The 105,912-nt window shown below is 38.8% G+C and overlaps 4 protein-coding genes and 1 long non-coding RNA gene across 7 annotated transcripts; 2 read left to right on the forward strand and 3 right to left on the reverse strand.

Annotated features, from left to right (window-relative positions):
* The first annotated feature begins 26,613 nt into the window (after positions 1-26,613).
* LOC125274587 lies at positions 26,614-28,386 on the forward strand. Its single transcript, XR_007186282.1, has 2 exons — positions 26,614-27,153; positions 27,254-28,386. It is a non-coding gene; the product is annotated as an uncharacterized LOC125274587 (long non-coding RNA).
* A 3,950-nt stretch (positions 28,387-32,336) lies between these two features.
* Positions 32,337-62,540, reverse strand: vps52 (VPS52 subunit of GARP complex). The gene is made up of 20 exons (XM_048202197.1): positions 62,244-62,540; positions 58,349-58,433; positions 58,202-58,254; positions 58,051-58,126; positions 57,769-57,836; positions 57,002-57,177; positions 56,763-56,913; positions 56,549-56,649; positions 52,975-53,107; positions 48,758-48,815; positions 48,478-48,611; positions 47,898-48,053; positions 44,842-44,960; positions 40,244-40,367; positions 39,616-39,711; positions 39,432-39,539; positions 39,260-39,325; positions 39,036-39,147; positions 33,211-33,329; positions 32,337-33,105 (listed from the first exon to the last, which is right to left on the reverse strand). The coding sequence occupies exons 1-20, from the start codon at positions 62,328-62,330 to the stop codon at positions 32,959-32,961; spliced, it is 2,169 nt and encodes a 722-aa protein (XP_048058154.1). The 5' UTR covers positions 62,331-62,540; the 3' UTR covers positions 32,337-32,958.
* On the forward strand, positions 62,540-69,973 carry rps18 (ribosomal protein S18). Its single transcript, XM_048202198.1, has 6 exons — positions 62,540-62,673; positions 63,166-63,264; positions 63,346-63,432; positions 64,931-65,032; positions 69,489-69,580; positions 69,869-69,973. Exons 1-6 carry the CDS (start codon positions 62,671-62,673, stop codon positions 69,942-69,944), a joined length of 459 nt encoding a protein of 152 aa, XP_048058155.1. The 5' UTR covers positions 62,540-62,670; the 3' UTR covers positions 69,945-69,973.
* Positions 69,974-70,582: 609 nt separating this feature from the next.
* Positions 70,583-77,888, reverse strand: LOC125275357 (E3 ubiquitin-protein ligase RING2-A-like). Of its 3 annotated transcripts, XM_048202201.1 has the most exons (8): positions 77,268-77,885; positions 76,650-76,754; positions 76,298-76,369; positions 75,937-76,097; positions 75,616-75,831; positions 74,983-75,303; positions 72,756-72,960; positions 70,583-72,673 (listed from the first exon to the last, which is right to left on the reverse strand). In XM_048202201.1, the coding sequence occupies exons 3-8, from the start codon at positions 76,298-76,300 to the stop codon at positions 72,506-72,508; spliced, it is 1,074 nt and encodes a 357-aa protein (XP_048058158.1). In that variant the 5' UTR covers positions 76,301-76,369; positions 76,650-76,754; positions 77,268-77,885; the 3' UTR covers positions 70,583-72,505. The 3 variants fall into 3 exon arrangements, with proteins under 3 accessions (XP_048058158.1, XP_048058157.1, XP_048058156.1); XM_048202200.1 differs by lacking the exon at positions 76,298-76,369 and having other exon boundaries at positions 76,650-76,744; positions 77,268-77,888; XM_048202199.1 differs by lacking the exon at positions 76,298-76,369 and having other exon boundaries at positions 77,268-77,882.
* A 12,424-nt stretch (positions 77,889-90,312) lies between these two features.
* Positions 90,313-96,779, reverse strand: LOC125275359 (proline-rich protein 36-like). Its single transcript, XM_048202202.1, has 2 exons — positions 91,262-96,779; positions 90,313-91,086 (listed from the first exon to the last, which is right to left on the reverse strand). The coding sequence occupies exon 1, from the start codon at positions 96,698-96,700 to the stop codon at positions 95,675-95,677; it is 1,026 nt and encodes a 341-aa protein (XP_048058159.1). The 5' UTR covers positions 96,701-96,779; the 3' UTR covers positions 90,313-91,086; positions 91,262-95,674.
* Positions 96,780-105,912: the final 9,133 nt, after the last annotated feature.

Genomic DNA, 105,912 nt, shown 5'->3' on the forward strand with positions numbered 1-105,912 from the left:
AAAGGACAGAAGGCAACGTCTTCAGTGACACAGCAGTAGCAAGTAGGGAGTTCTGGCTTTTGATGCAGGTTCAAATCTGCCTTTTGCTAAGCTCACATTTATTTTCAATAAGAATGAAAATAATGTTCTAAAAGCGGAACTAAACTGAACGAGTGTTTAATAATCTTAAAAGTGTTTATTGGGTAAGGTTAGGAGAAGGTGTAGGGAGGGTTTTATTCTACCAATAAGGCAGCATCCATTTAATCAGTTTAATAAATACAATAATTTACACTCTATATTATTGCATCCTGTTAATGTACAAAAATAAATAGTATCTGCCAATATTAAGTAGGCCTATAGATAGCATCTATTTACTCTTATTGCAAAGAACTGATACTTTACATGGTGTAAATAGAATCTATCACTATTTTCACCTAGTGTAAGAAAATGTGCTATTGTCACTTAGTGCAAATAGCCGCTGCCTTTAATTTTTTTTCATTGCAGGTGCACTAAACCTATTCTACAAATCACAAATTAAGAAACTCATAGGCTCAATTTTTTTGTAGATCAGTAAAAATTTGGCCAATCATGCACATTTCTTTGTGTATGATTTTGTGAATCACCTACACTGTTTGGCTATTCTCATCTGGTAACATTAAAGAAATATTAAGTGCTAACTACAAAAAAACAAACAAACAAACAAATAAAAACAGTTTGTAATAAAAAAAAAACATCATACATAAAAGAGACTTGTATCTCTTTAATATAGACTAAAATACTCAATGTCAAATAGTAGCATTTATAATAAATATTTAGCTACTGTTCATTTCTTGCCAAAACAACTACAGTGCATGTAATTTCAGGGTGGTGCAGTGTTGATTACTGATTGATTAATAATGACAAGATCAGATTGTCAGATTGTATATCTTTACATTTTGAATATATTTGTTAAAATGTGAATTCATGGTAATAAAAAAGATACTGCAATGTGTGACATATCAGGACTGTTACAGTGTCCGAAGAACACGGCTTAAATGTGAGCATATGAATTTCTTAATTTGTAAAATAGGATTTGTGCACCCCCAATGAAGAATTTGAAAAGGTATAGCTGTTTTTGTAACTGGAGAAAAAAAGTTTGCAACTTTTAAAAATCCTTTCAAATTTTTTAATAAATAAATAAATAAATAAATAATTTACTGATGTATGACTATTCTTTAAAATTAGAAATCCCACTATCACAGGTGCTCAGTTTTGCTATAATAATACCCGCACAGAACAATGTAGTAATCAGCCATCCATTTAAAAGCAGAGGTCTTTGTGGTGTACTGTTGGTACATTTGTCCACTCCAGGCCAACATCTGATGTGATGCCTTCAACTGGGGATCCCTGAGAACCTGCAATAGAAATAGTACAGATCAAAATCATACATCATACATACCAATTACAAAGTATCTCATCTGGTAACATAAATTATCATTCCAGGTAGGGCTGGGCGATATATCGCATGCAATTGTCACGCGCATTTCGTCAGTAAAGCCGGTTCCCTGATTACCGCTAAATCACCATCACCTGCTTTCAAATGGAGCAGCATTTAATAGACAGAGCCGTAGATCACTAACAAGCCACGCAATATCGCGTTCATATCGCAGATGAATCGCCTTCGATAATGAATGCGATATTGCGTGCAATATATCGCCCAGCCCTAATTCCAGGTTTAGTTTAAGTTTAGCTCAATATACTATATTTGTGGCATGATAATGCCCAAAAGAAATTATTTCAATTCGCCCCTCTGAATATTCCTTTGACGTGGCATTTTGTGAGAAGACCAATGACCTTGTCACGTCTTCTTTTACATTGTAATTTTCATATAAGATAAATAATTAATGCAAAATATGAAACATCCATGCATTTACAAACCTCATTTGGATAAATACAATGGTGGAAAACTTGAATCAGTGTTACACAGGAAAGCCTGTCAGTGATGTGCTGTAAAGTAAAAGGAAAGACACCGATAACACTGTAAAACTGTATTTTCATAGTGGGTCCTTTTATAATAAAGTCATTATATTATGTTTTTAAAAGATCTTGTTAATTTTGTTTAATAATATGAACAATTTTAATAGTAGTAATAGTAGTAGTATATAAATGCTAGAAAAATTTCACCATGAGCTGTTTGCATGTAAATGAACATAATGAGAACAGAAAGTAAAAAACAGCTACATCTGAAACTTTTCAATCAAATCAAAGGAGTACAAGCTCCTGTTCTAAAATTATAGTACACATGACACACAAATAAGAGGTACAGTCTCTCCCTAATCTTACAAAATAACAACCAATCTGACAAACACATGTTGTATGAAGACTAGAGTTGGAATAAAACACCCCTCCTAATCCTCACATATCATATAAAAGTGAATATGAAAAAGAGTTATTTTTGTAGTTTCCCCTCCTCAAGTCCATATTGTCCTTTCATCTTCAGGAAGCCATCTTTCAGCCTCCATGCAGTGGTTGGGTAGGGCTACATTAGGTTAGGACAGCCTTAAGAAGTTATTTCATGTGACTCATAGAAATTATGTCAGTTATGTCATATGGGTAGGGATAAGTATCGTTACAGTTCTAACTGTTACTTATTGATTGGGTACTTCAACGGTATTCTTGTCGGTTGTTTTTATTATATACAAATTAAGAACATAATTAACATTGCTTTATAGATGAAATCAACTGAAGATAAAAGACATTAAATCTCTCAAGATCTCAGCAGAGGAGGATTAAACAACTCTAAACAACACCGTGTCTACACCAGACATGACTTTTTTTGTGTCGCGCCTCAACAGCTAAAAGCTGACCGACTCTTGCAAAGTACTTGGTCTACGTCAAAAATAGAACGGGAAACCAGCTTACTGTCAGGAATTTGTTGTGTTGCATCACTCCTCATCCAGTGTAGACAATATCACAGTTTATAACAGGTTCTATTATTAAACATGCTGAGAAGATGTTACTGTTTATGTGATCACAGATATCCCGTACATCACAGCACACATGAGCTTTGAAGCAGTCTGTCTCAATCGAGATGTGTTATAGGCCCCCCAGAAAACAAGAAATATTTTATGTAATTTTAATTATCTAGAAAAAGCATCTTGATTTAACAATTTCTAGATATTTGGAATATAAACAATACAAAAATATTAAATAAGAAAATCATTTTTTGTAGTGCAGGACATTTTTAAATATATCTCCGATTGTGTTTGTCTAAAAGAAGAAAGTCATATACATCTAGGATGGCTTGAGGGTGAGTAAATCATGGGATAATTTTCATTTTTGGGTGAACTAACCCTTTAATGTCTTCTTTTATCTTTGGTTGATTTCATCTAAGGCTGTGGCTGGAAGTTTTTCACTTTTTCTGTTGTTTCTTTCCTTCAGTAATTCTGCTTGTTAACAGCAGGACTGGTTTACGTCACGTGACAAGCATTGATAACGACACAAGAGTGGGTAACTTCTGTCCACCTTGTCTATAGGCAAGGACTAAAATAGAGAAATTTCATATGAATTAATATTGATTCTGGAATAAAAATGTTTTTTTTAAATCATAAACAAATTGCGATAGTTAGGTGAATCGATTTTTTTTCCCCAGCCCTAACATCTATATAGAAATAATGAATCGTGCGTGTAATTTCTCCAGTACCGACGGCAGAACCGATAATGTTCAAGCTTATCGATACTCTGGTCGTTCATAATTTAGCCCCAGGGCCTGTTTAATACCAGGTTTCGTACCCATCCCTACATATGGGTGAGTTCATAAAGGCTGGAACACACCAAGCCGACGGTCGGCCATCGGGCAGTTTTTCTTCGTCGGCCGACTAAGTTTTCTCAGTGTGTTCCACACCGTCGGCTGAAGTTGGTCCTCGTCGACCTTTTTTAGGCCGATTTGAAATGTTGAATCGGCGTTGGGGGCCGTCGGGCCATCTGATGATTCTGATTGGCTGCTCAGCTACTGCCGCCTGCTGTTTCGGAAAGGCATTTCATCTCACGCAGGCGCAGAACTAACGTGCTACTTGGCCGTCGGCTGTTTAGCGTCGGTTTGGTGTGGCAGGGCAACTTTGGACACAGACAGGGCCGGATTAACATAAAGGCTAGGTGGGGCTGAAGCCCCAGGGCCCGCGGGTAGAGGGGGCCCGTGATTGGCTGGAGGAAATGAGATTGACAAGTCATAGGTGGTTGATTTGTGTCTAATAAAATAACAAGAAAAAATGATTGGAAAATGTGCCTGACTGATAAATCACCGTCCAATCAAAATCACTTTACAATTCGCTCCATGACATCGGGAAACGCCTCTTTGCGTTATGCTATCGCATGTAGACTAGAAAATGGGAAATTGGCCTTTATTGCTTGTTCAGCCTCGCTGGTGTTCAAAATGATAAAAAAAGTGATAGTGGTGCACAAAAAAGGAAAAATAAGCTTGAAAGGGAGAAAAGGGATGCTAATCTTACAGCAAAAATTCCAAAACTAACCAACTACTTCGGTTCACATAAAACATCCGAGCCAGTGGAAGACCCCGAGTGCAGCGGCAGCTCACAATTATCTTCACCCACCGACACCGTCGCCGATCTCCGTGCTTTACACGCTGAAGAAGGTGAGATAGCAGCTGCAGCAAGTTATTATTCTTATAACGAGTTAAGCCCTATTCGGATGGTAATTGTTTCTCAAGAAAACATAAGGTGTTTTCAACATTTACAGGGACGAGTCGATTGATTTTATTGCCGTTTGAATTCAGAATGTCAGTGTTTTTCTCTCATCATCATCACCCGTGTAAAAATCCCGAATGAACTTTCCTACTCTTTTTTGACGAACACCAATGTCGTGTGACTTGTCTCCACTATCTGCCTTTGAAGCACATTCTATCAGTTGCAGTTCGGGTGCCTCCATCCGTACAACTCGACCTCGACACATTCACATCACATGTTAACACAGCGGTAGAGTTACTCATGGGACACTGCACTTATTCGCAATCACAAAAGTTCTTTATTTGCATGTGCTTTAAAGCCCTGCCAGTTAAACATGTCATTCGTGTGCTGTTCTGAGATGCGCTTTTTCTGACCCCATACATACCCGAAGCGTGCACACACACTTAAGCCTGTCAAACAGCACCTGACTACTGGACTTCATCTTTCGCGTCTGATTGCGCTATAATACTGTCAAATACACAAAAGGTTTACATAAACACAGTTGGTTATGTCTGAAGTGAGTTGAGAAAATCGGACGCGTGCAGGTCTTAAAGTGACAGCATCCTAATAGTTAGCATGCGGACCCTTGTCCTTAAAGGGATAGTTCACCCAAAAATTAAAATCCTGTCATCACATACTCACTTTCAAGTTGTTTTAAACCTGAATGAGTTTCTTTCTTCTGTTGAACACAAAAGAAAATATTTTGAAGAATGTGGGTAACCTAACAGTTGCTGCCTAACAGTTAAAGGATTAGTTCACTTTTAAATAAACTTTTCCTGATAATTTACTCACCCCCATGTCATCCAAGATGTCCATGTCTTTCTTTCTTCAGTCGAAAAGAAATTAAAGTTTTTGATGAAAACATTCCATGATTATTCTCCTTATAGTAGACTTGAATGGGCACCAAACGATTGAAGGTCAAAATTAGTTTCACTGCAGCTTCAAATTGTTCAACACGATCCCAGATGAGAAATAAGGGTCTTATCTAGTGAAACCATTGCTCATTTTCTGAAAAAAATTGAAAATTTTATACGTTTTAATACGTTTATATGCTCATCTTGAAGTAGCTCTATTCTTCTTCTCCTCTATTAGAATTCCAGCAGTGTAGACGCTGCTAAGTGTATTACTGCCCTCCACAGGTCAAAGTTTGAACTAATTGTTATATGCAATATGCCAGTTCAATAGTATATAACAATTAGTTCAAACTTTGACCTTATTTCTCATCTGGGATCGTGTTGAACAATTTGAAGCTGCAGTGAAACTAATTTTGACCTTCAATCATTTGGTGCCCATTCAAGTCTACTATAAGGAGAAAAATCCTGGAATGTTTTCATCAAAAACTTTAATTTCTTTTCAACTGAAGAAAGAAAGACATGGACATCTTGGATGACATGGGGGTGAGTAAATTATCAGGAAAAGTTTATTTAAAAGTGAACTAATCCTTTAACCTAACATGATGTAACATGTAAGTAATGACAATTTTCATTTTTGGGTGAACTGTCTCTTTAAAGTATTCATGGTAAAGTAATCATTGAGGAAGTATGACTGAAGTATGACAAATGTTTTTGCTGCTTTTGGCAACCTGTTTGTTTGGAGTTCATATCTGGAGTTAATGCATTTGTTTTTAATGTGTTAAATAGCATGGCATATTTAGTGTGCTTGCGCTTATGTAAAATGATTTGATAAAATGAGATTTGTAAAAATATAAAAATAATAAAAAAAAAATTTAAAAAAAATCTTGTACAAGACACTGTGGCATGGCAATCAGATGAAAGGGGGCCCTTGGTGTTGCTATAGCCCCAGGGCCCAATGTGTTCTTAATCCGGGCCTGGACACAGACGCTGCCGACGTGAGCCAACCCCACAGTCTGCTTTCGTCTCCGCTAGTTCGTCGGCGTCGGCTTGGTGTGTTCTGGCCTTAAGGATGATAGCTTGAGACAGTCTCTTGATTTGTGACTGTGCAGCTATTGTGAAACTCACCATCTTCATGTATCAAGTGTGAATGGCATCTTGTCCTGAAGAATTACAGCTCCAAACGCTAGAGATTACATCTCATCTGGTAACAAGAGTACAGCCATAACTGTAAGAACTCTAATGATATCTTTACCCCCTGATATTGCATTGATGATATAAATTCAAACATATTAGAGGCTAAGAGTATGAGCAATGAGTAAGCTGCCCAGATTTCAGAGAAAAATAACTTACTTGCCTAAAGTTGTCAACCCCCTGGACCACAATCAGCATTTATAAGTAAAAAGTATTTAAGAATATATCAAAAATGCATGCACGTATACAAATAATAAATACCTTTGAGTGGAACAGTATGGCGTCTGTCACTGGCAAACATAACTACAAATAGAGAAATACAATAAAATAGATTAATGACCATGATATCCTGTTATCATAATAGTTAAATAAATGATTATAACTACAAGCATTATAACATTATACTTGTCATCTATGTTACCTCTTTTAGCTGATTATTTAGCCTACAGGCCTTTCAAGAACAACCTCACTGAAACAACCTGGGGTTAATGATTTTAAAATGTGAGACTTCTTTCAAAGACATGTAAAAATCTTACAGACCCACAACTTTTCAACAGTAGTGTAGTGAATGATTGAGGTTTTGCTTACTATAGTCATCTGGTTCATGGCCTTTGACAGGAGGTCACTCAGCTCTGCTGGGGTGCAGGAGGCCATCCTCATGGAAGGATCTAGGAACACAACATTCAATTTGTCACAGAGCCAACAACATTTATTACAGGTTTATTACAAGGAACCAAGCAAGAGCAGAGGTGGAAAGAATAATATACATAATATTAAAAAATAATTTCTTAAGTTAACAGAATTTATATTTTTAGTATTAGAATTCACTATTGTACATACAGTGTCACTTACGTTTGGATGTCAAAGCCTTCTTAACTAATGCATTAAAAATATATAATTTTACAAAAGAAAACTGCAGATGCATGGTGATATAGGTAAAATATAATATTGTGAAATAAATGCATTTTAAAGTATTTAATGAGCTTTCTCAGTTCACCTGTGTTTCCTCCAGAAATGTTGAAATCTTTGGAGCTTCCCCTTTGTTGGAGGGGGTTTTCTGTCGTCCCTGAAATTACAGAACAATTTTTATCAGTATTTGTTTACCATTAGAGATCAAACCGTGTTTGAAATAGTTTCAGCTAATATTACGCTCATGTAAGTGACGTCACCGATTAACGGTACAGCAAGCGCATACCTTTAGGTTAAATAAGTTTACCATCATTCATTGATAATATGCCAGCAAAACGTTTACAAAACTATCAAAACATCTCATCTACACATAAAGATGCGATTAAAAGTCCAAACTTTCATTAAACAAGGGCTCAAAATATAGAGTTAGCCAACCGCTTCTGAAAACGGTTGAGATGCTTTTTCAAAGACACTAAATCATTTCTTTTAAGTAAATATTCAACAGAAGTGTGTCAGTTACACTTAAGAAAAGTATCAGGAACAGTTATATATATTATATGTGTGATTGTACTAAACTTACCTAAAATCAGTGAAAACAACAGCAAGACGGAGGCTTGCTGCTTGACGTTTCCCCGTTTCCATGTCAACTCAGATCCGCTACAGCGTTTGAAAGCGATTCGAACGTTCAAAGCGCACGCGCATTAAAACACGTCACAGTCATGCAGCATTTACAAACACAAACATACAGAATTATAACATTACATACAACTAGATGAGTAAAGTTCGTAGACAAACTTTAAGTTGGCTTGAAAAAGCCTAGCCAGAAGGTTTGGTAGTTTTGAAATCTTGAAGTTTGAAGCTTTTAAATAGTTTAAGTTTTAGTTTAGTAGTTTAAAAGCTAGATAATGTGTGAAGTAATTGTGTATAGATAGATGTGTGTGTGTGTGTGTGTGTGTGTGTGTGTGTGTGTGTGTGTGTGTGTGTGTGTGTGTGTGTGTGTGTGTTTGAGTGTGTGTCTGCTTTCCTTACACTTTGCAAAACAATGTTGAGAAAGAAACTGTTTCATCGAATATGCTGTAATGTTTGTGAACTTTAGGTATCTCTGCATCTCTTTATTCGTAGCATTTGCTTGATTTAATAAAGTATTGGTTTAAATCATCGTCTTTACTTGAGATCTTTACATTATTTTATTATACTATCCTAGTTTTTAAATAGCGCTGAAATAGATTTTTGGGGTGGTATGTGGATATTGAATATAGCACAAGGAACTGAAATATTTTATCTTGTAAAACATTTAAAATGACTTCAAACGCTATATAGACGTTTACCCTCCAGGGGTTAGAGGTTACACAGCGGGTGTTCACATTCTCTCAAGTTAAAACCTACAGGGCCTATCTACTGAATAAGCTTTTGGAAACAGTCTGCAAATCTACAATGGCTACTCCACAAGCTCCTGAAACTGCTGTTGAAAGTTATGTTAAAATGGCAGAAAAAACACAGGATTCGTTTGACCAAGTTTCTTCATGAAGATGAAAATTTTGTGAAACAGGAATTTCTGATGGCCAATGTTTACGCGGGCGGCTTTGTTTTTAACAAAGCATCACGTACGGTTAAACTCTACGCTATGGAATTTTTTGAAGAAGAATTTACATCACAGACATCTTGTGTGCTTTTACCCGCCAAGGACTGGACATTTTTCTACAATCGTATCTGGAGAGATCTGAATGGGATCGCTGGTAAAAGCTTTTACATGAACGAGTGGAATGGAGTGACCACAAACGTACGGTACAGGGTGATAAAGCCCGATGATGTCGTAACCATATCAACCTGCTGGAACATGTCACTCCATGACCAAAACCTCATTAAGTTGATGAAACCCCGTGAGGAATGCGAAATGAACTTTTCGTCTCAATCTGATGACGAATGGGACCCCGACTGGCCAATTCCAGAGGACGACCCCTTCGAATGCTGTAGGTCTACAGAGAGTCTATATTTTGAGTGGAGCAATGTACCTGTGTTAAGTACCGTCTTTTTAACAATAGACAAGTTGTTTAATTCGAGCTGAATTAATTTTAAGTATTGCTGAATGATCAATCAGTCATGGTGATGCGCCTTAATATGTAATATATGGTAGCATGATGTAGCAAAACCTGAAATGCACATTGATATCGAGCCCTTGCTTTTGTGTTACTTGACATTATCCACGTTCCTTGCTATATGTTTAATTGTTTTTGTTTAATAAACTGATTGGATCCAATTTCCCAATTTACAGACATAACGACTTATTCCAATTATAGAATTTGTTTAAAGTATGTATATTTTTGTAAAAAACACTAAAATTATCAATACGTGCATTACGTTTAAAATTTTACATGAGACATTTAATATGATGATGTCAATAAAAGTCTTTAACGGAACATATTTGGTATAGTGGTTAAAATCAGCGCAAAAGAAATTCCATCCTACTTCTGCATGTTATGGATCTTGTGAAGAATTCATAAGTGTTTGTTTTTGTTTTGTTTTTGATAATTCTATTTATTTTATTTTTTACCTCATATAAAATCAGGATTGCAAGTTGTGTAATACTTTTTTAATGATCTCAGACATGGTCATAAATAACAACAAGTGATTCAAACTTTTATTTCAAAGTTATTGAATATTAAAGAAATGACATTACATAAGTAAAACAGTAATCATGAAATTACAGGTGGTCTAACCATAAAAGAAAATCTCTGCAGGCTATCGTGTTTCGGTCTAGGGCGTAATTGACCAGCATTTCGACAATTTCGCTGATGGTGGTATCGTCAGCATTGTTTAAACGCAGTGAGACACAAACATCTGTTACAATTGTACACATACAGAGAACGTACTCGGTTACTAACGTAACCTCGGTTCCCTTTCGATACTTCACTCGTACTGCGTATGGGGAAAAGTCTCCCTTTTTCCCCGTCACTGAAGCCTTTTTCAATAACGCAGTGTAACTGCATCGTCATTGGTTCACTCATAGACAAGTTGTTGAACCAATGACGGCGCGGCATAGCTGCGCGACCTATGGCGAGAGAGCGCGCGAACTTTCCCGCCGAAATGGGCGGGGTAAAGGGCTATATAAGCAGGCGTTTCGCCATAGGATTTCAGGCCAATCGACTGAAGCGACGACACTGAAGCCGCAGCCTCGTGGCACGGCAAGTAACGCAGTACTCGTTCCGTATCTCAGGGAACCGAGGTTACGTTAGTAACCGAGTACGTTCCCTTTCGATACTTCACTCGTACTGCGTATGGGGAACGAATTCAACCGCGCCTTGCCACGGCAGGGAACGACATAACTTGTTTTGGACACCGAGAGGGGACCAAGAGAACAAGTAAGGAGGCAAAGCCGTCGTAAACCCTTGTTACACTACAAGAGGAGATGACTCCTGATCGGCGAGAGGCGGAACTCGAAGAGGCCGCTTGGTTACACCGAGAGGACCCGGGCTTGTAAGGCTGGAACGTCCAGATGATAAAATCTGACAAAAGTGGACGGCGAGGACCAGCCGGCCGCCTCACAGATGTCTTTAATGGAAACTCCATTAGACCAGGCCCAGGAGGAAGCCATTCCTCTAGTGGAATGGGCCCTAACTCCTAAGGGGCATTGAATGTCCAGGGAGGAGTAACAGAGATTAATCGCGTCGACTATCCAACGCGAGAGACGTTGCTTTGAGACCGAAGACCCTTTGGTGCGGCCACCAAAACAGACAAAGAGCTGATCTGATTGCCTGAAAGGCTGTGATCGCTCTACATAGGTCCTCAATGCCCTGACAGGGCAGAGTAACTTCAGCTCCTGTTCATCCGCGGAGGGAGGAAGAGCAGAGAGCGAAATGACCTGAGCTCTAAACGGAGTAGAGAGCACCTTGGGGACGTAGCCATGCCTAGGTTTCAGCACGACCTTAGAGTCATTAGGCCCAAATTCGAGGCACGCAGGGCTCACAGAGAGGGCCTGCAAATCGCCAACACGCTTGACCGATGCTAGTGCAAGTAGCAGAGCGGTTTTCAGGGTTAAAGGCCTGAGGTCAGCTGAACTCAGCGGCTCGAAGGGGTTTCCTTTGAGAGCCCTAAGGACCAAAGAAAGGTCCCAAGTGGGAACAGTAAGGGGACAAGGAGGATTTAATCGCCTCGAACCCCTTAAGAAACGAACCACAAGGTTGTTCCGACCCACTGACTGGCCAGCGATAGGAGCATGAAACGCTGAGATGGCTGCTACGTATACTTTGAGCGTTGAAGGGGCGCGCCCCAGATCCAAACGCTCTTGGAGGAAGGACAGTATCGGTGATACGTCACACTCCACGGGGTCTATGTTGCGTGTGGAACACCAATCAACAAAGACCGACCATTTCTGGGCGTAGAGGCGTCTCGTGGACGGGGCTCTCGCCTGAGATATGGTCTCTAGTACGTCCCTGGGAAGGTCAGTCGGCTCCCATCGAGGGACCAGAGGTGTAGAGCCCAGAGCTCTGGCTGGGGGTGCCAGATTGTTCTGTTCGCCTGAGAGAGGAGGTCCCGTCTCAGGGGAATGGGCCACGGGGCTTCCGTGGAGAGCCTGAACAGCTCTGAGGACCAAGTCTGGCTCCTCCAGAGCGGGGCCACTAGAAGGACTCTGTGTCTGTCTTCCCTGACTCGCCTGATGACCTGCGGGATCAGTGCGATCGGGGGAAATGCATAAAGGAGTGTGCTGGGCCAGGTGTGGGCCAGCGCGTTGACTTCCTTTGAGAAATATGTTGGGCAATGAGAGTTGTCTTCTGAGGCGAAGAGGTCTACCTCTGCTCTCCCGAAGAGCTCCCAAATCTTGAAAACCATCTGGGGATGGAGCATCCACTCGTCTGAGGGGACGTTGCTCCGTGATAGCATGTCTGCACCCAGGTTGGTTTTGCCAGGTATATGAGTCGCCCTGAGCGACCGAAGCCTTGGTATTGCCCACTCCAGAAGACGTTTCGCCAGAGCGCATAGATGGCTGGACGAAAGACCGCCATGGTGATTTATGTATGACACCACGGTCATGCTGTCCGATTGGACTAAGACGTGGCGTCCCGTCAAGTGAACCTGAAACGCTTGCAGGGCTTTCATCACTGCCAACATTTCGAGGCAGTTGATATGGAGATGGCTCTCTTCGTGGGACCACGAACCGAAGGCCGGTCTGCCCTCGCACAGAGCCCCCCAACCTGAGTTGGATGCGTCCGTCGAGAGCACCGTCCTTCGTGACACCGCCTGTAGAGGTACCCCAAGACTGAACCAAGCAGGGTTCATCCAAGGTTTCAGGGCTAAAAGACAGGCCCGATTGACCTCGAGACATAAGCGGCCGTGCCGCCAGGCATGTGGGGAGACCCGGGATTTCAGCCAGAACTGTAGCGGCCGCATCCGAAGAAGGCCAAGCTGCAGAACTGGGGAGGCGGAAGCCATAAGCCCTAAGAGCCCCAGAGCGCTCTGGCGAGACTACTGCCGTCATGCGGACTGAGTCGAAAACTGCCCCCAGAAACGAAATGTGCTGGCTGGGGAGCAGTGAGCTCTTGGCTAGGTTGACCCTGAGACCCAGGCATTGGAGATGGCTGAGGAGCACGGATCTGTGGTGTTCCAGCTCGACTCACGAATGGGCCAAAATGAGCCAATCGTTGAGGTAATTCAGAACCCGGATTCCCATCTGTCTCAGAGGGGAAAGCGCTGCGTTCATGCACTTGGTAAAAGTGCGAGGAGCCAGGGACAGCCCGAAGGGCAGGACTGTATATTGGTATGCCACCCCCTCGAACGCGAATCTCAAGAATCGTCTGTGAAGGGGGGCTATCTGGATGTGAAAATATGCATCTTTCAGATCCAGCGAGCAGAACCAGTCCTCGTGACAAATTTGTGCGAGGATCTGCTTCAGCGTCAGCATTTTGAATTTCCGTCTCATGAGGGAGCGATTCAAAAGTCTGAGATCTAGGATGGGCCTGAGGCCGCCATCCTTTTTGGGGACCAGAAAGTAACGGCTGTAAAAGCCTGACTCGCTCTCTGAAGGGGGAACTATTTCTATAGCCCCTTTCTTCAGTAAGGTCATGACCTCCGAAGCGAGGGGGGCCGTCGTGCAAACTGGAGCGAGTAGCCCTGCTTTATGATCCCGAGGATCCAGCTTGACACGTCGGGGATGGCCTGCCAGGCCTCGGCCCGAGTGACAAGGGGTTGAATGATGTCGGATGACAGGCCGCCGGGTAGGGGGCCGTACACCGAAGGAGGTGGAAGAGGAAATTTGCTCTCTTTTAGAGGAAGTAAAATAGTGTTCGCCGTGAAAACGGCGTTTTGTTTGGGCGCAACATGTGTGGGCCCAGCTACAACACAGAGCATTTCTCCCACGCCCGGAATTAAACAAGGCGGAGGGGAGACTGCACAAGGGAGCTTTTGGGGTGGTCCGGTCGCAACGGGACATTCCCCAACCCTCTTCCTTCCTGCTGGATCAGGACGTCTTCGGAGTCACCGGGTCCAGCACAATCTTGGGCCGGGGTCCCTGGCGTCTCGGGAAGGAGGATTGGCGCTTAGCAGAGAAGGAGCTGAGCCGGCGCAGTCCTGGGGCGGCTAGGAGCAAACGCAGAGCTGGAGCGCTTGGGCAGAAAGTGTCTCATGGCCTGAGACGACTTCTGCGCCGCTGTGAAGCGCTCGGTGAAACCATCCACCGCTGGCCCAAAAAGACCGGAAGGGGAGACCGGGGCGTCCAGAAAGGCCGTCTTATCCAGGTCCTTGATTTCCGTGAGGTTGAGCCAAAGATGGCGCTCAAGCACAACCAGGCTGGCCATGGAACGACCGATGGCCTGGGCAGTGGCCTTCGTGGCCCGCAGGGCTAGATCGGTGGCGCTGCGGAGATCCTTGAAGGCAGGTGCATCAATGCCGGACTCGTCCAAAGAGCGGAGGAGTTTGGCCTGGAACACCTGGAAGATCGCCATGGTGTGAAGCGCCGAAGCAGCTTGGCCCGCAGAGGTGTAGGCTCTTCCAGCCAGAGTAGAGGTGGTTCTGCAGGGCTTGGAAGGCAGGGCTCTTTTGGTCTTCCATCCCACAGCCGCGGGAGGACAGAGGTGAGCTGCCACCGCTTCATCCAGGGGCGGCAAATGCTCATAGCCCTTCTCTTCTGCACCGTCGACAGCAGTGAGGGCAGAACGGTGTGTTGTGTGGAGGCGGGCGGAGTACGGAGCGCGCCACGACTTCGTAAGCTCCTCGTGCACCTCAGGAAAAAATGGAGTGGAACGCTGGCGAGGGGCTTGGCGGCGGCCTGGCAGGAACCACTCATCCAGGCGGCTACGCGATGGCTCCTCCGGAGGGGCCCAGTCGAGGTCTAGCTCTTCCACTGCTCTGGATAGGATGCGGAAGAGCTCGGCATCCATACCCTGGCCGTGATCAATGGGCTCCAGAGGAGGCGGGGGAGCAGGGTCGTCCGGCTCGCCAGCCCATCCTTCCGCTTCAGAAGCCGCAAGAGACATGGAGTCATCCGGCTCTTCGTCAGATCCTCCAAACGAGACGAGGTCGCTCGCATCTGCAGAGGGACGCTGCTCTGGTCGGGAGAACATGACGGGAGAATGTTCTCTCGGGGGAGAAGGCGAGGCACGCGGGGGCTGGGCCGACGTGAGCTCGCACAACTCCGGGCGCTGAGTCGCTCTACCCCGCTGTCTCTTCCTGGCCGGCTCGCGGGAGGAAGGAGACGGGAGGGCGCGAGCGGCGAGATCGCCTTCAGTGAAGAAGGCGACCCGCGAGCGCAGAGAACCGAGGCTCATGCTCTCGCAGTGCGGGCATGAGGCTCCAGCGAGCTTCCTCAGGCTTCAGGCGGAGATCAGCGAGGAGATGCGTTGTCGTCGCTGAAGGAGAAAGGACTGAAATCCTATGGCGAAATGCCTGCTTATATAGCCCTTTACCCCGCCCATTTCGGCGGGAAAGTTCGCGCGCTCTCTCGCCATAGGTCGCGCAGCTATGCCGCGCCGTCATTGGTTCAACAACTTGTCTATGAGTGAACCAATGACGATGCAGTTACACTGCGTTATTGAAAAAGGCTTCAGTGACGGGGAAAAAGGGAGACTTTTCCCCATACGCAGTACGAGTGAAGTATCGAAAGGGAACCACAGTAACTCCTAACTCTTCGGTACATTCAGACATCACATCCAGAACTTTTCTTATTACACAGATTGGCTCTTTGGTATAAACACACATGCTCGTCACATCAGAATACCATGAATTTGTCAGGCCTCTTACGACATCCATCTCATTTTTGAGATTGGTTACACGTTTGGTATCCCCCTCACAGTCCTTATTCGAATCAAACGCAGCATCGATGATCTTGTTTATCAGCTGAACCATCGGTCCTCTGAAATAATCTTTAAACATACAGTCCAAGACCCCTTTTAGCGGGCACTCATTGCCCGTGGTGCACTGGCACGCGGGGAATCGGTGCACAGCCTCATCAGAACTCAATGGTGGGTCGTTCTCCATCAGCTTTGCGTAGACATTTCAGAAATCCTCTGCGTTGAAGATGGATTTTTCAGAAGTCAACTTGGTGCACGGTATAAACTTTGTCCCCTATTCGATGCTGAAAGATTCCAATAGTTCCTGGAATATCCTGTGGGTGAGTCCGTAAAACACGATTGTTCAACGGTTTACACAGTTTATTAACGGTTTGAAGTTTGGGTTTTTGGGTCAGATCCCCCAAAGTGTGAGTCGAAGAAGCATCAGGCTCAGACAAACAGGAATGTTGAAATTGATTTTGGCGGTCCATGTGACAACCAGAAAATGTTCCTTTGACTTTTGATCAATGAGATGTTGCAGCAGCACAGCTGTCCACGCTGATGCAGACGCTGTATTGTAGAACTAGAACCTTTTGGTTAGGAAACCCAGGTTGCTTGTGATGAGTGAGCTTTCTGTAGAGTTTATCAGGACAGCCGATTAGGGTCCGCCCTCACCCCCTGTTGTGCGGGGTGTATAGGGGGTAGCCGTCAGGAAGTCACAAACAACAATCACGATGCAACAGAAGCAGCAAGTCCTGAATATATTTTGAGTAAACATTACGAGAAAAAATATCGTAATAAAGATCCATAACATGCAGAAGTAGGATGGAATTTCTTTTGCGCTGATTTTAACCACTATACCAAATATGTTCCGTTAAAGACTTTTATTGACATCATCATATTAAATGTGTCATGTAAAATTTTAAACGTAATGCACGTATTGATAATTTTAGTGTTTTTTACAAAAATATACATACTTTAAACAAATTCTATAATTGGAATAAGTCGTTATGTCTATAAATTGGGAAATTGGATCCAATCACAATCAAGCCTCTGCAAATGATTCAGAACGCAGCAGCACGTCTCGTCTTCAACGAGCCCAAAAGAGCCCACGTCACGCCTCTCTTCATCTCTCTTCACTGGCTACCACTTGCTGCTCGCATCAAATTCAAGGCGTTGACGCTTGCTTACAGATCCACCACAGGCTCAGCACCCTCCTACTTCCACTCACTCTTACGAGTCTACACTCCTACCAGAAACCTGCGCTCATTAAAGGAGCGAAGGCTTGTGGTACCCTCACAGAGAGGCACAAAATCACTTTCCAGAAAATTCTCATTCACTGTCCCTTGCTGGTGGAATGATCTTCCTGCCTTCATCCGGAATGCGGAATCCCTGGCAATATTCAAAAGAATATTGAAAACCCATCTCTTTCGTGAGCACTTAACCTCATCTTAAAAAAACAACAACAACAAAAAAAAACTTCTTATTCCTATCCTTTCACTTCCTCTAATCCCTCTCTATTGTAGCTTAGGATAATCTGAGCACTGCCTATAACTTGTATTATGAGCACTTCTTGTCTATTTGCTTCGTCATGACGACTCGCTTGTTGTATTCCTCACTTGTAAGTCGCTTTGGATAAAAGCGTCTGCCAAATGAATAAATGTAAATGTAAATGTAAATAAATGCAATCAGTTTATTAAACAAAAACAATTACACATATAGCAAGGAACGTGGATAATGTCAAGTAACACAAAAGCAAGGGCTCGATATCAATGTGCATTTCAGGTTTTGCTACATCATGCTACCATATATTACATATTAAGGCGCATCACCATGACTGATTGATCATTCAGCAATACTTAAAATTAATTCAGCTCGAATTAAACAACTTGTCTATTGTTAAAAAGACGGTACTTAACACAGGTACATTGCTCCACTCAAAATATAGACTCTCTGTAGACCTACAGCATTCGAAGGGGTCGTCCTCTGGAATTGGCCAGTCGGGGTCCCATTCGTCATCAGATTGAGACGAAAAGTTCATTTCGCATTCCTCACGGGGTTTCATCAACTTAATGAGGTTTTGGTCATGGAGTGACATGTTCCAGCAGGTTGATATGGTTACGACATCATCGGGCTTTATCACCTTGTACCGTACGTTTGTGGTCACTCCATTCCACTCGTTCATGTAAAAGCTTTTACCAGCGATCCCATTCAGATCTCTCCAGATACGATTGTAGAAAAATGTCCAGTCCTTGGCGGGTAAAAGCACACAAGATGTCTGTGATGTAAATTCTTCTTCAAAAAATTCCATAGCGTAGAGTTTAACCGTACGTGATGCTTTGTTAAAAACAAAGCCGCCCGCGTAAACATCGGCCATCAGAAATTCCTGTTTCACAAAATTTTCATCTTCATGAAGAAACTTGGTCAAACGAATCCTGTGTTTTTTCTGCCATTTTAACATAACTTTCAACAGCAGTTTCAGGAGCTTGTGGAGTAGCCATTGTAGATTTGCAGACTGTTTCCAAAAGCTTATTCAGTAGATAGGCCCTGTAGGTTTTAACTTGAGAGAATGTGAACACCCGCTGTGTAACCTCTAACCCCTGGAGGGTAAACGTCTATATAGCGTTTGAAGTCATTTTAAATGTTTTACAAGATAAAATATTTCAGTTCCTTGTGCTATATTCAATATCCACATACCACCCCAAAAATCTATTTCAGCGCTATTTAAAAACTAGGATAGTATAATAAAATAATGTAAAGATCTCAAGTAAAGACGATGATTTAAACCAATACTTTATTAAATCAAGCAAATGCTACGAATAAAGAGATGCAGAGATACCTAAAGTTCACAAACATTACAGCATATTCGATGAAACAGTTTATTTCTCAACATTGTTTTGCAAAGTGTAAGGAAAGCAGACACACACTCAACACACACACACACACACACACACACACACACACACACACACACACACACACACAAATATTACAATCACACAGCAATATGTTGAAAATATAATATATTAAAATATATGATATAAAAGATATTAAAAATTGCTAAACAATTTCAAAAGCAGTCTGGTTTCAGAGTCAGACCTTGTGACTTGTGTGAAGTTTGATGAGTCCAAGAACCCATGTACAATAACAATGTTTGATTGAAATTAGAATCCAACTGACTGAGACTGAGTTTGTTTCACATATAAAATGTAAGTTATCTCCGTAAAAACAGTTCACTTGCATTTGCTAGTTATAACTATTGACATTTTACAATATGTTAAAACATTTTAGTATTCTGCTGATGAGGACAAAAACTGCTTATCATATGTTTTCATAAAAAGAATAACAAATTATCTAGACATAGAACACAACGTCTGTTTTCTGGATCAGTTCTAAAAGACAGACACCAAAAACACTAGTATTGGTGTTGACAGAATTAAAAAAAAAGAAAAAAAGAAAAGAAAAAAAAGGCATGAATCATCCCACTTAAAACTAATACTTATCAACTGTAATTAATTTACTTAACTTCTGTTTAAAGACAATCACAAAAGAACTGTGTGTCTATGCCGCGAAATGCATAGCTTTAAGTGCGATAGTTAGAAAAGTTTCAAGTTGATGCATTATGTGTCTTGTGACCGCTTCATAGACAGACCAGAAAGAAGGCCTCATGTAGTAGTAGTAGTATCATTTGTTCGTGTTTTCATTATGTCCTGCGAGTAGCTGCATGTTTGACCAAACTCAGAGAGCAGTCTTTATCTAAAACTGTACATATATACATACAACTAAAAATTGTAAACAGTGTCATCAGCTAGTGGAAAAATGGCATTTACAAATTACAATCTTTTGTTCTTTCATTATAGCTAAATGTATCTTATATGTCGTACACACATAAATTGCGTACGTATAATACCTGTATAATGATTGTTTGAATGTTCAGTGTTATAGTTCTCAAATGAGCTTGCATTACAACAGCATTGCCTAGACTCTAACAAAACTGTATACTATAATACACGTATTCTTTAACGTCATGCTGGGATGTTGAAAGAAATGAATTGTTAAAAAGAATTGTTTTTGTCAAAAGTTCAGTCATACATCTAAAAAGATGCTTAAATGAATGGTCTGTGTTCATCACACATGATGATTTGCAAAAACCTACAGTGAAAGCAACCAGAGAGGAGTATTCGGCTAAAAACATATACAGACCGATGAATAAAATGCTACCAGTGATCTTGATAGTCTTTATAATGTGACTAAGACTAATGAAGGGGGTAAAAATGCCTATAACAATAAATCAAGAGTGGACTTCTGTATGCAGTATGACACTTTTTCTTACATGATGTCACTGCTTTCTTAGTTACTAGGCCTCTTGAATTTAGATGTGAGAATTTATTGTGCTCACATAATTTGTACAAAGATCATGTTTGAGATGTATCTATAGCTTTACTACAGTGTGTGACTTTGATTACCCTCCTCAAAATTGAATGAAATCATAGCTTTCTGCTTTCAAAGCTTTACTGAAACCTTTCAAATGGTGTGAATAATGGGTACTAACGTACAAATGTTGTATAATACATGTTCACAAGTGAAAATGACCTATTCTTTACTTTGTTTATTATGAAGCTTCAGCCAGATCCTTGTATCGCATGATTGTAGCATGACTGAAACTTTGAAATAAGTCCTATTTCAACACCACGGGAAAATGATTTTTGCCTAATAGTCTGTCAAAAGAGAAAATAATGTGGTTTAGTCGTATTTAAAAACAAAACAAACAAACAAACAAAAAAATCTTAAAAACATTGTGTCAAAAGCATTTGGTAGTGTGATATTCTTGTTTCATCATGTATTAACTTCATATTTATTAGACTGATAAATGTAGTATGAACCCTTGTAGAAATAATAAAAGCACATTTTATAAAACAATGAATGGCATTGTGTCAGAACAACCGCGTATGAATATATGTTTGCTTTTAACTTTTTATTCATACTTTGAAGCAAGATTATCTTTAAAAAATGTAATACTGTATTTGATTTTTGGTAAAACTATCTTACATATGTAGTGTTTTCACCCATTGTCATGGTCCTTTTGGCTATCCTTAATGGTTTAATTGTGTGAGGAACTGTGTAATATCTAATTGTTAAAAACATTGCAGCAAAAATATTTCGACATTATTCTGTTGTTTTATATTTACTAGGAATTGAAACTTTATAGAAATAAGAAAAGTAAAATCATATACATCTATGAGACATGCGTCAACTAAAAGTTTAAAGTTTAAATGTGTGGTTTTTAAAACACAAAGAAACATATTTAACAGATATACTAGGTTTTAACAGCAATCACATTTTCTACTGCAGAGTCTGATGCGGACATACCTGGTAGGGGTTTGGCCTAATCTTTGGTTTTTAAGGGGAATTAAACAATTTCAGGGGACCGACTGACCCAGTGGAGTCGCATCTTCTGAAAGACCCTGGCATGTGTGGATTCACTCAGTTGAAGAAATGTTATTTCTAGGGTCACTTTAAATCATTGGGGGTCAAAGGGCATCCTTCCTGTTAGTGTCATCAGTGTGACACACAGATAGTTTTTAAAATTGTACATGTGTAGATATTATTTTGAGTAGATAATATATATTTTTGTATATTTTCAGTGAAGGGTATATGTTTCCACAGTGACAAATGCCAACTTGTGCCATTCTAGATCATAGATAGTACAGAATGTCAGATGCAGAGTTCAGGCACAGCAAAATAGTATGACAACATATGACCACTTTTTTTTTATTTGAAGTTTAAAGTAAAATCATGCTTTGAAATAATGAGTAAAATTAAATATTCACACAAGATATTTTTTTTCATGGAAACAGCACAGAGGAACGTCTGATCTCTCTCTCTCTGAAAATGTGTGATTTTCTCAAAGATACGACATAAACTAAACAAGAGTAATGTTGAGCCCTCGTTCTGTGTTACATGCGAATTGTGAGGCTTCAAACACACAGACACCTTCACTTTTGGATTTAAAAAAAAATCAAATTAAATATTTGCAGTTTATTTTAAAAACATACAGATTTCTTAAAACATTGTGTGTCTCATGGGCAAAAATGTTGCTTGAATTTTTTTGTATTATTGAGATCTAAGATGACTAAGTACAAGTTTTTGCTTTAAACTCTGAAACATGGAATATACATACATATAAATAATACTTTAGGTTAAATTCAGGCAAAATAATTTCCACCGTAGGGCGTCAGATATTATCGTGATACAGTACACTTCTAGGAAGAATATTTGAATTCAATTAAAACTTTAAAGAATGGATTTAAACAACCTTGTAATTTTAAAAGATCACATTTAAGATTATGCTTTGAAATAAATTTAGTACAGAAACATTCACACTGGAAAGGAGTTAGCGGTCTTAACACAACACATGCTGTGACAGAGGCTCAACTGTCGGACTCCACCCTCCCATCTCTCATTCACACTAGAGTTTATTCCTAGGAGGATCTGGGGATGTTCTGTTTATAATACAGCTTAAACTATTTACTTTTTATCATCAAGAACTGCTTCTTCAGCTCTCTGAAAATGTAAGGTGTTTTCATATTTATATTTATTTATTTATTTATTTATTTATTTAGCTAAAACTAAACTATGTTTAATTTGTTTAAATATTTTTTAGCATCATGTCTGATGTTACACATTTATTTAGAATCATTTAATTTAAAATAGAGAAGTTCCTTTTACAGAACCAGCCTGAGACGTCACAGGTTCTCTTTCTGAAAATGCTTGGTGATTTTTCTAAAGGAATTATTGAAAATGTTACACAATGTGTGAGACCACAACATTTTACACATACACTGATAAATAAAAATTATGCTTTAGGTTTTCGGTCAGATAAGCAGTCTTCTTAGGAAAATTTGACTTGAGACTTTTTAAAAGATGTAATTTAAACTTTTAAATGTATGCTCTGAAATAAAAGTTAGCACGGACCCCTTAAAAGAAGTGAATGGTTTTCAATTAGCTTTTTGAAATATACTAAATATACTAAACAACATTTAGTAATCAACTGTTTGAATTACTATGATATTTGAGTTTTAGGGATAAGTGATAGAAAAATAGGCATGTCTATAAAAGGTCTACACAAAAACATGTCCACAAAAACCTCTTATGCTTTGACAAAGCTAAAATGAATATTCAACTACTTGATGAACCTCATTTTGGGTGTTTAATATTTCATAAAAATTTGTAAACCAATTTAATTCGAACATCATTGCACAATGAAATCTTTTCCTGGCTTTATTGTGATGTTTTTAAAGTTTCCTGTGAGTATTGTAAATACACAATTCTTATTTAAACTTATTACTGTTTTATGTCTCATTCTTTTAACCACTAGCAAACTCACACTGTAAAATCTAATCATCCGACCCCATTTTAAATCTTGTAACTCAACCGATTTGGCTTATCGTTACAACCTCATTTTGGGTGTTTAATATAATTTATACACATTTTTCATTTAGGTAAAACTAGGGATGTCCCGATCACGTTTTTTTGCCCTCCAGTCCGAGTCCGAGTCATTTGATTTTGAGTATCTACCGATACCGAGTCCCGATCCGATACTTCTAAAATACATGAAAAAGAATAAAGAAGAGCGAAAAAAACAGATCCAGGAACAGTGCTTTTCAGGTTTTTCAGGAATCTAACAATCGTTTTCACATACAGAAAATGGATAAAGTAATCAAATATAAAATATCACTACATATTATCTTTACTGTATAAAATAAATAAAGATTAATCATTATTGAAGTTACAAAAACTATTCAGTCAAGAGCAGTGAGTGATTTCTTTGTTATTTGTTGTTTGATTTAACATTAAAAACAGGCAGCAGGAATAGTTTTTTTCCCTTTAAGACATGCACGATCCAGTACATATACTGTTACACATGCGCTGTCTTTCTCGACTAATATACGTTCACTTAAGACATAACCGACTATGTTTGCTAGGATACTCGCTAAGACGGGCATGTTGACATACTTTTTGTATGAATTTGTCCGCTGAAGCGCAAGACTTGAAAGAGAACTCAGTATTTGCGCGCTGACTGAAATAAGCGTGTGCGCGCTTCGGATGAGTGCACACAAATCTTCTCACAGCTCGTGCGAGTTCTCTTTCGCGTCTTGTTCTTGAAGGTTTAAATCAGCAAGGCTTAAATGAGTTAGTTTAAACACAGACAGCAACGTGTGCTGTTCAGGTCTCACCTGTATCAACACCCGGGTGATGACGGCGTAAATGACTGGACATTAGAGCATACTCGCAGTTAACAGTTTACAAAGAGTGACTGTTTTGTCCACGCTTTCTGATTATCGTTGTTGTAACGTTTTGCGCATCCATCGACTGAAACATACATTATTTGAACTCTGTCTGTCTGTTTTCCACGTTGCTATTTTAAACAAACCATATTAACCAATAGATGCGTCGTCATTCGAGATGGACCGCGGTGCAAGTGCGTACCTAACCGTAAGTGGAGAACCGTAGGGTTCGATTTTTTACTGAGAACCGTTGCACCCCTAATACATATATATCCGAGTCCTGATCGGGAGGTAACGTCCGATTCCGATCGAGTCTGAAACCACGTGATCGGGCCCGATTTCCGATCACGTGATCGGATCTGGACATCCCTAGGTAAAACTATAATTAACTGGTCTCAGTAAATTTAGTAACTGTTTGTAATTCAGTGTATTACAATTTTATCACCAACTTTCTTAAAAGAACAGAATGATTGAAATGTGTGTAATCTATTTCATAAAATATGTTTATTATTTTTATCCGACTGTTTCTAGACTCGTGTTGCTTATCGTTTGCGCAGACAGAGAGAGAGATGAGAGCATCAGAAAATGACCGCTACCCAGCCGGAATGCGGATGCCATCACACACCCTCAAATATGGCCTGTTGGACTTAAAAAATGACCCTCGACCTTTAAAATCATCCGTCTGCCATTTGATCACCCAGAAGACGTCCTGACAGTTCACAGGTCAACATCGCTATTCAAAATATGCGACAAAGGTCATATCGATCCCCGGAGAATCACCAACCATGTCAAAGGTCATTGGGGTGATACTACGGTCAAACATGGGTGGGGGATGGGAAAACTTTGTGGGTGGTCCGTGGGGGAGGGGAACGACGTGGGTGGCCCCCAGAGGTCACAGGGGTCACAGAGGTCAAAGGTCATCATCAATCATTTTGACACAAGCACCATCATATTACTACTCCTAAGCCCTGATTGTGAAACCGGGCCTATATCACATCGAATCATATCACCGATACAGATCATCGCGTTTTATATCGCAATCGTGATATAACGATGTATCGTTACACCCCTATTTTTAACTGTTAATGTGTTTGTTGTGTTAATTTTGATTTTCCTTACACACACAGCAAGATTTGCAGTCTAAACACTTTTTTCCAGCCCGTTTTGATTGAGAACATATAAACTGTCCTGATTATCAGCAGTTTCTAAACAATCAGCTGATAGTATATGAAATAATGAAATAATTGCTTGTATTGGCTGATACATCGGTGCATCTCTAGTTGTAATTCATGTAATTCTTTGGTTTTATACTAGTGGCGCCAAAATTATTTTAAAAAAATGATTTATTGAATATGAATAAAAAATTATATTATTTATTAAATTCCAAAATTAATCTAGATTAAAATGGCTCATTTGAATTCTGCCGAAGACATTCAGAATATGTGAGATACCCAAATTGTCCCTGCGTCCCAATGTCCGTACTATCCATCCTAAATAGTATGTGAGATTAAAATAAGTGTGTCCCAAAGCATAGTATGTTGAAAAGAGTATGCCAAAAGTCCCCGGATGGTCTACTATTTCCGGTAGATTTTGGAAGTGTGGATCCGTGCACACTATAGAGGCTAATATTGCCCACAACCCATTGCGCGTTGTACAAGGATTCAGTTCAGAACTACAAACACGAGTAAAAAGTGTTAAAAACTACAAAACATGGCGAATATGCACGATCGACGCTGAGAGGTTGTTTGAGTGACTAATAATCAGTTCAAACTGATAGAAACTATTTATTTAATGTTATGTGTGTTATTTTTCATCTGCAAATACCAATGTGGACTTTTATAAAGATCTGATTGGCCATTAACTTTTAAATGCATCATTATGCATTAATATGAGGAGAGTTCTCCACATGAAAGACTCGCGACTGCAGATCAACGTGCTGCATTTCTCTCCGATACGGTAGGAAATTTGCTAAATGAAATGTGGAGGATGTAAGATGATTGACAGGGCAGTTTACGGTGACAGGATGCGACAGAGAGCAAAGACGTAATTGTATGTCCCAAAGCTTGTCTACTCTTTTGCTACACACTCAAAAGTAAGTACTTTTTGTTAACAGAAAGAGTACTTACTTTTAGGGCGTAGTACAGAATTGGGACGCAGCAAATGACTAAAAGGAATCCGCCATTTTGTCCGACAAAGCAGATAGGAGTTAGATTAACCTCGGTGGAGTTAAACTTTTGTATATTATATTTTGTATATTGACATCTTTCTGCGTTTGAAACAACATTGATTCTCATGTTCATTCATGTTTATTTGATGCTATAAATGGACTCGTAGTAAGAGATGATCGGTTTACGAGCCTCTTAGGTTGAGGCATTACAGCAATCTGTCACGACCATGGTAACGGCACATTTTTTCTTAAAAAACTATACAGTTTTAAAGCTGGGACTTTGTTTAATATCATAAGTAACCTGCTCTGTCTTGTCTGTCGACGTGTTGTCAGTGTCCTCTTTGCTCCGCGATGCATTTATTACTGTGTGTGGCGTCACAGCGCCACGGCTTGACAGATAAAGCAGCAGTAACTAAGGGGGGGCGGGTCTTTGCGAAGGGTCAGTTCGGCTAGGTATACATCCGCGCTAAAATATCAAGGTGAAAGTCATCATAACTTGCGTAGAATAGATCCAGCTCCCAACCCAACTTTGAGAATAGATTAACGGCAATATTTTTTTTATCGTCCGATAAGAGTCTCACGTTAACGCAGCACGTTAACACCGATAACGGCCCACCACTATTTTACACTTTTCTAAAATTTCAATTAGCAACACATTTTTCTGTGTGTTTACTTGTGTCGATAACAAGCAAATCTTACCTGCTCCACCTTTCTCAGCGACTGTGGGCATCCCTCAGCCAGACCATCACGGAGCCGGCTGGAGTGTTGATCCACCTAACACACAAGGTACAAGAGCATTAATTACAATAGGGAGGAAGAAACCAAAAACATTTCAACTTTAACAAAATCTAAAACTGTTTATTACATTATCTTTTCAAATCCACAGAGCACACCTTTTCTGTCCTGAGACCCTCAGGTGATTGTGACCACCAAGGAAGAACACAGAGTAAGAACAAAAAAAAAAAAGAAAACAAATAAAACAAAAGAAGAAACAACAGCACACTCAAGTTCACTTGTGCATTCGCACCATTTTGTGCAGATATATAATACATCCAGAAAGTATTCTCAGTTACAGCCTTATTCCAAAAAGGATTAAATACATTTTTTTCCCCTCAAATTCTACAAACAAGTGACAACATGAAAGAAGTTTGTTTGAAATCTTTGCAAATTTATAAAAAACAAAAAAAAAACACGTGCATAAGTACAGAGGGTATGCAAAAGTGATAATACTTTTGAGTTTTATGGACGTCGCCATCTTTAATGTTATGTTGGTCACTGTTGTTATGGTTACTAGTAAGAGAATATGGGTTTGACTCTCGTTGGACGTTCATACAGACGCTACTGTGTTACGGACGCTACTGTAAGTTGCTGTGTGAATGAGACTTTAAGACTGACACCTGTAAGTAAATGCGATTGTCAATCCCAAAAACTGACAGTGTGAATGTGGCCTTAGTCAGGGAGGTGACCAAGAACCCAATGGTCACTCTGACAGAGCTCCAGCATTTCTCTGGTGGAGCTTGAGAGGTCCTGCAAAGAAGAATGAAAGAAACTGCCCAAAAATAGGTGTGCCAAGCTTACCACATCATACTCAAAAAGACTTGAGGCTGTAATTGGTGCCAAAGGTGCTATAACAAAGTAGTGAGCAAAGGCCTTGTATACTTATGTACATGAGATTTGTTTTAATTTTTTTTATTTTTAATATATTTGAAAAGATTTTAAACAAACTTCTTTCACATTGTCATGGTGGGGTATTGTTTAAATCACTTTTGGAATAAGGCTGTAACACAAAATGTGGAAAAAGTGAAGCGCTGTGAATACTTTCTGGATGTACTGTAAGTCGTAATTAGGGATGTCAATTTACACAAATACCCAAGACTGATCATTTAAATGAACTGATAGATTAATCATTAGCCTTAATACTGTGATATGTGTTTACTGCAGTGGCATATAGCCAACAGCATGACAGGGAGTGCACATGCCGCTTTTTAATCTAAATAAAGGGCTAATAGGATTGTAAAATGAGTTGATGTGATTGATCATTTATTAAATCACTTATTTTAATAATCAAATATAACTACTAATACAACGCGTCACAAACACTGCCTCAGATGCTTGATTGTCAGAATGTGAGCTGAAAACAGTAACAAAACTCAATGAATTCACAATGATTTATTAAAGGGTTAGTTCACCCAAAAATGAAGTTTCTGTCATCAAGTACTCACCCTCATGTCAGCCGAAACCCATAAGACCTTCGTTAATCTTCAGAACACAAATTAAGATATTGTTGATGAAATCCACTGGTTCCTGAACCACACATAGGCAGCAACATCATTGCACCTTTTGATGTCTGTAGTCAAGGTAGTCAAGACATAGTTAAAATAGTCAACCTGACTGCAGTGGTTCAACCTTAATGTTATGAAGCGATACGAATACTTTTTGAGCGCAAAACGAAAATAAAAACAGTACTGGCTGAAGCTGTACACGTGAGCACAACGATGGATGCGTGTGATGCTGACACAGGATTCAGCCAATACTGAGCTGGTGTTCGGACATAAACATGGAAGACTGCACTACATCAACTCCGTATGACAACAGTTCAAATTGTTAAATAAAGTCACTATTTTTGTTTTGGTTTTGCGCACAAAAAGTATTCTTGTCCCTTCATAACATTAAAGGGTTAGTTCACCCAAAAATGAAAATTCTGTCATGAATTACTCCCACTCATGCTGTTCCACACCCGTAAGACCTTCATTAATCTTTAGAACAAAAATTAAGATATTTTAGTTGAAATCCGATGGCTCCGTGAGGCCTCCATAGGGAGTAATGTCACTTCCTCTGTCAAGATCCATAAAGGCACTAAAACACATCTAAATCAGTTCATGTGCATACAGTGGTTTAATATTAATATTATAAAATATTTTTGGTGCGCCAAAAAATAAATAAATAACTTATATAGTGATGGCCGATTTCAAAACACTGCTTCATGAAGCATCGGAGCGTTATGATATAACATGATATATCTGTGTGTCGAATCTGCAGTTCGGAGTGCCAAAGTCACGTGATTTCAGCAGTTTGGCGGGTTTGAACCGCGATCCGAATCATGATTCGACACAAAAGATTCATAACGCTCCGAAGCTTCCTGAAGCAGTGTTTTGAAATCGGCCATCACTAAATAAGTCGTTATTTTGTTTTTTTGCCGCACCAAAAATATTCTCGTCGTTTTATAATATTAATATTGAACCACTGTACTCACATGAACTGATATAGATGTGTTTTTAGTACCTTTATGGATCTTGAGAGAGGAAGTGACATTACTCCCTATGGAGACCTCACGGAGCCATCGGATTTCAACTAAAATATCTTAATTTGTGTTCTGAAGATGAATGAAGGTCTTACGGGTGTGGAACGGCATGAGGGTGAGTGATTAATGACAGAATTTCCATTTTTGGGTGAACTAATCCTTTAAGGTTGAAGCACTGTAGTCGTATTGACTATAGAATAGGGATGTCTCACGATTTTCGAATAATCGATTTGTTGATTTCATTATAGAATATTGAACAGGTTGTGCAATTTTCATCTTTAAAAAATCCTCAATGGTGATATGTTCATGTAAACAGAGGGTGGCGCGTGCTGCCAATAACGCACCTACAAGCTGTCAATCACGTCGTCTTACACACAAACTGTAGACTAGCGTGGCACGTAACAGAGACGTTAAAATCAATGTTCACACAAGTGTTGTGATTCAGGCTGTTCACAACGCCTGTTCTGTTATAACGCGTTTAGTCATTAGTTAATCATTCTATGGCTTAGGTTAAGACAGCCTATTCCCCAATGAATTGTCTCTTTCCCTCCCTCTGTGTGTAGTGTATTATAGTAGGCCTACATGCATGTGTGTATGCAGGGGAGGGGTGCGATTTTCGAATAATATTTGAATAATTCCCAGTGCGAGTATGGATATACATAAATTAATAAAAATATATTTGCTCAAAATTGAAAATGCAAGTATCCTATGAATGAATTAATAATGATCTATTTGCTCAAAATTATGAAGGAAATGCGAGTATGGACAGCGATTATTGCGAGCAGAGCCATTGACATAAAGCACTTTAGATATAAAGGAAGGCACGTGTTTAATTAAAACGAATAATTAGCTGGATTCATCCTAGACGATCTAGTATAAGAAAGCCAGATTTTGAGCAAATACAGCTGTATTAGTTCATGTGCATCCACTCTCATTTTCTCTTTAATTTTCATGATCTTTATTAGTTTATGTGCATCCATACTCTGGCATTCTTCATAGGCAGTGACGCACAAATGAAATAGGTTATAGTATACACAAACCGGAAATTGTAACGCGAAAGTATCTCGTGCGCACGCAATACATTTCTCGTGCGCACGCGAAAGTATCTCGTGAGCACGCGAAACTCCTTCATTTTTTTATTTTTGCAAAGGTCCCTTTAGGGGCTCCGTACATTCACGGCCGCTGTTGCTAAATATATTCTGCACTGAATCAACACAGAGCTCTGCGAACATCTCCCTGTAGTGACGTAAAATGACGCGACGCTGAGAAAAAAAAGGCGTTTTTTACAGAGACCGTCACTTTATCTACTAAATTAATGCCCTTATGTCTCGCAAAACATTTTTAAACCCTGCAGTACCTTTTTATATGGTATTTTTGTACAAGGTTATATATTCATCTCGAAAAAAAATGTTAAACCTGCAATATGCACTTTAATATAATTTAAAAGAATGAGTTAGAAAAAAATTCACCCCCCTCACAGTTGTCATGAAGGGCAAAATTAGCAGTATAGACCAAAATCACAATTTGAACCAACTTGTAAACATGTTTTTTTCTGCTGTAAACTTGGCCAATTTAACATGGGACTCAATGAGATTCTGCTCTCTTTTGGAGCCTGTCCCTAGCGGCCAGTCGATGAATCGCAGTTTAAGTCATTTCCGTATTGGCTTCACAAGAGACTGGGGAGGTTGCCGCTTGATTTTCAGTTATCCGGGAGTGACGTGCGGTGACGCGCAGCTAAGATGGCCGCGGCCTCATTTACGCGTCAGAACTGCTGTTCAGAAATCTATGGGTGACGTCACGGATGCTACGTCCATATTTTTTACGGTCTATGGTCACAATGCGCTTTCTTGGAGAAAAAAAAAAAACACCAAAGGGGTCTGAAAAGTCGCTAAGTTGGCAGCACTGATTCAACGTTCCGTCTCCAGGTCCCAGCCCGCCACTGTCCAAACGGCATTACGGAAATTTTGCACCGGCCGGAGGCAATTACCAAATCCGTGTCTGTGTCTGTATCACACAGACACCGTGTCTGTGTCACGCCAATGTACATCAAATCAAAATGATTAATTATGAAGTCTATATTGAATATAAAATGGTATTATTTTCCTTCAAAACTATCTAAAAGAATTAATGTCTGTAGGAATAAAATTTAATGCTTTTTAATGCCATTTAAGGCCTTAATTTTCGCAAAATCCATTTAATGGCTTTTTAATGCCCCGCGGATACCCCGTTGTATGTGATCAGCTACATGCTCATCACTGCAACCTTTCTTGCCACGATCTAAATATAATGCTATCAACACTTTTCACAATTAGTAAACCTTGGGAACCGTAATAGTAAAAACGTGCTAAAAGTCTGAGAGAATTCCACATGTAATACTTAGCTATTTCCATATGCAAAGTTGTTAGCCAATCACAGTAGTTACACTGAAGTCTCAAGTTAAATTATGACCATTTTTGATGTAAGAATCATACTAACATTATAAGTGCACCCCAGGAAACATTATAAAATAAAATAATGCAGTTCATGCCCCTTTACAGTCCAATGTAGCCAAGTTAACTAAATTTAGTCATGATTATGGTTTTAAATACCCACAACAAAATGTTCCCTTTGTCCCTTTTTTTTTTTCATTTTAACAGATTGACAAAATGATGGGAACATTTTCAGAGACTTTTGATCTAATATCTTTTATTCTGAGACATTGAATGCCTTTGTTTGCCAATATGATAATAGTGCATAGGACTACACAAACTTTTCAGAGAAAACCAAAAGACATTTTTAGATCTGTTGTCAGGCCAATAATGCATTTAAATAGTGAACACAAAAACAAATCAAATTATCAGCAAACTTTAAAACAGACTGAGCAAATAATTAGATTAGTGCTCAAACTAGATGATTGTTTATATTCACAATCTATGAAAATCAGCCTTTAAAAATCATGTTCTAGTTTTAGCTTTAAACTGCAAAATTTCATACTTTTAATATCTCTGCCTTGTTTTCCAGAAAATCTTTAGGACAAGATATATTTACCTGTTTAGGAAAAAAGTTAGCATTATTGTTTTGCTTAAGTTCACAAGTTAAAAACTTCTGCCAGTGACAGAAGACAAATCACCATCCAATACAGATTTTCTAGTCTTCATTTTTACAGTTTACATTTTACTTGTTTTATGAATGTGTATGTTCGTAGGTACTCCCAAAGAATGTTTTTTTTTTTTTTTTTTTTTTTTGGCAACTAAAGCAAATGATTCTTGACAGTCTTGTGGCCAATAAGTGCTGATGACTTATGTGTGAGTTCAAAAGTTTGGTTTGTGTTTCTTGACTTCCACCATCAGATGATGGAGGTTTATGAGCTCAGAGCGCACTGCCAGACTGCGGAATGTTGGCTGGGAGAGGACCTTATGGAAACCATGATAGTACTGGATGAGCTGGGTCAATGCTCCCTAGTGAACACAACCAAACAAGAATTCATAACACATTTAAATAAATAAAAGAAATAACTTCATTGTTACACAAATGGTCAGGAGACTCATCTCATGGGGTTGTACCTGAATTATGCTGGTTCCATTTTTAAAGTTGGTGAATGAACGCATCACATCCTGACTCAGGGCCTCCACAGACTGCTTCCATGTGCTGGAGAAACCCCGCACCAACTGAGTGATACGAGCTGACAAACAGATATAGGCAAACAGATTCTTAAAAAGATGAAGATTTGTGGGTCAATGGACACCCAGACTTTGTGGGTGTTTCTGGGAGTATCCTTTGATGGAAACATTGTAATATGATTCATAAATTTGGGGACAGGATGATTTTTTTTTTAAGTTTTGAAAGAAGTCTGTTCACTAAAGCTGCCTTTATTTGATGGAAAAAATGGTAAAATAATAAAGGCACAATATGTAATTTTCACCAATAGAGGTCACTTATTCAAATCTAAGGCGTAGTTTGATGACTCCGTGAATGAGCGTGGAATCATGGGAGTAGTCGTCTTCACTTCCATAGCCGATGGAAGGGTATCTGACAGACTCGGGCAGAAATCATGTTCATGGATGAGCTAATGTATTAAATTATTAACTTTTTTTTAATGCTTTATTAATGGTACTGTGGTATGAAGAAAGGTAGGCCGAGAGCCATGGGAGTGGAACAAGGTTGCTGGAGCGAATGCTAATGAGAAATACCTGTGCGACATACTGGTCTCGAGTCCAGCAGAGCTTTTTTTATGCTTATGCTGCAGTCTGCCACTTCCGCTCTTTCCTTTGCATATGTGGGGTAACACGGCGCTGTTTCACATGGTTAAAACAATCATACTAAATACATTTGAGTGCGTTGTTGAGTTAGGTTTTAACATTACTCTGTGTGTTTGCTCGGTGGCTGGTATGAGAGACTTGTTGCACTATGCAGTAATCTAGATCGATATTAAAATATAATAATAAAAGCTGGATGACTTATGTTGCTAAATGACATGCAATAAATTTTAAAATATATTGTATGATGGAGAAAGCTCTCTCTGATTATGCTATGTTAGCCACTTGTCAAAACAGTGTTGTCTCTGAGGCATGGTAAAAACATGGTACTCGTCGTAAATCAAGAAAACAAGTGTTTCAAACAATAAGACTAACTGTGTTGAGCTATATAACAATGATTAATTTTCTGTTGATGAATGTATTCAAACAGTTGCTCACCTGTCTAATAAAACACATATATATTATATAATATATTAAAGTGTCCTTGGTGAATCCATGGTTTCTACAAAAGTAAAACTGGAAACCGAGGGTAACGAGGATATGAAGTCATTGACAGGTGACGCAATGACACGGTCCATTACACTGGTTAAAATTGCTGATTTCTCTGGATTTAAACATTGTTGGAAATGTTTGGGATAATGTAACAAAATATATAACATTGTTCTAGTGTTTTTTTTTTTTTTGTGTGGATATTTTAATCTAAAAATTCTACATATTGTCCCTTTAATATGATTTAAAATAATTGCTTGCTATTTTAATATATTTTAAATGTCTTTTTTGTGATGGTAAAGCTGAATTTTCAGCAGCCAGTCTTCTCAAGACTTCAGTGTCACATGATCCTTCAGAAATCATTCTAATGCCGAGTTCAGACTGCACGATTTTAGCCCCGATTTTGGCTCGCCGACAGGTTGAGAAATCGCCGACAAATGCCCGAAATCACAGGCAAATCGGTGCTCGTTCACGCGAGTGACAATCACGCAGTGTGAATGAGCAAAGACGCGATCTGAGAGAATCACCGACGAGTCGCCGACGCCCGTGAGATATTTGGCATGCTAAATATCTGGACCTGTCGGCGATTCAAAATCCTGCAGTGTGAAAAGTGTTCTGACTGAAAACTACATCGGCGATGACCGACAGCCAATGAGAGAGCAAGATACAGAGCAGCGGGGAGTTCGGGGAGGAGTTATAGACCACAACATCAGCAAGCATCTTCATTCACACTATTGTATCAAACTGAAACAAAACACAAACATTTGCTTGACCATCCGCAACAGCAGCACATTGAAAAGTTATGTATTTACCTCCAACTCTTGTTGCAGAACACACAATCCACAGTCTCCCCAACCATTTCCTCCTCCATATTTTTCTTTTCTTTTTCTTATATTCGCTGCAAATCAGCGAACAGGCAACTCGTATTTCAAGCTTCTTGCGGGCTACCGTTTTTAATAATAATAATAATAACTCCGGTCCTGCACGCGTGATATCGCGTTGTTTCCTTGTCACATCTCGCGTGTGTTTGGTTGTGAAACGTAGTTTGCGTGCCAGACAGAGTTGTCGGCGATTCTTCCTATTGTAAAGTCATGCAGTGTGAAACCGTCTGTCGCCGATCCATCGTGCAGTTTGAACACAGCAGCGACTGAATGCTGGCCAAGATAGTCATGCAGTGTGAAAAGAACAGTGACCCGACTGCTTTGGAAATCGTGCAGTCTGAACTCGGCTTAATTGCTGATTTTAAGAAACCTTTATTCTTATTTGTATTAGTTGAAATGGTTGTGCTGATTAAACTGTAGAAGTAAGGACATGTTTTGTTTTTTTTCAGAATTTTTCTGATGAACAGCATTTATTTGAAACAGGAATCTTTGGTAACATTATAATGTATTTACTTTGTATTTACTTTTATATTTTTATTTAAATTTGAATTTAATTTAATGTAATTCATCCTAGCTGAAGAAAGGTATTAATTTCTTTCAAAACCACAAGAACAAAAAGAACAACAACAACAAAAGAAACATTTGACTTGTAGTGTTAGTTTTGAACAGTGTTGGTGAAGCTACTTTGGAACCATAATAATGAGATGATTTAATTAGTGATGACATAATTTTTTGTAATTTATCTGACAATGAGAATCTCTACTAGGATGACAACACTAAACATTTGAACAGAAATCATACACCAGTTACAACCAGTCAAACAAGAAAAAAATAATTTATACTAAGGAGTAAAGGAATATTTCTATTTGACAAAATATATGTAAAATAATTGAAAAAAAGGGGACAATTGGATTTAATGATAATGGCGATGCAGATATTACGCACCTTAACTTAAAAAAGTATCTTGCTAGATCTTTCGAATGGAAACTCTACACTGCATCTTGGATGGACGCTATGGAGACTCCATCAGCATATCCGGTGTCTGAAGCATGTGTGAAAACACTCCAATCTGATTGCTTGACAACAGTTGGTGACATCATTAGTGACCGCCCGGAAGTGTAAAAGGGGACACATGTCATCAGTTTTTTTGTCTTTAGGTGCCATTTGTTTCATCACTGTGTGGTGAAGACAGGATCATAGAAAATCCGAGCAAGCGTTTTAGGAAGCGTATGCCTACGTGACCCAGGTCCCATGGCAGTGCAGCAAGATCTGCTGCAGATCTGCTAAAGAGACTTGGATAAGAGCCAGGGACTGTCCCCTGAAACAGTTGCTAAACTGCGCAGTACCACGGATCTAGCTCTGTGGCAGGTGTTTCCTAAAAGCTGTGTCAGGTGAGGAAAGGCTGTCACAGCCTGGACATTTTTCCATAGAGCTCTGCCTTTGGGGCTAAAGTAGCACACTGGGGAGGGAGGAAGCTTCCATTGAGGTCAGGCTTCCCCTTCTATAGAGGCACAGAAAATAAGGGATCTTCTATTTTTGTGAGAGATAATGGTTTAGGGAATGCTAAGACGTGAAGGAGATGAAAAAGTAGGGGAACGAGAGACTGTCTTGTTGCCATGCTATTGAGTCTGCTTGCACGTCTCCTTCAGACAAAAAAAAAGTTGATAGCATGCGTTATGCTTCCGGGAGCTCCGTTAATGATGTCACGGACTGTCGCCAACCAATCAGATTGGAGTGTTTTCACACGTGCTTCAGACACCGGATACGCTGATGGCGTCCCCATAGCGTCCAATCAAGATAGAGTGTAGAAATTCAGTGTAGAGTTCCCCTTCTCAGGGAACCAAGGTTAGTACTAACCTGAGACATTTTCAAACTATGGAAAAAATGGTTAAATTAATTTTTAAAGGGATAGTTTGCATAAAAATGAAAACTCTGTCATCGTTTATTCACCCTCATGTCATTTCAAATCCATAATACTTTTATTCATCTTTGGAACACAAATAATTATATTTCTAATATTCTCTCATCCACACAATAGAAATGTGCAGCTCAGCTCTAACGTCACCTGAATTCGCTATTTAAAATAAATCATTCACCTGCCACCCACCTGAGCCTATGATTTAGATATCCGCACCCGATCATCACATTACAATTATTTTTATATTCAGAGTTAAGCGGGATGATATGGTAACATATTACACTGAAGTAGGCTGCTTTAAAATTAAAATGTATTTAAAGTAAAAGTTCTTTGGCAAACTTACATTTCCTTAATAGCCTAAACAGAGGCTTTACTCCATTCAAACTTAAATTGCAATGTCACTGTTTCCATCACCGCAACTTTCTGAACACACACACACAAGAAGTTCAGCCCAAGCAAAGGCTGGATATAGGCTTTATTAGTTTATTGTCATATGGGCTACAGCATTTCACAGCCGTTTCATATCACATGGTCCTGGTTAACTACTTAAATAAAACGCTTCCACATAGTATTTTTCTTTCCTCCCTTTAGTTTTGTTTTTAATTCTCCTTTTTGGAAATTTCTCTCCGATCTGTTTTGCTTCCATTGCTGCTTAAAGGATTAGTTCACTTTAAAATGTAAATTACCCCAAGCTTTACTCCCCTTCGAGCCATCCTAGGTGTATATGACTTTATTCTATCTGATTAACAAAATCAGAGTTATATTAATAAATATCCAGAGGCATCCAAGCTTTGTAATGGCAGTGAACGGGACCAACGAGCATGAAGCTCAAGAAAGTGCATCCATTCTTTATAAATGTACTCCACACAGCTCCGGGGGGTTAATAAAGGTTAATAAAGCGATGCGTTTTTGTAAGAAAAATATCCGTATTTAACAAGTTATAAAGTAAAATATCTAGCTTCCGCCAGACCGCCTTCCGTATTCAACTTACAAATAAACTGTAACGCCTCTCACAGTTCAAAAAGCTTACACTACGTCCAACTGACAAGGATGGCTTGAGGGTAAGTAAATCTTGGGGTAATTTTCATTTTAAAGTCAACTAATCCTTTAAACAAGCTAAACGTTAAACTAGCTAAACGAGTCTGCAAATTAGTGCCTGACAAAAAATTACGTTTTCAGCGTTATTATTTCCATCATTATGTTGGAAAAAAAACACTTATCAGAATAATTTCTGTGGATCTTATGTATATTTTTCGTTAAAGCTTTAAGTTATTAATGATTTATGTCATCCACCCGTGACCCACCTGCAATTAATTGGAATGTTATTTTAATTGGAATGTTACAGCAATCCGTGCATTACAACCACAAGCTTCGAAAAATACATAAAGACATGGCTCAACCATACATGCTTGAGAACAAACCTCATTGGTTTGTCAAGCAAGTGTGAGCTTTTGTTTATCATATTTAATGAACTCATCAAATCATCTATGCATGTGCAATAATCAAGGTTCATATGTAAATAAAAGCCTAAATTAAATCTGTTTGTCATATAAAAATATCATGTCTGTTCAGTACACTTGGATTAAACCACTTGATGGATTACTTTTACCACGTATTTATGTACTTTTTTAAGCTTGAAAAATTTTGTGGCATGGACTTTGGATGGACAAAAATGATGAGAGAACGTAAAAAATATCTTCAGTTGTGTTCCAAAGATGACTGAAAGACATAGGTTTGGACATAAGAGTGAGTAAATGATGAAGGAATTTTTGTGATGAATGAATCAAAAAATAAAGCAGTGCGATTTAAACCTTAATAGTGAACAAGGCAGCTCCAGCACTGACCTTCATCATTTTTGAGTTTTTCAAGTTGCCCTTTCTCTATTAGTGCCTCGCTCTCCTTCACAAATGCAATCATCCCTCCAAACGGAGATGAAAGAATCTCCTCTATAAACTCCTATAAAATTACACATCAAAACACAATGGTTACTCACATTATAATAAGGAAAGCAATATCCTACTTCAAAATAACTGCTAGTCTGAACCGGTACTTAGTATCCCGAAAGTACCTGTGTTCTAGCCAGTAGGAGCTGCTGAAAGCCCTCAACCTCTTTACTGTCATCAGCTGCTCTCTCCTTTATAACACACACACACACACAAAACATATCATCATGATGCATTCTGGTAATGAGTCCTAACCGTTAATAAATGTACCGTGGTGTGGTATGTGATTAACCTCACCATGAGCACACTAAGCATCATGTCATAGTTGTTTATGAGGAAGATGAGCTGGTCTTTCCTAGAAGGAAACTCAGCCGCCATTTTCAGCACAAAATTCTCCACCTCAATCTGGAAATCATATTTATGTCACATTTCAATATGAGCCACTTCATCGTTCGAGGAAAGGGGTTTCTGTTCTGCTCACCTGCAGCTGTCCGAGTAGTGTGTTGGTCCTCTCGTTGGGAAAGGTTTGATTTATGCTGACAATAGCAGAGGAGAATTCAGCATACCGGCGTGTGATCTACACAAACAAGAAGCAAAAACAGATGATTTATGCCACATATACTTAAATGTGCATTCATATCTTTCATATATTTTTTTTTTTCTATAAAATTAAGCATCGTTTTTAGGAGGCAATTGTACACTACTCAGTGAATACAGCTGAATCATAAAGTTTTCCTGAAAAATATTGTGGAACGTATGAAGATAACTTTTTTTTTCTGTTTTCCTGAGGGAGCCATTAATGGACGGTAGAAAAAAAAAGTATAACTTTCTTACAGTTTTTAGTGAGATGCAGTTTCATATATCAATATATTTAATAAATATATGGTAGAAAATAAAAATACAAATAAATAAAATTGAACAATTGTTGTTTCATTTTCAAATCTAAAGACAACATGAGAAAGATGAAGAAAGCAGTTGTTTAATAATAATAATTGAAGTGGTCTAGTTGTGAACATACAAAATGCTTGCACTACCAAAAAACCTTTGGAAACCCTTTTTTTTTTTTGAGTGCGGTATTTCAGTATGTGTTTGTGTATGAGGCTTCGTACATAGTGTGGTCTGGTGTCCAGTACACCTAGTTTCTGAGGGTCAGTGTTTCGAATGCTCTGGATGTTCATCTCCAAAATGAGCTCAAATCTTGGCCACAACAATTCTAGCACAGCCTCCCAGTACCTGCACAATACACATACAAAAACAAAAGCCATTTATAAAGAAAACATACAAGTGTCACACAAAAAACACCGGTAACACTTTAGAATACTGATCCTTCATTAATGAATAACTACACAGGAACAAATGAATAATGCATTATTAACACTCTAGTAACTACTATTAACTAACAATAAACTCTGATTAATGAATTAGTAAGTAATAGTGCTCAGTTGTAGGTGGTAGTTCACTATTAACTAATCAGTAACTACTGTTTTTTCATACCTCTAAGAGAACTACTAAGAACTACTATATACAGGTTCATAATTAACATGAATGATGCATAATATATAATTAATTCTAAAGTAAAGGCCTTGGTAACCCACTAGTAATGACTGAAGTATTACTAAATACCTAAGAAGGAATTACTAATTATTTGGATCAGTATTCTAAAGTGAAAAACATGATAACTCTCTAGTAACTACTGAAGTCTTTGTAAACGTTTGATGTTTTTGTATGTTTTTGTACAGTAATTCCTTATGATATATTTGGTAACACTTAAGTAATTACTAGTGGGTTACCATGATCTTCACTTTAGAATACTGATCCAAATAATTAGTAGTTCCTTTAGAAGGATGTAGTAACACTTAAGTAATTACTAGTGGGTTACTATGATCTTCACTTTAGAATACTGATCCAAAAAAGAAGTAGTTACTTTAGAGTTATATAGTAACTCTTGAGTTATTACTATCCAATACTTTACAAAAACCTCAAAAGTTTACAATGACTACAGTAGTTACTACAGAGTTATCATGCTTTTCACTTTAGAATACTGATCCAAATAATTAGTAATTCCTTCTTAAGTATTTGGTAATACTTCAGTCATTACTAGTGGGTTACCAAGGCCTTTACTCTAGAATTAATTATACATTATTCATTATTCACATTAATTACGAACCTGTATATAGTAGTTCTTAGTAGTTCTCTGGGAGGTATGAAAAAAACAGTAGTTACTGATTAGTTAATAGTGAACTACCACCTTTAACTGAGCACTATTACTTACTAATTCATTCATCAGAGTTACTTGTTAGTTAATAGTAGTTACTAGAGTCTTAATAATGCATTACTCATTTGTTCATGTGTAGTTATTCATTAATGAAGGATCAGTATTCTAAAGTGTTACCAAAACACCTGCTAATTTCTGCTTATTGCTTTTGTTTTATTTACATATTTTAAAATAATTATTAAATAATTATCTTGTGCTAAAGTTAATGATTTTTTTTACATTTGGTTTATTGAAATAAATAATTTGTGAATACAATCTGACTTTTAATTTAACAAAAACTTGAACTGAATTGAACTGGATGCTGACATCACTGTTTTCTGCAGAGCTGCTTTATAGCTTGCACCAGTCTCATGATTTTTAGTCAAACTGTTGAGAAGTTATAAGCAAAAAAAAAAATAATCATATCTCTTGACCACTATGTGGCACTGTGCCAAATCTGTGCAGGTATCCTCAGGTCATGGTTGTCATAACACACCAAATTTAGTCAGAATTATGCTAAAGCGTTGCGTAGATATAACCTCATGTCCTTTTTGCCTTGCTCGTCATATTTGTTCTCATGTTAATCTAGAATGGTTTGATGAATTGACAAGAATACCAAGATTATTATTTTTTTTGTAGGCAAGGTCTGAGGATGGTTTGATTTAATTTTCTTGTAAACCAGAGCAATGGTCTATGAGGAGTTCGAAAAAGTAGGTTTTTGAAGAAAATCAAAATAATGGACAGGAAGTTTGGCCAACTATGACAAAACTGGCATCTATGTTCTTGGCATGACCAAAGCAATCTATTAAGACCAGTTACATTACAATAGGCAAAATTATATAATATATTTTAAAAATTATAATTCTTGACCACAAGGTGGTACAGCCCTGAAGCTTTTTGAGTACCTTCAGGGTATGGTGCCGATGATACCCAGTTTCGTAACAATATGCCAATGCATTTTTGAAATATAGCATTTTACAACAAATTTCAAAATGGCTGATCCCCAAAATTGCTGATATGGGAAAATTGGATATCATTTGACTCAGCATGCTATACCAAATTTGTCTGGCTATCACCAGACCAAGCTCAATTTAAAATTGAACATTGGTCTGGGGAGTATGCCATGTATTTTCTACTGCACAAGAGGCGTGATCAACGAGCATTATTCACGCAATTGGATAGTCCTTCAACCAATCAGATCAACGATCTGGGTGATGTACTTTGCAGAGCAACGAGAAAACTCCAGACAGGTTTAGTTTGTATTAGTTTGTAACATTGATCAGCAGTTTGCAGAAGCAGCAATGGCATCGAGTGATTTTTGCAGGTTGTGCAAAAAAAACATGAAAGTGAGTGGTATTTACACCCACTCGAGCGATTTGTTTGCTAAACTAAAGACATCATTCAGCATCGTCGAGAGGTTAAAAGGAATTGGATTGACGGTCGTGCGAGAGACGGGTAGACGTCATCGTGTTATACCTGCCAATAGCGAGCAAGGTGGATAAGCCAGTCTGTGATTGGTTCCCGCAAAAGTGTAACAGAAGCAGTAGAAGTGAATGTACGGGTTTCCAGACTGAGTTGCCGAGCGAAATCAAATCACCGGCAGATCAGGCTGGGTTTACCCAGTCTAATACCAAATCTAAAGAGACCAATTTTTGGTGTGTTGTGATTTTTAGTCAAACCGTTCTTAAAGGGTTAGTTCACCCAAAATAATGTCATTTATTACTCACCCTCATGCCGAACCGCTGATTCGACACCCTGATTCATAATGCTCCGAAGCTTCCTGAAGCAGTCTTTTGAAATCGGCCATCACTATATAAGTCATTATTTTGTTTTTTTTTTTGGCGCACCAAAAATATTCTCGTCGCTTTATAATATTAATATTGAACGACTGTACTCACATGAACTGATTTAAATATGTTTTTAGTACCTTTATGGATCTTGAGAGAGGAAATGTCATTGCTCCCTATGCAGGCCTCACGGAGCCATCGGATTTCAACAAAAATATCTTAATTTGCATTCCAAAGATTAACAAAGGTCTTACAGGTGTGGAACAGCATGAGGGTGAGTAATAAATGACAGAATTTTTTTTGGGTGAACTAACCCTTTAAGTTAAAAGCAAAAATAGCCACATTTTTTTATATCTCCTGACCACTTGGTGGCACTGCACCAAAACTGTGTAAGTAACCTAGGTCATGGTTGTCATAAGACACATCAAGTTTGATCAGAATATGCTAAAGCATTGTGGAGATATAGCCTCACGTTCATTTTGCCATACTCTTTGGCATGATCCTATTCATTTTCAATGGAGGACTGTCGATTCTGATGACAGAATGTAGCCGTGTCAAGTGACGCAAGTCACGCGCCACAAGTTCAGGAATGTTTAACCTAATGCAGATGAGCACAAATTTCATGAGCAACAACCAATGGGAGTGAAGACTGTCTCAAGTGCAAGCAAAAAAAAGACAGTTCAGGAGCTATTTTACTGTTTTATATGATTTGACTGTAACCACACATATGGATATAATAAAATGATGGGTGGAAAATAAACTGTTGGCAGTCTTAGTGAGTTTGATTCATATATTGATAGTTTGTGTTGTTAATTATATGATGCAGTGACAAGTTTAGCACTGCTGCAGTACAAAATACAGTTTCCCCTGCATAATTTTGATTATTAGGGACAAGAAAATTGATTATTTGTCAAATTCGAATGATGTTTTACCAATTTTTGGCAGGACGAGAGTTTAATTCACTGATTGATTGATTCTTAATCTGATTAATGATTTAATGCACTGAGCACTGCTGTAGTTTATATCACAACACTCCAACAGTAGAATGCTCGTTTTAATTCTTAAGTCTAATTTCAAGTCAAATTAGAATGATATCTTAGTTTTGCAATATATATCATTTGTGATTGCATTTTCTAAAGATATTGCCAGATGTGCTGTTTGCCAATAATGCCAGCACTAGGAACACCAAAAAGCATCTTTACAGTACAGAGACTAGCGACATACAAAGTAGCTGGCAGTGTGAACGGGGTTTCATGGCTCAAAATTTATTATCATAAACCTGTAAAAATTTGGACTGTTGGTGGCACTAGAGGGATTGAGTTAGAGACTCCAAAATTGCAGTGGTTAATGTTCAGAATTTCCTCCATCTGTGTGCCAAATTTCACAACTTTTTACCATATGGTTCTATAGGCTGCCACAGACTTCAAGAGCAGAAAAAGAAGAAGGAAGAACAATGATAAGAACACTAATGGATACAACAGGTGCCTACGCACCTTCGGTGCTAAGCCCATAATAACATGAATTTAGCAAACAGATTGGATGACGATAATGACCTGTTAAAAACTGTTTGGAATGTGAATGTTGCATTACTAGACAGAATGACAACTGTCCTCTTTACAGGTCTGTGTTAGTGATTCTGTATGTTTGCAATGACAGAGGGACTGACTTGTCAAGCGCAGGGATGTTCCTCTTGGCCGTGATGGCTCTGAAGCGCAGAATGATGTGAATGCAGAGAAACACGGCAATACTGTCATAGCAGTCTGACAAGTATGTTGACAGATTCTTCTACAGATAGAGAAAAGAGAAAAAACAAACAACAACAAAAAAAAAAAAACAAATGGAATGGGAGAATGTCAATTTTCACAAACTGTTCAAAAAAGTATAATACATAGTGTAGATTTTGTTAGCAAACTACAAAACACTGTGGAAATATGAAACTTTTAGACCATGAAAAAAAAATAAAATAAAATACAATAAAATAATATATATATATATATATATATATATATATATATATATATATATATATATATATATATATATATATATATATATATATATATATATATATATATATATATATATATATATATATATATATATATATATATCAGAGGTTGCGTTAGACTTTAACATTGTCCGTCATTTTGACGGACAGGGTCGTAAAAATTCGGTCATAATCTATTACTACCCGTCATTTTAATTTTCATATTTTAATTATAATAACACATTTAATTGCTTTTATTTTTGTTCACAAATAAAAGCAATTAAATGTGTTATTATAACATTTGAACAAAAATAAAAAGCAATTAAATGTGTTATTATAATTAAAATATGAAAATTTAAATGATGGGTAATTCACACGTGAATTTTCTCTGTAACGTGACTGTTGTATAGGCTACGTGTTGGTAGCCATTAAAGAAAACGTAGTTTCATATTTATGTTTAAATAGTCCTATATAGTCCTATGTTATATTTTAAATTCATCTATTTGATTATGAAAAGTTAACAGCATGAGTAAGATGCATCATGAGATGCGCAGTATATCCGGAGACATGGAGAGGGTCAGACATGATTTTAAACACTTCATTAAGTTTTATTTTGTAGAAAGCCTCTCTTTAAAGTGAATTTCATTTTGTAAAAATTGTATCTTAATTTTAATCAATGTTTCATTAACCAATTGCCTGGATGTAATAAATAAGAAGCAAATATAACAGACAATATAATCATGACATGGAGGCGCGGGCGCGATCACTGGCGCGTGAACTGGAGCACGTCTTACAGGCTAAATGAACCAAAACTCAGCGGCTGCTTGCCTCACATACATGAGAAATATATCTACAGAAAGCTTTAAATACCTACTTTAACGAAAACTAATTAATTCAAAACGAAAAGAAATAGACTACTCTGATTATGTAGACTAAACCGAATGAAGTGCATTCTCTCTCTAGCGCATCCATAGATGATGAGAGTCAATATCAACTTCATCTTTGCAGCCGACACTGATTCAGAAAACATTACTTTATTAATAAACAATTAAAATGTCTCCTTGCTGTTTTGCGCATTCATGAGACCAATATCGATTCGTAAACCATAGTCTATCTCTTGGTAGGCTATGCTGTTTTCAGTTGATGATTAAACAGTGCATTGTGCGCCTCCCATCCAATAAATCGCAATAGGCTTAACGCTTTGTGTTGCTTTTGATATGGAACAAAAGTCTCAGATTTCAAATTCTGTCCATTTCATTAAGAAATTCAAGCAATAAATACCGTTTTGGAGCTCTTTAATGTGGCGTGACAGAGAGTTGTAGCTTCTGGGTACCCGCCTGTGCGTTATCAGTATCAAACGCATAGCAAAAGATTCGTGCCAGTTTTTTTTTGTTCTGGATCCAGTGCTCTGCTGCTACATTGGAGCACACTCGTCACCAACTGGACAGGGGTGTGAATTACAGTTACAATTTACAGTCGATCACCCTGAGTGTAATCTGTCACCGTGACGGACGGCCTTCAGATTTTTCCGTCATTGATAAAAAAATTCTGTCAATGACGGAAAATTTTCGGTTAACGCGACCTCTGATATATATATATAGATATATATATATATATATATATATATATATATATATATATTACAGTACAGTCCAAAAGTTTGGAACCACTAAGATTTTTAATGTTTTTAAAAGAAGTTTCGTCTGCTCACCAAGGCTACATTTATTTAATTAAAAATACAGTAAAAAACAGTAATATTGTGAAATATTATTACAATTTAAAATAACTGTGTACTATTTAAATATATTTGACAAAGTAATTTATTCCTGTGATGCAAAGCTGAATTTTCAGCATCGTTACTCCAGTCTTCAGTGTCACATGATCCTTCAGAAATCATTCTAATATGCTGATTTGCTGCTCAATAAACATTGATGATTATTTTCAATGTTGAAAACAGTTGTGTACTTTTTTTTTCAGGATTCCTTGATGAATAGAAAGTTCAAAAGAACAGCATTTATCTGAAATACAAAGCTTCTGTAGCATTATACACTACCGTTCAAAAGTTTGGGGTCAGTAAGAATTTTTATTTTTATTTTTTTGAAAAGAAATTAAAGAAATGAATACTTTTATTCAGCAAGGATGCATTAAATCAATCAAAAGTGGCAGTAAAGACATTTATAATGTTACAAAAGATTAGATTTCAGATAAACACTGTTCTTTTGAACTTTCTATTCATCAAATAATCCTGAAAAATATTGTACATTTGTACACATTAAATGTTTCTTGAGCAGCAGATCAGCATATTAGAATGATTTCTGAAGGATCATGTGACACTGAAGACTGGAGTAATGATGCTGAAAATTCAGCTTTGCCATCACAGGAATAAATTACTTTGTGAAATATATTCAAATAGAAAACAGTTATTTTAAATTGTAATAATATTTCACAATATTACTGTTTTTTACTGTATTTTTAATTAAATAAATGTAGCCTTGGTGAGCAGACGAAACTTCTTTTAAAAACATTAAAAATCTTAGTGGTTCCAAACTTTTGGACTGTACTGTATATATATATATATATATATATATATATATATATATATATATATATATATATACACACACACACATATATATTATATTATATTATATTATATTATATTATATTATATTATATTATATATATATTATATATAAAATGTTTTTCCTTCAAAGATACTGAGAGTTTGACTGTACCAGGAACATGCTGAGCGTTTTTCCCATAATGCTGTTGAATAAATCCAACGCAGAATTTCCCGCCACCATGAAGAAGTCAGACAAGAAGAGGAACTCTCGACAGCCATTATCCAACAAAGCATAGTGCTGACTGCGGAAGAGAGTTTCATACGGGTACTGACAGAGACAGAGAGAGAAGAGAAGTAAGAAAGTATACTGCTATAATAATACATGTAACAAAAACAGTAATTATGCACAAACATTTTTACAATTTTGTAAATTTTTGTAAAAGTGCATCATGATTATTGGAGGGTTTTCACTGCAAAACAATACAAATGCTGCAGATATTGCCACAATTTCTTAGAAAAGCCACAACAAATTCAGTTATTTTAGGCTAGGAAAAAAAAAATCATTTTTTTAGTTGTTGTTGTTGTATCTTATGCCAGATAGCCAAGAAAAGTAATAGTGCATCAATCTGAAGTATTATTCATGTCCATAGCACATACAAAGCTTGCTAAAGTTCAATTCTTAGGGTTAGGTTTGTTGAAATCAAGTATTGGCAGCATTAACTACAATGTGGTCTAAAGCACTTGTGTCTCACTCTGGAGTCTCCTCTCTGGGCGGCGTGTGGGATCAGTATGGGCCCCTCCAGCTCTGCAGGGCTCAGTACTTCCCCCCTCTGGCCAAGAGTAAAAATAGTGTTCCTACTCTTGAGAGAAGGCTTGGAGAAAAAACCTGCAAAGTAGTTAAAGAAATCAAATGCCATTCTCTAACAAACTCTAAAGCAAGAATATTTATTGACTTGAATTTCCAATCCATCTTGGAGTCATTTGGCATGCTAATTCTATGTGATTATGATTAGACATCACTTTAAAGGATATCTTTTTTGGCTGTGTCCTCTACTCCCATCAGATCATCCTTGTCTGCAACGTCTTCGTACTGGCAAAAGAAGAGAGAGAAAGAACAACAACAAGACAAATTGAGAAATACATTTTAGCAATAAGGATTAGGATCATGCGAAACACAATATAGCACAGTCTTGAGTGTGTCTTTGCTTTTATACATTATATTTATTAGTGTTGTCAAAAATATCAATATTTTGATATGTATCGATACTGAAATATTTGAAACCCCTATCCAATACAACATTTCTGCTGTAACTATATACCGATATCAGCTGCGCATTCTCACTCTCTTTCCTCTCCAATGGCGAATTGACACACCCAACTCATTCACTTGTCTCATTCAATCCGGTTGAATATTGCTTGTATTGCACATAATTTTAGTCATTCCCGCAGGTTTCGCGCTCACATCAAAAGTGCCCGCATCACTGATCTAAATAAGCCGCCTCTCAAACAGCTTGCAAGTACCAAATTCTCTATCTTCGCTTATTGCACTTAAATGGTAAAATACATAGAAAATTGTGTCAAAAATGCCCGTCTTTCAGAGTATTCAGGTAAATACAGTAATTTCTGGAACATAAATAGTTGAGAGAAAATGCATGTTGTGTAACAATATATTGGATCCATGCATAAGCTCTTAAAGTGACAGCAGCCTGTCTGTCATGTTAATTAAAGAACAAAAGACAAAGAGAAAACTTTTATAACTTTAAGCATTAATCTGTATTTAATTTTTACAATTTTGTTGTTGTTTTACATTTAATTACTTTTCATTTCTGTAGTATTTCTTACCTGAATATACTGTTAGACCCACATGACTTTATTTTTTGTAAATGTAGCTCAACAGTTCAAATAAAGTCTCCCTGTGCTGTGTGTAAGCTATTACTAAAAATCAACCCAATTTATCAAAAAAAAAAAAAAGAAAAAAAAAAAGAGATAATAAATTATCTGTAAGGTGGTGTATATATAGCAGTTTTCCCCATGGTATTGGAAATGGTATCGAATATCGATATTTTTCAAGGTATTGTATCGAAGTTGGAAATTCCAGTATCGCGCCAACACTATATTTATATTATATTTTTAACAGCAAATTTATTATAACTAAATTTATTATAACTAAACTAAATTTATTATAACTATAAAAATGGCTTAGGTATGGGTGCTCTGTAGTGATCTTTTGTGACCTGTTCCATGAAGCCAGGTTCAGTGGTAAATTTGAGTTTAGACTGAGAAAACTGTATTTTCAGGCTAAAGTGCTGGATTGGTTTTAGTGCTGTTCTTTGACATGATGACTTACGCTACACAAATAACCTGCTCCAGAGAAGATTCTATACTGGGTAAGATATTGCAAACCAAAACTGGACCAATCAGCAGTGAGCAAGTGACAGTTATATATAAAGCAATGAAGTCTGAATCTCTTGCTCCAAATTAAAGCAGTTTAGCAGTGAAAGAATTTTATAGACAAAATTGCCAAGCTAATTATGTAATTATGTATTATATTTATGATAAACTATATATTAATTATATTATATCCATAATGCATTACGCATAAGAAATTATATTTTAGAAACTAATATTAAACTTTTAATTTATATTAATATAAAAATCTGAATGTGAATAAAGGCTTTAAAATAAATAAAGCTGTTTATATCATGTATTTTCACTTAACTAGAACCCTGATTAACCAATGAGCATCCAGGACCAAAACTAAACGTTAGAGTGGATTAGTGATGTCACACTCTCATGTAGTCAAACTTCTGAGCAGATAAAGCTTATTTTGGCCAAAAACCCAAGTGATGCTTGCTGCAAAGCCAAATGACCTCCAGCTCCATCTCTCTGGAGCTCAAGGGTGGAGCTTAACCTGTTTAATGGGTGGAGAGAAAGGGTTATGGGTAGGGTTAGGGTGCGATTGGAGGATGCAGCTCCATCCATCATGCTCACAGTAGGTCAAGAGAGGGGGAGCTGGAGGTTATACTCTACCCATGGCTCTGCAGTGAGTACTGTAGTGAACAACAGGTATGATTGCACCAGAGCTTCACAACAGACATTCTTTTGTCCCAGTTTGATTAATCAAAAGAATGTGATCAGACCCTCAACGTCAAGTAAACGACTACCGTAATCAGGACTGCCAAATGTGGAAGACAGGAAAGATGACATCAACGGCCCATTGATGATAGGCTAATCTCATCACGAGTTGCCTTTGTTCACCTCAGGCTTCCATGCCTGAGTTCAAGGTGCAAATGACCATGGACTCCTAGGGCTGCCAAACCGGTTCTGGCTAGAGCACAGCAAGAACAAAGAAATGCTCAGAAAGGAAGACATTTTCTAAACATATTGGCTTGAAATCACCAAAAATGGACAGGAATACTGTAAGGAACATGTCCTATGTGTCCTTGTACTCATCCAGGAAACTGTGCACACACAGTAGAAACCACACCTGGAATAAAAGCCAATGCAACTACACCCACTGAGACAGAAGTGTGATACCTCAACCAATTCACATCTACAAGTTCAGAAAACTGCCACAAGGACTTTGAGAAAGGTTTGAAAAAGAAATAAAGCATTTCCAAGGTCCTAAAGACATTGTCTTATTTAACTGTGTATTTTGGAACAATACAACAAGTTTCACAGGATGAAAGGTGGGCGTGTTAAGGGACGGACACCTGGAATGCTGTGACCCAATTACATCACCACATCAGGAAAGGTGGGGATTAATAATCCCCTCCCCAACGAGAAGGAATAAAAGTTTCCTAAGTGAACAGACCCTGGTTCTGAGTTTCTGACCTGACGAGGGAAGAACAACAGCACAACCAAGGTGAGACTCTTGCGAGTAAACCTTTCACCACACGGATCAAGCAGCCAAATTGCTTCTGCAGAGGACTTTGACTCCTGACCTGCATAACCCAAGTACCTCCAACCTACAGAAGATCCTACTGACTGACCACCATCTACAGTTCTCTGGATTACACAAAGACCTCCAGCACTCAGTGCAGCTCTGCAGCTGTTGGAAAGCAATCCAGTCTCCCACTGCACACGGAAGGATACCAGTGGACAACGTTTCCCATTCCCGGACTGATCACCCGACCAAGTGAAACGTAAATATAAGCTAACCAAACCTTTTCCAAAAGCCTTGGCATTAGGTTGTTGCTAAATGAGATTGCTATTTGTGTAGAGACTGTTTATCTAGGGTCAGCGTACACAGATAGATACATTAGACACGTTATCTGTATTCAGAGTAAATGCTTATTTACTTATTTTCAATACCAGCATCCAGAAAGACAACAATTGACTCCCTCATAGACTGCTAATTACCCATTCATTGCTTCGTCCAATCTGTTGCTCATCTACTTGGCATTCAGTTTTGTTAACATCCATTTGTGTTGTAGTTTGTAGTTTCTGTTTGATTATTGATTCAATTTTCTTAGTAGTTTAGTCATTTTTCCTTAGTAGTTTAGTCATTTTCCTTCGTAGTATTTAGTGAGTGTGATATTTTACTCTTGTATATCTTTTTGTTAATAAATTCATTTTATTGCAAACTGTGTCATTCTTGTGTTGATAATCAGAGGCTCTACAAGCTCGCCCGAATCTCACTAAATCCTTCAGATTGGTCAGATGATAAACTTAATTTATAAAATATTAATTCAGTTAACAATCTTTCATGATTGTTCTTTATTGTCAAGGTGAGAATATTGGAAATATTGGAAGGAATCATCTGAATCATCACAAATATTAATATTAATATTTAAGACCAAAAAATACTACATTTGTGGTACCCTCATGTGAGGCTAATCCAAAATCACTACAGTACCCTCTCCAAAAACCACCCAGTTAGACAAGAAGCGATGGTTTAAGCAATACATTAAGTGAGCAGCCACAGTTTGCTTTTTTTACACAAGCTTTAGTGGTGAGTAAATGTTAAATCAGACATAACTATAAGAAAAAAGTAGATTATACATGCGTGTATGTGGAGGAAATATTGTGTCTCGTGTCTCAATCAAAACTTCTAAAATCTCTCAAAAAAGTGATTCTCATTGTAATGAAACTTGCCGGGACACCTGACTTTGTCTCATGAGCTATAAACCTATATGTGCCAACTCCCAAAAATTATGTAAAATCGGCCAATCAGATCAAAGCTTGCGATTTTAGAAAGCTCTTGCTCTTTTAGACTGTGAACTGTAGTGCACTTCCATGCCTATCACCTGGACTTTGAGCAGTCTGCCGCTGTATGACTTGAAGTAACTGAAGTAGATTTTGCTCATGGTGTCCACATACTCGTCCCGGATCTCCTTTGCAACTGTTCTCTCATTGGCTAGCAGGAACTGATAGAAAAATCTGTAGATGACCAGAAACATATTCATACTTAGTAATCTGAGAGCTTTTGGTCCCTCCATAGACAGCCTACGTGACTGCAGAAGCTCAAACGTGCAGTGTAACCAAAGAGGGTCATTCTTGTGTGTTATGTAGCACATTTGAGCTTCCGCAAGTGATTTGTCCTCGCACATCATTCAAGTTCGGTTCAGCTTCTGTTTATGTTCGCTGATCAATATTTATATGCGAGTAAGCGCCTAAATTAAATCTGTTTATCATACTTAGCGATCGAGTCTCTTCAAAAAAATTGGACTAAACCACTCAGAAAGCTCTCAGGTTTCATCAAAAAGATCTACATTTACGAACTGAAAAGGAACAAAAGTCTTATAGGTTTGGAATGACATGGGTGAGTAATTAATGACAGAATTTAAGATTTTGTTTTGGTCAATGACAAGTGGATGATGCTAAATAAAGGTGTAAACAGGGTCTAAAACGTTTTGAGTTTGTCTACTTTCGACCACTTCCAGAGGCAGTTGAAAATGCATCTGACCGGATTGCTTTCATAGTGTAATTCATCTGGTCGAATATGTTCTTACATACACACACACACACAAAAAACAAACAAACAACAACAACAACAACAACAAAAAAAAAAAAAACGCTTAGTCTCTGCCTACTGACCTAAAGCATAAGCATATAAACATTATGGGAAGCATGCTAGCCAGATGGGCTTAAACTCTGTTGATGAAAGACCCAAGTTTGGTTTAAAGACGAAAAACGTACCAAGCCCAATGTTCTCTCACCATTCCTGATTTTTAACATCTTGGGGCTATCAGAGCAGAAAAGAAAGCTGCTGCTCTCTGTATGTATTTCTGTTGTCTGTGCACGTTCATATGTAAATTGCGTCAGCTTATTTTGTCCATTAGATCTAAAGACAGGAAATACCCATACATTTACCCTACATAGACCCTCCCCTCGAAGAAACCAGGACAGAAGTGGTCGAAAGTGGACAAAAGAGAAGGATTAAAATACCAGGTGTGACCGGGTATGTGTCTCCCTCATCTACTTGAGACAATTATCCTGTGAGGCCAACTAAATATAAAGTTGTGTTTTCGCTGTGGTATTGTAGATTAATTAAAATGTAATATGATGAATGAGAACGTGCAAATTGGCTGATAATGCAATGGCAGCCTTTTATTTTAAAATATATATATTGCATTATACTACAAACCCGATTCCAAAAAAGTTGGGACACTGTACAAATTGTGAATAAAAAAGGAATGCAATAATTTACAAATCTCATAAACTTATATTTTATTCGCAATAGAATATAGATAATATATCAAATGTTGAAAGTGAGACATTTTGAAATGGCATGCCAAATATTGGCTCATTTTGGATTTCATGAGAGCTACACATTCCAAAAAAGTTGGGACAGGTAGCAATAAGAGGCCGGAAAAGTTAAATGTACATATAAGGAACAGCTGGAGGAACAATTTGCAACTTATTAGGTCAATTGGCAACATAATATATCAGAAAAGAGTTTCTCAGAGAAAAATTGCAAAGAGTTTGAAGTTATCATCATCTACAGTGCATAATATCATCCAAAGATTCAGAAAATCTGGAACAATCTCTGTGCGTAAGCGTCAAGGCCGGAAAACCATACTGGATACCCGTGATCTTCGGGCCCTAAGATGGCACTGCATCACATACAGGAATGCTACTGTAATGGAAATCACAACATGGGCTCAGGAATACTTCAAGAAAACACTGTCGGTGAACACAATCCACCGTGCCATTCGCCGTTGCCGGTTAAAACTATATAGGTCAAAAAAGAAGCCATATCTAAACATGATCCAGAAGCGCAGGCGTTTTCTCTGGGCCAAGGCTCATTTAAAATGGACTGTGGCAAAGTGGAAAACTGTTCTGTGTTCAGACAAATCAAAATTTTAAGTTCTTTTTGGAAAACTGGGAAGCCATGTCATCCGGACTAAAGAGGACAAGGACAACCCAAGTTGTTATCAGCGCTCAGTTCAGAAGCCTGCATCTCTGATGGTATGGGGTTGCATGAGTTCGTGTGGCATGGGCAGCTTACACATCTGGAAAGGCACCATCAATGCTGAAAGGTATATCCAAGTTCTAGAACAACATATGCTCCCATCCAGACGTCGTCTCTTTCAGGGAAGACCTTGCATTTTCCAACATGACAATGCCAGACCACATACTGTATCATTACAGCATCATGGCTGCATAGAAGGATCCGGGTACTGAAATGGCCAGCCTGCAGTCCAGATCTTTCACCCATAGAAAACATTTGGCGCATCATAAAGAGGAAGATGCGACCAAGAAGACCTAAGACAGTTGAGCAACTAGAAGCCTGTATTAGACAAGAATGGGACAACATTTCTATTCCTAAACTTGAGCAACTTGTCTCCTCAGTCCCCAGACGTTTGCAGACAGTTATAAGAAGAGGGGATGCCACACAGTGGTAAACATGGCCTTGTCCCAACTTTTTTGAGATGTGTTGATGCCATGAAATTTAAAATCAACTTATTTTTCCCTTAAAATGATATATTTTCTCAGTTTAAACATTTGATATGTCATCTATGTTGTATTCTGAATAAAATATTGAAATTTGAAACTTCCACATCATTGCATTCTGTTTTTATTCACAATTTGTACAGTGTCCCAACTTTTTTGGAATCGGGTTTGTAAACAGAGCTAAATCTATGTTGTTAATCCTATTATCAGTAATCCACTGGAACACACAATTTCTGAGAATAACCCTTGTGCTTGTTATGGTTATGACTATTAATTGCCTATTTAAGGCTTTTGTCATGCTTTTTTTATGAATTGAATACTTTGTTAGTTATCATTTTGCAGTGCAAGATTACAGTTAACACCTTTAAATATTAAAGTAATTAATTCAATTCAGTAAACAGCTGAAACAATCACAACAAACTGGCCAATCACAGAAAAGGCCATAAAATGTATCATTTGTATACAGTGAATGATACATTTACATATACATATACAGTATGAACTAACGGTCACTCTTTTAGCCTATTTGTTAAACACACTATACACTAAATACACACTAATTCATTATAGAGAAAACAACAAATTAATAAAAATATATAATCATAAGCTATGACAAAGAAAATATTAAACTAAGTGAGTATATAATTCTGCAGCAAAAGTAATTCTTGAAAAAAATCTTTGTTGCAGAGTCATTTTACAAAATCTTTCGTGAACTTTAATTTAAAATATTTTTCTGTCCCTGACATTAAGCTATGGAATGGCTTCAGATGACTTTGATTAAATTGCATGGAAACTTAATTTGTTCTTGTCTATTTCTTTTGGTCTATGTATGACTCCCCTTTGTGCCATATAAAAAGAGCGCAATAATCAAATAACCGCGATCAGGTCATTTAATTATCACGACGGGCTTAGTGCATTTTGTACCTGTACTTTAGTAGTGTGTTCTGAGGGATCTGGTAGTTGGTCATTGGCTTTCTGAATGAGTAGATCTTCTGTAGGATGAACTCACGGATTTTTGAGACAGCCTGTGAAACAGAATTAAAAGAGTAACATTCTGCAACAGAAAACTGAATTAATTTTGCATGCATCTGTTGTATCAAGAATGGGTTATACAAGTCAATCTTTGATTTGCTCTCACTTTAATTTTGAGACGATCTACGATGTCCTGTATATCAGAGCAGGCGAGGGTCTCTCTGAAGCTGAGCTCTTTAGCAAAGTTGATCTTGTTATTGAGCTCGTGAAGTTGCTCCAAAAAATCCTGCTCTGTTACAGGACTGTCCAGAATCACACTGCAACACACATACAGTTCTTCAATCTATGATTTAAGATAGTAAAGCAAAATCTCCCTGTAATAACACGCTCAATAAGTGTCCTTACGTAATCATGGTGCTGGGAACGACCAGTTCATCAACCAGCTGGCTGAGCTGACTGCGGACGGCCTGACGGTTCTTCAGCCTCATGTTCATACTGACTGACTGCTGCTGCAGTGTCTGAATCTCACTGCTGATGGATGACAGGTCGCTCTGAAAACTGCTCAACATGCCCTCCATACGCTAGACAGAAAAGAAAGCAGATGCGCTTGAGCAGTTCTGTTCATGTCAAATTCAACACAACACATCAACCACCAAAATTTTTGACCAGTAAACTGATTATTTGAATGCAAGTGTCCTTTTGCCTGAATTATGAACTATTACCTGTCATCAAATAGTATTAGCAAGTCATGATTTTGCTAGATTATCACAAAAAAGTACTATAAGAAAAAAAAGAAAAAAACACATGCTGTGATATTTCTTAAGATATACATGTGTTTAAGTGTGCAAAATTTTTTGGCCTCACAATGCTACATTTCAATATAAATACAAGTGATAAATAATAAATACATTCCAAAAGTTACTCTGTAAACCATGCAGCTTTTTTCTTAATTATAATTTAGAATTATTATAAAATAGTATTATTAGTATTAATAGTATTAGTATTATTATAACATTTTAAACTTGAATGAGAGTTTCCTCCATGTTTGATTTTCTGCAATGAAGTAAATCGGTGATGTTTAGGTTCCTGACTGGTAAAATATCTTTTCACAATATGGAATTGCAGGTCATAGTTTGCAAACCAAAGTACTAATGTCCACTAAATACACTCACCTCTAGTATTGAGTCACAGGCTGTAATCTGGTTGTGTAAAGAGGCAATATTCTGACTCTCTTTGATATCTACAACAGTGCTACTGTTAAGGGTTCTTTATTAATATCCATGACAATTTTAAATAAGTCTCAATTATTGAACCATAAACCATGCTCCATGTTCATTGATACGAGAGTATCAATAAAAACATTAAGAGAAATGTGCATAATATATATATGAAAAATGATTGAGAGTTTTTGTGTGATTCTGCTATTAAGCCATTAAAAACAGCAAAATGGATACAGTCTTTGATTGATGCTTGTTCAATTCGCTGCAGCTCTGTCTCCACCTGCTTGGAGTACTGCCGCAAATCCACACCCTGTTCCAAAAAAAACAAAACATTTAACATGTAATGATGATCACACACACATCAGCAGCTGAACATTCATCTCACCGTCTTGAGTGCCTCTTTCACCAGATCATCCTCCAGATTAGCTTGAATGTGAACTAAAAAAGGACAAATAACAAGGAACATATTGATGAAATAAATTACCTGCATTTCCCCTACTTAAGTGATGAAAAACAAAAACACTGAACTCACTGTCAACCTCATCCAGAATGAACTCATCCGTGGTGATGTCCAGATCACCCAGATTCAGTGGAGGAACCACATCAAAGTCTGACTTCTGCCAACACATTACAAAGAGAGAGTCACCACTAAAAAGTCCATCTTGCTGATTCAAGCATTAAGGCAGATTCAGAAAGCGTTAACCTGAGAGGAGGAGAGCAATACTAGAAGATCAAAACCCAAACAAGTTGATCACTAAGTGGCCAACCATGCTGCCGCTGCACTGCAGTGAATTTCACATGGGGGGGGCCATACAGGGCACGGGGCACGCTTTGCAGTTGTTATATACATGATATTGCAGGTGGATGCTTTCATTGTGATTGCACTGGCTGGGTTGACAAAAGTTTATAAAATTGACAGAATATCTTTACATGGGGGATTTTAGGCTTTCCAAAAGCAAGCATGCATCTCTGATTATTATATTGTCCTTGTGTTGAAATAAAGATTAAAGACACTTGACGGGGTTGCCAGTGACACTAAGTAGAGTTGATACTGTAGTACAGGGGTTCCCAACCACATTCCTGGAGGGCCCCAACACTGCATGTTCTCCATGTCTCCTTAATCAAACACACCTGATTCAGATCATCAAGTCATTAGTAGAGACTCCAAGACCTGAAATGGGTGTGTCAGACAAAGGAGAGATACAAAATATGCAGTGTTGGGGGGCCTCCAGGATCGTGGTTGGTAACCACTGCTGTAGTGGGAATGCACCGTCACACCAGGTAGTGCCTCAGACCAGTGGTTCCCAAACCTGTTCTGGAGGACCCCCAGCCCTGCACATTTTGTATGTCTCCCTCATCTATCATACCTGATTCAACTCATGAGCTCATTAGTAAAGACAGCAAGACCTGAAATGGGTGTGTCAGAAATAGGGAGACATACAAAATGTGCAGGGCTGGGGGTCCTCCAGGACAGGTTTGGATACCTCGCTGTATCGACTAAAAAGCATAAGCAATTGGACTTATTATGCCCTCAACAGTCTTTTCAAGTTCATCTTCCTGCATTTCAAAACAAGTGTGTGATCAAAAAGTAAACAAATTCTAATATTGCTTTACTGGCCAACAGAGTAGAAATCAGGGGCCGTATTCACAAAACATTTTATCTTACCACTAAGAGTTCTCCTAAATAGCAGTAAAAGTTCTTAGCTAAGAGTTTTCTCTTAAAACCTATTCACAAAGCTGCTGAGACAAACTTTTACTAAGGAATAGACAGAAGTTTTAAGCTAAGAGTAAGGGTGGGGTTGACCTCATTGCTATGGAGTATACACACAGTGATTGGCTGATGGGGGAGGAGTCAGCGATTTAATCATAGAAATATTGTAGAATGAGGTGTCATGTTTCCATATTAAAATAAAGGTTTTAAAATACAAATGTTGCCCTATTCAAATAAAGGTTTTTAAAGGTTTTTTAAAGGTTGTGATTCGACAGCAGTTTAGCGCATCTTGCCCGGAAAGGTCACGCCTCTTACCATAACGTGGAGATGCACGCGCTCAGTGTTATTGTAAACATGTCTTTAATTTTACCCTATCAATTTGAGCCAGAATCAGACCCGGTGATTGGACTGCGGGATGAAAATAACAGCGTTTCGACGACATGGCGACAAACACACTCTACATACGCAACTCTTGTGTATTCCTGTGGGCGGAGGTTAGTCAAAAAACTGTTTTAGTGACGTCATTAAAGAAGGAAGTAGAGGGATGTAGTCCAAACTGGCCGTTCGATGTAGGCGACTTCTGTTAAATAAAATATCTCGCTTGGCATTGAACTTTGAGCTTTAAAATTTTACAGATTTTATTTATACTCTAACAACAACATTACACACTAACTAAAGTTTGAAACATGGGATCACGAAGAACGGGACCTTTAATAAAAATGTTGCCATAGTCAAAATAAAATGTTGCCATATTGTTGCCATAAAGCTTTTAAAATAGGTTAGTGTCACTAATTAAACTAGTATATACACTTAATTGTCCACCTCTTGGATGTCTGCATCTCAAGAGATTGTAGAATTCAAGCGACAAATTATGTTTTATAAACAAAGTCTGGGAGAAACACATTCAAACAGTTTTTCTAATCAGCTCGAGAGGAGGAATATATACACAGATGAAAGCCGACTCGCCTATAGTTACTTTGACAGTTTTCTGCATCCCTCCTCCACCCCACTCTTCACTCTCGGCTGGGGATATGGAGATAACTTTGGGTTTGGGCTAAATTCCAAGCTCGGAGCCCTCAATCCCCTTGGACAGCACACCAAATATGCTTATTATATATATATATATATATATATTATATATATATATATATAATTTTTTTTTTTTTACTTTATTCAATCATTTGTAAGTGTGAACTCATGAAAACCATTGCCACAGGTAATCAGACAATATTTATTTATTTGTTCAAGTTTTTTTTTTTTTTTTTTTTGCGTCTCATCGCAGATTCAAATCTATAAATAAAAATGTATTGCATTTATGAAGAAAAAGTTCAGCAACTAAGGCTCTATCGCTATTGCCTCAATGGTGTTCAGTGTCTTTGGGTGGATTAGGACTGTTTGTGATTTGGTCTTAGTGACTTAGGAGTCCTCTTGACTACTCCTAATGTTTCACAGATTTAGGAGCTACTTTTAGCGCTAAAATGCTTTGTGAAATACTCTTAGAGCAAAAATTTAGGACTCCTAAAATTAGGACTGACACGCCCTTTATTTTTAAGAGTTTCTCCTAAATCGGCAAGTTAGGAGCTACTTTTAGCCTTAAGATGTTTTGTGAATATAGCCCCAGTTTAATAAATAATGTTAACTTGACTGACTGCTTCATTTCCATTTTATACATTGGAGACAGTACCACAAGTGATTTCAGTAATTATCCATCGAACAATTTATATGCAATTTTCTTGGCCGATTCTGAATTCTGATTTTGTTTTATAAGTGTGACCTGCCAATACCAATTTTTGCCAATTCCGATTTTAATATAATTTAATATAACTATAATTGAAAATAACATTAAAAAAATAAATAAATAAACATTACAAATTCCTCCAAACTGCAGGAATTTGTTACAGGATCTTCTCTCACTTAAACAACTCTCAAAATAAAGTGTTCTGTGACTGGAAAGAGGTAGAAATAACAATTGACTGAAAATGAGTTGCTTAAGTTAATGTCCAAATATCAGTTGTAAAACGGATTGCTGTTCAGGGATCAGCTTGCAACAGGCTGTGTGAGAGACATGACACAAGATTAAATTCGGGTAACGCGATGTTGGAAAAGTACCGCCTTCTTTATGTTGTATATTTTGTTCTGAGGTAATTTATCAGATTTCTGAAGCCTCTGTCCTCAACTATGTAGAACTACTATATATACAGATCCAAGAATTTCATAATTTTCCTAGTAATTGATTTGGTCTTTTCACTGCTGGCCGGTCATTGTCATTGGCAGAAAAATGACAATAATCAACGAATGATAAATGACTTAAAAGAGCAGTGCCCAGAAGAATTTTACTATTTCCTGTTGTTATGTGCAATGCCGACTTGTCACAACAATGTTAACATCTGATATTCGAGAGCGTTATATTGTGTGTAGGTTAACGCGTCACTACACTGTCACGTGATCTTAATGTAAGACATGACATAAAAAATATATCTTCAGATGTTGGCTGAAATAAAGACCTGTAGTGGCCAATAACAGTCGCCATCAGTAAAACAACATTCAAAGGAATTATAATAACGATGATAGTTCATTTAAAACAACGGCATGCCTTGTGTTATTAGATACAGCTCTGAGGCTGGTAACAGTGCTAGCGTTTACGGGTGTAAACAGGTGCAGCATGATCAGTGAAAAACATTGCTGATGCTGCTAAAGCATGAATTAAAGTCATCACCTTATGCTGTAAATACGCCATCGCACCGCTCGCGGAATCAGCAGGTGTGTTTATATGAACAGCTCCAGTGATCAGCGCCTCCGCCATGGCGTCTGTAGTTCTTAAAAACTACACGTCCGTTCAGTATTTTAGTCCCTCCCGTCATTAATTCCCCCCAAAAATTCCACAGTGTAATATAATACGAAAGCTATTTACAAAAGAGTAAAGCTCTTAAATATATGCTACAACATACGAAACAGCAATAACTGCGCTTTATCTGTTTAAACGTCATCGGTTTAAAATATTGTTTTGCATAGCATCTGCCCCAATCTGCCAATCGGACCTGTATATTGTGACGGAATCGGTTCCTGTCAAGGTTCGAACTTCGAGTGGACAAATTATCGCGAGATCGTGATCACTTCCTCTTTGCGCGGAACCAGCGGACAAGATGGTGAGTATGAAATGAATTCCTCATTATTTGACATGAAATCTGGGAACATCGCCCTTATTTGTGTGTTTATGTTAGTATTGATTTAACATTTAGTATTTTTTATGCATATAGAATGTATATACATTTATATTTTAGGCTTACAATATAGAGCTAACGCTTAAATGAGTGATAGAAAGTCCGTGTTCAGTCCTCGCCGGTTCAAGTCTTCAAAAAGATATGGATTCATCACAGTATTTTGAAGGTTCATGCAGAAGTTTATCATTTATATTTTTTATGTTTATTTGGTTTGTGTTTAGCATAAAACAGAGAAGCTTGTAAATGTTTCTAGTCAGTAAGCTAGCGGTACGTCAGTGTGATGTTACATTAGAGTTCTAAACTATAGTTCGGTCTACTTGCTCCACTCAAAAGTCGATAAATGAGACTTTTACACTGTTCTGGGTGGGAGGGTATAGCGCGGTATTTCTCACACGGTGACGGTCTGTTTTCTCCCAGTCGCTCGTAATTCCAGAGAAGTTCCAGCACATCCTTCGTGTTCTCAACACGAACATTGACGGAAGACGCAAGATCGCATTTGCCATCACTGCCATCAAGGTGGGTGATTTAAACTAACAGCAATTCTGTTTGCAATGCCAGTGAAGTTGTTGAAGTTAATTCTGTACATTTACTCCACAGGGCGTTGGAAGACGATATGCCCATGTGGTCCTGAGAAAAGCTGATATTGATCTGAGCAAGCGGGCTGGAGAACTTACTGAAGATGAGGTGGGTTTGTAGATAAGTGTTAAAAGTTTAATTCTTTCTTTAACTTGTTTTAGCAGAGTTATAAAACATAAATCCATGGTCGTTAAAGGGATGGTTCACCCAAAAATGAAAATTTTATGTTTATCTGCTTACCCCCAGGGCATCCAAGATGGAGGTGACTTTGTTTCTTCAGTAGAACACAAATGATGATTTTTAACTCCAACCGTTGCGGTCTGTCAGCCGTATAATGCATGTCAGTGGGAACTTCGTCTATAAGAGTAAAAAAAACATCCATAGACAAATCCAAATTAAACCCTGCGGCTCGTGACGACAGTGTTCTAAGACACGAAACAATTGGTTTGTGCGAGAAACCGAACAGTATATCACATTTTACCTCTAAAACACCACTATGTTCAACTGCCCTCTACATCCAGTTAGTGAGGTCAAGAAACGCGTTCTGATGACGGAAGTGATCTCGCGCGCTTTGCTTCAATGAGTGCGAGACATCACTTCTGTTGTCAGAGCGCGTTCAGACCTCACTAACCGGATGTGGAGGGTAGTTGGACGTGGTGGTGTTTTAGAGGTAAAAAATGATATAAATACTGTTCAATTTCTCGCACAAACCGATCGTTTCGTGTCTTAGAACATCAATGTGTCACGAGCCGCAGGGTTTAATTTGGATTTGTCTATGGATGTTTTTTTTTTTACTCTTATAGATGAAGTTCCCACTGACATGCATTATACGACTGACAGACCGCAACGGTTGGAGTTAAAAATCATAATTTGTGTTCTACTGAAGAAACAAAGTCACCTACATCTTGGATGCCCTGGGGGTAAGTAGATAAACATAAAATTTTCATTTTTGGGTGAACTATCCCTTTAAGGCCTCTTTCTTTAAATGTGTATACTGAGCGCTGTGAGCCCGTTGATCCTGATCTAAACCAAGTTGGATTTATATGGATTTGTCAACTCCAAACCTACTCTGAAACTCAGTTTGTTCAACTAGCTTCATGCAACAAGCTCTCTGATGTCCTGCTGACTGATTTGGCTGCTGCTTCATTACTTTTTATTTACTTATTTATTGTTACTTTGCATTATTGCCTGCCCGATGGATAAAAGTTATTTCACAGGTCAGCTTTCAATTGTGACCAGTGGATTGTAAACTAAACATGATAGCTCGATAAATAATCTTGAGGAAATTTGCCATGTACTGTACCTGATAGGCCCCAAATTAATTAGTACTGAATTGAAGGTAATCAAATCGCAAGCTTCTGAATCGAAATCAAATCCAATTGTGAAATTTGTGTCAGTGACCAGGGCTGCGTTTCCCAAAAGCATCGTAAGCTTAAGTTGATCGTAGCTCCATTGAAACCAATGGAGCTACGATCATCTTAGGCTTACGATGCTTTTGGGAAACGCTACCCAGGTCTGATCTTTAGTCATTTGCTTTTTACATTTTTCTGTGTGACTGCAAATAACATGCTTATAACAAAAACAACTTGTTCTGTTTGTGGCACAGGTTGAGAGGGTGGTGACAATTATGCAGAACCCTCGCCAGTACAAAATCCCTGACTGGTTCCTAAACAGACAAAAGGACATTAAAGATGGAAAATACAGTCAGGTATGATTGGAGCGCCTTTTTTGTGGTTTTTGGGGGTTGGGTTTTATAATGTATTGCAAGGAGACTATAGCAAAACTATAGCAAGGAGAGTCAAAAGGTAGGTATCATTTGATAAAACACTTCTTAAATGTTTAGAAAATAAATTACATTTACAATTTGACATTCTCATGCTTGAGAAACTGCTGATTTAAAAAAAAGTAATTTTGATTTTACATATTTTATTTCACATGCAATAATTCAGGAAGGAAATAATAAAAAAAAAAAAATTTGAAGCTCTCCTACATGTGAGCTGCATCTGGATCAAATTTTGTGGTGATAGCATGAAGTAATCAAAAGTTAGAGCATTTGTTTAGCCCAGGGGTGTCCAAACTACGGAATGAATTTCAAACGGCCTGCAGCTTGCCTATTAAAATATATTATATGTGGCCCACCATGCATAATTTACAAACCGTACAGTTTCACAATGTCAACACAAGGTGACAGTACTAGATTTTAGGCCAGGGAAACAATGTGAAACACCATCAGAAGCTGAAAGAACGCCTGGCCTCGGCGATTTACCTGACTGAATTTGGTGAGTGACGGCAGGGCTCGACAATAAGGACTGCCCGATGGCCCGGGGCCAGTGTGAACGACGCTCGGGACAGTAGACGCACCGGTCGCCCGATCGGGCCAGTGCTGTAGGGTGTGCGTTATATATCGTCTATAATATCGTAATTGTTGATTTAACGATCTGAAATTATCGAGTATGTCCCTCACTTTACAAAAACATAGTCTACTAGACATAGTCTAGTAGGTTAGAGTAACGTTAGTGTGTGCACATATTAAAGTGTACGCTTTCACTGCGTGATTTAGTCTATTAAAATGCCCCCAAAATTCAAGATAAGGGGCAAAAATGCCCCTGTATATATTTCATTTATAATTTAATAAAGTTAATCAATATTACACAAAGAGCGCCTTTTTTCAAATATTAGCATGATTACAAATGTGATATTGATTTTATTCAGCATACAGTTTAATGAACAAGAACTTAATATCAAGTGACTTACATTTTAGACACCAAATCGTCTGTTTTGCTGTATTTCGCCAATGAAAACAGTTCCAAAGAATTGTTTTGCGTCTTTGAGCAACACTTCCTGAATGAATCAGCCGCTTGAATGAATTGGATTGAATATCAATGAATCTCTCATTAACAGTGATTCTCTGCCACCTACTGGCGGGTTTAATTTCACAGTTAAAGTGTCTTCATTTTTTTTTTAAATTTCAAATAACAGTATTTAACGTTTTATATTTTGCACATTAAAAACATTTTTATGCATCTGTAACTGCTCTTGATTAACTTTAATAAAGTTATCTATTCTATAGTTATACATTAGATTACAATTTCTGTACCTGAAAATCTTCTGTTTAAACCTACATGAAAAACTTGAAAAGCACCATTTATTTAATTTATGTTTGTTCTGTTGTATTTATTTGTGCTATTACTCGTAATTTGATTATTTGTTACTATTTTACTACTTACTGTTTATTTGTCTAACAATATTTAAAATATTTAATAGTAGCTTTTGGTGTCATAACTTTATTTACTGAGGTTAAATGTATCAAAAACAATGAGAACAATAACTATGCTTATTTTATAGGCCCATTTTCTTGTCTTTTATTAATTTTTTTTTGTTGTGGGGCCTGGAAAATTTCAGCAGGGCAAGTAAAAATTTGAACCACTGGCCCGACTGGGCCAGCAGAAAAAATCCTTAGCGTTGAGCCCTGGATGGTTTCAGTAATTTTAATATTTTCTGGTATATCTGTTACCCAGGAGCTCTGTTGACATAGACTTAGCTAACGTTAGCTACAGCTTCATGAATTGAGTCATTGAACACAGCAGGAGAGAACGCAACTTTAGCTAGCTAAAGCTCTGGTGGAAAATTATTAGCTAACGCTACCATTTTTGAGGAGGTAGATTTTGAGGTGAGGGGACTGACAAGGCAGAAGGTAAAGTGGTCCACCGTTCTATCAATAAGTAGACCTGCCAACCTGTACGCAATTTGCGTAGCGGATACGCATTTTGACTTCAAAGTACGCTGGTACGTTTTGTCACTCTACGCAAAACCTGGTGACGCCTCTGTGCACGCGCAGTCCTAAAATCAAGCAACAGCAAAAGAAGAAGAGTTCGACCAATCATAGCGCTAGGTTCTTCCCCCAAATATACTGTAAATGTTAGACCCAGTGACAGGCTGGCATGAAATGGCTTGCATAATACTTAGTAAGGTGGCCATAATTTTTGACTCATGGCTGAAGTTAAGTTTCTCCAGCTCTCCCCAGGTTGGCAAAAAAAAGCATCTCAAAATGCATCAGATTGATGCTTTAAAATATGGAATATTTAAATTTTTCTTACGGGAGAGCATGCCCCCGGACCCCCCTAGAGGGGTAATATCCTTCTCACCTTTTTCACCCCTGACCCGTTTTCATGCCTGGTTTATAGACTAAATACCACAAAGCCATTTTAGATATAGAAACAACATTTTTTACTTTTTACCATGTAGTGAGGTGCTATGTATGGTTTTACCTGTGGTGATCTAATTGGAGTACTTTTTAATTTAAATAAGAATGGAGTTCTAGCTCAATAATAATATTTAAATTTCACCCTTTAAAAACAAGATTGTTTTACAGATGTGTCCTATCTCAAGCTACTGTAATGTCAGCTCAAGCTTTTGTCAAATCTGTCATATTTTCAAGAAACAAAACATGTTTTTTATTTATTTATAAATAAATAAATAAGGAACCGGCCCCCCCAGATGTATCCACAACATTGAATCTGGCCCCCTTTTAAAAAAAGTTTAGATACCCCTGGTTTTGCCCTTGATGCCCCCAATGGGCATTTTTAAAACCGTTCTTCAGTGTTCCCAGTTCCAGCTGACCTAATTTATGCAGCTAACGATTTATATGATTTGAAGTAGATAATGTGTTGTGTATGCCAGGTAGGGATCGACCGATATGCATTTTTCAGGGCCGATACCAATTATTACAGATCAAGGAGACCGATAACCGATATTTTGAACCGATATGTGTCTAGTGTAAAAATGAAAATTAATGTCAAAATTAAGAATAAAAAGGCCTCTGACAAAGACTCTCTTTAAATTATTTTAACACATCTTTAATTCTGAGAACTGTTCATAATAACAACATTAATATTAATAATAACAACAAACATAAAAAGTGCTGGGAGCATCCATCAGCAGCATTCTGTAAACTAAGTAAAACTTGCATCCATCAGCAGCATTCTATAAGCAAAGTAAAACTTAAAGCAAATTTAAACAGCAACAAATGAACAAATAATGGAAAATAAATGTAATCTCTCTGAGTCAAATGAGAGAGCGCGGCCGCGGAGATAACTAAATCAGGAATAGGGAGCTCGCGTCGCGTCAGGGCGTCAGAGCTCGCGTTTGATGCCCTTTCAGCTCTTCAAAATTGCATAATGGTAATTCTGAATCTGTATGATAAATTATTTTGCAATCATGTTAGACTAAAGCAATATTTCTCCAAATATGCACAATTTTTTTGACTAAGAGCCCTAACGGAACGGACGCTGTTCAGTGAAGCTATGTGAACACAAAAAAAAAACGCAGCAGACGAGAGTGAATTCATTTGTGTTGATAATCTATTCACAATATAACATTAAGTTGGCCGAATGGTGAGAGAAGTAGGTTTTAGTTTCACTATCTCAGCACTGACGTGATGATCCGTTAAAGCATATCACTGCAATGACGGACATTGACCGGGAATTCACAGTATAATAACTGAACGGGGCTTGTCATCATAAATCGATTATATTTAGGTGTTTTGCAACTTCAGTGTAGTGATTTATTGCAACTTCAGGAACGTTTACTGCATTCTTACCTTCGAGAGATAACTTATTGATGCGTGATGATGATCACTGAAGCAGCTCCTGTGCTTTCGGTGTGAGAGCGGAACATTTTCCAGCCGCGCCAGCCGTATTGATTGGCCAGGTTCTTGACTCCCAACAAATCAGACAGACGATGGGCGGGGCTTAGTCTAGGCCACAGAGCGGTGCGCTCTGACTGAGGTGGCTGGATCAGTGCCAGATCGCGCATTTCAAAATAAAATTGGTTTTATCGGCAAATCGGTTTTGAAAATGGCCGATGCCGATAACAATAAAAATGCTTAATATCGGCGCCGATAATCGGTCGACCCCTAATGCCAGGTTAAAGAGAGGTGTTTTTAGACTAGATTTAAACTGACAGAGTGTGTCAGCTTCCCAAATAATGCTGGGAAGACTGTTCCAAAGTTTAGGTGCTAAAAAGGAAAAGGATCTACCACAAGCAGTCAATTTTGATGTTCTAGGTATTATCAACTTTGAGACTGGAATAGATGTGAAGGACACTGTAAAAGTTACTTCTGTAACTACAAGGAAATTGATGGTTAATGTTGTGATTTTCCCAAGGTCCTCGCTAACGGTCTGGACAACAAACTAAGAGAAGATCTGGAGAGGCTGAAGAAGATCAGGGCTCACCGTGGCCTCCGTCACTTCTGGGGGTGAGTTTCACTGCAAATGCTTTCCTGCAGTACAGTGAAATAACTAATTGCTGTCATTGACTTTAGGAAAATAAAGAATTAATGAGGAAATGATTTACATGATCAGAGATACAGTGCCTTGTATAAATGCAACACTTGTTAAAATAGCCTTGATTACGTTGGACACTAATACCATCAGGTCCAGTAATGAAATTTGGTACAGGGTGCATTTGAAATGACTTTTAATGATAAACTATAATGGTCATGATATCATTTAATGCGATTCTTTTACTTGCTGTTTTTCTTTAGTCTGCGTGTACGTGGTCAGCATACCAAGACTACTGGTCGTCGCGGTCGTACTGTGGGTGTGTCCAAGAAGAAGTAAACTCAAAATAAAACTGAACCATTCAGCCATTCTGTGTCTTGGTCTCCATTTTCAGCTAAATTTGTGATTCTATGCTTGATTTTCATTATTTTTTTTCTAACATTGTCATATGTTATTAAAATTACAATGTTTGTATTTACAATGTACAATTTATGAATGTCCATGGAATAGTAGTACATCTACGATCTGTTAATTCTCCATTTGAACAACAAACCTAAAGTTATTTGATACTGGTCTTTTTTTTTTTTTTTTTTTTAAGATGCTTTAATGCTGAGAAAGCAGTAAAAGGGGATAGTTCACCCAAAAAAGTCAGTTTTTGTCATTTTCTCACCAAGTTGTTCCAAACCTGTATGAATTTCCTCTACTGAACACAAAAGATATTATGAAGAATGTTGGTTAACCAAACAGTTGATGGACCCCATTGGCTTCCATAGTATGGAAAAACAAATATTATGGAAGTCAGTGGGGTCCCATCAACTGTTTGGTTACTGACATTCTTCAAAATAACCCCTTTTGTGATAAGCAGAGGAAATTCATACAGGTTTGGAACAACTTGGGGGTGAGTAAATGGCAGAATTTATTTTTGGGTGAACTATTCCTTTAAGAAAAGATGCCAGATTCATCAAGTTCAACAGTAATGCAGTGAAGTATAAATGTCTTTTTATTGATGGGGGAAAAAAATGCATTTGTTCAAGGCAAGGGTAAAATAAAAACCAGTTAGAGCCACTACATCAGTTTATCCTATTCTGATTGCATATGTCCCCGTAATTCCTATCAATTAAAAAAAAAAAGACTATACTACAAAAGCATTAGCATGGAGCAAAAGGTGTCTTATTTATTAAGAGATCTGTATCAGTCATTTCTACCAGAGGCAACTTAGGGCTTTTTGGAAAAACTTGTACAAAACCGTTGTCAATAGATTTAAATAATTGATTAGTCTGATTATTTGTGATCATGTTACTGCATTCACTTCCATTTAAAAATTAAGACTATATTGAGTCAATTTTCGTCCAAGGTTTGATCCTGTCCGCTGTGCCGCAAAGGCTATGTTCAGATAGCAGGAAAATCTTTTTTTTTCTTAGATCTTTTCAGACTGTCCACACTATTAATTGCAAGTGATCAAAAAAGATTTGTGTTTCCAGACATAACCAATTTATCTGTATGGGTTGCTTTGGTAATGACATAATCAGAAACGTACCCAGATCCCATCAGAAGCTGTTTTGTCTGGTATCTAAACAGTAAGCAGAAACATCTTGAATCAATCCAAGGGGAAAAGCAGGAAGCATTACATTAAGTGATGGTAAAAATAAATCATTAAATGATTATATGAATAAATGAACAAAAACAAATGAAACAATACAAATGCATTGCCACTCTCTTGGGCTATACACACACAGGTTGCTGCTACCAAGAATCCTCAGACCCTTCAGTACAGTCTGTCCAGAGGTAGTTTTTTGACTCCTCATTAATATTTATACACGTGTAATTTTACTAGAATAAGCTGAGATTCTATAACATGCCACAATACAACATCTGCAAATTGAATTTAGGGTCTGTCCTAATACCCACACTTTCAGTCTTTGCGCATGATCACTTGTCTGCTTGCAAGATGTATCGCATGTATTTGGCCAAAGTGGGTGTGAAAACCATGGAACTTTGTTTTTACAATGTTTTTACAAAGCTGTATTTACATTTCTTTCTTTCTTTTTTGGGGGGGGGGGGGGGGGTGTTAAATGTTTGTTCATAAGATTATTTGTAACAAAACAAATTTATTAATTGTGCTTATAATTTAAGTGATAAAAAGCAGTTGCAAAGATTTTACAAAATACACATCTCTGCAACATTTTTCTTTTTGCTGCCAAATTATATGCAATATCTAATTGATTTAACTTGCATTGGAAAGTTTTTCTTGACATATCACGATTTTGGGCAGTATAAGTTCCTGACGATGATAAATGATGGGATGTGCTTAGTTTGAAACAACTGCGATCCAATATTAGACAAAGTGTGGATTTAGTGTGTTAAAGACACTAAGGCATTTTTTGGACCTCAGACGGTCTTAAACACTTTGTTCCTGTTGCATGCACACTCAAGTGTCCACAAGTGTAGCTATTGGGACAAACCCTTAGTTTCTACAAATTTACCTTTATTGCCTTGTCTATGTAACTGCTTTGCTATGGTACGCTAGAAAAAAAAAAATGGGTGGGCAACACTGATCTACATGATCTCCAGTCCTTCAGTGGTGTGGATTGACTAGTTGTATAGACCAGTACTTCTTTAACCTGTCCTTCCACCACTGCACATTTTGGATGTCTTCCTCATCGAAACAGACCTGATTTAACTTAGCAGCTCATTAGTAGAGACTGCAAAACCCAAAATGGATGTGTCTGATAAGAGATATATCCAAAATGTGCAGTGGTGGGGTTTTGAGTAGCACTGGTATAGACAGGAGGTTCATGTATTTGTGCAGGAGTAGTGTGGTGAACTTGATAGACTGTCTCTAAGCTCAGGAGTTGCAGTCACAGTTGAATATATCTGCATAAAGAGATCGTTATTCGCCTTTAGTTTAAAGATGATTTTCCTTGGCTTTCGTCTGTCTGCCCCAGTTGAGGGGTCTGATTCTGTTGCTGCTTCTGGTCTTGTGTAGGAGCGTAGAAGAGCTCTAGAGGTTTACAGACCTTCCAGAACTTCTCATTCACCAGCTCCAAAGTCAAAGAGCCATTTAGTGTCTGAAAGACAGAAACGTTAAAGATAAGACAAGCCAAACTCTGATTTCTCTATTAGCAGAGTACTGATGGCAGCATGACTCACAGAGAACTGTCCTCCTGTTGTGCTGATATAGATTGTAAACTGTTTTTCACTGACATCCTGCAGACTACTGTTGCTGGTAGCTCCTGGCTCTCCCTCCATGTTTCTGTTCGCCTGCGTTTCACTTTGACTGTCCTCCAGAGCAATGCGGAGAGCCAGATATTTGGAGAGGTGGTCTACTGTGGCATTGGCTGTGGTTTTGACATATCTGAGAGCAGAAAGGAGAATGTAGCTCCCAATATGTTCATTCCCATAATTACATTTCCATCCATAAAGCTTTAAGAGTAAGTACTTCAACAAAAAAAAAAAAAAAAGTAATACACAGCTCTCTGAAATGTTTGGTTCTGATTGGTCAGTCATTATGTCAGTTATTCCCCAATAATGACTATCGTCAATAGAAACGTTGTATGACGACACTCATCTGGGTATTTGAGGCCAGCGATTCTTTAGTTTCTTTTCTTTCGTATCACAATGTGATTGGATGCGCTTTTTCTTGTTTCATTGAAACTCAGCTGCTGCCATCTTGCACCTCAAATCAATATTTCATGTCCCTGTCATTATTCATGTGGTGAAAAGCTGAGATGACTGTACATTATCCCTGTTGTTTGAACTTTTTTGTTCATCTACACTCTTTCTTTGCAGAAGCTTTGAGTTTAATGAGCAAATAAAATATCTCTTTACATTACTATGCTGTTACTAGGGCTGCTCGATTATGGCAAAAATCATAATCACAATTATTTAACACGATTATTGGTGGGTGATATGATCAAAGCCTTATTTCATGATATGAGTCATTTTAAATATCAGTGAAATTTCACAATTATCACTACTTCAGTAAAAACTAATACTAGGTTAATGCAAGTAGAAAGTCCTCAAAACAGCTACAGAAGACAATAAACAGTCAATTAAATAAGAACAAAGAAACTAATTACAAACAAAGCAGACAAAAAATGCAACAGAACAAAAATACAAATGAAATAAACAGTGCTTTAGGTTTTTCAGATGTACTAACAGTGGTATTTAGATAAGTAATACCTAACAGAAACTGAATAAAGTAATGAAATGTAAAATAACTGCTGTATACATTAAATATAGACTAATTCTTATTTAAAACTAAAAAAGTTATTCATTCAATTCATTTTATCTTTGTCTTTTCTAGTTAGATTAACAATGACTTTAGCAATCATTAATGTTGGCTGCTGTCCCTTTAAGAGCTGCACGGACCCAATGCGATGAGCTCGTAATCACGACTTCAGAAGTGGTAATTATCAAATTTCAGATAACGTGAAGGCAGCAATACACACGCGCACTTTCTCAGTGGGTTAGTTCACCCAAAAATGAAAATAATGTCATTTATTACTCACCCTCATGTCATTCTACAGCTGTAAGACCTTCGTTCATCTTCTGAACACAAATTAAGATATTGTTGATGAAATCCGATGGCTCAGTGAGGCCTCTAATGAGAGCAAAGCCATTCAAACTCTCAAAGTCCATAAAGGCACTAAAAACATATTTGAAACAGTTCATGCGAGTTCAGTGGTTCTAACTTAATATTATAAAAGGACAAGAATACTTTTTGTGCACCATCTTATCTTAATTTGTGTTCTGAAGATGAATGAAGGTCTTACGGGTGTAGAACGACATGAGGGTGAGTAATAAATGACATTATTTTCATTTTTGGGTGAACTAACCCTTTAATAACTAACTGACTGCATTTACAAGGATACTTACCTAAACGGCATTTCGATATATGTGTTGGCTATTTGACTGTTTAGGCACATATCTGAAGCCCTTTGCTTATGCGTGTTCTGCACTGTCTCGGAACGCACGCACAGGTGGCTGCCTAGGGAACAGTGTCCGTTTTGCTGCTTAATGCGCTTATAATAGCACTGTTTATGTTTAATATCAAGCACGTCCCGAAGTTTAGCAACAGTATACTGCATTTAACATCCCTCTCTTATTCGGCTGATTTGGATGTTAAGTTTGGATTAGGGAGGAATAAAAGCACACCACTGTGAAGGAAAGGAAGGTGTGCTGAACGGAATGCAGCAGCGGTACAGTAATCGTTGTACCTCGATTATCTTGTTTTTATAATCGTTGGAAGAAAAATCAAAATTGAAATTGAAAATACGATTAATTGCACAGCCCTAGCTGTTACAATTAATCATGTAAAATTGTCCTCTCACTGAAAAATTACCCATATACCCTTAGTCACGCATTTTCCTTATACCTTGTCTGGCTGTACTGTTGGTTGTTGACCAGCAGGGGATGTGGGCAAAATATAAGTTCAATTTCTGAGCTTGGCCCATGGCCTGGCAGTTGTCCAGGAGGTGTACAACTCTCTCCAAAAGCCTCAGGTCCAGAATCATCAGACATTTGCTGCTTTTTACTGCGACTCGGTCCGGCCTCTGGAGCGTAGCTTGCCGGGGCAGAGGTATGGTGTGAAGGGGCAGAGTCGTGCGAGACATGTGAACGAGTGTCACCGTTATCCTCACCACCGCTGAAGGTAGTGTTTTCACTCTCTGGATGCAGCTTACGGACACGCTGAGCTCTAAAAAAAAAAAAAAAAAAAAAACAAAGGGGGGAGTAACTCAGTTTAGCCAAAGTGCAAACTTTGTTACTCATTTCACATAAAAATAAGACGTCTTACAAGTACAGTACTCCTGTTTAACTGTAAAGCTCAGTGAGAAGGATTACTTTCACTGTATTGATAGTGCTATATGAAAATTTCTCAAAATTTTTGTTCTATGTTCAATGTTAGGGTGAGTAAATAATGACAGAATTGCCATTTTTGAAGGCACTATTTAAGTTTTAGGGCAAGATTTAAGTGGACATGCATATGCACTCCTAGCTGTGCTGTGACCTGTGTCTGGCCTGCATGCGCAGGCCCTGCTCAATGCTGCTGCTGAGTGCCTCTTTGTTGTGCAGTCGACTGAGCTGCTCCAGAACTTTATCCTGATGGGCCTCATACTCATCACGGCTAGGGTACATCTTAGAGATCAGGGCATCAAAATTTGGGTCGGCGCGAAGAGAACGCTTGGACACAAGCTTCTTCCTGCAGGTTGGACACTCTTTATTTCTGCAGCATAAAATAATTAAAGGGCAGAAGTGAGCAAGAAATATCTGATCAATTGGCAAATGGCAGTTGATCTGATCGTTCTTAAATGTAAAAGAATGGTCTTACCCTGATCGGAGCGCAGTGACGATGCACTCGGAGCAGAAACGATGCAGACACTCTTTGGTGGTCATGGTGTTTTTCAGCATGTCCAGACAAATGGGACACATAAGCTCACTGTGGAGACTTCTGGGCGACACAGCAATCTCTGTGCTGTCCATAATCGCCTCCTGAAACAATACATACATGGGTGGAACTTAAGACATAAATATATTCGATAAATTCGAATTTGTATTCAAATGAAAACTGAAAATAAAAAGTGTGCATGTCCAATTCTGATTCATATCTTTGTCTCAGCAAAGGATGGGGGCAACAGGAAGAAGAGGGCATTGGGAATGTGGAATGTTTGCAATATCAGTTTATAAATTACCATTATTCCATTTGGTGCTGCTATTGACGCAGAAAATGAGGACACTTAACTTTATGGAAATGAAGACACCGACTGTAGTAAAGAGTCATATGTAGAAAGTAAATTTCACATCTCTGAGCACATTTGAGGCAACATTAACAAATGACACATGGAATAATATGTCTAAGATTCTGAGTTACAGGTAGAACTAGGAATGCCTTGTATCCAATCAGTACAACAACTGGTGACATGCTGTGAATGTTTGAACAACATTCATAAGGGTTAATCTCAAGAGGTCCAATGGAGTCCAGTTTTGTTTTCAAGTTGACATTTGAATTTGAGAGAGAGCGAGTGAGTGAGTGAGTGTACGTACCTGTGGCGTTCGGTGGAGTTCATATAGACTAAGTTCCCATGTCTTACTCAGAGTCTGAACACTCATTGGATTCGCCATCATGACTTCACTGACAACTGAAACACACTTTACACACACGACCCATGCGAACGTCAGTTTTTACTACCAGTTTAATCTTAAAAGAATCGTTCAAATGGACAATTTTAGAAATATTAACAAAATGAAATGTAACCAGTTTGAAACAAAATATGCACACATAATACAAACTTCCTGGACTGATTCGATGAAACCATCCTTATTATGAATAATTCTGTCCTACAAAAGCCTTGTGTTAGTTGCTGCTTTATTTTAAAACTTAAACCAATTAACTATTATTACGTATATTTTTGTTTCATATAGTTAATGTCTTTCGCTGCGTAAATGATACCACGGAACTGTATGATACCAATAATGGTATTTACACGATGCTCCAAGGTACTTGAAAAAAACTGCCGCGGATTTACCACGGTACCATGTCTTAGAAACATTGTAATACTATAGTACGTTATTGGTACTTTTATGTTAGTTTAATCTACAGTCACTAATGATGAAGATGTGAAAAGAAACTGAGAATGAAAGCATTAAAGTTCACACGCTCACCCTTAAATGTGTCTGTCTGAGATCAGTGTCTGCTGCTGAACTTTTTCAGCACACGAGAGAAAACCTAATATTTTAACATCATAATACCGGATGTTGTTTTCTAAGGAGTCACCTCATTTCCTGCCCGATGCCCTCTAGCGGCGAAGTACAGTACTGCGCGCACATGTTTTCATCATAGGTTTTCATATATGTAACTCATAGCACTCATTTAATATTCCTATCCAACACTGGTGATCATTAAGTCATTTTATATGAATCAATGCTGTTTTCCTTTTTTTTTTCAAAAGTTACTGCCAACTTGAGTTCATCTTGGAGTATTGATTCGATTATAAGCTTGCTGTTCAATTTCGATCTCGATTCAAAATCGATTCATTTGGATGTATACATAGTACATGTAACTGTGTATGGAAGCACATGTGTAGCAATATTCAATTTAAAGTGTAATATGCCAAATGGCAATGCAATATGTAAAATGGCAATGTATTTCTGTATTTAAATTTACATTTTCCATATATGTGCTATAATGATTTACATTTGCTGTTTCCTACACTAGTTTTAAAATATAATTTAAACATATATTTTAACGCTTTATAAGTTGCAAAATTAAAATGTATTACAGAAATGATTATGTTTAATGTTCAAGCAAAAAATTTAGCAAAATGACCATATTAAGTCGTAACAGTTATTAATACAATTCACCAAACCAGCAAAAACAAACAAATCACACACTGAATATTGTGGGCTTGCTTGTACACTATGTCTTTTAATAACAACAAAAAGTTCTATTTTTGGCAAATATTAAGGCCCTTTCACACCAAAAGTGAAATGAATAAAGGCCCCGGTATACTTCAAGCGAAGTTCTTTTTTGTTCTTCGTTTAGGGGTAAAACCATAGACTGTAAAAAAAATATGGATGCAGCGTCCATGATGTCACCCATAGAGTTCTGAACAGCAGTTTTGATGCATAAATGAGGCCGCGGCCATCTTAGCTGCGCGTCACCGCACGTCACTCCCGGATAACTGAAAATCGGCAAAGAGGCGGGGAGGTGGTTTGAGCTGATGTGACTGGTTGCTGAAACCACGCCCGCCTAGCTCGACGTGACCATGTTAGCAAGCAAAGGAGCTATCTATCTATCTTAGATACAATCTAAAATATTAATGAAGATAAGTTTTATCATCAGAACGTTCTAAAGGTTTACTGTCAATCTACGGTGTTTCTTTAAGATATAGATGCTCCAACACCAGTAGTGTTGGGTGTGCAAATAACAACATGGAAAATCAAATGGGACTTCATACCTTTATAATGAAATAGAGATCGTGAGATGAATCCAATCCGTGGCACTTGGGTAAAATATGAGTGTCCATTGCAAAAAAACATTTCACATTTCTTCTGAATGATCTGCTCTCTGTCATCGTTCTTCAAGAAAGGATGCAATCTGAGCAGCGTTTATGTTGTAAAACTGTATACGATCGTATCTAACAAAATGTGCCTGTGTCCAAAGTATTTTTTTTTTTTCAAAATAGTGCAGAAGTTTTAGTTATAATATCCAAGCAGTGCTGTCAGAGTTGTATATCCTCCTGGGGGGTATTGCACAAAAGCAAGATAAGGGATTAAGCTGGGATTTTCCAGTTATCCTGGCTGAATTTAGCCCTGACTCGGTTGCATGAAGGGAGGCTAAATTAATCTACATTAAGTTACTATGGAGATTTACACTTTGCAGCTAGCCTGCTCCGGAGCAGGCTAACTGTCAGGCTAAGCTGAGCTCCTCTAACACTGACCAATAGGAATTGTAATTGTAATTGTAATTTATTTTTTCTTCAGTCATTCAAACATAACAACAAACACAAACGAAATTATTATCATACAACAATGACTAAAGGGGTTTAAGCTGGAGTGAAACACTTATTAATGCCTAACCCTATTTACACCAAGATTTAAATGCCCAACATTTGGCAACAATAATCAGAAAGCAGCAAAGTGGAAAATAAAAAAAAATAAAAAAAAATAAATAAATAATTCAAGAATACTACCAGCTCTATATGAACAGCTCATACGGATAACATATTAATGAGATGTTTTTCAAATGTAAGCCATTTCTAATAACATGACACAAAACACCTTGTTAATTTCCCTCTAAACATTCCCTTACCCTTATACTGCCATGAATCATTATGTTATACACTTGCCTCCTTCTTGTTTTAAAAATATTTAAAATAAACTAAACAATATCATTCCAATGCAATATAACTACCAATCACATTTGTAAATTTTTTTGAACGCCATTATTGATGTAGATTGTTTTAATGTATCATCCAGGCTATTCCATAAATTTACTCCTCGAACTGAGAAGCACCTCCCTTTGATATTGGTCCTGGCCTTATTTTTTTGATAGACCCCAGTTCCTCTCAAATTATATCGAGTCTCTCTAGGCTTGAACCTCTCCTGAATACAGACTGGGAGCTTGAGATTGTGAACCTTATACATCATTGTGGCTGTGCTAAGATCAACTAAATCCTGTAATTTCAAAGCATTTAATTTAATAAACAATGGGTTAGTTGGGGCGTAATAATCAACTCTATTAATAATTCTAATAGCTTTCTTCTGCAATATGAAGATAGGTTTAATAATAGATTTATAATTATTCCCCCATATCTCCACACAATAATTTAGGTACGGAAGAATGAGCGAATTATATAATAAATTTAGTGAATTTTGATTAATAGATGACTTAATTTTGCACATTATACCAATAATTTTAGATATTTTTGTCTTTAGGTAATTTATATGAAATTTCCAGTTGAGTTTGTCATCAATATAAATACCCAAAAATTTTGTGTTCCACACTCTCTCAATGTCAATATGATTAATTTTAATTTTGATTGATTCCTCAATTTTTCTATTACCAAAAATAATATATTTAGTTTTATTCAAATTCATTGATAATTTATTGTAATCAAACCAAGTTTTTAATTTGGAAAGCTCTTTTTCCACTGTCTCCAAAAGAAACTCTAAATTTTGTCCAGAGCCGTAGAGACTAGTATCATCAGCGAACAAGATACAATGTAAGTTTGTCAGGATCTTTGGAATGTCATTTATGTACATTATAAACAGCTTTGGCCCCAGTATAGAGCCCTGTGGAACTCCATGCGTTATGTTTGTTCTTTCAGAGTCATAATTGTTAATATGTACATATTGATCTCTACCACTGAGATAGTCTCTCAACCAATCATGGGCAATACCTCTGATACCATATTGTTCTAATTTAGCCAACAGCAGATTGTGATCAATGGTATCAAATGCCTTGCTCAAGTCGATAAAAACACCGACAGTGTACTCTCCATTATCAATCGCTGTGGATATTTCCTCAACCAGTTCAATGACTGCCATTGAGGTTGCTCTGTTTGACCTGAAACCAAATTGATAATCTGAAATAAGGTTGAATTTATTGAGATAATCATCAAGTCTTATAACATATAACTTTTCTAAAATTTTTGAAAATTGTGAAAGTAGTGAAATTGGCCTATAGTTTGTAAATTGATGTTTATCTCCACATTTAAAAATGGGTACCTTGGCCGTTTTCATTTTAGACGGGAAAATGCCCATAAGAAAAGACTGATTACAAATATATGTGAGTGGAGTTGCAATGCTATGTATAATTTCTTTTACTAAGATCGTATCAAATTCAAAACAATCTGTTGACATCTTATTCTTAAGTTTACTCACAATTTGAATAATTTCATTTTCATCCACACTCCTCAAGAACAAAGAGTTCACATTTCCTTTAATAATGTTTTTGTCTATTTCCTTTACAGCTGATGGTTGAGAGATTTCATTGGCTAGAGTGGGTTCAAACATTTGCAAAAAAATTATTGAACGCCATTGATATTTCCTTATTACCGTTTAAAATATGGCCGTCTTTCACAAAGTAATTTGGATAATCATTTTTGTTGGTTCGCTTCTTGATAATACTATTTAGTACTTTCCAAGTAGTGTGGATGTTATTTTTGTACTGATCCAAAATATTATGATAATAAAATCGTCTGTTTGATCTTATTATATTAATTAACTTATTTTTATACAATTTATATTTATCCTCTGCTTCTTTGGTTCTATGTTTTATAAATAATTTGTAAAGGTATTTTTTCTTTTTGCAAGCATTAGCTATGCCCTTTGTTATCCATGGTTTCTCTAGGTTGGTTCTGTCTTTTATAGAGTATTCCTTTAGTGGGCAATGTTTATCATAAAGACTTAATAATGTAGTCAAAAAGGTGTCATAAGCCTTATCAGGGTCAAAGGTGGCATAGACTTTGTCCCATGTCTGATTAAACAAATCAGTTTTTAAGGCAGTCATGGTTTCAGGGGTTCTATGACGTATAGTTTTAATTTGATCTACTTTAAAAACAGTAGCCTTATGAAGGAGTTTGTGAAAAATACTGAACACAGGAAGATGATCAGTAATATCATTTATGAGCAATCCAGCAGTTATTTGGGTTTCAAGTCTGTTCGTAAATATATTATCTATTAATGTAGCTGTATTGGCTGTAATTCTTGTGAGTTTAGTGATAAGTTGAAATAGATTATTACTATACATGGTTGTGATGAAATCACTAGTTTTCATATTATTATGGGGATTTAAAAGATTTATATTAAAATCACCACACACAATATGCATCTTATTAAGGTTACCAAACAAATTGTCAACATTTTTATTAAATAAATCTAAACATGATCCTGGTGTTCTATAGAGACAGCTAACAGTAATATTTTTAGATTTTAGGACTGCGATTTCGACAGATAAACACTCTAGAACTCCCTCAATGGTAGTTGACAGACTATCAACAATTTTACAGCTCAGGTCATTATCCACATATAATGCGACGCCACCCCCTTTTTTATTAATCCTATTCTTAGTAAAGAGCTCATATCCCTCCAATTCCACTTCACAAGCCTTGTCCACATCCAACCAAGTTTCCGAAACAGCAATAACACTGAATTTATTAATTTTACTAAGGTATTCTTTGATATCTTCAAAGTTTTTGTACAGGCTTCTGCTATTGAAATGAATCAAACTAAAAGCTCCTCCCATATTAATATTATTGCATTGCTCTTCAGTATAATACTCACATTCATTTATTATATTATTATAGAAATTATTATCTGGATCTATATCTTCCCCAAACTCATTTGTTTTATAATTTGAAAAATCATGCACAATTAAATTACTATGTTCAATCAGTTCACTTCTATAAGAACTATCAATATTTTCTAACTCATGTTCATCTATGTCTCTATTAACTACTGACAAATCATAATCAAACTCAGTCATATTATTTTAGAATTGTTCTTATATAACTCTTTTAGGCATTACCTTGTGTACAACCACGCACAAACATACAGTCGCCTCACAAAATACTCATAAGACCCCTGTACTCCCAAATCTCCACAGTGCAGTCCACATTTGATATAACATTTTAAACCTAATATTTAATCTTTTCCCAATTGTCAAATTATAATTGATCCCAATGTCCAACATAAGGCGGGTCTCCATCCACAGTGAAGATAATTTTATAACAGTCTTCCTCCATCCAACGTAAAGTGAGCCCATCATCCAGTTCATCCGCGCATAATCATCATAAAATGAGCCTATAATCCACAGTCCAGCACACGAAAAGTTTATACAACAAAAGGTCAACATAAAATGATATTACAATGATATTACAACTGACTCTCTCACATACAATTATTTGACTTTATTAACATATATATATATATATATATATATACATAATATACATATACATAATATACACATACACTATATATATATATATATATATATATATATATATATATATATATATAGTGTATGTGTATATTATGTGTATATTATGTGTATATTATTATGTGTGTATATTTTATATATATATATATATATATATATGTCACAGATCCCGTGTTTCCCTGGACTCCATTTCCCATGATCCTCCTGTTTCGTCACCTGCACTCACTTCCCTCGTCAGCTCCCCATCTTCACGGATCACCTGCACCTGGACTCTATTGTCAGCACTCCCATATATTGCACTCACTCCCTGCACTCCTTGTCCGTTCTCTGTTTATGTTAAGGTGTTAGTTTGGTATTCCTTGCCGTTGTTTATTAAAGAGTGTCTTTGTTGTGGAAATCCGTATCTGCCTCATCTCTCTACCAGCCACCCGTAACAGAAGAACGGACCTAAAAACGACTGGATTTCCACGAAATGGAGACTTTCATCGGCTCCCAGGCTCCAACTTCTCCCTCACCTAGCACTCCTCTGACTGCTGGCGAACGCCTCATCGGGCTTCTACAGGTGGGTCGTTCGCTGGAAAGGTATGTGGAGGAGTTTGTTGAGCTCGCTTTTTTGTCCGACTGGCCTGAAGCACGTTTGATCTCCCTGTTTCTGGATGGACTAGACGATGACACCATCCGTTTTGGTGAACCCGATTATCGTTTCTCCTTAAGCGAAACCATAAATTCCATTTTGTGGTTAAATGACTCCAAATTTGTTGTTGATTGGGTTCAGGATGGGTGTCTGTCTCTAGTCCATCCAGAAACATGGTTGGCCGGGCCAGTCAGTCAGCCACCTTCTTCCTCCGCATACCCCTCCAGCAAACGCCCTGCCTGCCCCACACGGAAGCCACACTCCTCCACTGGGTCCCGTAGGCGGAGGAGGAGGAAGCAAGCCGCGCCAGTCTCTCCAGAGCCCGCTCCAGTCTCTCCAGAGCCCGCTCCAGTCTCTCCAGAGCCCGCTCCAGTATCTCCAGAGCCCGCTCCAGTATCTCCAGAGCCCGCTTCAGCCCTTTCCGAGCCTACCGCTCCAACCCTGTGCAAACCGCCAGATGATGCGGTCTGGTTAATTGACTTTTGGTCCGAGCCCGTATCTCCAGTCTCCGCCGAGCCAAGTTCTCCAGTCTCCGCCGCCGAGCAGGCAGCGCCTGTCTCCGCCGCCGAGCAGGCAGCGCCAGTCTCCGCCGCCGAGCAGGCAGCGCCAGTCTCCGCCGCCGAGCAGGCAGAAACATGGTTGGCCGGGCCAGTCAGTCAGCCACCTTCTTCCTCCGCATACCCCTCCAGCAAACGCCCTGCCTGCCCCACACGGAAGCCACACTCCTCCACTGGGTCCCGTAGGCGGAGGAGGAGGAAGCAAGCCGCGCCAGTCTCTCCAGAGCCCGCTCCAGTCTCTCCAGAGCCCGCTCCAGTCTCTCCAGAGCCCGCTCCAGTCTCTCCAGAGCCCGCTCCAGTATCTCCAGAGCCCGCTCCAGTATCTCCAGAGCCCGCTTCAGCCCTTTCCGAGCCTACCGCTCCAACCCTGTGCAAACCGCAAACCTGCAAGTTCTCCAGTCTCCGCCGCCGAGCAGGCAGCGCCTGTCTCCGCCGCCGAGCAGGCAGCGCCAGTCTCCGCCGCCGAGCAGGCAGCGCCAGTCTCCGCCGCCGAGCAGGCAGCGCCAGTCTCCGCCGCCGAGCAGGCAGCGCCAGTCTCCGCCGCCGAGCAGGCAGCGCCAGTCTCCGCCGCCGAGCAGGCAGCGCCAGTCTCCGCCGCCGAGCAGGCAGCGCCAGTCTCCGCCGCCGAGCAGGCAGCGCCAGTCTCCGCCGCCGAGCAGGCAGCGCCAGTCTCCGCCGCCGAGCCCGTATCCCCAGTCTCCGCCGCCGAGCCAGTATCCCCAGTCTCAGCCGCCGAGCCAGTATCCCCAGTCTCAGCCGCCGAGCCCTCCGCTCCTGCCTCAGCCGCCGAGCCCTCCGCTCCTGCCTCAGCCGCCGAGCCCTCCGCTCCTGCCTCAGCCGCCGAGCCCTCCGCTCCTGCCTCAGCCGCCGAGCCCTCCGCTCCTGCCTCAGCCGCCGAGCCCTCAGCTCCTGCCTCAGCCGCCGAGCCCTCAGCTCCAGCCGCCGCCGAGCCCTCAGCTCCAGCCGCCGCCGAACCCTCAGTTCCAGCCGCTCCTATTATGAACTTTGTTGTTGAAACATACAGCGCTAAGACTGTTTTCCCTCCCTGCCTCCCTCTCCCACCTCCGTCCATTTGTGTCTTCACTGCACCTCCACCTCAAGCCCCCTCGCCCAGATCTCCACCTCGGACCTCTGGGCGATTACCTTCACCCCGGCTCCAACCTCCCTCTGCTCCACCGTTGCCCATCAGTCCACCAGTGTCACCAGTCTCCATCCTGCCCCCGTTCACACCTTGGTCCCTCGTCAGCCTGCCCTCACTTCTGGACTGCACTCCTCCGTCTTCGCTCCGTCCCTCCGTCCCTCAGCTCCAGTTGGCCTCCTCACTCCCCCCAGTGTTCACTTTGTTGTCTGTCGCCTGTCTCCTACTGCGGCCTTCTGGAGCCCCGGCTGCGCTTCGGTCGGCGGAGCCGCTGGTTCCGCCATCTCCCGCCGGTCCTTCAGCGCCGCCTGGGAACGACGGCATGAAGCCTTCGGTCCCTGACCCGCCATGGCGGCCCGCTGCACCTGACCCGCCATGTCTGCCCGCTGCACCTGACCCCCCCATGGCTGCCCGCTGCACCTGACCCCGCCATGGCTGCCTTCAGCCCCTGACCCGCCATGGCTGCCTTCAGCCCCTGACCCGCCATGGCTGCCTTCAGCCCCTGACCCGCCATGGCTTTTGAACCTGCCCTGGAGACCTCCACTCCAGTCTGCTCCTCCCCCTGCACCAGCTTGAGGTCTCCAGGGCGCCCGCCCCGGTAGGCGCGTCCTCGCGCCGTAGATGAAACAACCGGGAGGGGGGGGTAATGTCACAGATCCCGTGTTTCCCTGGACTCCATTTCCCATGATCCTCCTGTTTCGTCACCTGCACTCACTTCCCTCGTCAGCTCCCCATCTTCACGGATCACCTGCACCTGGACTCTATTGTCAGCACTCCCATATATTGCACTCACTCCCTGCACTCCTTGTCCGTTCTGTTTATGTTAAGGTGTTAGTTTGGTATTCCTTGCCGTTGTTTATTAAAGAGTGTCTTTGTTGTGGAAATCCGTATCTGCCTCATCTCTCTACCAGCCACCCGTAACAATATATATAATACACACATTTACTAAATTGTGCTAAATAAAAATATATATTGGTGTAAGTTTAAGACATTTTTATTATTTTAATATTTTATTAAAAGGTAAGTATGATGAGAAACAAAACATTTAAAGAGAAGTAATTTCTTAAAAATTAAGTGTTATATAGCCCACTGAATCATTCTCAGACTTAAGGCTGACAACAATGGAAGCACTTGGGAGAGAACTGTCAGGAGACTTATTTCTTAGCACAGAAGAATACAAGAGGATTACCAAATCATTGTTTTTAAGTGTGAAAATATAGCAAAAGTAACACAGAAATTCAAAATCAATAAACCTGTGACAAGGCCCCTGAAACAATCAGGCCTTCATTTGTAAGCTTTCATTAAGTGATTTCATTAAGTGATTCATTGAGTGATTTTTTTGCTAGACAAAGAGCAGGAGAAATACCAAGTGAGTGTTTCAGAGCCAGCAAAAGCTATGAAAAGAGTGTCAGAGTAAGATGCAGCCTGCTGAAGTGGCATGCATGGTTGTTGTCCACACTGAAACTACCCACTGTAGTCAAAGCACAATAAAGTCAGCTAGCCTTTTCCAAGGCCCATATTTAATCTATACTCTGGTCTCATATATATATATATATATATATATATATATATATATATATATATATATATATATATATATATATATATATATATGGAATTCAGGTTATGACACTTTTTGCTATTGAAATGACTGGGAAAAAGTGTCCTAATCAACCTGAATATATATATATATATATATATATATATATATATATATATATATATATATATATAGGTTTTCCTTTCTTACTGGTTAAATGTTTTGTGCCCAATATTTAATTAGATTGTTTTAAAATATATGAATACATTTCTCTCTGGTTTTGTTTGGCAGTAGTACTCTTTATGGTTATTAGAAGAGCAGAAATTAAAATCACAAAATTAGAAATTAAAATTAATATGCACAGACTAAATTTTAATTGGTAAGATGAATCTAAACTCAGTAATTGTCCCAAAGTATATTGGTTTACCCCATTACAATAGTCCATTTACAGTTACTATCATAAAAATACACTTACTTGTAGGTTTGAAAGTGTACATAAGGCACATTTAATGTCCAACATCAAATATTTTAGCGAAATGTATATTTTAGAATTAGTGCGCTTCTATTGCGTCCCGTCTGTTTAGCGCGCATGCGCGCAGCAGCGCTCGTTCACTGTGAAGTTTAGCCTCAAAATGGAAATATTTGCATTACTTTCTAACATTTACAGATGGAGAATAAACTTGTGAAAAGTAAGTTATGGACTAAGGAAAACACCATGTCTCAAACGCATAAAATAGCACAAAATGTATGCCGTTTCCTATGGTGGATCGATTTGATCCATGATCGACCTCTAGGGCTGCTTAAGAAAAGCGTGCACGCTAAATTATCTTGACTAGGTGAACCTGGATCGAATTAGCGGGACTGCGTGAACTTCAATTACCTTTTATGAAACCGTTTTAGCCCAAACTCATTTGTTAGGTTAATTCAAGTCAGGTTTTGGAGTTTAATCCTCGCTTTTCTTAGCATATTTTATGAAACAGCCCTCTGGTATTGTCATTGTAGTAAATCTCACAATCAAAACTTTCAGCCAATGCCACGATCCAACAACGTGTGTTCTGTGTCTCTTCCCCATGCGAGCACATCTACACAGACACACATCAGTCTTGAATATTATGCAGCAAGCCATATTTTATAATTGTATAAAATAATCGAGAAAAAAAGCACAAAAACGGCTGAGATGCCAAATTCAGCGGCAGCTGAGGTAACATGGCGGCTCACAGACAGCAGCGCAATCTACCTGTCACTCAAGTGACCACGCCCTTAATTATGCAGAACTTTAAGGCTTAATATAATTTAAACGGATAAGTTATAAAAAAAATTCACCCCCCTCAGAGTTGTCATGAAGGGCAAAAATAGCAGTATAGACCAAAACCACAATTTGAACCAACTTGTAAACATGTTTTTTTCTGCTATAAACTTGGCCAATTTAACTTGGGACTCTATGAGATTCTGCTCTCTTTTGGAGCCTGTCCCTAGCGGCCAGTCGATGAATCGCAGTTTAAGTTACTTCCGTATTGATAGGGGGAGGTTGCCGCTTGGGTAAAACTAAGTTCAAAATGCATGACCAGCGATATACTGTAATCGAGCATCTGCTGAGAGCGACGGTTATATGAATATGTGCCATGCACTTTCTTCTGAGCAACAAAATAAACACAACAAAAATAAGAAAACAGCAAGCATTTATTAAGCATAAGAAAAGTGTCTGATCATAACAGCATGGAAGCATGAGCTCTGCAAAGTAGCACTCCAATCACGTCACATCTTCATATAGCACTTTATCTAATAGATTGCATACAATCAAGCAGCTTTACAGTATCAAACATGAAAAACAGTGTTAGTGCCTCATTTTTTTACAAGCACAACTCGCGGAGATCTTACCTCAACAAACTCAAACACACGAAATGAGTCAAAGACGCGTTTGACGCGAGTGAAGGTGGAGCCTCAGCGCACACCTCCTATTACGTTATCGTCACGGACCAATGGTAGTACGAAGGTGTTTTGCAGCTGGAACGAACTTTTCCTGAAAGTTCGCTTTGGCAAGTCGTTTCGAACTTCCAAAAAGAACACAAAACGAACTTCGTTTTGGCCTGATTTGGTTCAAAATGACGTCACATCAGTTCATTCTTCGATTTCGTTTGAGGTATACCGGGGCCTTAAAGTACACATGAAATCAAAATTGACCTTATTTACTTTGTTAGTGTATATTACTAGTCTTGTGATAAACAATTAATCCGTGCAAGTTAAAAAACAGAAAAAAAAATGTTTGTCGCGGTAATCTTTAATCAAAATCTGAAAAGTTACTTCCGGTCTGGAATGGCGTTCCTGCTCTGATGACGTCAGTTTGACGGCTTGGGTTGAAAACGCGTAAACCACTCCCTTGCAACTGCTAGTCTGCTATGAACGAGAGATGGAGAGGAGGAACGCTAAAGTAAAACACTGCCCTCTATTCAATATTCCGTTTCACTTGGAAATACGTCACAACACTGGAGAAAAGTTGTTTTCAACTTCCGGTTTATGCGGACTTTAAGCCTCAGGTTGAAGGAAATACATGTTTACACCTCTACAGTAGAGGGCACAGCTCAAACTAACTTTTCAGCTGTGTTGTCATTCTGAATTAAAGAATGGGATACACAGCAAAATCCCCAGAGTTTAATCAACTCTGCCCAAAGAGTATATGGTCCCTCTCTACATAGAATTAAAATAACACTGAAGCAGTTAATGAGATAATATGCTGTTTGTGGAGTTGTTTAATCAGATCTTGAGAGATTTAAAGGTGCCATAGAACGCTTTTTCACAAGATGTAATATAAGTCTAAGGTGTCCCCTGAATGTGTCTGTGAAGTTTCAGCTTAAAATACCCCATAGATTTTTTTTTATTCAGTTTTTTAACTGCCTATTTTGGGGTATAATTATAAATGCGCTGATTCAGCACACGTCCCCTTAAATGCTTGCGCTCCCCGCCCCCAAGCTCGCAACTCTATAATACATTGCATAAACAAAGTTCACACAAATAACGACATGGCTTTGGTCTCCGTGAATACAGTAAGAAACAATGGTAACTTTATCCACATTTAACAGTACATTAGCAACATGCTAACAAAACATTTAGAAAGACAGTTTACAAATATCACTAAAAATATAATGATATCATGGATCATGTCAGTTATTATTGCTCCCATTGATCTGCCATTTTTCACTGTTGTCCTTGCTTGCTTTCCTGCATAAAGTCTGTTGATACGGCTGTGCAGCTCCAGACGTTAATACTGGCTTGTCTAATGCCTTGAACATGGGCTGGCATATGCAAAATTTGGAGGCGTCACAGTCTGTGTTATGTTATGTTGAGATTCGTCTGTTCTTCAGAGGTCTTTTGCACAATTCAAATTTACATAAGGAGGAAACAATGGTGTTTGAGACTCACTGTATGTCATTTCCGTGTACAGAACTCTAATTATTTAACTATGCCGAGGTAAATTCAATTTTCAATTCTAGGGCACCTTTAATGTCTGGATGGCTGGAAGTCCTTTGTAGTTACTGTGTTTCTTTTCAGTGAGTGTTAACAGCAGGTGTTCATCACTAATGCTCAATCATAACTTAATCACTTAATTATCTCATTAACTTAAACTCTGCTTCAGTGTTACTTTAACACTATATAGAGAGGGACCATACAGTCTCTATATTTTTAAAGATTACTTTTAAATGTGAAAAAGTAATCTGATTACATAACTCAAGTTAGTTGTAATGTGTTACCCCCAAAACTGGTTACTAACTTGAAAGCGTTAACGTTGCTTCTTTTGATGATACGTTCTTTAGGAAGTAGCGGCACTCAAACAGATAGAGTCAGCGTAGCTCTCAGTGCCATATGTTGGTAAAAATAATCACAAAAATTATCACTACATGATTGTTTCTATAGGCTGCTGTATGTTGGTTGGGCTTTTTTGCAATGTATTTGCGGGTTGTTTTGAATGAACTGTACAACAGGGACATATCCGGGGACAGCTCCTGTCAGGGACAGAACACCAAAAACCGGGACTGTCCCTGGAAAACGGGGATGTCTGGTCATCTTATCTTTCGCAGTTGCAAGTTCCAGGGTGTCAGCAACCATTCAGCGTTCATTTACCCGCAGAGAACAGCTTCATCTCGGCCAGTCCTTCAGGAATTTGCTGCTGGCTCTTATGTGGACAGTGGTTAAACAAGAATTAATTTGGGGTATATAAAACAGTTAATATTTGTTCTTATTAATCTATTACTTGTTCCAGAGTAAATGATTTGGGTTAAGGGGAAAAGTTTCTTAACTTTATATTTAGGCTATATTTAACTTAAATCCTGTACTAGAGCACTACTTACGTTTGACTGAATTGTTCAGTAGCCCCTCACTGCAGAACACACGAGATCCAGGGGGTGGAGAGGGTAGGTTAAGGGCTATGTTGTCACGTGTGGTGCTGTATGGAAGAGGCAGTACTCGGTAATCCACAATAAGGGTACTTTAATCAAACGAAGGAGAGATAAACACACTTAACACACGATTAACACAACAGAGAACGGACAGAGAGTGAAGGGAGTGAGTCCATTATAAAGGCAGTTATGATGATTAAGTCCAGGTGAAGATGATGAGTGCTGATGGGGAGATGACGAGGGAAGTGAGTGCAGGTGTGGAAACAGGAGGATCATGGGAAATGGAGTTCGGGAGACAAGGGATCTGTGACGTGTAAAGTGGGAGGAGTTGCATCCAGATCCAGGGGTTGGGGATGGGTAGGTTTAGATCCAGGGGGTGGAGACGGGTAGGTTTAGGGATATGTAAAGTGTGAGGAGTTGGATCTAGATCCAACCCCGCCCCCTGGATCTCATGTTCTGCAGTACGGACCCTCTCGAATTGTTTGCTTGTTTTTTGTTTTTTGTTTTTTTTTATGTATTTGATTGTGTTTATTGTTTGCTTGTGTTTATGTATTTTATAGTGGCTATTGTTGTTAATTTAAACGTTGTTAAAAAAATATTATTTTAATATAAATAATATGTCGTATTTGGTATTGAGAAAGGGTCTGTCAGTAGTATCATTACAAAAAGTAAAAAAAAAAGTTACATTATGAAAGTTACATTATGTGAAAGTTACAGTATGAAGGGAATATGAAGATTACAATAATGAAGGTAAACAACTTAGAGAGCTTACCTGACTGCTGCAGATTAATTTCGGTGTTGATACTTTCAACATGGAATCGCATAATTCCTTCTCTTAATTACGGTAGTTATGGCATGAAGTGAACGCAGCATAAGCTCATTGTTTTGATTCGGTAGGAACTGTAAAAGGTGGCAGCTGTTTGTTTGCGGTGCTCGTGACTGAGTATCTGTATGCATAACATGAAACGTGCTGATGACGTATGATGTCTGCACGAACAGGGTGCACGAGGGAATGTAAAAACACACTAACAGGCATGTAGAACATCATATTATTTAATTCGGACCAAATATCTGGGCCGGGGTCTCAAGATAACATGAGAGTCAGCCAGGCTGAATTCCAGGCATGAAATGCATGCAGGTCCCCTACCTTCTTGATAGAGGCCAATGCAACCAGGAGAACTGTCTTAAGAGACAGAGTTTACAATCTGATTGCAAGGGCTCAAAGTGTGGTCTCTCCAGAGCTGTAAGCACCAGAGACAAGTCCCAAGAGGGTATAGAGTGCGGACGAGGAGGTCTTCTCGCCCCCCTCAGGAACTTGATGACTAGGTCGTGCTTCCTCCAGAGCCTTACCTTCAACTGCATCGTGATGTGCGGCAATAGCACCAACATACACTTTGAGGGTGGAGGGAGACAGCCTTCGCTCCAACCCGTCCTGCAGGAAGGAAAGCACTGTCCTGACCAAGCAAGTTCGGGGGTTCTCCTGATGAGAAGAACCATTCAATGAACAGGTTCCACTTTAATGCATAGAGGTGCCTCATTGAGGGAGCTCTAGTGGAAGTGATGGTGTCTACCACCGACTGGGGTAGTTCACCTAGAACCAGACATGAAGATTCCAGAGGTCCGGATGTGAGTGCCAGAGGTTGCCCCGTCTCTGAGTCAGGAGGTCCTTCCTCAGAGGAATGGGCCAAGGAGGTGCTGTCGCGAGGAGCGTGAGTTCTGGGAACCAGGTCCGGTTGGGCCAGTACGCCGCAACTAGCAAGGCCTGCTCCTTGTCCTTCCTGACTTTGCACAAAGTCTGTGCAAGAAGGCTCACTGGGGGAAACACACCCTGGGGCCAGCTGTGTGCCAGTGCTTTCGTGCCGAGGGTCCCCTCGGTTGGGGAGTAAAACAACTGGCAATGGGTCGTGTCCGGGGTGGCAAATAAATCTACCTGTGCAGTCCAAAGTGACACCATATCAGCTGGACCACCTGGGGATGGAGTCGTTGACTGTACGGTTGAGCACACCTGGGATGTGAATGGCACGAAGTGACCTCAGATGCTTCTGACTCCATAGTAGGAGATGGCGGGGCGAGTTGTAACATGCAATGGGAGTGTAGACCACCCTGGTGGTTGATGTACGCAATGGTTGTCGTACTGTTAACAACTCGAGGCAATTGATATGCCACTGCAGTTGGGGCCCCGTCCACAGACCTGAGACTGCATGCCTGTTGTACGTGGCCCCCCAGCCAGTGGTGGAGGCATCTGTGGAGACCACAGCATGCCTGGACACTTGTTCCGGGGGACTCATGCCCACAGGTCTGACCATGGGGTGAGGGTATAATGGCAGCTCGGTGTGATAGCCACACGCAACATCTTGAACAGCAGCCTGTGAAGGGACTGTGAAGGTAACCCACTGCCTTTCTTGGGTACACTGAAATAGGGGTTGTAGAACCCTGATTTCGTATTGGCTGGAGGGACCGGCTCTATTGCGTCCTTTGCCAGTAGAACCTCAATCTCCACCTGAAGCACAGGAGCATCTGTCACCAGCACATGGGTGAACAAGATGCTCCTGAAAGACTGGGGGACGCCGGGTGAACTGAGTCGCATAGCCGAGTCTGTTTGTGCAGATGAGCCAGCGAGACGGGTTGGGAAGCGCTAAACAGGCGCCCAAACTCCGAACAAGCGGGACCAACGGCACAGCAGACGTACCTGCAGTGGGGCAGGAACCCAGGGACCCGAATCGGATGGCAGCGCGGCCCAAAGTGAGGTCTGAGTGCTGGAAGCAACCTGGTTCCATGGTGGGGCAGGAGGTGTGTGAGACGGCGTATTCAGTGCACCCTCCACACACACACCACTGCCAGTTGGCGATATGAGAGCGGGCTGAGGGCGGCAAGGCATAGTGTCGCACACTGGCAGACACGCCCTCTTGGGACCTGGAGGAAGAGGAAACAGCTCTTTTAAGGATGTTTTGGCGGAACAGAAACAAACAGAAACAAAAGATTCTCCACCCAGCCCTCCTCCGGGGGAGGGAGCGTGAGTTCTGGGAACCAGGTCCGGTTGGGCCAGTACGCCGCAACTAGCAAGACCTGCTCCTCGTCCTTCCTGACTTTGCACAAAGTCTGTGCAAGAAGGCTCACTGGGGTCCTTCAAAGTCTTCCGAAGAGCCATCTCGACTACCTCCAGGTCACCCATCTCAGGGCCGCTTGCGTGATCTCCTGCCACCTGGCAAGAGCTCACCTTCTGATGCCACGATCGACATCTGATCATCAGCTGGTGCAACAAAAGAAATGGCTGGTCGCCCATGTGAGGGACCAGCGTGACCTTCTGGAAGCACCACAGGCTGCGATGTGTTTGAGGGGTGAGGGGCCTACAGAGATTGCCTCGGAGGGGAAGCCCTGACCGTAATCCTCAGGTCACCCGGTCTATTTGCCGAAAGTAACGCTTCTCTGATGGCCACCAAAGAAAATGCTAGATCTGGGCATAGGGGAGGGAGCTTGGCCTTGAGAACCAAGGTAAGCAAGCCTTGACCTCAACATCACGATAGACATGTTCTCACAATGAGAACATGAACTATCCATAAGCAAGACAAGTAAGCTGGAGTTCAGCAATCTTCATTTGAGATTTTTTACTTAAATTAAAGTGTCATTCAGCCGTCTATATTGTGCTGCTCGTTTGCTGACTAAATCTACGACCAAAGTGTAGGCTGATATCCAGCAGTGGTTCTCAAACTGATGTATGCAAACAAAATGTTGAGTTTTGCTGTTCATTTGATTCTACTCCATCTTAAAATAACATTAAAACTGTTAAAAAATTTTACACCGAAAGCCACAGCAGAACTGCAGCACACAAGCTGTGATTCGTGAACAAATCTGCGGCATTGAACGAATCGGCAATTATTCAATGACCCATTCATAAATACAGCAGCTTGCTTTGATACTGAAAGAACAAAAGACTCGATGATTCACTCATAAAAACACTGACCGTCACCTACTGTTGGTTTTAATGTAATATTTAAAAGTGTCACTTCATTTTTATCATCATTGTATCTATTGATTTTTTTTTTATTTAAAGCATTATTCATTTTATAAAGGTATTTATAAAAGTAAAAAAAATGCACTGGAAAATACGAGACCGGACACAGAGATGAGGAAGGTGACTGCTTATGAAGGGAGTGCTGATGAGTGATAATGACGGTGAAGGTCTTCAGGTGCGGGTGCTGAACAGAAGGGATGCTGGGAAACGTAGTGCTGGTGCTGGTGACTGTGACAGTATATCCCCCTCCGGCAAGGCGCGTCCTCGCACCGTAATGGAATATCCAAAGGGGAGGGCTGGAGGGGGTTCAGGAAGTGGATGGAGTGGTGAAATGGATGATGCTGGTATGTGGCTCAGGAGGAGGACGGTTGAGCAGGAGGATGAGCCAGGTGGTGACCCAGTCCCCAGCCAGAGCCAGCCAGAGCAGTAGGGGTGGAGGGCCGGAGAGCAACAGATGGCCCGCAAGTCCGTTGCGCAGGTGACACGACGTCTGACCTGGGTGAAGCCGGCAGCCCGAGGAAGCTCCGTGAAGCCGATGGCTTGAAGGTCCCACCAGACGTCGAGGGAGGGAGGAGCGCAGGTGAAGGAGTCAGGGTGATGGGTCGAGGAGGAGAGACGAGGACAGAAGCTGGAGGCGGAACCACGGGATCCTCACGCCCAGAAGGAGGGGGCTCACAGTAGGCCCGCAATGTTACCACGTCACTGAGAGGAGATGACGGTGGTGCAGTGGGACTGATGGGGGACAGCTTGGGCAGGACAGCAGACGTGGTTGGGTTCAGGGAAGAAGGCTGGGATGATGAGTTGCCCAAGACATCTAGGAGAGGATGTGGGAGAGGGAGGCTGGGAGGGACCAGTGAGTCCAGTATAGAGTGGTTAGGCAGTTGGGGAGTTGAGTTGCAGTTGAAAAACTCACTCTCAGTGACGGGCGGGTGGGCGGGGCTTCTGACCTGCCCTTCGTCTCCGACACCTACTCCCTCGAAGCTGGATGGGACCGCTGACTCGAACCTCTCCTCAGATGGGAACCTCTCAGGCTCCGGTGTGATGTCATACTCGGCTGCTCCTCCTGGCGTGGGCTCTGACGTCACGGCAGAGTCGTCTACTCTATCTGCGGTGGGTCTCTGACTGGGAACTGGGCTCGGCAGTGTTCTGGATTGGGGTCGTTTGCACTCCAAACACTTCAACAGGGCTTCCTTCCAGTTCAAGCCGGTGATATCTGCGAGATTGCTGGGGCCGTGGAAATTCACCCCGATCCGGAACAGGGTCTTCAAGGTTTCATCCTCCAGCTGGCTGGTGACAGCAAGGTGAAAAAACAAGGTTGAAAATGACAGGACATCTTGACTCTCCTGAGCCACGTGGATGAATCTTTCCCATTCGTCCATTTTCGGTGGTCTGGTCTTCTGTAACACGTTGTTTGTGCAAAACGACTTTATTTAACAATTTGAACTGTTGTCATACGCAGTTGACGTAGTGAACGCAGTTCAGCGTTTCCATGTTTATGCCCGAACGCCGGCTCAGTATTGGCCGACGCTGCACGTGACACATGCGTGTGATGCTGACGCAGGAGCTGGCCAATAATGTGTCAGCGCCCTGGCGTAGAACTCGGAAGCACTGAAATGCGTTCACTACGTCAACTACGTAGCATGTCATGTACTGTGATCATTAACCGACATCAGAGAACTGTGAAGTTCATTTTAGTATTATTATTATTATTGACTTAATTTTATTATTGACCTAACTTATTAACTTAAATTCTAAGGGCTTACTTCAAGTAAATATATTAGGGAAAAGAGGTTAAGCTGACAAAAAAAGTTGGGGAATCACTGCATTGCATGTAAATATGAAATGTGTATTTGTACATTTTAATGTATTTGAAAGACAAAAGCCATCCAAAAACAGTAATACATGGTTAAATTACTCACTGAGTGATAATTCAAATAATTTTGTTTGTCAGGAGCTGATTAGATATGCAGTGGTTCAATGTTGAGAAAACACTTCTTAAAAGTGAAATGATTTCTGTAAATCCAGTGATCAAATGCTGCGGATCTCAGTTTTCAGTGATCGGCACATAACTAGTGGCTGATCTGTGTGTGTAGTTCCACAAACTTGGAAGACCTTCTGAACGTATAAAATTTTTATAGAAAGGAAAAATGTAAAATATAACAAAGGAGTAGAATCAATGAATTATGAATAATTTATTGCCATTGTGAGAATAACATGTAATCATGTAATCAATAGATCAATAGAAATGTAACTGTAGTCTGATTACAAGTATTTTAAAACTATTTTATTTATTTATTTTTTAAATCTGATTACATATTTCATATTACAGGTAATTAGCTGGTAATCAGTTACAGCCCAGCACTGCTGGCAGCCCTGGCTACCCTTTTTACCAATGAGACATCTGTGTCAGTGAAGAGCACTGACATGAAATATATGATGTGTGAGGAAAAAACTGAGGGTGGATTGTCTCATGTAAATTTAGTTTGCTGGTTGCTAGTGCTTTTGCTTTATTTTTTATTTTCATAAATAATCCAACAAATCAAAATCATTCAAAACAAATGACTTGCAATGATACACTTTAGTTTACTTGCATCTTTTTGCTCAATATATTGAAGTTTCATTAAGTCATACAAGATTCAAATACAACAGTTTATTCATGTAAAAAAAAAACAGTCTATATAAAAAATGAATATACTGTGTGTGCAAGTGAGCAATGAGAAACTCTAGGCCCTTTTAAATTACAAATAAAATAACATGGTATATTATAATTCTGTATACTTCACAGAGATATTTTAAGTCCACCATGAGTGTGATATCAAGACAAGAGAAAATAAGAATAAGGTGAAGAGTGTGTGTGAGTGACCAAGCGTGTGTGCTGTGTCCATGTAAATGTGCGAGCATGCACGGCTCTCTGTGCGAGTGAGGATTAGTGTGTGTGTGTGTGCGTGTGTGAGTGTGTGTGTGTGGGAGGGGGGATTAACCACAGTGTGTGTCCAGCAGTGATTAGTCTGGTCAGTAAAGCTGTTGTGTATTCACTCAGGCCGTTAGCATATTAATGCCAGTCTCTTTCTTTCTTTCTTTCTTTCTTTCTTTCTTTCTTTCTTTCTTTCTTTCTTTCTTTCTTTCTTTCTGCTGTTCTCTATGTTGCTTTTTTTCAGTTCCATCTGCACAGATAGATTGTCACAATATACCTCTGATTTTAATCTTTGGTTACACTTTATTTTGATGGCCCACTTTAGGCATTGTAGTAACTATAAGTAACTTTGCAACTACATTCACTCATTACAAGTATTAGTAGATTGTAGTAGACTACGGTCCGTTCACTGCCATTATAAAGCTCGGATGCGTCAGGGTATTTATTAATATTTCTCCGATTATGTTCATCTGAAAGAAGAAAGTCATATAGGATGGTTTGAGGGTGAGTAAAGCTTGGGCTAGTTTTCATTTGAAAGTGAACTAATACTTCAATGTGATCAAATGTAAACGCATCATGTCCTGATTGACTAATGATCCGATCTTCTTGATAAAAGCTACCTTTTAGTGAGCCAATGTGCCACCCTCGCCTCATGGTGGCTTGGAATTCCAAGGGGAATCAGTTTGGATGCGAAAAAAATTGGAGCTCATGCGGATTTTTGTGTATACACATATGCAACAAATTCCGATCTGTGTCAGACGTTAACAAAAAAAAATAAATAAATAAAAAATTCCTTTTTTTGTGCCAGTGTAAATGTGTAAATGCAACCTTAAGTTACTTATAGGTAGTAGAATGTCTAAAGTGGACCATCAAAATGTAACAAAAAAAAATCTTTAAATATCTAATTTCAGTAAATATGTTTTTCTCCCTCTAACATCAAATGCACATTCAAAGGAAAACTGAATTGTCAAGAGGTTGCTGTTTTATTGATTAAGGAGACTCAATGGAGTTAGTTATGGCTTGTTTATTCATCAACTTTGTCTAAGAGGTTTCACTTATGCTTGTTAAGACAATTATAAACACAAGACAAAAAACGAGGCAATTACTGAAATGAAAATAAACTGGGGAAATGGTGTGGAAACTATATTAACTCAGAAATTACATTTCACAAACAATTACAAGAAAACAGCAAGTAACACTATGGGGCCATTTACACGACACCATTTTGGGCCATTTATTTACATGACAACAGCGTTTTGGGGGCCTGAAAATGCAAACTTTTGACGTCGTGCATGCGTATTATGCATTCAGTCTATAGGCGCGTGGTGTTTCTTTACAAAGTGACATCTACTAAATACAGCGTTTTTAAATGTTTTCACGGAGTTGTGTGAAAGGGGACTGCTTTGACAACATTGTCATCTGTACATGAAAAAAGCAATGGAAAAACTTTTTTCATTTTTAGTACATTGTTGTCGTGTAAACGTACCCTAAGAAACATGATTTTTTTAAAGTATAATAACTGAAATAATATTTTCTTGTAAAATGTACTCCAATAATCTCAATAATTTACATCTTTGAAAAATAAATTGCACTTTATTTTACAGTGCCATAGTTACATTGTAATTACTCAAATAAGTACTGAATATTAACTAACTACATGTACTTACTATAGAGTTACAGTTAGGGTTAGAGTTAGGTTTAGGGTTAGTTACTCGTATTTATGATACTGTTATTACTCGTATTTTAATTTACTGTTAAAGTAATAATTTTTGACAGTATAGTAGTGTAGCGCCAAATCAATGGTTCCCAATCCTGGTCCTGGAGTATCCGCAACACTGAACATTTTATCTAACACATATATTAGGGGTCTTGGAGTCTTTTCTAACAAGCGGATGAGTTGAATCAGGTGTGTTTCATTATGGAGACATAGCCTTATGTCTCAATGTGCATACTCTCCATCCTAAATAGTATGTGACATTAGTAATATTAAATACTATTTAGGGTGGATAGGGTGGATATTATGCACATTGTGATGCAGGGATAAAATATGCAGTGCTGGGGTTACTCCAGGAGTAAAATCTGAGCACAATTTGAAGCATTGTTAAAGTATCTTCTAAAGTGATTTTCTGAAACTCTATAGACCAGGGATTTCCAAACTTTTCTGTCAATCAAAGCCCTTTGGACTTAAATATTTACTTAAAGTTACACACACACACACACACACACACACACACACACACACACACACACACACACACACACACACTTTTTTATAAATTCTGGGAGTGAATTAAAGTCAGAAATATGTTAGTTTTCATTATTTTTAGTTGTTTTAGCTTATTTCAAAGCTTGTTTTATCTTATTTTAAATCATTTTAGTCATTTAATCTCATTTGTCATCTGAATAAATGTGTGAAGCAAAATCTGAATATCTGAAGATTGTAGAGAAAACTAAACCAAATCACAAGAACTGGCTGAGTGTCTTATTTTCAAAACTGTCTTTTGTCGTTTTGAAGGACCATGAACCCTTTCAAAAAACATTTGATAAAAAAACCCCAAAAAAACATGCTTGGATCATTTTGGAGATGTTAGGGACGGTCAGAAGCATGATGTCCATCCACAACTCCTGCTTCACACAAGCACAAGAATTGCGTTTGGACAATCAGCACCTGACAGTCAATATCAAACAAGACAGATCAACGAGAAGAGAAGAGAAGAGAAGAGAAGAGAAGAGAAGAGAAGAGAAGAGAAGAGAAGAGAAGAGAAGAGAAGAGAAGAGAAGAGAAGAGAAGAGAAGAGAAGAGAAGAGAAGAGAAGCAGTGGTCTCTCCCTGCTGTGTTAGGGTCTTAATAAGTGATTGACTGGACACAATAGTCAGCGGTGAGAGGGTCAGCGCTCCGGGCAGCTGTGTAGTCACAATAGGATCCTCATGGCCTAAGTGATCAAAGCACACAGCTTCACATAATAGCACTGCCCAACTGCAGGGTCTTAAACCATAACTCAAACACCCACACAAAAGATCTGAGATAAATCAAACCATTCATTTTCTCTCGCTTTGACAGGCTGTAAATATGCTTCAATCTCCATGGAGTTTGACTAAATGATGCTTCAAAAACGTCCCAGATGGGTTTTTTTTTGGTGGCTTTAACTGAATTGAGACCTTAAGAGAGACTTCATCCGAGCATAAAATGACAGAGAAGACATTCATCTAAAATTGTTAAATTTTGTTGCATTAATCCATCAAGCTCAGATTCTCCAAAATGTAACGCATTTACTTGTGATTTGTGGAATCACTGGACGGAGCATTTCTTTTGATTTATCTAATAACCAGGCCCACATGGGATCTGTGCCTGCACAACTCAGGATACACTTGTCCACACATCACCTGTTCCTTGCATATTCATTTCTTCCATTCTGAGGATTTCCCCCCAAATCTGTACAGAAAATACGATAACAGTCTGCAGATTCCATCTAGATTTCACATGCTAATAACAAACTTAAACAGTATCTCATTTGGAACACAAAACCTTTCTCGCTATTTTGACTTTACATGGGTTTAAACATCAAAATTGAGTTCTTAAAACACAAAATTCTCAATGCACAGAACAAGAAAAAATCACAAATGAGACATTTTCAATATCTTCCCCTACATGGTTGCAATGAAATTAAGTCTACATCTTCTTAGATGTTTCCCCTGATAAAAAAGATACCAGTGACCTCACAAGCTTCTTCTCTAGAGCTTCAGAAGAGATCTCAACAGTGTCTCACACTGTGCTCAAAATCTGCAGTCATCTCAATATAAACACAAACATTCCTCACAAAACTAGATGACCTGATCCAACTTGTATAGCTCTATACTCTCTAATGCTATCAACAGTTGAGCCATTTGTTTTTATTTTTTTCTCCTAAAGAATTTTAAGAGAAACATCTTAATTCTTAAAACAAAACATAACTAAGAATTCTGTTATGTCTTCTGAACTATAAAGAGTAAACCCTGAGTGATGAAATATTCCTCAGGAAAGGCCTGTTTTAAAAAAAGAGTAAGTTTAAAGAGTTATCAGGTTAAGATCCCTGGGCCAGAGTGACAGTAGTTCTTACGTCCTCCTCTGCATGATAGTCTCTCCTCTGATCCGCTCCTCTGAACCTCCTCAACATCTTCTGTTCAATCCTCACGCTATCCCTCAAATTTTGTGTCCCTTTTCTGGATTTTCCCCTCCTCTTTTCCCCCTTCCTCCCTCCTAACCTCCTTTTCTTCTGTCCCCCTCATTTTATGCAGGACTGGGGTTTCCTAAGAGACTCAAGCTCAATGGAGAAAATCTCCATGGGCACAATGAACCAGGCAAGAGAGAAAAAGAGAGGGAGGAGGCAGTGCAAGGGAGAGATGGAGATACAGATGCAGGTCGGGGAGTTGGAAATCTATGACTGAACAAGTCTGTGTGATTTCAGCTCAACAGTAAGGGTTTGGAGCATTTTGAATGTATCTAAAGTTAGTCTTTCAGAATAAAGTGCTTAGAAGAACTTAACATGGTTAAGTATTTGTTAAAAGCCTTCGCTATGTGTACAGAACTGGAGCTCAAGTTCTCGAATCATCTTGTTTGTTGCCTTATTTACTCAGTAAAAGGGTCGAAGGGCAACTAATTTCTCTGTAAAGGGTAGAAGTGTGTGTTTGGACAGCACAAGTTTTCTACAACACTCCCTCAAGGGCCATAAACCAAAGAAGCATTTACACTAAGAAAAAATGTCATGTTCATTTAGACTTGCATTACTCTCTGTATTTGGGAATGTGGACACGGCTAAAAAGCACTGCTAGGCTGAATACATGCAAGTACGTGAACTCAAGTGCTTTTAGCTACTCAAGCCCAATGCAGCACAATGCAACATTCTCCACAAACAGCAATATAGCTGCATTACCACGGATTGTCCTCTTATACAGCAAGTTTTCACTTTCTGGTTACTTACTGCCATGTCAGAGCAACAGATTGAAGAGAATTTTTCTGAGCAAGCTCGTAAGTTAGTTAAACGGTGTCAACATGCTAACTGAATATACATTCTGCTTTAGTTAAAACTTGTTGAAGGCAACTCTCTCACCCTTGAGTACTGAGGTTTGTTATCGACACAGTAACACAAGGATGTTTAGTTTACTACACAGTATCACACAACATCCTCGATTGAGAATAGCCTCCAGTGCTTTAATGCTTTCATAGGACAGTTACTACATAAAAGTAATAAGTTTATTAAGCAAATTCATGAAAGTGGCACCTTTACACTATACAGTTCCTGACATGTAAACTATGGTTAGTTAGTGCCTATGGGTTCTGTGCAGTGATGCACACAGTACTAAGATGAGCAGGTGTTTCACATCATAGCTGTTACTTCTGGTGCGTTCATGTTATGGGAGAAAATTTCCTCTATGCTGTTAATATCTTAGGAATGTCAGAGTGAATTATTTGCTAATGCCCGTAATGACCAAATTGATTTGTATAGAGTTTTTCACAACACATGGTTTCAGAGCGGCTTTACTGAAAGTCATACTGTTATGTAATGCCTTTATCATAGAGCAAGGTTTAGGGCTGGATGATATAAATATATTAATATATATTTATAATATATTATATGTTAATATAAAACGATGATACGAGTGATCCTCCGGATTTAAATCTAGCTGTATTGTATTTCTAGTGTTCTCTAGCACATATATCAGTGCTGCAGTGACTCGGGCAAACGTCTGAGCATTCAAAGGCAATTTAGAGATTTAAATATCGGTCTGTTTGTTAAGTGAGAGTGAGTAATTCTCAAAAATGAAAATACAGTATAATAATTTGTTACAGGTGCAAAGTCTGACAAGTCTGACTAGCATGCCTGTGCGCTAAAGAGTAATTAAGGGATTTAGATAATGGTCAGATTTGTTCTAAGTGAGAGTGTACAAGAGTGTACTCAGAAAGCATCAATGAAGATACAATTGGTTGTCTTATATGGAAAATAGCTGGCTGATGTGAGTTTAATGGTTTATATATTTAATTATTTAAGCAACATTGTTAAGAAATATAGGGAATGGCTTTAATTTCAATTATAATGTTTCTGACGTCAGGCAGAATGACTATTTTGTAATGTATATCCTGTGGTCTTATCATCTACCTGTAAGTACTTTAAACTGCTAGAAAGTCAACATGTAAGCAAGTGTTTTGAGTTTTCAACTTTCAAACATAAATTTGACAAAGAAGTGAATGGTTTTTATTAGTTGGAAATTGTGTTTATGTTAGACTTCATCAGATCACATGATTAGAGTTGCTGAATTGAGGAGCGTTTCAGGCAGATTGTCCAACTCTCTGCTGAATAATGTTATTTCCACAACTCTATCCATCTGTTACCGTGACAGCAATGGCCTCGGAGTTGCCACAGCAAGGTCCGTACAAAAAGGTGTGGCGTGGGAACGAGTCCAGGGGTTAGGAGTGAGGGTCAAAAGGTGAAAGGTTACAGCCAGCTGGACAGCACAAGAAGAGGTGAGGGTGTGAAAAGCTGGAGGGTGGAACCCGCTGGACATTAACATTGAACTGAGGGGCCACTGGGAGAGTGCGTAAATGAAAGGGGCCCGATGACCACCTCTATGGGAACCACAACAGCCAAATCCTGCATATATAACATTTGGCAGGCAATTGACTGTAGTGACAGTCCACGCAAATGTGTGCCTTGTGTGTGTGTGCCTTAACCAAATAAGTGACACTCAGATGAGGCACAAATTATTAAATGAAAAAAAAAGGGAAAAAAAATCACAGACACTTCCTGGTTCTTCCGGACCCCAGACAATAACTATTAGATTCACACTTTTTTCAAATTGAGCTGAAAATGACCAAAATGTATGAGACACCCTGTTTCCAAATAAATAAATAAAAATGTGGCAACATTATTGCCTCTGTTCTAATAAGATGTGATTGCCCTGCAGCTGGCGTCAGTTCATTTGCATTTCTCTAAGGCATTGCACAAACCCTGAAGTCACACATGGCTGATTTTTACTTACAATTGGCAGCCGTAGGGACAAGTATAAGGCGTTATGTTTTATTATGTAATGGTTTGCACTGGTCTTTGTGAATAAAAACATATTATACTGATACAGTAGGTCTTCACATTTGTTTTGAATCTAATAACATTTTACTTTTTGTAATTGTTATATTTTTTTTAATTAAAAAAAAAAAAAAAGTTTCAGGGTGTGCATTCAACAAACTATTACACAAATCTAACAAATAAAGTGGAAACTTATTTTGTTTATGGTCCAAAAAGTTCCTATGTGTAATAACGTCTACTGAGGCAAGTTGCAGAAAAACCCATGTGCAGTTTATTTACCCAGGTGAAAACAATGTAGTATTAAATGTATTAAAAATATACTTGAAATCCAAGTATTATGTTAAAGCTGCAGTCCATAAGTTTTGCCTCTTTGTCGCCATCTCTGTTTGAAACCTGTAATTGCAGTTATTTGTGGAATTATCATCTTTACATGGGTTGTGCTTTGGCTTGGCTTCTCAGTGTGGATGAATCTAATGTTTGCTGTCAGTCACCGCATCGGTGTGGATACTGTACTTCAGAATCATGGATTCTATGTCTTGGAAGTATGACCAAAGTAATGTCATCTGAACAAGTAAGTAAGATGTCTGCCACTTTTATTCTGACCAACAGAAAAAAAGCA

Source organism: Megalobrama amblycephala, linkage group LG9 (genome assembly GCF_018812025.1).
Source record: "Megalobrama amblycephala isolate DHTTF-2021 linkage group LG9, ASM1881202v1, whole genome shotgun sequence".
In the NCBI taxonomy this organism is placed as follows: Eukaryota; Metazoa; Chordata; class Actinopteri; order Cypriniformes; family Xenocyprididae; genus Megalobrama; species Megalobrama amblycephala.

Excerpts from the sequence above, each read along its gene's own strand:
- vps52 (XM_048202197.1), bottom strand. The coding sequence starts at position 62,330 with ATGGCGGAGGCGCTGATCACTGGAGCTGTTCATATAAACACACCTGCT. Across the intron at positions 53,108-56,548 it reads AACACACTACTAAAGTACAG|ATTTTTCTATCAGTTCCTGC; the intron begins GTACAAAATGCA and ends GGTCATCTACAG. Across the intron at positions 48,612-48,757 it reads AGAGGACACAGCCAAAAAAG|GTTTTTTCTCCAAGCCTTCT; the intron begins ATATCCTTTAAA and ends ACTACTTTGCAG.
- rps18 (XM_048202198.1), top strand. Across the intron at positions 63,265-63,345 it reads TTGCCATCACTGCCATCAAG|GGCGTTGGAAGACGATATGC; the intron begins GTGGGTGATTTA and ends TTTACTCCACAG. Across the intron at positions 69,581-69,868 it reads GGCCTCCGTCACTTCTGGGG|TCTGCGTGTACGTGGTCAGC; the intron begins GTGAGTTTCACT and ends GTTTTTCTTTAG.
- LOC125275357 (XM_048202200.1), bottom strand. The coding sequence starts at position 76,730 with ATGATGGCGAATCCAATGAGTGTTCAGACTCTGAGTAAGACATGGGAA. Across the intron at positions 76,098-76,649 it reads AACTCCACCGAACGCCACAG|GAGGCGATTATGGACAGCAC; the intron begins GTACGTACACTC and ends GTATTGTTTCAG. Across the intron at positions 72,961-74,982 it reads CAACAGTACAGCCAGACAAG|ATATGTCAAAACCACAGCCA; the intron begins GTATAAGGAAAA and ends TTCTGCTCTCAG.
- LOC125275359 (XM_048202202.1), bottom strand. The coding sequence starts at position 96,700 with ATGGACGAATGGGAAAGATTCATCCACGTGGCTCAGGAGAGTCAAGAT.